Source organism: Pelodiscus sinensis, chromosome 2 (genome assembly GCF_052426305.1).
Source record: "Pelodiscus sinensis isolate ZL-2025 chromosome 2, ASM5242630v1, whole genome shotgun sequence".
Lineage (NCBI taxonomy): Eukaryota > Metazoa > Chordata > Testudines > Trionychidae > Pelodiscus > Pelodiscus sinensis.
Window position 1 is genome coordinate 200,546,216 of NC_143053.1, and position 121,896 is coordinate 200,668,111.

The following is a 121,896-nucleotide window of genomic DNA, read 5'->3' on the forward strand; positions in this document are numbered from 1 at the left end:
CAGAGCCTTTTCAAATATAATGCTTAGCCCACTAAACTATGCCCTCCAATGCCCAAGTTGTGTCATAAAATTATTCATTGTGTAACAATTAATTAGCGTAGTTATGAAGAAAGTCATGCAGTTCTTGTAGGCTAACATTTATTGCTCAATGTGGCCTTATTTGTTTATTTAGATTCCTTGGTGCCATTAACAGACCTTTATGTTAATCTTTGTAATGCTCCCAATCAGCATGTGCATAGTTACAACTCCATTAGGATCCTCTCAGATTATCCCAATATACAGTGTGAGTAAACAATAGATGCTGTTTTCCTGGGCCTGTAAGTCTCCATGGATCACCTAATGAGATTACATCTATGCCAATCTAACACCATTAGAGCTGAGTAAATGAAAGCCCTGTTAGCTGGGCCCATGAATTTTCTCACACCAGCAGCACTCCTAGGGTTAAAACTAAAAAGCTGCCTGTGTTTGTTGCTGAAATGGTGACTAATCTCGGAAGTGATTAAGTTCTTACAACCAGATTTCTCTTCTCTAGAGGTATTTCAGTGGGCATGTATGAGGAACTGGGGAAAATAGTTGCAATTCTCTGGAAAGGAAGCAAGCAAGAGGTAAATCTTGGAAATGCCAGACCTAAAGCACTGAACTGGAATTTATTCAAATGCCTTTCATGTCTAATGCATAAAGCCTGGTTATTCCATCAAAGTCACTGTGAATTGCCTCTCAGTGCTTAAACATGTGACATAGCCTGAGCTCATGTAGAACATTTTGAGCTAATGTATGTAACTTAACAACTGACCTCCCTTCCCCGTTCTTCTCAGATTCCTCTAATGATGTGGAAAACAGGATGACATTTGATTCTAGTATTTTCATTTGCCACATTTTTAAAAACCTCTTTTCCTAAAAAAAATTCATTGACTGTGGAGGGAGGAACATCATAACACCTAAACAAAAAGAAATCAGCATTTTATTCATATTAAAATAACCCACAAACACAGAGGCATGGGCACCAATAATAGCCACTAAATGGCTGCCTAACCTATTGAGCTATTGATGATTTATTTTTTCAAGAGCAGCGTTGGGCTTGATTCACTGCATAATTCAAAAGAGTCCCATAGGAACAAAACTGGAGTAACACAATCCCAGCGTCTATGGAACTGGGATACTGGAGACTGAGATGCTGACTTCAAGGAGAGCAGGACTGGGCCCTGAATAGCTGTTTATTCCTAGCCAAGTGGAGGGTTGGCATTTTCAAACATTTTCTTTTCAGTCCTGATCATAAAAACAATTGTCCTACAACTACGTGCTTTCTGGCTTACTTACTTATGCTACATTTTCTGCTTGTAAAATGGATTTTTCATCCTGAGTTCAGTTTGTTTCCCCTATTTATCACCAAAGTTTCATCCGTAATTTATCAAACCTTACACATCCCAACCATACACACAATGGTATGCCATTGCATGCTAATACACTTTTGGCATAAGTGCCCCAACTCAGGTGTAGAAAACTGACACAGAGAACCCGGTATGAAGTACTTCAGTGTATTCTGTGATCTTTGCTCTAATGTACAAAGATGGGCTGCACTTTTTGAGAAAGACTGACATGTAATTGGCAGTGATATATCAATTTCTAATGAATATTAAACCTCTAACCCTCAATCACAGTTGTAGAGTAATGTATAGTTGGACATACAAAGAGTACCAACCAACAACAGTTTTGTTGTACGGTCTTTAACTCTGTTGGACTGGGAATCTTTGCATCTGTGACCTTTTCAACCTTGCAGTTTAAATGTACACTCACAATCAGATATCAGGGCTATGAATAACTCTTTCCCCAGCTCAGCACACAATACATCTCACAGATCTTATATCTTTTCCATACGTTGTAATGCTGAGGCAATGTGTTATAGAGCTGGAAGTCCTCTTCCATGTCAGATTCCATCCAGTAGCATTTAGTATTGGGAACTGAATTGATAGTGGGATCACTTAGTCTTGCTTGAGATCTGAGATTTAAATGGGACCATCTCACTGGCTTGGGTACTGAATGCTAAAGGATTATCCAGTTGTTGTCTCCTAGAAACCCTCAGGAAAATGGCGCGGATCTCCTGACGGTATCTCAGTGAGAAAAAATAACAAGCTCCAGATGGTTCCCATATGGTCAGCATCCCACAGGAGACAGCCCCAAAACCACAAGCTGTGGATGCAATCACACACCTATGCATGAAGATGGTGGAATTTATCTACTGTGCAGGTGTTTGGGCTTAAGTATCTAAATTCTAGAAAAAGGGGGGACACTTGGGAAATTAGGCCCTGTATCTCTGGAAATGAAAGGCCATGAGCTGCACTGCTCATATTCAAGACAAACTGCAATCTAAAGCTTAGATGGTGACATGGTAGCCTGTCCCACAGGAAGAGTGGCATGTGACAGTCCTGCCTCAGCGTTCTGTTGCAACACACTTCCTGGTTCTTCCCCCTCCGTACCAGCCCAGGTCTACCAAGTGGGGCAGAACCACAGCTCCACTCTTTCCCTGTCCCTACCTAGCCTCTCCCATCATATCTGCCCAGAAAGGGGAATAGCTACCCTGTGAAAACTACTGTCCTTGTCAAGCTACTGCCCACAATGCAAACAGCCCATGCAGTTTTCTTTTCTCCTCATGTTGCTTTATAAGGACAGGTCATAATCCTGCCTTAAATTATCCAACCCTATTTTAATATAACACATCAAAGAGTGAATGATGCTTTTGAATGATTTGCACGATAACTCATATAGGGAATCATCCATGCATATTTCCGTACCAAAATCAATTTTGTTTGTTCTCCATCCATAAAGGTACAACATGTGCACCCACCAGAAAAATCTGAAAGAAATGGAAGCTTGGAATTCATCTCAACCTCCCCCTTCCTTATGCTATTTCTTCTTCTGCTGCATTAACTGGGAGAGTTTGTTAAAAGCATCGCTCATTATATGTGCCTCTAAATGCCTTGTGCTTGGCTGCAAAAGTATATTTAGTTCTTGACATTCAATGGTTTTACAAGAAAGAAACAATGAACGCAGGTAAAACCTGTAACCATCCCCAGAGGGGCAGAAGTCAAATGAGAGAATGCTGATGCCTTTGAGTTGACTGAGTCAAAACCGACAGGTCTTAATAGAGTAAGGCATTCCAGAGACTGGTGTCAGAGGCTGTCAAACCTACCTCACTAACACCAATTAACTGGGAGATAGGGGATCTCAGAGTTTGGATCAAAGCCTTTCTTGTCCAGATGAAAGATCACATCAGCTTTGAAAGAAAGCTCCAGATGTCTATAGGGAGAAAAAAAATCTTCCATTCAGCCTGTTTTTCAGTGAATTTTGAAACATTTCAGCAGGAGGAACAAAATAACATCTCTGCTGGAAAATGTGTCAGATGTTCATTTAAAAACAATATTAAACAAGGAAGGTTGTAGCCAGCTTGGAGGGACTGTCTGATCCTTTCCCAAATTTCCATTGCTTTTAAAGCAGGGAGATATTAAATCATTCTTACTAATCAGCTCTCCATTTAAGAACAAGCAACCTTTTAAAGAAAATTTTCCTTCATGCAAGGACTTCAGGGGATTGGCATGCAGCTCATGGTATAGCAAACCACATCCGGAAATAATAATCTCATTGTTGCTGCAGTGTATTACAAAGGCTACAGTGGTAATCAACCAAATTGGTTTAATAGTGTTCCATAAAAATTTATGTGGGTCCTAAATTCAAATATATTTGATACATTAATGGATAAGAAAAGCTTGCAAGCAAACAGTATCCTACACTGTATTCATAGCACCATCAATTTTACAGACAATGTAAATGAGATAGTAGCTTTTTGAATGGTACCTGCAAATGTTTCATTGCCAATGAGGGATAGACATGTTAGAGAACATGAAAGAGACGTGGCCAGATTTACCCACAATTATTAACTTAGACCCAGATTCTGCAATTCTGTTCTCAGTGGAAATTTTGTCTGAGCAAGCCAGCAGTGTTGGACCATTGCTTCCTCTCCCCCCTCCCCCCCCGCCAGAAGCCTTATATTTCATTTTAATTTTCAAACTTAGTTCAGTAAGGAATTTATTTGTGTTTCTTTGTCTTGAAGGTGGATTATCTAGTATTTAAGTATTTGATGTACAGGATATTTTTTGTTTTGATTTTTCAAAGATTATTCCTTCATTCAACCTTTCAATAGAATACTGCTTAGAGCAGTGATACTCAGACTGAAGCTCAAAAGCCACAAGTGGCTCAGAAATGTGTCTCCTGCAGCTCTGTGCAGCACATAATATTAAAACTCAGTGTGATTTAATTAACTCATCTACGTTATTAACCAATCAGGATGCTTTTACTATTTTATTAACCAATTGTGGTTGATAAAATAATAATACATGGTCAGTCACATTTCCATGGGAACCAGTGGGACCAACAGACACTACGGGCCATGGGACAAGGTATGGGGGGAGAGGCAGCAATGGGTGGGGCCTTGGACGGAAGTTCTTTGCACCACCAAGAGTGTGGCTCATCCCCTTTCAGTCCTTGGAGATATGCGGAGATGCAGAGAGAAGCTCCAGCAGAAAATCACAGGGGCCCGGGGCTCCAACCACTACCGCTACCATGGTAGTGGCAGTGGTAGCCAGGAGCTCCAGGTCCCTTTGACTCTCTGGGGGTGGGGCAATTTCCCCCTTTGCCTATCCCGCCCTTCCCCCCCACCCCCTATCCGTGGGCCTGATGAGAACAATATAAAGTGTGAACTCGCTGTTTCATTTTTCATTTACTATAAATATAGTCAATGAAATATTGAATTCACACTACTGTGGCTCTTTTGGACACTGTTGATTGCTAATTTGACTCCTGAACCACTGAGGTCTCAGTATCACAGGTTTAAAGTATAGTATGTCTAGAGCTAACCTGAGTTCACTATCTGAGCCATTTCAAAGATTTTGAATACTGAGTATTGAAATAAGAGGGTTTCAAAGTATCAAGAAAATATATAGCAGCTGCAATTTATTAGTCCAGTCATGCCTTTTATTGTACTTCATTGACTGCGCTATATTCAAAAACAATTTTGTTCAAGTGGCTGTCTCTTTCTATCACCCTGGCTACTCCAGGATATGTCTAGACTGCATCCCTCTGTCGACAGAGGGATGCTAATCAAGCACATCGAAATTGCTAATGAAGCAGGGATTTAAATGTCCCGCGCTTCATTAGCATAAACATGGCTGACGCTTTTTTTCCAGAACGGAGCTTTTTGGGGAAAAAAAGGCAGTCTCGATGTGGGTCTGTCAAAAATAAACCCTTTTTCGACAGATCCTGTATTCCTCAAAAAATGAGGTTTACAGGATCTGTTGAAAAAGGGTTTATTTTCGACAGATCTGTGTCTAGATTGCGGGGTTTTTTTTTCTTTCGAAAAAGTTGCATTTCGGAAAAAAATGGCGGTCATGTTTATGCTAATGAAGGGCAGGATATTTAAATCCCTGCTTCATTAGCAATTTCAATGTGCCTAATCTACATCTCTCTGTTGACAGAGAGGTATAGCCTAGACACAATGGTGACTTCCTGCAGTAGTAGATTTTCAGCAGATATCAGTCTGAACCAAACCCCTGGAACCACACAATTATGGAAACTGGTGAAGTTTGGTTTGAAATTCAGAACTGACCACAGCTGGCCCTTCTCACACAGAAACATAGGAATTGTCACATTGGGTCACACCTATGGTCCATATAATGCAGTTGCCTGACTCATAGGCTACGTCTACACTGGCCCCTTTTCCGGAAGGGGCATGTAAATTTCACCAGTCGTCGTAGGGAAATCCGCGGGGGATTTAAATATCCCCCGCGGCATTTAAATAAAAATGTCCGCCGCTTTTTTCCGGCTTTTAAAAAAGCCGGAAAAGAGCGTCTAGACTGGCCCCGATCCTCCGGAAAAAGTGCCCTACTTTGAAGTAGGAATAAGAGCCTCCGGAAAAGGGCACTTTTTCCGGAGGATCGGGGCCAGTCTAGACGCTCTTTTCCGGCTTTTTTAAAAGCCGGAAAAAAGCGGCGGACATTTTTATTTAAATGCCGCGGGGGATATTTAAATCCCCCGCGGATTTCCCTACGACGACTGGTGAAATTTACATGCCCCTTCCGGAAAAGGGGCCAGTGTAGACGTAGCCTGAGAGTGCCCATATCCTTTGAAGTAGGCTACAAGAAACTCTATACTGGACCATTAATAAGGATTGAAACCAACAATACTGGAATCAAACACCACTGCCTACGTCTAGACTGGCAAGATTTAGCGCAAATATTCTAAACGCAAGAGTTTTTATGTTAGAGTATTTGAGTAAGAGAGCGTCTATAGTGGCATGTGCCTTTGCGCAAAAGATTTGCTTTTGCGCAAAAGCATCCATGGCCAGTGTAGATGTTCCCTTGCGCAAGAAAGCTCCGATGGCCATTTTAGCCATCAGGCTTTCTTGCATAAGAAATCAATGTTACCTGTCTACACTGGCTTCCTGCACAAGAACACTTGCGCAATAGGACTTATCCTTGAATGGGAGCATCAGAGTATTTGCGCAAGAAGCACTGATTTTATACAGTAGAACGTCAGTGTTCTTGCACAAATACTCACGGCCAGTGTAGACAGGTGGCAAGATTTAGCGCAAAAGCAGATGCTTTTGCGCTAAATCTTGCCAATGTAGACACAGCCCACTGAGCTTTGTGGATATTTTGCTCTCAATCAGAATTTTGCAGTACAGACACAGCCCTGATTTTCAAATTATTTAAAAATTACACAAACGTCCACTTTTTGCTAAAACATCCACTTTTTGGTGGTGGGGTAAGAATTTGTTTTTATTGCAAATTGAATGAACCAGAAGTAAACAGACCTCCTCTTTACTGACACCAACATTTACTGATGTAAGTAAAAAAGTACATAGGCAATAAACAGATTTTGATAATGGTACAAACATTCTGCTTCAAACAAATCAATCACCTCAGCAAGTTAAATTCACAAATTTAGGAGAGCCAAACAAAAACCAATCAGTATTACTTCTACTCCTTTTGGAAACCAAAGTGGATAAATAGGGTTTAGTTACCTCTGTATCAAGAGAGACTTGCCTACATGCACTTCTTTCAATGGAAAGAATTGCACTGCATGTTCAATTTATTTGTAAACTAAGTCAGAGTTTCATGATCCTGCCATCTTTCTCCTTGTTGAGTAGATTATGCCCCAACCCATCTAAGGAAATACTTAGTTTTTAGCGCATGCTTAAATGACGACAATGAAATTACTCAAGTATTTAACATTGTTAAGCATGTGCTTATGTTCTTTGCAGGACTTGGGTCTAAATGCACATAGTATTGTGATTAAAGGAGATAAAACTAGTTTCTAAGCAACTAGTGAAAGAAAAACACTCCTTTAAAAAACCCTTCCACTGCAATTAAAATAATATAGACAACAACAAATAGGATACATATCATGTGGGGACAGAATTAGCTGTTATACCACAGTAAATCCTGAGCAACTCAATGATCTCACTGCAGGTTTAGCCTTTGAGCTTAAAAAAAAAAAAGTGCCATTGAATTTAAACATATGAAGAAGTACAGGTTATGTAAAAGTCAGATGTGCTGGTTTTTATATAGGATTTCAAATTTTATTTACAGAACCACTATATTTCAAAAGAATATAAGAAAATTACAGATCTGGGATTTAGGTTTATTAAACAGCCTTTTAAAAAATTGTTTTGATATTCTTCCCAATCCAACTATATTACCCCACAGTGCATTGTATTTTAGAATTATTTCAGACAAGTCTTATTTTTGAATACTTTGAGCCAAGTATTCTTGTTTGACATCAAGTGGCTAAAGAACAGGTGACTATTCAGATCCCTGTTGACTTACTGTCATTGTATAACTTCCAGACAAAAATTCTCTTAAATAAATATCTCATGCCCCCGTGTGGTTAAATTGAGAGGCTGCTGGACAAGCCCATAAGAGATGTTTTCCTATTCTTTCTATATGCAATGTTTGAAGTACCATACACCCATAAATGGAGCTTTATAACTGACTTAAATAGATAGTTTTAGAAATTTTACTTATAGAATGTGTGTATAAAATGACTAAGCATAGCACAGAAAAATGATTGATTGATTGATTGATAAGCATGCCCAGAATCTCTATAGCCCCGGTACCTTACTTTGAAATTTAATTTTTACAGATGTTTTATAAAAATAGCACATTATGATTTTCTTCCCATCAGTGACCTGATTTAATGGATTTAGACTCCCCCAAACCACTTGAGCAGTTGTCCCAGATGCAGCTGTCAAGTTTTTTGTAGTCCCTTGTCCTAGTGCACCACTTCATGGAGCAAGGAGTGTTGTTTCCCCCACTTCTCCCCACACCCTTAAATAATTTAGCTCAATTTCACCAGCCACAAACATGGCTTCCAAACACAAATTAGCAGTATGAGATCAGTATAAGATAGTTAGTTGCTATATAGGGCCAGGAGGAGATAACACAGCATTGTTAAATTAACATTCTGTGAGGTCCTTCTTATAGTCTTCTTCATTGTCCCCATCCTCTTCCTGCATCTCCTCCCGAGATGTCAAACTCTGTCTCATGATGTGGTTGAATTTGAGCAGAGCCTCCTCTATCCTGCATGCACTGTTCTTGTCTACACGCAAACTACCTAATGGAGGTTCTTTAGTTCTTGTTTTGTAACAAGAGGAGAAGGAGAAAACGCCTGACAGTTGTGTTCACTGGCAGTCACTGTGGTGCATTTGAAAACTGTATTGGAATCACTTTAAATTGTTAGGGATTTCCTGGTCCAGCTTGCAGGCTCAGGGTTTTTTTTTTGGGGAAAGCGTACAGTCAGAATCGGTCTGGAAAGAGGCACTGTCGTTTTGGTATAAGTAGCACCTGAAGTTATCAAAGCTGAAGGAAGTTAGAGGTTAATATTTTTCTCTACATTTTAGGTTTTGGTGTACATTTCACAGTACTTTATGTACAGTCTGTGTCACTTGCTTGTAGATGATCAATTGCACATCTCAGGTCAGGCTCTAGTATGATCGCAGTGCTCATGCATCCCACTAAAGGGAATTATGTGCACACTGTTCCTTAAGACATCTACAAATGTGTTTACTGGTGACAACAGCAAAAGTGTTGCTATGTCTGAGGTTGGTATTGGTAGGTACCGTTTCTTCCCCAGTCCCCAGAATAGAACTGAGCAGCAACAGGAGCTCCAGAGATGTCTAAGGAAACCCCCAGACACAGGATCAGCAGGAGACTGGTGGAAGGGACAAGGAAGGCTCCTGTTGGGGCAAAGAAAACTAAGAGTTTTGTGAACAGTGTTACCTGGGGTTTCTCAGAACCCAAGGCCTGTTTCTCTTCAGGCAGTGTCAGGAATAAATCAATGGGAACACAGCACTTCCATCTGATAAATGATTGATGCAAACAAACATGCTCTTAGCTAAAACTATTTATTAGATATTAAGTGTACACAAGCATAGCCAATAGAGTTAAGACATCCTGGGTACAGTTGCCCACACTCTGAGCTTGTCTGAGGGGGAGGGATAGCTCAGTGGTTTGCGCATTGGCCTACTAAACCCAGGTTGGTGAGTTCAATCTTTGAGGAGGCCATTTAGGGACCTAGCCTAAATCTGCCAAGGGATGGTACTTAGTCCAGCAGTGAGGAAAAGGGACTGGACTTGATGATCTCTCAAGGTATCTCCATATATTATATTATTTCCAGAGGCCCTAGTGCTGTCCAAGTGATGGGGAGTTTAGATGTCAGCTCCTTGTCTGAAGAAAGGTTCCCTTCAGATTGCACTGAGGTATCTTTTACCAAATCTTTTATGCTAACTCTAACAAAGCACATGACCTATGGTGGGTGCTAGTGGCTCAACATAACAACCTATACTTGGTCATCAATTCACTAATTCCAATAAACAACTCATTATCTCAAAACATTTCTAGTAGTTCTAGCCACAACAAAAATATGTCAAGGGGCATGCTTCTCCAGATGAGATGTTTTCAAATTTTTCAAACTAATGGTATCCATTTCAAATGCAGCTTGATGCTCTGAAACTTCCAGAATTTTAATTGAAGTTGAGTGGATTCTGCACATTAACCCACTGGAAATAGAAGAGTTTTATTTTGCTGATATACATGACCCATTCTGTTTGCTTTTTCTAAATACTTGTATAAGCAAATATTTGTTTACAAAAGTGAAAGAGAGAGTTGTGTGAATACGTATTCACTATATGTGTTTGTGACTTTGTTTTTAACTTATGTCTCACTACATCACTGTAAGTCTGAATACCTCATACACATATTAATGGATTTACCTTCATAGCACCACTGTAAAATAGGAAAGTGTTGCTGTACTATTTTACAGATGGGGAACTGAGTCCCAGAAAGAGACATTAAATAACTTGACCAAGACCACACCAGAAGTCTCGTGTAAGCAAGAAGTGAACCCAGCTGAGTTCCAATCAATAGAGCCCTGTATCCATGGATATTCAGGGACCATTTCTGCAGTTAAGCAATTGGATGCAGATACAAATTTCCTACCCACATAAGGCTCTACCAGTCAAGTTCTATAACCACATGACCTTAGTTTTAAAATGTTTCGGAGACATTCAGTCCAAGTGCAGAAACAACACCATGTAACTTGGTTGACCAATCACAGAACACAACTAGCAAATTATGAATGATGAATACTCAAAGTGTTGGTCAAGATGGATAGTTCATAAACAATCCATAAGCTCAAATATGTTCTCATAAACAAATTGTTCAATCATCTCAGATCACTAAATCTATTTAAAAAATCCTTCTGAAAATAATTTTAGAACATGAAAAAGAGACTAAAGGTGCTGAATGAATTATTCACTGCTAACAGTGGCCATGAATGTATCTTGATTCTTCCCTTTTGCTTTAGGAGACTGAACATTGTATTTGGATGATAGATTATATCAAGGAACTGGTCGAATAAGATTAAGATGAGAAACTAGCATATTTCACGGGGGGAAGAAATGTTGCAAAAACTTGGACTAGGAAGGTTGCTTGTCACTTAGTCATGTGAAATCAGCAATCAGGATGCAGTCCCATGTTTATGTACTAAATTAAGGAAGCAGTCCTAATGCCACAAAGATACATATGCAGAACACATATCTGCCCTGTGCATGCCAGTTCTTAAAGAATAACTTTGATTTCCCAAAGCCAAATACAACAGAATGGGGAACATGGTCCATATAATAGGATAGGTGACTGTTATCAGTATCTCTTGTGACATACTGTAGTCAGTATAAAAATAAGTAGTCTACTAGTGTCAATGTCAGGGCTATAAGTCCACCAGGGGGTTGTGGTGATACTATAATAAACTATCAAAACAAAGCTCAAGTGGCCTTATGGAGTTGCTACAATCCTGAGATGGAATTACAACCCCATAATTCGAAAGATATTTATTTCTTACATTTTACAGTGCATGGATCTAAACTTTGGATCAAAGCCCAGTACAGACTCCTAACTCCTGCTGTTGCTGCATCTCACCCTGCTGCTTCCACTTCTGCCTCTTTTTCCCTCTTTCTTCCCAGTTACCACACAGAGCTCTTGATGCTTTCCTCACGGAGTATGGTTTAAAGCATGGAAGTAATCCCACTGATTTCAATGCATAGCTAAAAGTGCCCCATTATTTCCTGTATAAATGTAATACAATGGGTTTCTTTTTCAGCATGTCTGCATGATCCATTTGATCCTTTCCCTGTGAAAGGATTCAGCTACCTTGATATAACACAGAGCAGCCTCAGAAAACTATTCATGTGTTCCTTTATGCACTTGCCTTTGTAGGACTCTGAGGGTCACATTTTCCATCAGAAATATACTGAATGTTGTGTTCCTATGCTATCTCACAAATATTTTATATATTCACAAAGAACAGTGCAGCAGATTACAGAGGAACACACAGACAACAATGAGACCACAAAGAACTATAGGGAAAGGAAAAGAAATAGATTCATTCTGATGGGAGCATATGTTTTGCCATGACCTCTTCCTCTTGCAGCCACTTGGGCTTTGAGAATAGCTGCTTTGCCTCGTCCAGCCCCAGAACCCTGACCCCGGAGGTGCGTCAGATCGGATGGTGCACAAAAGTCTCCATTAGACAACTATAGGTCTCTTCCAGCTTTCTTTTAGTTTGTCTGTAGCCATGGTTATCAGCATGTCCCAGTATCTTTCCCAGTGAAATTACTACAGTGAGTCTGTTTCATCCTGTCTTTGGAGTTACTGTGTTGTAGATAACCAGGCTAATATCATACCTCAAAAAGAATATTTGGACTTGGTGGGAAAAGACAGGCTACCTTTTTGTTGTTGCCTATCACGAGAAGAGAGGCAGTTAGAAGCAAAGCAATGATAAAAATTAGCAATGAGTAAACATTGTCCCAATTTTCCCAAGCTAGAACTTGAACATATTAGCTTTTATATTTTATAGTGAGAGAAAGTCCTATTTTTAACTATTCATTGAAAGAGCTGGTGTTTGCGGGGGGGGAGGGAGTATCTCGGTGAGATCCCAGTAACTCAGAAATGTGAGTCACATTTCCATTCAGAAATCTCCAAACTAAACATTCAATAAGACAGTGGACTAGAAATGAATCACCAAACAGATTCAAAGTATTTTTTTAAAATTATTTGTTGCAAGAAAACTTTCCTGAGCTGAATATCACTTGATAGGCTTTATGTTGTCATGCATTCTAAATCCTGTAAAAATGAACAAAATATTATCTGCAACATACATGAAATCTGCATTTCAATACTATTCTTTTTAATTCTGATAAAACACTCATGAGGGATATATATATATATGTATATATACACACCTCCGTGCACATATGAACACACGCTTACCTTCCTCCTTTCCAAGATGGTGGCTGTCACACTTCCACAGCATACTGATCTTGTGTGCCCCAAACCAAAGGACATCATTTGATTTTCCACTTCTGATTTCATACATGGTAAAGTTACATATTTATTTATGATCCAACTGAGGAACTTTAACAAAAATAGTCTAACAACTCTGAATTATAGATCCTTGAATTCTAGCAGACTGAAATACTGATATATAATATTACAAGTTAAAACAACTCTGTGTAAACTTTTAATGTGTTTAAGTTAACACATATATCGGCTTTAGTTTCTTAAGCAATAGAATAATATGTCCCTTATGCTCACATGACTAGACCCATGGAGGTAACATAAGCAGCGAATGGTTGTAGGATTATACCGACTGTAACATTAGAACATCAGTGTCTGTCATAGCACAGTATCTTAACAGCTTAAATAAATGTATTGTTAGCTTACTTTTAGGGTATATTTACTTTGCTGATATTATTTATTTGACAATACATCTGAACACTTATTTGTAAGCAAATTAAATTTAATAAGTCTATATAATGTGTTTTTATCTGACTTGTCTGTGAAAATCTAGCCTACAAAAATTCGCTGTTTAGAAACATGTGTTTTTTCAAATGTGAAGCATCCTCAAACTTTTCCAAAGCAACTATTTAGATAATTGTACTATGTAAACAGGAGATTAACTATTTTCAGTCCATGGTCACAGCACTGCCAAAACAGTGTTCACACAGGCATGTGGTCCCTCATCCAGATAGGCTGTACTATAGAGAAAAGGCTGTTAGGACAGTAAGTCCATCAATGAAATGTTATAAAGATTCCAAGAAGACCAAAATACATAACTTTCATCAGAGCAAGCCTCATGATACCGGCTTGCATCCATTCCATGCATGCCATTCCAAACCACCAGTTATTTATCTTGCTCTTTTCTGAACTTTTTCCAATGCCAAAATATCTTTTTTGACATGAGGCAACCATATCTGCATGAAGTACCAAGATGCACATACCATGGATTTATATAGAGGCAATAAGAATTCTTTTTATAAGAATTTATAATTTATATTTTTATGAGAATTCTATGTTCTTTATAAGAATAAGATAGTATTTAAAATGTCTTTGTTTTGGTTTCCATTATAATTTTTTTAGATTTTGCGGAAATTTTTCCCACTTTTCCCTCTTTTGTTACCCCCTCTTTTTTGTTTGTTTTGAAAGGTTTTCCAAATAATTTTGCATGCAAAACAGGTAAAACCTGGGTTTTCTGACAATCTACTGGCTGAGGATTCAGTGGCTCCTAAAACTAGCATTGGCTGAAATGCCTCTGACTACAGTTTAACTTCCCTAGTATACTATGAGACCTCATTCATTATCACGTGCTTCATTAAACTGGTAAACAGGACCTGAGTCAATGTCCCCACATCTCTCCACTGATAAAAACACTGTACATGGGTGTGGGAAGTAACAGGTGCTGCAGCACCCCAGGCTTTGGGCATCCTGACCTTGGTTCTCAATTGCTGGCCCTCGACTGCTGGTCCTGCGCCTCTGCCACCCGGGGTCCCAGCCGCTAGGCCTGCTGATGCCTGGGGGTTTCACTTCGGGCCCCAGCTCTCACTGGGCTGCCATCCCCATGCACAGATGTTCGGCCACCAGTCCTGGATCACGCTCACCTGCTGGCTCTGCCTATCGTGTCCCACTCAAACTCCTGGCCCAGAGTCCTGCCCACCAGCCTGTCATGTGGGATCCGAGCTGCCACTGTTCAGGGATCATGTGTGAGTAGAAAGAGAACACAAGGGCATCTGTGAATGCAAAGCACAGATGACTCTGAAGTGCAGGTTGTTTTGGTGACTGCCAATGTAATGGCTACCATGGGCAATGTTTCCTCTGTTTTCCATCCATGAGCAGAATAAATTTTATGTGCACCAAGGCATGTGTGAAAGTGCACCACCAGCAGAGATACATGCGTCCGACTGTGGGCGCTCTGCTAATCAGCTGAGTGGCATTTGAATTTCTCCTGGATGGCCACCAAGCGCTCAGCTTATAAAGAACACTGTCCATGGGGACTATGTGATGTATGAGGGGCCTTGAAGAGAGGAGCGACCCGTCAATGGCCTTAACAGACTTGGGGAAGTTCTTGAAGAGGATGGGAATTCAATGCCCATTAACAAAATTCTGGTCAGTAACATGGCTGAAGGTCCCTGAGACAACCAGTGTTTCTAAGTGGGGATGTGGCATAGCAGAATGTTGGAAGTGAAAAGAGAGAGGCAGTAGGAGGCGTGCTGGTTAAGCGTGACAATGTTATGGTGAATAGACAGTAGTATAATTCATTGCGGGGAAGAGTAGAGTACTGACCCAACCCTACGTCCCCTACTGTACCTTGGATCTGCCATTCTCCAACTTCAGAGTGAACCAGACCTTTGCAGGACAACCTGCTGCAATGTGCCTAAGCCTCCAATGCCTGATGTCAGTTATTTTCATCAGAGGAGAGATGAGGGCAGACTCAACCAACTTACATCATTTTGGGATCTGGTAGGACAACTGAGAGCATGGGAAATAAAAGAGCTACGTCTAGGCTGCCATGATTTTGCAGACATACTTTTAACGGAAAAGTTTTTCCGTTAAAAGTATTTCCACAAAAGAGCATCTAGATTGGCAAGGATGCTTTTGCGCAAAAGCATTTGCGCAAAAGCATCCATGCCAATCTAGACGCGCTTTTGCGCAACAAAGCTCCAATGGCCATTTTAGCCATCGGGCTTTCTTGTGCAAAAAATTAAGGTGCCTGTCTACACTGGCCCTCTTGCGCAAGTATTCTTGCGCAAGAGGGCTTATCCCTGAGCAGGAGCGTGAAAGTATTTGCGCAAGAAGCACTGAGTTTATACATTACAAAATCAGTGCTCTTGTGCAAATTCAAGCGGACAGTGTAGACAGCTGGCAAGTTTTTGCGCAAAAGCACCTGCTTTTGCGCAAAATCTTGCCAGTCTAGATGCACCCAAGATGTCTAGTCAGTGGGAATAAGGTAGCACACTGTTTTTTGGTGGGGGCTTTGCTGTGTGAGTCAATCCTCAGTCCAGATGCAAAGATCAATTAAAGTTCCCAAGCTAAGCATAGGTTCCAGATTTGCTAGTTCATCTTTGATAGTCAACTTGTGCCTCCCTAAAGTAGTGTCATTCTATGGTCTTATTCCAGTGGGTGTCTGTGAATGGATATAAGAATTCTACTGCATATGGCCCTGGAACACTGCTATAGGGCATGGAGAGCAGCTTTTGCTGTAGCTTCTTGATTAGGTTCATCAAAGATGCCCACCATTGCCTGTACAAAGTAGACTAGGTATTAATTGTACTTGGAACTGATCCATAATATGACTGTGCCCACAACATGATCTGGAGATGACATTGGTTAACAAACCGATCAAACTTGGCTCAGTCCCCATGGAATATATCACGGGGGTGCAGCTCACCAGCAGTGGATGTTGTGAGTCTTGGGGAGACAGAAGTCAATGCCTGGGCTTGTACTTTAATGAGAGCCCTGGGTTTGATATGATTCTCAGCCCACTTGTGTGTGGACTTAGCATAACACTCAGCCATCTTGTGTGTTCAGCCATTATAAATTGGAAACAAATCCATAGAGTCAGAAGAAGTTGGCCCCTGGATGAAGGCATATGGATAGAAAAGCATTAGCTGCAGCTGCAGCACTTCTTACAGGAGACAGATGGATAGTCACAAAGTCGTGAGAATGGGAGAGAGAAGACAAGCTAACCTGAGTTTCTGCATCTTCTTCTTGACACTAAAAAACATGAGGTTTTTGCTATTGCAAGTGTATTCCACTAATGAAGCATAAAGACAAGTAGTAAAAACGTCATATGGCCTAACTTTGAAAAGTACAAAAGCTAAAGAATAGACCATCTACAGAAGTTCACATGCCTAATAGTGAAAATAATTGGTTTGTGTTTTTGCATAGCTATGTTTTAAATAAAATTATTGGTTAAGGCAGAGTTAAAGTGAGGTTTTCTCTTATCTCTGTAATAAGGGACAGAAAACAAGCTTGTCACTTCTTAACTCCAGGATACATCTCAAGATCAAAGCTGCTACAACATTTTTAACCCCTGCATGACCAGACCATGTAGAAGTTGATGCCCCTGATGACGTGATCCTGGCTGACCATCGAGAGACACCTATTTGTTTTATTGGCAGTAGGATGCATAAGATGCTTTTGTTGATTTGTTGTTAATTGTTAATAAGTACTTGTGCATGTTTAAGGATAGTCACTGTGTGAGGGCTCTTTTGCTGGGAAAAGGCCTAGCAGACCAGTAAAGACCTGACTCCGGCAGGAATTCATATTTGCCTTGAGCTCATGGAAAGGAAAAGTTGGGTCCTTTATATGGACAGGTAGGGGGTGGGAGCCCTGCACCCTGAGTACTCATGAGGGAGAGTAAGGGAAGTACTGTACATTGTATGGATAATAGCACCAAAGCCTGGAGGCTGCATTTGCATTCTGGCCACATAGCATGGCTACCTGGGCCTGCATACTCCCATCAATCTCTGAAAAGATTGAGGCTGGGGCTCCTGATAGGGTCATTCCAGAGGTTAGCTCCATGCTGTGAAGTGAAATCCATGCTATCTTCCAGTGGCTGCTCAAACCGTCATGGACCTGGGTTAGGCAGTGCAACCAGTGGTTGGAGCACACTCAGAACAGAAGTGGAGGTTGGAATAAGGAGTTAAGAGTCAGACGTTTAGAGGCTGCTGGGGAGTAGGGCTGGAGCGGAGCAGGCCGGGATAGAGCAAGGGCTGGACAGGAAGCAATTCTAATGCAAATGTAGGCACAGAACGCATTGAGAAGACACGGTGCTACAGGGCTTGATTCTTCTGACTAATCAGAGAGCATAGTCACATCGTGAGGATTTATTGGGCCCAGCCAAGTTGCTAGGCAACTGAGCACAGAGACATCTGAGTTCTTGATGATACCCTTATAATGTCTTTTTATTATTTATTATTATTATGTATTTGATTGCAATGGTGGGTAGGACACCCAGTCATAGACCAGCACAGCACTCTACCATCTCTGTGCATTAGAGCAGAGAGCATACATATGCACCAGCAGCAGACACAATTTTCTACACTCTGGGTCCTACGGGCACCCCCACATAGTCTGGCACCTGAGGTGGCCGCCTCAGTTCACCTCATGGAAGAGCCGGCCCTGCCCCTCCCTGTGGTGGGAGTGGGGCCTCAGCATAGGGGGTAGGGCTATAGGTGGGGCTAAGGGCCTGCCTCCCCCAGCCCTAGATGCACTGACCGTCCATGGACATGCCCTGCCTATCTACAGCCATTCCAATTTATGAATGGGAGAGTCTCCTTTCCCTTCCACATATTCCCCCCCACTGGACATGTGTTGACAAAATATTAGTTAAACAAGAACAATGTTTCAAGTGTGAAATCATGTTTAAGGGGTTAAGATGGGTCCAGTAATGACCATTTCAATAAGGATTACACTGTAAAATGGAAATAAAATGTAGGTGGAAATATTAAAATAAAAAGTGTGCTAATAATAATCCCAGTTTGGAGTATAGAATTACATTCTAATAAATTGTGGGATAATGTGTATACTGAAAGCCCTTTGCCTAATAGTTAATTTTAACAAAAGCTACTAATGATTTTTCAAAGTCCTGAAAGAGTTTTTAAATGTAATATATTTTTTACACAGACACTTTTAATCATTGCCTGCCGATCCAGATTAATCAGATTTTTCTCTCAAGACTTTATGAAGTCATTGTTGATTTGCAGCCAGCGAAGGTACTTTTAATAATTTATGGTAAAAGGGTTTAATTTTTAATAGACATGAAGGTTTAGAGATACCAACAGACTGCTGTGTGTAGTTAAGTGCAGTACTACACTCTGCAGAGTAATTAGTTAAAAAGAACAATCTAGTCCAAATGTTATTGGAAGCACGTTTATTTTATTACTACAATGAATGTATAATTGAAGAGCCTGTCCAACCTGAAATTATTGTTCACAGCTTATTTACCAAGAACATAAAGTTCTTTTCAGCTTGCCACTATAATAATTCAAACCCACTCCCATCCCCATTGTTTGCTGTCTCCTCTGCTGTTGGATTGCCCCAGCATTAAGGAAAAAGCATATTAAAATGGGATGCTACACATTTATTTTCTGGATTTGGCTAATCAAGACAAAATCTTTTGCACTGGAGGCTGATTCATAAGATTACCTGAATAATGGAAATTCTCAGCTAGGTACAGCTGGGGGGATTATTTTAAAACAGAGGCTCTGGTTCAGGACAGCAGGAGTAAACTGCTTTCCCCACTGTGCTATGATCCACAATGCAGGTAGTCGGCATGTCTGAATAAGCTCCGTTCTTCTGCACAAGCGCATACAACAGGATAATGTTGCACTTCTTCAAGCTGGAAATTATTATTATAGCCATAATAATGCTGCCAGTTCTGATCTCACTTACATGGGTTTTTATACTACAGTATCTTCAGTAGAATCTCTCTTGATTTATATTGGTGTAAGAGGAAAACCAAGCTCATTGTATCAAACAGTACCAAATTTCTGATTTTAATGACAATACCCGACTGCCTTGTGTACAAAACTGTTGTACAGCATAGCATAACTGAACACAGTGTAACTAGACCTGTGTTTCGCATATCATGCAGAATGATTGAAAACTGAACAGATGGTTTTTCAATGGAAAAAATATACATTTTTAAATCTTGCTATTTCAAAATGAGCCATGAAATAGGTCATATAATACGCAATGGCAAAATGAATGTACTTATGAATGATTTATCATTATGGAAATGTTTGGATGCTTGTTGGTGACATGACTCATATAACACAATTTTCACACAATAAGTTGTTAATAATGGATAAGGATTTATCATTCTATTATACTAGCTCATTTACTTGATGATGTTCAGGTTCCTAAGGCGGGGTCAGGGCAGGGAGTTGGGTGGGTGGGGGCTGCGGAAGTCAAGGTTGGGAGTTGAGGAGGGGCTCTGGGCAGGGGATTGAGGGAGGGGAAGAGGAAGGCAGGGGATCTTAAGTCATTTCCTCTCCTCACCAAGTCGTTTCCTCTTTCTCCCTTCCCTTATTCCCGCCTCCCAAGATTCAAACTAGGGCTGCTTGCTCTTCCCCTTCAAAGGTTGGCTTTGAAAAATTTAGCTCTAAAGCATTGCAACATACCCAAACAACATGTCCTTCTGAAACTTTTAAAAAACATAACACATAGGCCAGGTAACTAATGGGATACTCCTTGTTTAGCTCTAACATAGATTTAATATGTGGGCCAGATGCTGAAAGAAATGCCCAAGAATTTCTATAGGATGCTAAGTGTCTCTCCGGACCTGCCCAATGCCTTTGAAGTTCATAGAAAGACAAGCCATTGATTTTAATGGGTGCTATGTTTATAATTTTGTTAGTCTCAAAACAAGCATCACAACCATCCTCCAAATATAATGTAATCAGAAAAATGCACAGATTGAAAGTCTTGTATCTATGGCCATAGCAGAAGGTTGACAAGAGAAACAGGAAGGAGAGGCTTTTGTTAAAATGTAGCAATGAAACATGGTTACTATGAGTGCTGATTGTTGTCGTGTTCAAAGTTAGCTAATTAAAATCTCTTTCATAGCCCAGAAAATATTTGTGAAGGCAATGTGTTTGCAGCAGGAAGCTGTGTTTATTAAGTATGTTCACAAAACACATTCCTAACATTTTTTCAAATATATATTTAAAACTGCATCTCTAATTAATATTAATAAATAAAGCGTTATGAGTTGATGTCACAAAGGAATTTTTTTGTTTTCTAATCATATAAAAAGATGAGCATTTCCTCCCCTGTAACAATTCAGAGCTCTCTATGTAAACTTAATTTAAGAGAAAATGAAAATCATCTCAGTCAGAAAGTTTATTTTATTTACTTTTGCCACTTTTGTCTTTTTAACATCAAATACGTTGTGCCTAGATGAATCAGCGGTGTCCAGTCTGCAGATCAGAGATTATGGTGATAAATATTCTGAGGTAAGATTTTCCTTGATATGACATTATTTTGAGAACAGGTCTGATCCTGTGCCTATCGAAGTCAGTAGCAAAATTCCCATTGATTTCAGTGGCACAGGATTAGGTCCTATAACATCGCTAGCCTAAAGAAGACAACTTTCATGACATCTATCCTCTGGTTCACATGTCATGTGTAAACCAGTTCATGGTTTGATTTTCTTGCAGTAAAACCCTATGATGTAGGATAATGTTTATTCTGAATGTATTTTTGCTCATGTATTAAGAAACTGCCGTGCTTTTTATTCTTATAATATAAAAGATGCATTACTAATCCAAAATTAATAATGGAATGGTTGTGATATTCAAATAATAACGAGAAACAGGAAATACTATAAATCTGATGTGGTAGACGAATTTAAAGTTCAACTCTGAAATGTGATTATAAAAATATCATTGTGGGGTTCATATTTATTGTTTCTCCATAGCTGTCAAATCAAATGTACCCAGTTTATATTTTACGGTTTATATAGAAAGTGGAATATGTTTGTCTGCCTGAGAAGCAGTCCCTGTAACCTGAGAATCTGCATGCTTTTTGCCTTCTGTGGACCATTGCCAGTTATAAACATTCTGCAAGCAAAAATATTATCTTAATTATACCTGTGCACAGGGGTCCTAAAACTAGGGATGCAGGAGGTGCAACAGCACCCCCTGCTCGAAGTAGTAGTACTAACCAAATACAGTATATGGTTTCCACTTCCAGCACTCCCAATTTCAAATTTGCTCCAGCACTTCTACCTGTGCAGCTCCATTTTCTTCAGATTACCCCGTTGTTTACACATTTCAGTGGGATTGCGCGGGTGTAACAGGAGACAAAATGTGATCCCACAATGAGAAGGGAACAATTCTGTTAATGATGCCTGAACTATGATGGACTACAGCTCCCTGTCAAAAGTCAGTGCTATCTCCTGCAGTACTGAGAGAAGGAAACATTCATAAAAATGCTTGGACTCGACAATGTTAATGTTTGTTTTCAGCTCAAATCTGATGCCTTATTTGTGCTGATCTGCTTTTAAGATTGAGAAACTCAGCAACAGTCGTCACAAAAATAAGAGAACTTCAATGGTGCACAGAGAACACTGTTGCGTACGAAAGGAATATTTATATAACCACTTTTCAGAGAACTGCATTTTAATTATTTCAAAAGATAATTACTATACTGGGCTCAATTCGCCACTGTGTCCAAGCACAGGGATTGGGTGTAGTAGAAGTGATTCTGTACTTGTCAGCTCAAGCATGAGAGGGAGCAACACAGGTGCTCAAGGTCCTAAATGCCCCTAAGCCAATGGAGGGTCAGTGTAGCAGTACAGAACATGATCCCAGCATACCTGATATGCCAGGAATGGAGGTGCGGTTCTGCTATCTTAACATTAATTTGAACTTCTGTTAGGCCAAGGAAATTCTCCAGTGGCTGGGCAGCATGGCCAGGGAACTGGGGAGATGGTAACCAAGGGGGAAAGAATTATGTAGGGGTAAAAGAAGACCAATAAGGAGGGGGAAAGCTGTACTGGAAGGGGAGGAGAAGAGGACAAGACAGCAGAAAAGCAAGGGCAAGGAGAAGGAGAAAGAAAAGATAGAAGGGGAAGGTAAAACAAGCAAAAGGAGACAGTGTGATTGACATTAAGGGCAAAATGGGTACCCCTAAAGCAGATAAAGATACAGAAATGCTTTCCTAATTTTTCTTCTCTATGTAAAACTGCTGAAGCTGCCACAGGAATGTTCTCTGGTAGCCAATGGGAGGAAGGCGTCTACCAGACAGTCTATAAAGAAAGAGTCCACATTGAAAATGTTTAGGGAATTTGCATTCAAAAGCATTAGGAAAGTAGATTCTTCTCCTCCATGACTCTCTACAGAAACCTAAAAAATAACATTGTATGTAATTTGTATGTAGACAGGTTCTCATCAGTGTGAAAAGATGATTTTAGCATTATTTCTATTTCTAGTCCAGTGAAGACTTCTTAGAAGAAAAGCAGAGAAGTCTCAATTTTGAAGAACCGAAAGACTGGGGATCAAAAAACATCATTAAAATGAGCACTCCCACAGTCAACAAGATGCCAAATTCAGTTGCTAACTTACCACTGAGGTTTGGAAGAAACGCTCAAGAAAAAAGAATTATTAAGCCAGTGGCTAATTTGCCTTTGAGATTTGGGAGAGCTTTTGAAGGCAGTATTTCTAAATGTGTCTCTAACTTATTACACAGGTTCAGTAGAACTCCCTTTGTTAAAACTTCCAGCCAGTTATTTCCCAACTTGCCACAAAGATTTGGCAAATCACTACCTGCCCACTTCTCACAAGACACTCAAGAATCTGAACAAGAAAATACCAGGTATGTATTTTTAAATATGACTGTTTATTAACTGTGGTTAATTCACACAATTCACTCAAATTAATCGTGGTTAAAAACATTAGTCGTTATTCATTATAATTTTAATTGCACTTTTAAACAATAGACTACCAACTGAAAATCATTAGACATCTTTGGATGTCATTCTACATTTTAAAATATTTCAATTGCAACATAGAATGCAAAGTGTACAGGGTTCACTTTATATGAATTTGATTACATATATTTGCACTGTAAAAATTATAAAAGAATATTTCAATTTGTATCATACAGATACTATACTGTAATCTCTTTCTCATGAAAGTGCAACTTACAAGTGTAGATTTTTTGTTTTGTTGCATAACTGCACTCAAAAAGAAAATAATATCAGACTTGAGCCTATAAAGCTACGCAGGCCTCTTTGTTCAGCTAATCATTTAAGAAAAACAAGTTTGCTTACATTTGCAGGAAATAATGCTGCTCTGCTTCTTTACAATGTGACTTGAAAGTGAGAACAGGCATTCACATGGCACTTTTGTAGCAGAGCATTATTTACATGCCAGGTGTGCTAAATGTTCATATGCCACTTCATGCTTCTGCCACCATTCCAGAGGACATGCTTCCATATTAATAACGCTCATTTAAAACAATAATGTGTTAAGTAAATTTGTGACTGAACTGCTTGGGGGAGAATACTATATCTATTGCTCTGTTTTTACCCACTTTGTGCCATATTTTTCATATCATAGCAATGATGTCCCAGCATATGTTCTTCATTTTAAGAACACTGAAGATTTGACAAAATGCTATATACCAATGTAGAATTTTTAAAGATAGCTACAACACTCATTCCAAAGTTTGAAGTGCCCTTCAAAAGCTGAGTAATTTGCTGCACAAGAAGTAGGACTGAGTGGACTTCTGGTCTCTAAAGTTTTACAGTGCTTTATTTTTAATGCAGTTTTTTTATATTCCCAGTTCTACATTTGTAAATTTGAATCTCACAATCAAGAGATTGCACTGAAGTACTTGAATAGCGAAATTGAAAATGCGTTTTTTGTTTTTTTACAATGACAATACTTGTAATAAAAAATAAAAGCAGCGCTGAACACTTTGTTTTCTGTGTTGCAATTGAAATCAATATATTTAAAAATGCAAAAACATCGACATTATTTAAATGGCATTTTATTGTTTGACAGTGTGATTAATCACGATTAATTATTTAAATTAATTGATTTTTATAATTGCTTGTCAGCCCTTGTTTAAAAGCATGCTGAATACACTTGGAATGGTAAATTAGTCAGGATTCAGTTCTTCAGGCTTTACTTAAGCAATCTCCCCTGGGTCTTTGAGAGTTTGATTTGCCTAAGTAAAGGTAGGAGAATCAAGCCCAAAGCTCATAAAATTAAAAAGCATTATCATTACAGTCAGGAATTTTTCAACAAAATTGTTTTTGTTGGAAAATGACAATTTATCAAAACAAAAACATAATTGCTGAAACTTTCCAAGTCAATATTTTCAAAATGAAAAGTCCCAAGATTTTGTTGTGATATTTTAGCTAATGATGAAATTCTTTTTAAAGGTGAAAACAAATTTTTTTAAATGTCAAAATGAAATATTTCAACTGATATGAGCCCAAAATTAAAAAAAAAAAAAGTCTGGTGATTTGTGAAAAAACAATTGAGATTTCAAATTTTCATCCAGATTTAAGACAGGAAATATTTTCAAAATTTCAATTTTTTTTCCTGTGGCAGGAAATTCATTTCCTGCCCAACTCATTTTACTACAGTATTTTGCAACAACTATTGTCTACTCTGAATTTTATTTTTACATACAATAATAATTTCTTAAAAGCATCTGTAATCCAAACTATTCCTTAATTTGGGGGCCTAGCTCTGAAACCACATTTTTGCCTGCATTAAACAAAAGAGAAGTCCATTTCAGAAGGGTCCACTCTTGAATGAGACAGTATCATTTGCATGTGCCATTTTTCATTCCTCTGTGATTGCCTGACCTGATTATATAACATATTTTGTTTTGTATTTTTGAACGTTTAGGAATCTGTATTCAAACAACTATATTAAAAAAGAATCAAATGATGAAGACTCAAACCAGAAGTGCTGGGATCTTTATTTAAACCAAAAGACGATATAGGGGAAATAGAGATGCAATCAGAAATCCAGGTTTACCTTCATAATAATATTAATACTATTGTACTGTGCTTGATGCTGTACAAACACTTGAGTTTATTGCAATGATAACAGTAGTGATTGTTGTACTAGTTCACTTCAATGGCAGGGTATCATAAATGTTAATGACTGCTGCATGTTGATGTCCTGTCTGTTGTAAATTTTTGAGGAATAATTGTATTGTATAGCTGGAAACATTTTAAGCAAATAAAAAGAAGCATATTGCAACTACAAAGGAGCTTACTCTGTGAATAATAAATAAAAACAAGAAGGAAAAAAGATACTACCATCTTTGTGTCTTAGGCAGCCTAAGATGTGAGTGAAAAAAGCATACATGGAACATTGTTGTTTGAGACATATTTGGATATAACTGTTAAGGTGACCACTGACATTTTTGCTATAAATTAAACACTAGTTTCTTAGATCCCTACAAAGGAATAGAATCTATTGTTGTCTCTTTATAATGTAATTACTATTTGGACAATATTTTTGACAATTATTCCCTCCCAAATATTCTGAGAATTTTGCCATTCCCTTGACTAGGGCTTTTCCATGGTCAGGAAAGCAGTGGACTATATTACTCACTTTTAAGTGAATCAGCATCAAAATTGAAATTCCTAATATTTTGATTTGTGGACTGATCCTTCAATGCTTCTCGCACCTCAGATGAACAAAGAGTAAGCACCACTTGCAAGAATCTGTAAGCAGCAATAGCAACCGTTTGCTTAAGGGATATACCACCTGGCAACAAAGTTAGGCCATATACAGATTATCATTAATGATGACTGCAATGGGAGAAACACAGCAGTCTGAAAGCTGCCCTTGCTACAAGTGCAAATAGGATGCATTCTCACTACAGGCTCTGCAGCACAGATCCAAGAGAGGAGGGATGTTGATTTATTTTCCCCTAGCATATAAAAACCTAGGAGCAAAGTACATAAAGGAGAAATTATATGATGCTATGCAAAATTTTGCTTTGGACTGAGCGCATGTGAGCGACGTAAACAATCACTGGCTAGTGTAAAGGGACAAGAAGGAGCTACATAGCTATAGCTATTACTCACCCGATTATTTATTAGTCATATACTGATATTATTCATGAATCGGGAAAAAGCAAGAAGGGGATTAAAGTAAATCAAGTAGCAGATCATCCAAACTCACTGGGATTAATTCTAGTAGGGTTCAGAAGCGCCTATCCTTTTCTGCTGTACAAACAATATTTATGCTTACCATTAAACTCACCAGGCAAAACCAACATGCTCACTTGAAAATCCTACCTGAGCTTATAAAGTGGGCAGAGGACAATTTACTGCCAAATTTAAAGGTCTGGGGCCTCAGCATGTGGTTGATTTCTATGGATTGTTTTGAAGAGATTTAGTAGAGTGTAAAGAGTAGGGTTGCCAAGTGTCTGGTTTGAACTGGACAGTCCAGTATTTGAGCTTTCAGTTCAGGAAACAAATGGAGAAAATATAATTGAGAAAATATAAATGGCCGGTATTTTCTAAATAAGATGTAATGTAGATTGTGATGTAATGTCAAGTGTGTCCGGTATTTTTGTTGAAACCATCTGGCAACCCTAGTAAAGAGACAACCGTTGTACCCAGAAGAAGCCATAGACTCTAAAGCCACTATTTTCAGGGCACAAAACCAGGCTCTCCCACTTCCCAAAATGCACCAGGCTAGACCTTTGTCTGGTCCATCGAGCCCCAGTGTTTTAAATCAGCTGAGAATCTGGCAGAGAACAGCCTAGATTGTTTTAAAGGATGGTTCAGCTTAACATTTAGGTTTCACAAAAATAAGCTTTCACAGAAATTTCACAGTATTTCAAAATAACCCCCTTTGGGTCCAATTAATAAGCAGAGTGTCCACATTACCAAGCCCATTATTTTGAAAGAACAGGCCGCTTATTTTGAAATCTGTGCTCCTGCTTTCCTTGAGAAATAACACTAATTTCAAAATAGTTATTTCAAAATAGTGGTGGTGTGGACGCTTTAGTGTCGCTATTTTGAAATAACTTCTCCCCAGAGTCATTCAAACTAATTACTCTCCGGTGCTTCCTGGGCTGCTAAATTGAGATAGCGTGTCCACATTAACAGAGCCTGCCTTGGATTCATTTCAAGGCTTCCCTTTTATGAGGACACACTATTTTTATTTTGAGATTTATTAAATCTATTTTCGTTATTTGAAATACTTTCCTAGTGTAGACATGCCCACAATGTGAAATCAAGGGGAATTTTTAAATTCCAGCCAAAACTATTTAATTAAATAAACATTCCCTTGCACTGTTGTTGTTGCAACCTTGATATGTTTAAATTGTGCTAGTGCATAAGAACCTTTATGTAAAATAGAATAGAGTAGGCAATGTAATTTTTGCTTATCCTCATTTTCTAGTGAGTTTGTCCAACCAGAGAAAAATGCCAAAGAAATAAGTAAACAAATAGTATAAAACAGTGATAAGCAAGTATTATTTTTAAAATTCTTTTGTTACAGATGGTTCTTTTACGCTGCGTTATTTTTATCTTGGCATTGACTTTTATAAGGGCTGTAGTGAAATATTTTACAATGCAGGAGCCCTGCGACAGTGATCTCAAATTGGTAATTCCATCACACATGCTTTTGCAATCCATTTTGTGAGTGATGTCATAAGATAAAGTACACATATTCAAAACCTAACTTACACTTTACCGGTAAATGTTATCTCATCAACAATCAACCAACGATGAGAATTCACACATTAATAATAAATGTACATATCAAGATTAAATAGATGTATCTCAGTTATTATGTCTAACTTTAAACTAAGCAGCAAGTCACAGCCAAAGTAGACATGTAATTAGTCAAAAAGCTCATTCACAGTGCATGTAAAATACTGTTTTTACAATATTAATATTCTGTGCAAACATCAAATAGGAACAAGATTCGCTTGCATGCTTCAGTTACATAATCCCAATTTAACTGAACAATCAAACCAGCTCTCCATTTATCCTGATGCCCCCCAAACCATCTCAGTAAACCTGACATATATCCCACTCAACACAGCTCTCAACATCGCAGCCCCACCAGCCACCACTCCCCACTCAACCTGTAGCCAACCAACAACTTGCCACCAACCACATGCTCATTACCCTCCCAACCTTCCTGGCAACTCAGCGTCTCAGCATCCCGGTTCTGTCCTGAGCTAGGGCTGCTCCTTCCAATCATGGCCATCCAGTGGTTCTACTTGTTCCCATCACCTGCCCTGCACTAAAGCAACATGGGCTAAATTTGAGAGATGAATGGCATTGCAACATGGCACACAGGATTGCAGTACTGCTCAGATTCATCCCCAGCAACAGTCCCTCTGTTACGAGTGGGTGGCTGAGCCAGCCCTGAGCAGCAGTGCAACTCAGTGCATGAGGCCATGATGCTATTACTCAAAATTGGCCCAACAACTCCACCCCCCATCGTGACAGAGAGGTAGGCCAAACCTGACTGACATTGTAGTGTCAGGTCTCAACACTGCTCACTCAAATTTAGCCTGGCAGCCCCTCTATCAGCTATCACAAATGAGTGGGAGAGGCATCCAAGCCAAATTTGAGTGGCATTGTAACTCCATGTGCCAGATGAAGAACTAGAGTGCTGCACCATCCTGGATTTCAGTTGCCAGAATGACACTCCAGACCATTCTGGCAGCTCTCCACCCCAGCTTTTAATCACATTTTGGAAAACATATGGGAGTGGTGCAACATTCTGTACCTTGGGGGAGCCCATGTAACCTTCATTATCTTCATGTAATATAACTGTGATCTTGCATAAAAAGCATGCCATGTAAAGTATCAAGGGAAAGGTTATGATCTGATTAAAAGCTTCAGAGGGGTGACCGAGTTAGTCTGTAACAGGAAAAACTTAAAAAACAACCAATAGGCTAGTAGCACCTTAAAGACTGACAAAACATGTAGATGCTATCATGAGCTTACATGGGTGCAACCCACTTCTTCAGATGACTGGAGTATTAGAAGTCCAGATCCAAGAATAAATAAGGGAAGCGGGGAAGAAAAGAAAGGAGAAAAAATTATATAAAAAGAGAGAGAGAGTAGATGGTTCAAATAGTTACAACAGGCTGATAAGAACAATTAGCACCTCCATTACAGTTATTTTTCTATCTAAATCTATATAACTTAAGTGCATATGAAGTTATGCAATAGTGTTGTATGGTTGTCACTAAGTATGCTTTAAGTTGGGGAATCAGACTCCATGCATCTACACAGCACTCTTAGCTTGAAATAAAATAACTCGCTGTTCTGAAATGCCCCTTAACCCTCATGGAATGAGCGTTACCAGGATGTTGGAATAAGCTGCCCTTTTTTCCAAAATCGATTTTGAAATAACGTGCTGCTTCAATGGACATGGAATAGCTATTTCGGGATATTTGTGGTATCCTGAAATATCTCCACAGTGTAGACTGATAGTAGCTTCCTAGAGACAATAGCAAGGAAAGTAACCAATAGCCAGATGGGGTATCAAACAACCATCAACATCCATTGTCCAGCAAGGCAGCTAAAATTCAATGACTCACCTGCATAAGGCCACACCAGAAGAACTGCTCAGTCTTTCCTGTGGACTCGCCAATGCTCCCAGATATTCCTGGACTTGTGTTCTCCAAGCACATGGAGAACAGGGTATAAAACCAAATCGAGCAAGTCCATGCTTTATCTGGCTCCTTTTTCCCTCCTCCCCCCTACCTGTTCTGCAAGCAACAAGGACACTGAGAAGAAGAATGGAATTTCCATCAGAGGAGACTGGCCCAGGTTTAGGAAGCAAACCTATATATTAAGGACTGCAATATCCAGTGGGGTGAGAAAAACTTCTTAATCTAGATGTTGCCCCATCTAATAGGGATTGAGAATCCAGACTGTGTGCTTATATTTTCTTTGCTTTTGGTAACTACTTTGACTTTTTGCCTGCTGCTTGTAGTCAATAAATGTGTTTTACTGTTCATCTGAGTTTTTCTCAAGTGTTTGGTATCTGCCCAGGTTTTACGAAGGCTGGTATATCTCCACTTTCCATTGATGAAGTGGTGAACTGATTAATAAACTAGATGGAGTATTCCTGAGATATAGTGCTGGGCGCTGGGGAAATCGGCTGGTTTCTTTCTCAGTGTGATTCATAAGTAGCTCTAGGATCATTCATGAAATGTGTAGTGTGTGGGGTTGTGCTAAGTGATCACAGCTCTTGGAGGGATTTGCTGCTTGTCACTAGCAAAGCATTGTGAAAGACAGCCTAAGCTAGTGAGTGGTCCCACAGTCCCAGGCTAAACTCCAGGGATCTCATCACAGTGGAATCTATTGGGATTTCTCTGCACCATACTAAAGGGTATTGGTGGTGACTCCACCCTCTGCTTAAGGAAAATCCGCTTAGGCCAAGCTACCAGTGGGTATGTCTACACTACAATGTTAGTTCGAACTAACGGACGTTAGTTCGAACTAACATTCATAGCCGCTACACTAGCGCTCCGCTAGTTCGAATTTGAATCGAACTAGCGGAGCGCTTAGTTCGAACTAGGAAAACCTCATTTTACGAGGATTAAGCCTAGTTCGAACTTACTAGTTCGAATTAAGGGGTGTGTAGCCCCTTAATTCGAACTAGTGGGAGGCTAGCCCTCCCCAGGTTTCCCTGGTGGCCAACACCAGGGAAACTCTATGCCCCCCTCCCGGCCCCGGACCCCTTAAAGGGGCACGGGCTGGCTACGGTGCCCGTGCCAGGTGCAAGCCTGCCAGCACCCAGCCAACAGACCCTGCACCTGGCACAGCACAGAGCCACCCACCCGATGTCCCCCAGCCCACCCCCTCTTCCCGGGACCAGGCTGGCGGCTCCCGGGAGCTTGCCCTGGACCACAAGAGGTGGGCACCTTCCTGGGCTAGTGCGGACATCCTGGACCTCGTCCACGATCTCCGCACTAGGCACAGGAAAGTGGCCATCTAGGGCAGGAGAGCTGCCAGCCTGGCCACCCAGGAGCAGGTGTGCATGAAAATCAAGGGGGTCCACTGAGACCCCCGACCCTGAGCTCCTGAGCTTACAATGGCCGTCCTGGGTCAGACCACAGGTCCATCTAGCCCAGTAGCCTGTCTGCCGACAGCGGCCAACCCTAGGGACCCTGGAGGGGATGGACCGAAGACAGTGACCAAGCCATTTGTCTCGTGCCATCCCTCTCCAGTCTTCCACAAACTTTGGGCAGGGACACCACTCCTACCCCCTGGCTAAGACTACTCCATGGACCCAACCTCCATGACTTGATCTCACTTCCCTTTAAAGTCTGTTCTAGTTCTAGCCTTCACAGCCTCCTGCAGCAAGGAGTTCCACAGGTTGACTCTTTGCTTTGTGAAGAACAACTTTCTGTTACTAGTTTGAAGCCTGCTACCCATTCCTTTCCTTTGGTGTCCACTAGTCCTTCTTTATGGGAACTCATGAAGAACTTTTCTGAATGCACCCTCTCCACCCAACCCCTGCTTTTAGAGACCTCTATCCTGTCCCCGCTCCATCTCCTCTTTTCTAAGCTGAACAGTCCCAGTCTCTGTAGCCTCTCTTCATCTGGGACCTGTTCCCAACCCCTGATCATGTTAGTTGCCCTCCCCTCTCCCAGCCTTTCTCTTCCCCTCTCCCACCTCCTTTTCCCAGTCTCCCCCAGTTTTGTTCAATAAACACAGAGTCAATGTTGGAAGAAACGTTATCTTTATTTTGTACATCAATAAGAAGGGGGGCTAGGGAAGGGTAAGTGGAAGGAGGTGAGGGAGGAATGGGGTACGAGCCCCCGATGGGGAGGACTGGGCTGGCTCTGCAGGCTTCTGGGGGTGTAAGGTCTCCTGCAGCCCCCCGATTGCCCCCTCTCCCCAGATGGCAGCCTGCGGCAAGTGCAGCCGGGATGATGGCCGAGTGGTGTGATGTGCCCAGTGTGGGTACTCCGGGCAATCCAAGCCAGGACTGCTTTGCAAGCGGGGCACCCCTGAGAACTGTCTGTCCGGGGTGGGAGTCGGGTCCCTTTAAGCACAGCCCTCGGCTAGCCTGAGACAGCAGCTCCACGCTCTAAGTCCTCCTCTGATGCCCTGCCGGCACTGCTTCCGGCTATCCTTAAGCCCTGTTCAGGGTCCATTCAATGTGGACTTGCTAGTTCGAATTAGCAAAACGCTAATTCGAACTAGTTTTTAGTTCTAGACGCGTTAGTTCGAATTAGCTTAGTTCGAATTAACTAATTCGAACTAAGTTCAAATTAGCACTGTAGTGTAGACGTACCCAGTGGCATTTAGTCTTCCAAGGGAATAGAAGGGCTAAGAAAAGATACTGACCAATAAGGACTCAGCACTAATCCTGAGAAGAATCTGGCAAGTTTCCTTAAATGGTGTACTAAGTGGGACTGAGGCAGAAAAGGTGCAGAGCATTTCAGTATTAGTGCAGTGCTTAAGCAAAGGGCCTGGCCTTGATGTTTTGGGATAAGTAGTTATCTTTTGTGTTTAGGGTTGCCAGTATTCCTAGTGGTTTCATCAAATGATATAATCTTTAATTGAAGATCCATCTTTAAGTCCTGGAGTCTCCAGGACAACACTGGAGCATTGGCAACCGTATTGGTGGAGAGGGGCAGACAGACAAATCTTCAGTTTGTTTGCTGTTAACACTTTAAGACTCAGAAAAGCACAGGGGCATAGCACAGGCTTTTCTGCTCCAGACCAGCAGTCACAACATCCCTCCTTCTATACTGTGGCCCACAGGTTGTCTGATGTATCCTTTATAGAGCTACAGATATAGGTTAAGTTGGTCCCATTCTCTGACATTCCCAAAGGCAACCAGAATGATTAGTACAGATATAAGTCAAGAGAAACATACATACTCATCTTCTTAGGCTTAAAAAATGTGAGAATGGTAAACGTCCCCCTTTGCCAATCTAGTATGGTGCAGTCTCTACAGCAGAAGACTGAGTAATAAAATGAAGAGAAGAACACTTTTGTCCAAAGGTAAAGTACTCTAATCAGTCTCTACTGCAGGAATTCACTGCTATCAAGGGGGTCAGCCACTGTTGCAACACTCAGAACAGCATGTATTCAACTTCTCTTTGAAGCTTCTGTACTCAGAGTATTTATCCTGCCTTTAAAGCTTCCATACTAGCAGTTGAAAGGGTCAGGCTGGAGGACTACAACTAAGGGGCTAGGTCTACACTGGTGCGATCTTGCGCCAGAAGTATGCAAATGAGGCTAAGCGTGGAATATTGCCGAGCCTCATATGCATATCTAATGAGCTGCCATTTTTACGGAAGAGGCTCTTGCGCCAAAAGGAGCTGTCTACACTGCCTCTTCTTGCGCAACAAAAACCCTCTTGCGCAATGTTGTTATTCCTGAAAATAATCAGCGTAACGGCATTGCACAAGAGAGTTTTTGCTGCACAAGAAGGGGCAGTGTAGACAGCTCCTTCTGGCGCAAGAGCCTCTTCTGCAAAAGTGGCGGCTCATTAGATATGCAAATGAGGCTCGGCGATATTCCACGCTTAGCCTCATTTGCATACTTCTGGTGCAAGATTGCGCCAGTGTAGACATAGCCAGGGAGAGTAAGGCAGCAAGAGCCCTGGTCAGTCAGGAGCAAAGGAGATAGGGCTACTGTTAATTAATCAGGGACAGCTGATATCACCTGAGGCTGCTGCTGAGCCTTTTAAAAGGAAGCCCTCCTTGCAAGAAGGAAGTGGAGTGAGAGAAGACCTGAGCAGACTAAGGCAGTTAACAGGAACATTGCCAGCAAGAGCAAACTGGGGTTGAGGAGCTCCAAAGGGGTTTTAGGCCCATCTTTTCCAGGCAGCCTGAGAGCCCAGCTGAGAGCTGGAAAGGACTTCTTTCAGCAGCCCTGGCTGACCCCGGAGCACTGGCCCCGATGCCTTTTTTGGCTGAGGGACCGGAGCTTAAACCCAGCCAAGGGCTAGTAATATAGTATGGAGACTGCCTGATGATGGACTGAGCAGGGTACTGGGACCCAGGAGAGAGGTTACCCTGCCACAGAGTGTAAAAAGTGAGGGGGCTTACTCAGTGAGTCAGTCTATTACTTATCAAGTGCCATCCACATCTTTTTCCAGAATGGCCTCCACCCACACTCCTTTCTGCAATAGATTGAAAAGGAGTAGTGTAATTCAGTGGCGTAAAAAGCCATTTTATGGACCACCTGTAACAAGGCTGAAAACAGTGGCCAGGAAAAACCTCCTTCTTGAGCTTCATCGCAGAGCTACCAAGTTTCAGCCAAAACTGGCAGGTGATCTTACACCCCTATAATGTTGTGGAGAGACAATGAAGAGTCCCAGGGTAATCTAACCCTCTCCACCACAATCTGCACATTCCATTTATTTAAAAATTCCTCCTCTTCCGCTCTCCATAAACCCATTCCCCCCAATTCATTATTACAAATGCTCAATACTAGAAACAGAAGCAAAATCTTGCCCTCTGTATATTGCATCCTCAAGTTTCATCCATCAAAGTGTGCCATGACCAATCATGTTTAACCCTCATGCTTTTATACTTCAATTGTGTCTACACTGGCGTGATCTCGTGCAAAAGCGGCTGCTCTTGTGCAAAAACTTGCTGCCTGTCTACACTGGCCGCGTGTTCTTGTGCAAGTAAACTGACGTTCTAATGTATAAAATCAGGGCTTCTTATGAGAATTCTTACACTCCCGCTCAGGAAGAAGCCCTTTTGCACAAGAGCTCTTCCAGAAGAGGCCAGTGAAGACAGGCGACATGAATTTCTTTCGCAAGAAAGCCCTATGGTTAAAATGGCCATCAGAGCTTTCTTGCACAAGAGAGTATCTACACCGGCATGGATGCTCTTGCACAAAAGCACATCTCTTGCGCAAAAGCACATGCCAGTGTAGACGCTCTCTTCTGGAAGAGTTTTTGCAGAAGAACTCTTCCACAAAAGAGTTTTTGCGTGAGAACGTGCCAGTGTAGACGTAGCCCAACATTTTATTCTTTTCCAAGTTCACAGAAAGGGAGAGGAAGAAGAAGAGGTTTGCTAAAATCACCTGTTACTGGAGAGGTGCCCAGAGCAGAGGCACAGCAACCCAGAAGAAACAATTGCTGAAGAGCACTAGTAGGAGCAGGAAAAATCATTACAATACAACAGCGATTCATTTGATCATAGAAATAAAGGAGTAAAATCAGTGGTCTCAATCCAGCATAGAATAGAAGTAACACAGTTCTGAATCAAATCCACAACATTCTGCAGTGGAAATGGGGGGTATCTCATCTGACATTTAACTAAATAAATTCCTTCCATCATAACCATCCTGATCTCACCTTAATGAGATAGAGATGTATGTGCATCATCTTTATCCCTGGTGTAGAATAGGTAATCTGGGTTTTAAAATCAGAAATTCTGCAGAACTCGACTAATATATTAACACTTCAAGCAGGAAGTGATTTAGAGACATAGGACCGTATGTATCCTGAGAATCAGGAGGGTTGAATTTGGGGGATGAGATTTATTTGCACGAGTTAATGAGCAAGTGCAGTGAGAGGTTTTTTTTAAACATCTCATAAGAAATGCATCTTCATTGGTTGCTAAAAATAAATGTGTCACCTTCATCTGATGATTAAAAATGTTCCTAAAAGTGCATAGATTACACTACAGTATATTATGATATGTAGATATTGATTTGAAAAGGGAAATGGGATTAGTTTCCCCTGAACCATGGTATAAAAAAAAAGACTCAAGAAATGAAAAATAAAAGTATGTGATTGGTGCTGACTTAAATTTTGGCTGTAGCTATGTTTTGAAATGACTGCAATGCATATTCGCTATTAGCGAGTAGTGGAATTTTGCTAGGAAATAAAAGGCCATCTGAAGTGCAAGAACGCCTGATATTTCTCCTCTTGGGCATTTCAGATCAACCTGGGCACTGGCTTACAATGTCAGTTATTTGATTTAGATGCATATGAAGAAGTGAGTTAAACCTAAATGGTGAAACATCCTGGCATGTCTACACTGGCATGATCTTGCGCAAGAACTCTTTTGTGGAAGAGTTCTTGTGCAAAAACTCTTCCAGAAGAGAGCATCTACACTGGCATGTGCGTTTGCACAAGAGATGTGCTTTTGCACAAGAGCATCCATGCCATTGTAGAGCTCTCTTGCGCAAGATGACCATTTTAACCATAGGGCTTTCTTGAGCAAGAAATTCATGTTACCTGTCTACACTGGACTCTTGCACAAGAACAGTTGCACAAGAGGGCTTATTCCTGAGTGGGAGCATCAGAGTTCTTGCGCAAGAAGCCCTGATTTTATACCTTAGAACACCAATGTAGACCCAGCCCGACGGTAAATTTTACTTCAGCATGGTGAAAACTGCAATAGTTGTCAACACGTACTTCCTGGATTCTCTCAGTTGACCACTGTCATCCACTGCTATAAATTTTTGCTTTCACCCTCTTTCCCCATGAATATATTTGATTGGCCTGATCTGCTGAAGTAATGGGCAGTTGCAGTCCCTGTTGACATTAGCTGAGGTTTCAGGTGTTCAGAACCTCTGAAACCCAACCCATGTGCTAATCTTATTTGGAAGGCTGATTCCTCTTATGTATAAGTATGTACATTTAAAACTGCCTATCAGGCTACAACCAATGATTTTTTTAATGTAAAATGACGTCAAGGGACTGATTCTACATATACACATAGGCAGAGCTAAAGTAACTCCACTGGAATCAATGAAGTGGCTTTGGGGTAAAAGTGAGACAGAAATCAGACCCTGGTATTCTAGACATTAATATCAGATATCTTTTCTAAGGGAAAAGGGACTTTGTGATTATAAAATCGAACTCAGATATTTGAAGGTATGATCCCAGAGCATCTGCAAAACTACTCTTCTGCCACAAGAGGGCAGAGGTAGCATTATTTTTAAACAGGAGAAATGCTTTTGAACCATCCAGGTGCTATTTAGGACCGAATGTAGTATTGTTTTAAAATATTTTCACCTTTCAGTGTAGAATAGGAGAGCAGACTTTTGAAACAGGCCTTTGGCTTAAGAAAATGCAAATGCATATAAAGTTATTTTTACACTGCCTATCTTAAGACTTTCACATAAATGAAAGCTAGTTATACTAATCTTTACAGTCTTGTACTTTAAAACCATTTCCCAAAACCTGAAACTGAAAAAATATAGGGTGTAAAACCACTGTGTTTGACTGCATCTCTGATGGATTTATTCAGCAATACTGTCTACCTTATATCTTATGTCACTGGCATAAGTATAATGTATATCACCTTTGGGTAATAATGTCACTTCTCTCTAAAAATCAGTCTGTTTCAGCCTCCTTTGGAACACTGAAGTGTGTATGGTCTTCTCCAACTCTCCACATTAAAAAAATCAGCACCATGGCAGGATAATGACACTTCAGTAGTTTCCATCTAAATCCTAGTATCCATTTCCTTTATCAGACATGGGCAGGGGCACCCGTTCAGATTTTGGGGGTAGGGAGCAACCTGTGCAGACTGAGATACTGCAGAGGAGGACACAATGAGGACATGGGAAGGGGGCAAAGTGAGTACAGCCGCTACAGCAGTGTTACTGAGCATGCTCAGCACAAGCCAAGCAGCAAATCAGGGAGTGGGATTCCTCCCCATCCACCCTCCCACGCATACACACACATCATCATCATCATCATCATCTCTTTCTAAGAGCTACTAAGGCACTTGAAAACTCTAGGTTTTTTGGCAGATAACTTATCAATTAGCTGATAGGAGCACTGCATCTAACTCCCATATAAAAAAGAAAATTAAATAAATATTGAGTATCAGAGGGGTAGCCATGTTAGTCTGAATCTGCGAAAGCAGCAAGGAGTCCTGTGGCACCTTCGTCAGATGCATCTGACGAAAGGGGTCTTTGCCCACAAAAGCTTATGCTCCAACACTTCGGTTAGTCTATAAGGCTGTGTCTAGACTACATGCCTCTGTCGTCAGAGGCATGTAGATTAGACACATAGGCAAAGGCAAATGAAGCCGCAATTTAAATGATCGCAGCTTCATTTAAATTTACATGGCTGCCGCGCTGAGCCGACAAACAGCTGATCAGCTGTTTGTCCGCTCAGCGCGCTAGTCTGGACGCTCCCCTGCCGACATCAAAGCCCTTTGTCGGCAGCCCCGTTATTCCTCGTGGGATGAGGTTTACCGGAGCTGCCGACAAAGGGCTTTGATGTCGGCAGGGGAGCGTCCAGACTAGCGCGCTGAGCGGACAAACAGCTGATCAGCTGTTTGTCGGCTCAGCGCGGCAGCCATGTACATTGAAATGAAGCCGCGATCATTTAAATCGTGGCTTCGTTTGCCTTTGCCAAAACAACAAATCTACATGGCTCCGTCGACGGAGCCATGTAGTTTAGACGTACCCTAAGGTGCCACAGGACTCCTCGCCACTTTTAAATAAATATTAAGACCCACTCAGCTCTAATACTAATATTTCTTAAAAAATAACGACTAGTCTAGTAGCACCTTAAAAACTAACAAAACATGTTGATGGTATCATGAGCTTTCGTGGGCAAAACCCACTTCTTCAGATGACCACAGATGTTAGTCTTTAAGGTGCTACTAGCAGCTCCCATCCAGAACACACCACACGATCCATCGTCTATAGCCAAGCCCTTCGATACAACCGCATCTGCTCTAACCCCACTGACAGAGACCAGAAGCTTCAGGATCTCTACCAAGCATTTATAAATCTCAACTACCCACCCAGAGAAACAAAAAAGCAAATTGAAAGAGCCAGACGAATACCTAGAAACCATCTACTTCAAGACAGACCCAAGAAAACCAACAATAGAACACCACTTGTCATCACCTACAACCCCCAACTTAAACCTGTCCAACACATTATCAATAAACTACAGCCTATATTGGAACAGGATACCATACTCAAAGAGGCTCTGGGAGACAGACCCATAGTCTCCTATAGACAACCACTAGACTATTCGTTATTTTTTAAAGTTTTTCCTGTTACGTACTAACTCGGCTACCCCTCTGAAATGAATATTTCTGACATCTTATGGTAAGTCACTTAAGGGACACTGATTAGACTTAAAATTTTAATGTATATTCTTATTATGTTACTAACTCTGTTGAGAGAGAGGGGGAGAGAGTGAAAGAGAGTCTGTTAGGGACTCCGGGATTCTATCTTAGCTCTGAGAGGGGAGTAGGGTCTAGAGGTTTACAACAGGGGGCAGATACATTTGGGCTCTATATAAGAACATCAGATCAGCCATACTGTGTCAGACCCAGTAGTCCATCTAAACCAGTATCCCATCTGCCAACAGTGGCCAATGCCAGGTACTTCAAAGTAGGAATAAGATCCTCCGGAAAAGGGCGCTTTTTCCGGAGGATCGGGGCCAGTGTAGACGCTCTTTTCCGGCTTTTCTAAAAGCCGGAAAAAAGTGGCGGACATTTTTACGACCTGTGAAATTAACATGCCCCTTTCGGAAAAGGGGCCAGTGTAGACGTAGCCCTTGTGTTATGTTAGAGGAGAAGTAAATAATATTTCCTTATTCAGTTTTTCCACACTATTTATGATTTCCCATACTTCTAACATATCCCTCCTACCACCACCTTTTAGTCATTTATCTTCCAAGCTGAAAAGTCCCAGTCTTTTTAATTTTTCCTAATATGGAAGCTTTTCCTTATCCCTAATCATTTTGGTTGCCCTTCTCTGTATCTTTTCCAAATCCAATATACCTTTTTTTAGATCTGTATGAAGTATTCAAGATGTGGCTGTACCATGACTTTATATAGAGGCAATTTGATATTTTCTCCTTGTTATATATTCCTTTCTTAATGTTTCCTAATATTCTCTTAGCTTTTTAGATTATCACTTCACAGTGAGCAGATGTTTATAGGGAACTATCCACAATGATTCCAAGATCTCTTTTTTGAGTTGTAACAGCTAATTCAGACCCCCATCATTTTATATGTATAGCTGGAATTATATTTATCCCAGAAGAGCAATGTGGTGTCCAAGGAATGTGTCCGCTTTTCTGAAAAGAATTTCGAAAAAGCAGACACGCTCTTTCACCATCCCTGTAAAACTCATTCTGCAAGGCATAAAAGATGTGTCGAAAGAGCAGTTTTTTCCTAAATTTGGCACCACGTAGATATGCCAAATTTCAGAAAAGCCTCTTTCTAAAGTAAATCAGAAATCTCTTTCCGATTTAACTCTACAATCTAGGGGTGCATCTAGACTGGCAAGATTTTGCGCAAAAGCGGCCACTTTTGCGCAAAAACTTGCCAGCTGTCTACACTGGCCACTTGAATTTGCGCAAGAGCACTGACTTTGTAATGTACAAAATCAGTGCTTCTTGCGCAAATACTTTGATGCTCCCGCTCAGGGATAAGCCCTATTGCGCAAGAATACTTGCGCAAGAGGGCCAGTGTAGACAGGCACCTTAATTTTTTGTGCAAGAAAGCCCGATGGCTAAAATAGCCATTGAAGCTTTCTTGCACAAAAGCGCATCTACACTGGGCATGGATGCTTTTCTGTTAAAAGTATTTCCGCAAAATCATGCCAGTCTAGACGCAGCCTAGATGTAGCTTATGTGCATTACTTTGCATTTATTAACACTGAATTCCAACTGCGTTTATGTTGACTAATCACCTAGAGTTGCGAGATCCCTTTGGAACTCTTTGCAATCCACTTTGGACTGATATTTTTTTATTAACTACAAATCTTGCTACCTCACTGTTTACCCTTTTTTTCAAGATAATTTATAAATAAGTTGAACAGCACTAGTTCACGTGATCATCTAATGATCATCTAATGATCCTTGAATGATAAGCCTTTTGTTACCTTAATCATCCTGTTGCCCTCTGTTCATAAACAAACTCCCTGCCCCAAAAGGCAAAGCTGGCAAAGTTAAGAACTCTATCTGGGGCTACAGCAGGTACTTTAAGCAGACTACAAGTATCAAATATAGGGATTCAAACTTCAGGGGCTGCAGCCCCCTAGGCACTCTAAATGGAACCCCTGCATGTATGTGGGGATACATTTGACTTTGTATAGTAAGTTTTCTCTTGATTGAATTTAAGATACTTTTCTTCCTTTAAATGATTTTCCTATAAGTATCAGAAAAATTCTTTTTTATGAGAAATGATCATTCCTTTTTCTGTTTCCATTTATTAAAATACATTATGGCACATTAAACTCATTCAGTTCTAAGCAGGATGGGTGACAATTTAAATTCTGCCAGCTTTCTTTGCTATCTTTGAACTTTCCACATTAGTTAATGGAGGGTTTGAAATGGCTGTGACCTAAGAAGATACATCTGCCAGGGTGCCTAATTTATTGCTACCCAGAGACAGATGATTTTCTACTTGCCATTCAGATCTGCTAAAATTCTTTTTTCCCATTGATTGATCCACTTCAGCCGTATAGGCTAGATGATGCTAATAGCTCAGAGCCCTTAGGAAGGGGAGATGTGCAGCTGTGTTAACCTGGAGCAGCACTAGGAGGCATTATGGCTCAGAGAGGCAGAATGCCTCCTTGTGCTGTGGGCAGAGCAATCACGAGAACCTCCTTATGGGGCTTTTTCTTCTCTGCTCTCCAGAGTTCTCCTTGGTTTTGGAGCCATGGTTCTGCTTTTTCTATGCTCTGACCTTTTCCCCTTTCCACTGAGTTGCACCTGATATGGGGAGAAATTTAGCAGTAGCTTTGGGTTATGGGAGGACAAAAGTTGCAAAGTCCTGAAATGAAGAATGAAAACATCCCCTTCAGCAAGCCACAAGAATGGAGCATTCCCAAACAAGCAAGGCAGAAAAGAAAAGAGCCAGAATGTACCTATGTGGAACAGAGAGCTGGAAAAGTTGCTGTGGAATCCCCCTGCAGCCATTCAGTGCTGAAGCCTGCAGTACGGCTGTCAGTTTGGTCAATGTTGTTTCAAAATCATGTGAAAGGCACAATTTCTTGAGTTCTCTTGAATAACCTGGAAGAAATCCTCCTCACATGTTCCTATTCTTTGCCACATCGCCACTTTTGCCATCAAAAATGTTGCCACGTCGCCACTTTTGCTTCTTACTTTCCCAGGGTTTAAAAATATTTAATCATATGCTTGTAAGTTCATGTTCTGTGCCCTTAAGGCATATCGACACTGCACGGAAACACAAGCCAGAGGACTTGGTGTTTCCAAACCTGTGCAGGCCCTAGCAAATAAACACTAAAATGTACTTCACCAGTCCAGATAGGTAAAAAGTAATACAAGTTGAACCTCTCTAGTCTGGTATCCTCGGGCCTTGAATTTGCCGAACCACGGGAGGTCAATATTGTCTAGCAGCATTACCAGCACTTCCACAGCTTACTGGGCTCTTAGAAGACATTTAGGGGTAAATTAGAGCTAAATAACAGCACAGAACACTGAGAGTCAAGACTGGTGGGTGTCATCTTATGTGACCACGGAAATCTTGGCCATACTTGTGATAAGTGAACATCTGTTGAACTAAAAGCTTGCCGGACCACGGAAGTTGCTGGACCAGAGAGGTTCAACTTGTACAATGTTCCAAAAAGTTCAGTAAACTGGCTACTGGGACTTCTGAATGATAAAATAAAGTATTTTCTATGACTTAAGAGGAGCTGCTTATACAATATTCTTTGCCAAAGGGTTGCTTTCCATTTTCTTCCATCTTCTTTAACCAAAAAAAGTAGATCCTTCTATTCCTACTCTGTTCGCTGCACACAAAAGTGAAAACCAGTTTTCTTCTTAAACTTACCAGATTATTTTAGCTCCAGCTCATCTCCAAGAAGACACACATTGAAGAAAGAAAGCAAAGCCAATCAAGAGACCAAAGGAGCTTTGTCAAGTATAGGAAATTGCCATACTGGATCAGACAAAGGGTCCATCTAGCCCAGTATCTTGTCTCAGGGGGTATGTCTACACTACCACCCTAGTTCGAACTAGGGTGGTAATGTAGGCAACCGGAGTTGCAAATGAAGCCCGGGATTTGAATTTTCTGGGCTTCATTTGCATAAAGCCGGGCGCCGCCATTTTTAAATGTCCGCTAGTGCGGACTCCGTGCCACGCGGCTACACGCGGCACAGACTAGGTAGTTCGGATTAGGTTTCCTAGTCTGAACTACCGTTACTCCTCGTTTCACGATAGTCCGAAGCCTAGTCCGAACTACCTAGTCCATGCCGCGTGTAGCCGCGCAGCACGGAGTCCGCACTAGCAGACATTTAAAAATGGTGGCGCTCAGCTTTATGCAAATGAATCCCGGGAAATTCAAATCCCGGGCTTCATTTGCAACTCCGGTTGCCTACATTACCACCCTAGTTCGAACTAGGGTGGTAGTGTAGACATACCCTGATAGAGGCAACCACACAATCCTGCAGAGAATGGTATAAGATTCCTGTCCTATGCAGATGGAAAGGACATTTCTGTTTCCGGGGCTGGGCTATAAGGAATGATGCTTGTCTGATATCATGCTGTCTTGGGGCTTGCCTACTTTACAAAGAGTTGTGTACATGATCCCATTTGTGAAGAATCTCCCTGCGTCAGCTACTTGATTCTTCAGTCATGTATAAACATGGTAGACATTTTTAACAACCATGGTGTTGTTTTGAGCTACATTGACTGCTAATCCCAGCACCACGTCTGCTAACTCGATGCTTCTAGGTTGTTCATACATAGTAACCTTTACTGTCTCAGAAGAAGTGGAGCAGGTCATCAGCTACCCCTTCCTTTACATCCTTCTCTCCAGATCCTGAGGATTCCACTGATTACTGCTGCAACACCTGCCATTTCAAACCACAGGGGCTAGTCCTGGGTGAGATGCTGCCTACATCACAAGCTGTACTATAGGATATACTCAAAAGCTACAGCCATCTGTCATTATGATGTCAGAGCCTACCCTGAGTGCAGGTCTGAATATGCCCACAGGATACACCCTGAGCCAGAAGGTAGGCTTGAGTTTATAGTTTTGCCCCTATTCGATTTCCCACTAGGTGTTCATTCTGCAGTCTGCCAGACATTGAGCTGGGGGATAAGGAGGATTGATCACTACAAACTGGCCCCCAGCACTGAGAGCTCCCTGGAGAATGGGTTAGCACAATGTTTGCAACACCTCCTATGCTTTAAATTTATACAGAACTTTATGTTTTTTCAAAGGAAGCAACAGTTTTAGCATTCTTCAGAATGGTCAGTATAATTTCTATCCCTCTAAGCTGTTTGTAACAATCCCTGAAGCCTGAAACCAACTGTATGTTTTAAAAATCCATTCTCTCACTATTCTGTCAGGGAACGCTCCTGGTTTACTATAGAAAGGTTGGTTAATAAATGCCAGATTGTTGATGTTGGGCTACTTTCTATTTTTTTCTATTTTTTTTTTAACATAGAGGTCCCAATATAGCTTAGCATGGCTCCCAGGAAGCGGTCACCAGGTCCCTCAGCCCCTAGCTGCATGAGTGGTCAGGGAAGTTCCACGTGCTGCCCTCATGCCTGCAGACACTGCCTCACAGTTCCCATTGGTCATGGTTCCCAGCCAATGGGAGCTGCAAGCCAGCACTCGGGGTAAGCGCAGTGCATGGAGCCTTCCTGTGCCTAAGGGCTGCAGGGACCTAGTGTCCACTTTTGAGAACCACCCGGAGCCACGGCAGGTAGGTAGAGAGCCTTAGTCCTGGGCCCCTGCTGTGTCATTTCCCAGACTAATGGCCTGATCAGCAGTGCAGACTGGAGTCTCCAGGGTCTTTTTTAGACTGGGAGTTGCTGTCAAAAACTGGATGCCTGGCACCTCTAATGGTGGCCTCCAGTCCCTGGGCAGCTCTCACTACAGCCCAGCACCAGCTTCTGGCTGGGTCAGGGGTAGGGTCTTGTGGGGAAGAAGAGGAGCAGGTTTGGGGCTTTCTGGTAAGCAGGAAGAGGCTGACTTCACCCCTGAGAGGATGGCATGTGCTGAGTTGCTCTGAAGGGAATCCAGGACAAATGATGCCCTAGGGAGTCATGCAGTCTAGGACCACAACTTGAAATGTACCTTTCAGCTCTGTCCTTTCCAGTTAGGGATGGGTGGTCACCTTAGTGTTCCCCAGGGACAACAGGTGAGTGTTGGGGGGATTTCCTAGAGGCAACAGGGCCTTGAGAAGGCCCTGTGAGTATTGGAGGTTCACCAGGGAACACACTGGGTGGTTCAGCTAGGATCCATTTCTAGTAAGCAGGGACCAGATTTCCTCCACCCACCAGTGTTAATCCAGACTCAAGAACATTTACATGATCAGTATAGACTTGCAGCAGTATCACTAGCAGAAAAATCTGACCACTGTTTCTTACCTGTTTGCAAATTTCAAACCAGACACTATGATCATTGGTTCCTTTGCAAGGTGATAGTGAGTGACTGAATCTCACGCTTCAGCATATGGTCACAGTAGTGGTCAAGTAGGCCCTTGTACATGAATGTCAAATACTCACAAAGTCCACATGCCAAATCAATGTGCCCACCAGGTACACCCACATATCTAAAGGAGATTTTTTTTTTGCACTTCTTTTCAGCTTACCATATCAGCTACTATCTGATAAAGGCAATCAAAATATAAATTTGATCTCACACTTCCTATCTATTTCCTAGTACATAAGACACTAAAATAATATATTGAACATAAGAATGGCCACACAAGGTTAGACGAAAAGTCCATCTTGCCCAGTATCCTGTCATGCTTATTTGACCCCCTCAAAGAATACTAGTAAATAGGTGCGGCATGATTTCCCTTTACAAAAACCATGTAGACTCTTCACCGACAAATTATGTTAATCTGTGTGTTTGACAACTCTGTTCTTTACTATAGTTTCAACCAGTTTGCCCAGTACTGAAGTTAGACTTACTGGCCACTGATTGTCAGGATCACCTCTGGAGCCCTTTTTAAAAATTGGTGTTGTGTTAGCTAACTTCTGGTCATTTGGGACAGAAACTGATTTAAAAGATAGGTTATAAACCACAGTAAGTAATTCTGCAATTTCACATTTGAGTTCCTTCAGAGTTCTTGGGTGAATGCCATCTGGTCCTGGTAACTTATTACTGTTTAATTTATCATTGTGTTCCAAAACCTTCCCTAATGACACCTCAATCCGGGACAGTTTTGTCACCTAAAAAGAATGGCTCAGATTTGGAATCTCCCTCACAGCGTTACCCGTGAAGACTGATGCAAAGAATTCATGTAGTTTCTCCACAATAGCCTAACCATCCTTGAATTCTCCTTTAGCATCTTGATCATCCAGTGGCCCTATTGGCTGTTCAACAGGTTTCCTGCTTCTGATGTATTTAAAAATATTTGCTACTATATTTTGAGGTTTTGGCTATCTGTTCTTCAAATCCTTTTTTGGCTTTCCCAATTATATTTTTACATTTCAGTTGCCAGAGTTTATGTTCCTTTTGATTTTCCTCACTAAGCTTTAACTTCACTTTTTAAACAAAGCCTTTTATTCTCCCTGCTTTTTTACTTTTGATTAACCACAGTGGCACTGTTTTGGTTCTGTTGCTATATATGGGTATGTCTACACTACCTTCCTAGTTCGAACTAGGAGGGTAATGTAGGCATACCGCACTTGCAAATGAAGCCAGGGATTTGAATTTCCCGGTCTTCATTTGCATAAGCGGGGTGCCGCCATTTTTAAAACCCTGCTCGTTCGAACCCTGTGCAGCGCGGCTACACGGGGCACGAACTAGGTAGTTCGAACTAGGCTTCCTAGTTCAAACTACCGTTACTCCTCATTCCACGAGAGTATCAAAAATGGAGTCATAGAACACAGGTTTAATAATTCATGTCACACACATCTCAGATAGTAAGCGTGATTTGAGCACTAAAAGCTCCTTTTTTCCTGTATGTTCTCTGATAGTATTGTCTGGTAAGAGACAATTAGCTCTGTGTCTAGTGACACTTAAGTAATTAGCTACCACATGAGGCAGAGGCTAATCCTGTCAGATACTCAGTGCTTTCAGCAGCTCAGAAGTACTGGCCCTTAATGAAGTGTGATGGATGGTTGCCTTTAGTATCCTGTTTGCCTGATCAGGAATTTGTTAAATTCTTGTATATGTACTGGGGAGTTGTAACAGCAGAGCGGGGAGCAAAGTTTAGGGGATCTCTTCCCTCCCCCCCCCCCTTCCTTGTGAATTCCTGCCATCTGAGTTGGGAAGCCCCACTAATGTACACTTGTCTTAGGCAAGCAACCTGTCTCCAGTGGAGCTTAGAAGGTGTACAGGAGTATGGCATTGCCAGTAAGTGTATCAACCCTCCACTGAGCCCTCTGACATCTCCAGGAACCATAAAGGGTGTCTCTGGGGTCTTATGCTTGCCCTATGAGCCCTAGGCATGTGGTAGGCCAAGAAGGGACAACATTGATGGAGGACAAATAACAGAATGGAAGAGCTGAGGAGCAGCACAGGCTGCTGGAGAAGGGGAAGGAGGAAGCAATATATACTTGGGTTACGTAACATGCAAAGCTCCAAATGGGAGATTTGTTGGGTAGAGAAGGTAAAGAAACTCTAGTGCTTCCCAACCCCCATGTTCTCTCCACTTGTGTCTTGAGCTGCTTCTCCTCTGCTTGGATCCCTCTGCTCCTCAGAGTTCCCCCATTACTTACAGCAAGAGATATCCACTTCCCCTCAGATCTCTCACTGCCCCATATCCCCTGATCCCCACCTACAGACATAGTCTCCCTCAGATTCTCATACACTTCACAGCTTATCCTTTCTCTTCCCAATGTCCTCTTTGAGAGGCAAGAGGGTTCTGCCAGAAGCAGTAGAGTCTAGGTAGGGAGAGGGCATTAATGTGGTTTATGATGCAGAAGGAAGTAGGGAAGGACTTGTGGCTTTTCAGAGAGGATTCTTGTGCTGTGAGCCAGAGGAGTTTCATTGTGTGGATAAGTGAAACACAGTGCTTACTCCTGTTCCTGCCATCTTCTCCTGCATGGTTAAGTTGTTCCTATGTAATCAGAATGGTTGCACTTTGCTCTCTGTAGATGACTGCACAAAGCTACAGGCAGTAGAGAATCCTGCATTAATTCTGTTGCATCACTTTTCATCCCAAAGTGTTTTCCATGCTCCATAGTTTATCTATACAATACGTACAGCATCACCGAAATGCAAACATTTCTGGCTTCAAGGGTACAAAACACCTTCCACTTTGCTCCCTTGCCAAGTTTTTCCTACTTTTATACAGTGTGCAAACTCCTTATGTTGTGAAATGAGACATGGGATCATTAATGTCCATAGAGCAAGCAAGACCTTGAATTTTAAGGATAAATCCAATAAATAACTATAAATTCCACTATTTGATCTGAGGAAGTGGGTCTGGCCCACGAAAGCTCATCATCTAATAAACCATCTTGTTAGTCTTTAAAGTGCTACATTGTCCTGCATTTTGCTCCAATAAATAACTACTGAATCTTTTCAGAGTCCATGTTCCAAGGGAAGATTTTACTTTCCCTGCAATTTATTTCCAGCTATTGTTTGTTAGATGAAAAAAGCCATACTTAGTGCTATATTTGTGTCTGTAAATGGCCTTTTTGTTTATTTTACATTGTAATCTGATACAAGAGATCATTTGCAATAGTGAAAGTGGTCACTGTTTCCACAGCTGAAAGGTATCAGGGTTCAGCAGAAGCTATCCGTGGTACTTGCTCAGATTGTATCCTGAGGCACTGGCTGGTTCTTTTGATGATTTAATCTTTTATCCAGGTAGCCTCCCTGCAAACCAGAAAGTGCAAATATGAAGCATGGAGCTTCTACATGGCCTGCCATACTACTATAGAGAAAGGGAGGGAACTGACATATTATCGAAAACCATAGAGTCTAATGATGCACTGACACCACTGCAAATTCCTTCACGCCCCACTGTGTCTCAGGAAAGGTAAGACATGCCTACTAAAAGAAAATGTGCTTTGCTGAAACTGTTCAAGTATTGGTACCAAACTCTGCTGCCATTTATACTAGTGCAGCACCATTGATTTCAATTGAGTTGCAAAATGTGGCCCTAAGTGTCTGTGTCTATAAAATAGATTGCAAAGGTTGAATTTTTGTGGTGTCCTAAAATCTGTAACTGAACTCTCTTACCTCAGTCAAGGACCTGAGAATTACCTAGTTGATTGTTGATTACAAATGGAAAGCCATCTGATGACATTTGGTAGGAGGATCCCAGAGATGTGCCCTTTGCTGTTCCCATGCAGGTGAGGGAAATCCAAATTTGGCCAAGTTACAAGCCTTTGAAAAGTCTCACTTTGCACGTACTCAGTAAAAACGTATTAGAGGATGGCAGCTGAATTCTACAAAGATTCTGTCTAAAGTGGGCATGCTACCCCCTGAAGCAGAACAGGAATTTCCTGACACTCACTCCCTTCAGCTGGATATTGGAACTAAGCGCATCTCCCCCTTCCTCCTGACACTAAGGTAGCCTGACTCAGGGTATGTCTACACTACAAAGTTAGTTCGAACTAACAGACGTTAGTTCGAACTAACTTTAATAGGTGCTACACTAGCGCTCCGCTAGTTCGAATTTGAATCGAACTAGCAGAGCGCTTAGTTCGAACTAGGTAAACCTCATTTTACGAGGACTAACGCCTAGTTCGAACTAGCTAGTTCGAACTAAGGGCTGTGTAGCCCTTTAGTTCGAACTAGTGGGAGGCTAGCCCTCCCCAGGTTTCCCTGGTGGCCACTCTGGCCAACACCAGGGAAACTCTATGCCCCCCTCCTGGCCCCGGACCCCTTAAAGGGGCACGGGCTGGCTACGGTGCCCGTGCCAGGTGCAAGCCTGCCAGCACCCAGCCAGCAGACCCTGCACCTGGTACAGATTGAGCCACCCACCCGATGCCCCCCAGCCCACCCCCTCTTGCCGGGACCAGGCTGGCGGCTCCCGGGAGCTTGCCCTGGACCGCAAGAGGCGGGCACCTTCCTGGGCTAGTGCGGACATCGTGGACCTCGTCCACGATCTCCGCACTAGGCACAGGAAAGTGGCCGTCTAGGGCAGGAGAGCTGCCAGCCTGGCCACCCAGGACCAGGTGTGCATGAAAATCAAGGGGGTCCACTGAGACCCCCGACACTGAGCCCTGAGCTTACAATGGCCGTACTGGGTCAGACCAAAGGTCCATCTAGCCCAGTAGCCTGTCTGCCGACAGCGGCCAACCCTAGGGACCCTGGAGGGGATGGACCGAAGACAATGACCAAGCCATTTGTCTCGTGCCATCCCTCTCCAGCCTTCCACAAACTTTGGGCAGGGACACCACTCCTACCCTCTGGCTAATAGGACTCCATGGACCCAACCTCCATGACTTGATCTCACTTCCCTTTAAACTCTGTTCTAGTTCTAGCCTTCACAGCCTCCTGCAGCAAGGAGTTCCACAGGTTAACTATTTGCTTTGTCAAGAACAACAACTTTCTCTTACTAGTTTCAAGCCTGCTACCCATTCCTTTCCTTTGGTGTCCTCTAGTCCTTCTTGATGGGAACTCAGGAAGAACTTTTATGAATGCACCCTCTCCACCCAACCCCTGCTTTTAGAGACCTCTATCCTGTTCCCCCTCCGTCTCCTCTTTTCTAAGCTGAACAGTCCCAGTCTCTGTAGCCTCTCTTCATCTGGGACCTGTTCCCAACCCCTGATCATGTTAGTTGCCCTCCCCTCTCCCAGCCTTTCTCTTCCCCTCTCCCACCTCCTTTTTCCAGTCTCCCCCAGTTTTTTTTCAATAAAGACAGAGTCAATGTTGGAAGAAACGTTATCTTTATTTTGTACATCAATAAGAAGGGGGGCTAAGGAAGGGTAAGTGGAAGGAGGTGAGGGAGGAATGGGGTACGAGCCCCCGATGGGGAGGACTGGGCTGGCTCTGCGGGCTTCTGGGGGTGGAAGCTCTCCTGCAGCCCCCCAATTACTCCCTCTCCCCAGATGGCAGCCTGCGGCAAGTGCAGCCGGGCTGATGGCCGAGTGGTGTGATGTGCCCAGTGTGGGCATTCAGGGCACTCCAAGCCAGGACTGGTTTTCAAGCGGGGCACCCCTTAGAACTGTGTGTCCGGGGTGGGGGTCGGGACCCTTTAAGCGCAGCCCTCGGCTAGCCTGAGACAGCATCTCCATGCTCTAAGTCCTCCTTTTATGCCCTGCCGGCACTGCTTCCGGCCATCCTTAAGCCCTGTTCAGAGTCCACTCAATGTGGACTTGCTAGTTCGAACTAGCAAAACGCTAGTTCGAACTAGTTTTTAGTTCTAGATGCGTTAGTTCGAACTAGCTTAGTTCGAATTAACTAATTCGAACTAGTTAGTTCGAACTAGCGCTGTAGTGTAGACGTACCCCCAGATGCAGAGGACACCAGGGGAGGGGCAGCCAGGCATAGGGAGAGGAATAGGCCTGGGAAGCTGACATGGGGGGACGAAGACATGAGGCTAAGATGTGGAACATGTTTGATAAGAGAAGTTCACTTATCCAAGATGTTTCACTTTGTTTTGTTTAACTAATATAAATTTCTATGCTGCTGTTTGTTTAATTAGATTCTAGTTACCACACAAGTACAGCTTGACACATGACATGAGCCAAAAGTTATTTTGTAAATAAGCAAAATATAATCACTATTTTCTAACATACTACAATATACAAGTACTGTAATGAGACTGAAAATATTAGGCTATATAATTGCTTAAATAAATGTATATAGTTCTTGTGTACCTTCCTCCGTAGCAAAAAGATGTATCAAATCTAATGGGAAGGCTCTATTTAGTTTTAAATCAGCAAGTGTTTTAATTATTATATTATATCAACCAATGAGCATTCACCACACTTTAGAAAGTAGCTGAAGTACAAATGGTAAAGTTGATTTAAATCCAGGCTTTCCATTTGGTGATTGAATCATGATTTTAATTGCTTTGATTTGAATCAATCCATCCCAATCACAAATAATACTCCTGATCAACATTCCAGAAGAAATCTATAGTGGAGACATAGATTCATGGCCATATAATGACAGGGTTGGAAATAGGGTCCAGGGGACTCGGATCTTAGTTCTTTGCCCTGCCAGCTGGACAGGCATATAAACTGGAAAGATGAAGATGCTTGTTCTTAGCACAGCATCATAATCAGTCTTTTTGGAAGGGATCACTGGACTCCTACTCCTGTCAGCCGACGGTCAGGGCAGTGAGTCCCTTATGACCGGCTGAAGTTCTTTTAAATTGTGCTTGGTTCTGTTACAGCAACTGAAGGAGTCAGGTTAAAGCTTAAACAGTTACTATTTTATTGTTACAGGGTAAACTTAGCTGTTAAATGCTACTGCTGTGTTACAGATAACACAGCCACTACAAAGGACAGGACAGAAATTATACTAATAAGCCACTTACAGGTACCATGAAACCCTTTTGGTTCTCTGAGCTCTTATTAAATGCATGCAAAATAGACACCTAGCAGGTATAATTCTCACCCCTGCGTTCCAGACTTGGCATGGCCAGCGTCTTTCTCTCAATCCCTCGGGAAGAAGTAGGGCAAGGTTGGGCGTCCCACGGACCTCGGGAGACAATCAATACCTGCCAGCAGGTATAGATGATTGGAGCTCAAATGGGGTGGGCTACTATACCCCTCTTATACCCCTTGGGTTATGTAGGCTTCTTCCTGGTCTCAAGTGGCCAATTAGGAAAAATGGCTTTGAATGCCAAGTTTCCCATGAAGGGTGCAAAGCATAATTCACACCTGGGAAAATGCAGACAATGGGCATGTGACAGCCTGTGTGGGTGCGAACACCCCCTCCCAGCGGGGGAAGGGGGTTCAGCGGACCCGCCGTCTAGAAGTTCGAGTGCGATCACCCGGCCGCGAGTCCGGGTCGGGGATCAGCGAACTCGTGGTTCCGTTTCCTCTGGGCAATCCCGGGTTACCAGTCTGCCCGGGTGCCTGGGTGAGGAGACGGGGTCGCCCCCGTTGGCTTGTCTGTAAGTCAGGTCCCCGTCGGGACAGCCGAAATGCAAGGGTCTTCGCCCCCTTGGTTAGCCACCCTCTACGGAGTTACGTGGGTTGGGGTTTCGAGCTAGGGAGGGGGACGTGGGGGACCTGGGCCTGCCCTCTCCACCGGGTCCCAGCCCGGGGCCCTAAGTGGGGGGGGAACAATGTAGGCGTTCCTCCCATGACAGGTGGGGTTTATCCCCGTAACGCACCTGTCCACGGGCGCCAGAAGGCCCCCGCCCCGGGCTGCTTCCACTCCCCACTACCCTCCGCCCTGTTGAAGGGGGTTCCGCAGTCCCTTACCCCGCCCGAGGCGTCGGTCTCGTCCAGCAGCCGTCGTGGAGGTTCGGGGTCGTTCCCTCCTCTCCTCCAAAGCGGGGGGGGGCTCCCCTTGGCAGCTGGGGCGGCGGCGGCAGCTCCTCTGAGTGCCGCCGCGCCTTACTCCACCGGGCCGCTTTTCAAACGGCCCGGGTGATGACGTCGGGGGGCGTCCGTTCCGTCCCCCGGGCGTCCTGGCGTCCTCTGACGTCACGGCGAGGGCGGGCCGGCCTGACGCTGGCTCCGCACTGCCCTGGCCAAGCGGCGTGCCGTTCAGGCTCCTCGCCCCTCGGTTGGGGCCGTTCCCGGCCCCTCCTTCCCTGTCGGGGAGTTAGCCGCCCCTCCCCCGGCGGGGCTTCCTCCCTGGCCCGCTCTCCCCTGCTCCCGGGGCTGCCTGCCGGCCCGTCCGGCGGCCTCCAGGGGGCGCCGCCGGCCCCGGTTCTAGTGCGGACCTGCGGCGGTCCGTCACAGGGCACCTCTGGTATGTGATGGGCGAAGATTCCTCTCCTGGGACAGTGCAGGCGTGTCAATTACTGGTACTAGCCATCAGGACGGCGGGAGGCCCCGGGTCGTCAGCTAGCCCATTTACTGTCTGGTTTCTGTTTATGGTAGAGTCAGGGACAAGCAGCACACCTGCGTTCCCAGGGCATCAAAGGCTGACTGCCTTTCTCTTGCTCTCTGGCGGGGGGAACAAGATGGGGTTCATGTCTGGCTACAACTCCCAGAGCCAGTACCCACATTTTTTCATTGTCTCAATTTCAAAAGTATTTTAACTGATCTGTTCAGTGGAGAGGTTTTAGAGAAAATCATCATCTCTAGGGGAAACAATCTTTTTTTTTTTTTTTTTTTTTTTCCTGGCCCTTTTCTCCATCCATAAGAATGACAGGGTGGATTTTGTACCTACATTATTATCTGGAAATTCCTGCCAGATGAAAACAAGCAGAGGAAAAGGAAGTGTGTAAAATATTCACTGGTGCTCATCTTCATAAAACAAGTGATGTAAACAACACACATAGTACTGTAGAACTGTTGGTCGTTTGGATACACTGAATTTTGCTGGAACTCTTCAACCATTCTCAGAAACTTGTCAGATAAACTGATAGAGCTTGTGTGCCCTGGTGAACTATAGGTACTGTAGATCAGGGGTGGGGAACTTAAGGCCTGGGGGCTGGATACAGCCTCCAGCTTGCCCCCGGGGCTCAGAGTTCCCCCACACCAGCATTGGCACACTAACCCCTCTGTAGTCAGTCCCCCTCTCCGCCCCCCCACAGGGCTGGAGCACACAAAATATACTAGTCAGGCTCCCTAGGCTCGAGTGTGCAAGGGGAATGTGGGGAGTGTCTTTTTCCTTTTCAGTCAATGACGACTTTTTTTCTTTTTTCACTTCTCATTTATGTGCAGCCCCTGACTGATTTTTCGGTGGATCAGTGGCCTCCAACCCAAAAATAGTTCCTCACTCCTGGTGTAGAGGATATCTCTCACCCACTCTCTAGAGAGAGGTCAATATAAGGGCCAACAGCCTTGCTGAGCCCCTGGGTAAGGCGGGGGGAGAGGGGGAGCCTGCTCCATGCCCCGGAAGAGGTAGGGACTCAGTCAGAAGGGGTGGGGTTGGGACTAGGCAGCCCATAGTGATGCCTGGAGAGCACCATGCTATGCCCTTCTCCACTCCGCCAGCCCTCAATGGTGCCCAGAGTACACTGCACATCACTCCTGCAGCAATTTAAAGGGCCCAAGCTCCAGTCACTGCCACTGCTGCTGCCGCAGTAGCAGCAACAATGGCTGGGAGCTCCAGATCATTTAGTATTGCCAGGCCTAGGGCAATTGCCCTCTTTGCCCCCCCTTTTGGGAAGATTTTCAAAAGCACAATTGTACTTAGGTGTCTAATTCATGCAGTCAATGAGGCTGTGTCTAGACTATGGGGTTTTGTTGACAAAAGTGGACTTTTGTCGACAAAACTATACCTGCGTCTACACTACCGCCGAGTTCTGCTGACATCATGTCAACAGAACTCGGCAGTTTTGTCGACGACGGTAAACCTCATTCTACGAGGACTAACGCCTTTTGTCGACGGAGTTCTGTCAACAGAAGGCGTTATTGCATCTACACTGTCCGTTGCGTCTACACTGTCATGTTGACAAAGCGGGTGCTTTGTCGACAGAACTGGCTGTAGTCTAGACACACTTTGTCGACAGAAGCTTTGTCAACAGTATCTGTCAACAAAGCCTCTGTCGACAAAAGCCTGTAGTCTAGACAGACCCTGAGAATTAGATGCCTCACTGACATTTGGTTCTGTGAAACTCCCTCAGCATATGAGCTTATGCAATGGTATTTAGCACCTAAAGGACAAAGTGCCTGCCCATGTTTCAGCAGCTCAGACACCCAATGTATGTTATAGGAGGTCGGACATACATTCACCTACCCTCTTCCTCCAGCCAATCAAAACATACTAGACTTGCTTCTACTTCCATTGACTTCAACTGGAGCAGGCACATTATGACAGCTGTGATCAAAAAGTTGAGTAGCTAATAGCCAAGGGAATAATAAATCCAGTGCCTTCGTGGTTAAAACATCCATGACGTTATTTGAGGCACCATCACTGCTGCTGTTTAAGAACTTTATTCTTTGTTTTAGATATGAGGAGTTAAGAGATTCACGTCAGTGGTGCAGGCTTCCCTGGGGAACTGAAAGAGAATATGGAGGAATTGCACCAGTTTCACTGCCAGAAGATCACAGACCAAAGAATGAGCCTCCTTGTTTGCTTGCTAAAGGACATCAACATTATGCTTATGGTGGAGATTCCTGGCCAAGGTCAGTTGGTTGCATGTTTCATACATTCCAATTTTTGGAAGTGTTGTAGTCTAGAAACAGCTAATGAAATGCAGTGTGATTGGACAGCAATGCAGATAGAGCTGTGTACATAATTTGTACTCTGGGGATAGACTTTGTTACCTCCATTTTGGACACTGCTCTATCCTGCAATGTTCTTCAGTCATAGTATGCAGGGTCACCCTCCATGTATTTACTAACACTCTTGGAGTTTTGGATCTCCACATTTAGTTTATATTTCCTATCATTTGGTAACTGTGTAGTATTTATTATCAATTGTCATAAACTTCCTCTCTGACCATAAGGAAAGTCTCACTAATTCAACATCCACAAATCTCCTGACTTCAGTGGGGAACTTTGGCTCTCAGCATTTTTTTTAAGACTGCTCTGACTTACAGCCAGCATCTTGCAATCCCAGGAACCATAGGCAGGTGATCAGTCATGCTCCCTTTCCATGGTCATGCATTCTGCACCCATGGCTGAGAGGAGATAATTCTACACGATTCCACAAGACCCATGAATTCCTCTTTGTTCAAAATTATACCCAGGTAGCTGGGGAGTTTGCTTTCTAGCTGCTTTGCACTGCCAGAATGTGGCCCATTATCTCCATTTGAAAATTGCCACTCAGCCCTGCCTGATCAAATTAAACAAGGCTCAGAATTCGCAGTTGTGCATTCCCTTGTCTCTGCAAGCCCCAGTCTATTCTTCCTACCATTCTAAAAGGTAATTTCCTACAGCTATGTGTGTGTGCAATGCAAAGGAGATACATAGATGACAGGTGTTTCCAAAGATTGCATAACCTTCAAGAAGTGTGTGGTGAAGTTCACTGAGCTTAGTGCTTCCAATATAAGTAGCATCAGGTTCACCCCACTTCCAAAACAAAAAAGAAAGAAAAATGTCTGAAAATCCTATTATACCAAGATACCCTACATTAGCTACCCTGAATATCTCTCTGACTTTCTGGGTCTGTAACACCAGTGGAGGAGCCTGGGCAATGGATATGACTTCAGATATCTCAACCCTTTTGCAAAGGAATTATGGAATAATGTTCAGTGGTGTTACTCTCTGCTAAATGAGAAGGGGAGGACAAAGAGGAGACAAGGGCATTGTCCTGCGCCCGCCCTCCCCCATCATGTAATCAATTTTCCTTATAGAAATTGACTTTATGGTGACAATTCCTTGGAAAGACTCCAAACAAGAATTTTTATTGCTCTTGGGGTTTTTTAAATATATAAATCCTAGACGTATTTAGTGTGTAGACATACTGGGCCAGATCCTGGCCCTTGTTTCATCCCCTTCTCTTCTACTCTGGTGGTGAAAGGGGTACAGAAGATTAGCTTTAATAGTACAATAGTCAGTCTAGCCATCTGCTTTTAGTCTCCAGCATAACAGGTGTTTCAGGAATGTACCAAGGTGTAAGATCTTGTGATCATAAGCCAGCTCAGTGGCCCCGTGGGGGCCAGAACTGCGGGTGCTTTTAGAGCAACCCTGAAGTCTGAATTACAGATAGAGTCCAAGTAACCCCTAACTGTCCAATAGAGTTACCACTCAGCTGAGTATTGGCCTGCACACTGGAATAGTTTCCGTAAACATTCATATTGCCATCCAAACAGAAAAGCAATGTTACTTCTACATTGCCTGGAAAGTTTTATTTAGGTCCTTTTATCTATCTCCTTCTCTACGTTGTAAGGGCTGTGAATACTGGTTTCTGGCAGTTGAAGCAGAATCCCTTTGCAGCTGCCTTAGCATGTTGTTTCCAATTAATTTTACCAAGAAGGCAGGTTAGAAGTGTATTAAGTGCTTCTTACGGTATAATTTAGTCTGGGTCGGAAAGCTGTAAAAATGCAAGGGAAGTACTGTATAAATCTGTGACTGTACTCATTGTGCTTTTTGGAGGTACAAAAAGCCTGAATTCATTTGCATAGATGCACACACAAAAATATGCAGCTTGTATTTAAAATACTAAGAAAACTTACTAGAATCTGAGGGTATGTCTACACTACCACCCTAGTTCGAACTAGGGTGGTTAATGTAGGCAATCGAAGTTGCAAATGAAGCCCGGGATTTGAATTTCCCGGGCTTCATTTGCATCTTGCTGGGAGCCGCCATTATGAAATGTCCGTTAGTTCGGACTCCGTGCCCGTGGCTACACGCGGCACGGACTAGGTAGTTCGGATTAGGCTTCCTATTCCGAACTACCGTTACTCCTCGTGGAACAAGGTGTACTGGTAGTTCAGAATAGAAAGCCTAATCCGAACTACCTAGTCCGTGCCGCGTGTAGCCGCGGGCACGGAGTCGGAACTAGCGGACATTTAAAAATGGCGGCACCCGGCAAGATGTAATTGAAGCCCGGGAAATTCAAATCCCGGGCTTCATTTGCAACTTCGGTTGCCTACATTAACCACTCGAGTTCGAACTAAGGTGGTAGTGTAGACATACCTAGAGATAGTTGATTCTGTTAGGAGGCTGTTGTCTGTTTGTGAGTCCCACACAAAAGTACTTGCATTTTTTTAAAATCCCACATTTAGGAATTGGTTTACTCGTTCATTTCTGTGAGTGAGTGTACTTCTACTTTGGTATCATCTGTACATTTGTTTGGCCTGCTGGTAAGGAAGTATAGCAAACAGTGTGGCTGCGTCTAGACTGGCATGATTTTCCGTTAAAAGCATTTGCGGAAAAGAGTGTCTAGATTGGCACGGACGCTTTTGCGCAAAAGCACTTTTTGCAGAAAAGTGTCCGTGCCAATCTAGATGTGGTTTTGCGCAAGAAAGCCCCGATCGCCATTTTCGCCATCAGGGCTTTTTTGCGCAAAACAGTTATTACCTGTCTACACTGGCTTTCTTGCGCAAATTATTTGCGCAAGAGGGCTTATCCCTGAGCGGGAGCATCATAGTATTTGCGCAAGAACAGTGACAATCTTACATTAGATCGTCAGTGTTCTTGCGCAAATTCAAGCGGCCAGTGTAGACAGCTGGCAAGTTTTTCCACAAAAGCTTCTGCTTTTGCGGAAAAACTTGCCAGTCTAGATGCAGCCTGTAAGTATTACAGTTCCAATATCTGTGATTATAACCAGTGCTTCATTGCTTCATTTTCGCAACCCAATTTTTACAAATTCAATAGAAAGTTTATGGAGGGTAAAAAGTGGGGAAAGTATTTTTCCAGCAAACTGCTGTCTGACAAATCTTTGGCTTTTAAATGTATTCTGGAGTGGTTCCTTAAGGTGAAGTTGTTATGTGAGCACACATTAAGGAAGATTTAAGTTTCTGACTACATGTTTCAGAGAGGTACCCGTGTTATTGGCAGAGCTGCTTTTACGTGGAAAAAGAATTGAAGTAATGTGCAGTTTTCCTCAGCAGATGTCAGTGTGCAGTAGCAAAACAGGAAAGACTATTTTGCTTGAGTTATTTAAAATTATTTATAATCCTGTCAGTGCTGGGGGATGCAGTGTCCAATGCAAAATGTTCAGTTGTCAACTGACACAAAATGCGTGGGAAGCCAAAGTGTCTCCTTTGACAGACAAAACTAATGACTCCCTGCAGATGCATTGAACCAGAGGTTATTCCAATCCCAGATGCTGTATCTCATTTACTACGTTATTCCACTCAGCTGGAAGAGATACAAAGGCTGTGTGTGCATCTGAAAACGCATCATTGCAGCATTATACTTTTGAAGTGTAAAACAGATAAAAATTGAAAAGTTCCAGATCATCGTTACATTTGTATTGTAAAGTTGAAAAGAGAATTTACAGTATGGAAATAGTTTATGTGAGGTGTTCCCATTGAGATCTGTGTTCAAGGCTAACATGTCCCAGAATACTGAGTGCAACTTGGCCAATTATCAGAGAAAGTTTGTTGGTAGGTAGGTAGGTAGGGTGGGATGACTAATGCAAGCTTCACTGATCCACTAGAGTCCCCTATGAGGGGTAGTCCACTGACTGCTATTGCAGGTATTGATAGAGGGGAGCATACATCCTCGCATCTCACACAGACATAAGGTGTTAGCAGTAGCTGTTAAATGAAATCCTGGGTATGTCCACACTGCAGAGTTTTTCCAGAAAAAGGACCAGTGTTTTTTCGAAAGAAGAGGCCTCCAGGAAAAAGCACAGGTGGCCACTCTGTCCATAGTAATCACAACTCAAATGCGAGATAGCGTCCAATCAATGTGGATGCTATCTTTCAAAAAAGCAGATCGCTTTTTCGATGCACTTTTGCTGTGTGGACACTCTTTTTCTGGAAAAGCTTCTTCTGAAAGAAGCCTGTAGTCTAGACATAGCTCCAGAGAGAGATTATTAGGTAGACAAGGTGAGTGAGAGAATATCTTTCACTGACCAACCACAGGTGACGTGTGGAGGTGCACTCCCCATACTTCCCCTCCCAAGGCAAAAAGGGCTGGCCAGCAGCTAGCAGGAGGGCTGGCATGGGCAGCTGGAATCTATATAGCGCAGTGTGGTGCAGCCCCCTCACCGTCCTTCCCTCCCTCCACTCATCGGCAGTGGCAGCAGGCAAGGCACATGCCGGGCAACTCCAGCCCTTGTGGCCGTGCTGCTCAGGGGAGGGGTGGAGTAAGGGTGGGGCAGGGTTGGAGCAAGGGGCACAGAAAGATGGGGCTGGTGCCCCTCCTCCTTCCTCTGCCATATGTAACCACTGAGACCAACTTCTAATACGAGCTATTACCTCACCCACCTTGTCCCTCTAATATCCTAGGATCAATATGTCAACAGCAACACTACATGGAGAGATGACTGTCAACTCTCCAACAATCCAAGCCACCATGTTAAGCCAAGCAGAATATATTAATACATGCCCTGCCATTCTCTACCAGCACTTTCCTCTCGCTACTTCCTGACCAGGCTTCCTTTTCCTCTATGCAAGCTTAGCCTTTGCAGGTGAGGGTCAGCAGCCCCCAGGCTGTTCTTATTCCAAGGATAACATTGCCAGTTATAACTAGTTTCTCTGGTGGTATGTTCTTCAGTTTGCTGTCCCTTTTGTTCTCCCTTTCTCTGTCCTGCCCTATGTTAGCTGCTGATAACCAGCATCCGTGCCATCAGAGGCAGCTAAGATGCTGTCGTCTCACTCAGAGGTCATGTGTCTCTTCAGCAGCAAGAAGGACCACTGAAAAAAATTGTGGATTTTGGCCCACTAAATGTCCAGTTCTGTCAGTCCGTTGAGGTCAATCGGGAATGCTGGAACAATTTGCATAGTGGGGGTGCTGAGAGCCATTGAACCAAATTTGTAATGCCTGTATCTAATGGAAACCACTTCAGGTCAGAAGGTTCTGCAGCACCCTCAGCATGCCTAGTTCTAGCACCTATGACATCAATGGTCGTAGAGGATCTTCGGCTTCTTCTAGAAAATGCTCAGCTCCTCGTAGGATCAGGCTCTTAGGATTTGATCCTGTGCCTATAGAAATCATTGATGAAGGTGATCAGTGTGAGCAGGAGCCTGCCTCTTAATGTAGTAAAATGAAGGCCTAAAACATAAGCCCATGTTGCAAAGGTCTGGCTAGAGGCCTGAGGCCTAGTTAACAATGGACAAAATGGACAAAAAACAATGGGAAGCGACTGTCTAGGAAGGAGCATGGCGGAAAGGGATCTAGGGGTCATAGTGGACCACAAGTTGAATATGAGTCAACAGTGTGATGCTGTTGCAAAAAAAGCAAATATGATTCTAGGTTGTATCAACAGGTGTGTTGTAAGCAAAACTCGTGAAGTCATTCTGCCGCTCTACTCTGCACTAGTTAGGCCTCAGCTGGAGTACTGTGTCCAGTTCTGGGCACCACATTTCAAGAAAGATGTGGAGAAATTGGAAAGGGTACAGAGAAGAGCGACAAGAATGATTAAAGGTTTAGAGAACATGACCTATGAAGCCAGGCTTCATGAACTGGGCTTGTTTAGTTTGGAAAAAAGAAGATTAAGGGGGGACATGATAGCGGTTTTCAAATATCTAAAAGGGTGTCACAAGGAGGAAGGCGAAAAGTTGTTCCTCTTGGTTTCTGAGGACAGGACAAGGAGTAATGGGCTTAAAGTGCAGCAGGGGAGGTTTAGATTGGACATTAGGAAAAAATTCCTAACTGTCAGGGTGGTCAAATATTGGAATAAATTGCCAAGGGAGGTGGTGGAATCTCCCTCTCTGGAGATATTTAAGAACAGGTTAGATAGACATCTGTCAGGGATGGTATAGACGGAGCTTGATCCTGCCTTGAGGGTGGGGGGCTGGACTCGATGACCTCTCGAGGTCCCTTCCAGTCCTATTATTCTATGATTCTATGATTCTATGAAAACATGGCTAACATAAAGCAAAGCTAAGCTGTGAGTAAGAGGCAGGCCCCTACTCACAGAACTCGGCAAGATCAGGGCTGAGAGGGTAGAACCTATTACCTGGGTAATAGGACCAGGTGTAGAACAGTAACTGGTACTGGTCATAAATTGAAAGCACATGGTACCACCAGCTCATTAAGAAAGACCTTAGTAACATTCCCCACAGATACAGACCCAGGTTCAGGAAAGAGACTAAAATGACAGCATGATGGATAGAAATGATCTAATCAAACTACGAGGTACAGGGTAATAGATAGTATCTAAGTAGCATCAGAGTTTGATAAGCTGACAACATCAGAGGGTGTCAACTTGACACATCAGGAGTGTCCATGTAACTTGTTTGTACTTGTATATAAAGTGGTGCCTTGGGGGAACAGTCTTTGAGTAACCTAGGGGGCAGTGCGATCACCCACAGATTGAGTGATTCCATTGTTACGGGGTACATATGCATAGTGGTTCGGTAAAGTCTACTGATAACTTTTACTGTACTTCACTTAATAATAAATCTGGCTAGGCACCTTCGATCCTTATCTGGTTTGTGGTCTTTGGGGGCTCATTTTGGTCTGCTGTGTCAACTAATTGTGCAAGTCGACACAGCACACATCACTGAGCACACACGCAAGCAGCCTTCCAGTTATCATCATTCCCGGAACAGGAACCCATCAGAATGACCCTGCCTGACTGACTACAGTCAGCACTTCTGAAAATCAGGTCCTGTGAAACTTCAGTGTTAAGGTCTGAATCTGATAGTAAGAATCCAAATTTCCAGTATCTCTGAATGGTAGTATGGACAGTGTGTGAACTGCAGACAAAAGCACATGCCATGTCTGCATTTTTTACAAGAAAAAAAAATCAAATGTGTTTCTTTGGAGTTTTATAACCAATAAGTAAAATGTTGTTTTGTGTTTTTCTCTCTCTTTATGCAGAGGTCTTCCCATTGAGCAGTACTACGATGTAACCCAAATGAAAAAAAGTGATGTTCGTATGAATGATGATCTGTAAGTTTCCATTACCATGTAGATTGGATCATTTATTTAGTGTGGTGAATGCAATGAGAAGTCATGAGGGTGGAATAGTCAGCATCATGGGTTCATGTTTATGATGAAATATGACCTGATGCTTTACTTTGTATAAAATGTGGTTGATCAGTGACTATAGAAAACACATAGGCTACATCTACACTGCCCTCTCTTGCGCAAAAATATGCAAATGAGGCGAATCATGGACTATCACCACGCCTCATTTGCATAATTAATGAGACTTCATTTTTGTGCAAGAGGTTTTTGAGCAAAAAGAAGCCGTCTACACAGCTCCTTTTTGTGCAAAAAACCCCTCTTGCACAAGAGCCGTTCTTCCTGAAAAAAGTGGAAGAACAGCTCATATCTGTTTTGTGGGCATTGATCCTTTGGCGAAATAAATTATATTTCTGGATGTGCAGGAATATGTGTTCTTGAGGTACCAACCCTGGTACCTTCCCTTGCAACAAACTCCGTTGCCAGCTTTGTCCACATATTCTCTCTGCTGATACCATTATTGGACCTAACCAAGGGTATGTCTACACTACCCCCCCTAGTTCGAACTAGGGGGGTAATGTATGCATACCGAACTTGCTAATGAAGCCCGGGATTTGAATTTCCTGGGCTTCATTAGCATAATGCCGGCGCCGCCATTTTTAAAAGCCGGCTAGTGCAAACCCCGTGCCGCGCGGCTACACGCGGCACGGACTAGATAGTTCGGATTAGGCTTCTAATCCGAACTATCTGTACGCCTCGTGGAAGCCTAATCCGAACTATCTAGTCCGTGCCGCGTGTAGCCGCGCGGCACGGGGTTCGCACTAGCCGGCTTTTAAAAATGGCGGCGCCGGCTTTATGCTAATGAAGCCCAGGAAATTCAAATCCCGGGCTTCATTAACAAGTTTGGTATGCATACATTACCCCCCTAGTTCGAACTAGGGGGGTAGTGTAGACATACCCCAAGTGAGTTATAAGATCAAGAACACATATTCCTGCACATCCAGAAACATAATTTATGCTATCATGTGCCGAAAGTGTCCATCTGCTATGTACATTGGACAAACGTCTCAGACAATTCACCAAAGGATCAATGCCCACAAAACAGATATTAGATAGGATCATAAAGAAAAAACAGCTTCTTGCCATTTCAACCAGAAAGGACATTGTCTCAACGACTTGATTACCTGCATCCTGCTTCAAAGGCCTTTTAAGAATACACTTGAAAGAGAATCCTCTGAACTGTCATTCATGCTCAAATTTGACACTTTACACTTAAGTTTGAATAAAGACTCTAATTACCTTACCCATTACAAAGATAGTTTCCCCAATTATCACCTCTAATATCATTAGCTCACAGACATTTACCTCCCCCCCCATCCGCCTTCTGTTCTGAAATTTGATTTGTCCTTTTCATGTGTGTTCATTTTTTTAAATTGTATCCTTTGGTATATATGGTTATGACAATTTTCTTCCACTATTTGATCTGAGGAAGTGGGTCTGGCCCACGAAAGTTCATCACCTAATAAACCATCTTGTTAGTCTTTAAAGTGCTACATAGTCCTGTTTTTTGTTTCAGCTACACCAGACTAACACGGCTACATTTCTATCACTATCTTGCCTGAAATTGAATGTGGCTGGTTCAACCTGTAGTACACCATTCTACCACTTGATGGAACCAGCAAAACACTGAAACATGCAGCTCATACCCCAGACCATTTAGATGAGACATCAGTCAGAATTAAAACACTTCACAGTCAGGAAATGAACATGTTAAGGTCCTTGTAGCAACATTATATATGCTTAGTTATGTATACCTTACAGTTAAGGCTGCATTAATTTCCCCCGATTGTCGGCCAGTGTGAACAACACTGTGTGATTCACCTTCACCCCTTCCTCCTGTCAATCTGAGTTGCCATCTCTGAGATTCAGAAAAACTAGCCCCTGGCCACCCCACCACCACCACCAATAGGAATCCTAGTGCTAACAGGAGCTAATTATTACTCAACACCTGTGGCCACAGCCCTCTTTGATTTTCTAGACACACAGGAACACGGGCCTCTCCCCTTGTGAGCTCACCAACTCACAGGAGCATGAGGGAGCCCTATGACAGTCCCTTCCTGGGATCCCCTGCCTCCTCTTCCCCATTCCTTCCCTTCCCTGCTGATGAGCCTCAGTCCTTCTTGCTTTCTGGTTCCCCAGGCTGAGAGGACCAGCTTCATCAGGGATATTAAGTGATTCTTTGTCAAGATACAAATTTCTTGATCAAGGTATAGCCGAGGTGCAGACTCCAGAGGAATATAAAAGTAACCCCAACAATAACAATAAGTAAATAAAAAGATTTTAGGGTCCATTCAAAAGCATCTGCTGGTCCAGATTTGACTTGTGGTCTGCTTATTGACTATCCCTGTGCTACTGTCTCAGAAGGGTGAGGGGCCAGCACACGGAGACAGTTGCCAGCTATGTTCCCAGACAAGTGACATGCGGTAGTTACAAAATCACCGCACATCCACAAATACCAGCAACTAACAGGGAGTGTTGGTCCCCAGGGGAAAGGCGAGCACACTAAATCTTTTCACCAGAAACTGGCAATGCAGTACAAAAACCATTCAAGCTGATTAAAAGCAGCCGGGGGGCAAGCAACCCTCCCTTCCCCTGTATAGTGTCTGCCAAATTCCATAGTGTGCCATGGCATTGCCACCCACTTGGGCATATTGTGTGAGCCCACAAGGGCTGGAAAGGTAGCAGATCTATCACAATTCTGCTGTGTTTGGGTGCAGACAGGCCACAAAGAAGCGGCACAGGGTAAATCTGCAGCCCTGTGCTCCAGCGTGTAGTGCTATTTGCTGGCTGCCTCCATGAGATTTGAAAGAAGATTTGAAAGAACAGAGATTTGAAAGACCAAGGGAAGGTGGGTTTGGTAAATTGAAAGAGTACATTGGCCAAAACCTACTTTCCCTGGGCCTTGACCAACAGTGCAGCCTACAGGCATTGGCTGTGCAGCTGTTGCAAACTGTGACTGCAGAGTGTGGGGAGAAATCCTTCCTTACAAGTCCTGCATCTATTCCCCTCTTCCCTACACACACAAAGCACATTTGCTTGAGCTTTGCACAAGTGATGAGGATTTATCCATAGTGTGGAGATTTGTAATTCCTGGAGCATTTGAAAACTGATGTAATAAAAGTTTCTAGGCACACTGAGCTCAGCCCTGCCAGCCTTTGCATGATACCCCAGCAGGTATACAAGAAATGCAGAATCAGGCCCAGTGGGTTAAAGATAATAAGATACTCAGCTTGGACTCAGTCTTTTTCTTTGGGTGGGTTTCAGATCACCTCTCATGTGTCTGGGATGTTCAGCCAGCTGACTGTTTTATCTTACCTTTCATGGGCCTAACCCGTTCCTGCAGTAACTCCATTGATTTCACTAGAATGACACCAGGCAAGGAAGTGGCCCCTTGTCATTTGATGGCTAGATGAATACCCTGTAAATTCTAATTCAAACTAGAGATAATTCACTCTGCCTGCATAAAAGCTGAAACAAAAGATGAAATACAGGAGGACTATGGAGTGAAATCCATCCCCAATCCAAGGCAGAGACTCAGGCAACAGGTTCTTCCATCTCTTCCACAGTAACCTCATAATCACACACTCAGTCTTGCCTACTCAGGCCCACCCCATGTGCTTCCATGTTTGATGCTGGTTCTGAAACCAACCATCTTCTATGCGAGGACAGGGGTGCTTAGATTACCAGCCCCATTATGTGCAGACTTACATAGGGGCCATGGCCCTATGGCCTCTTTCCAGTGATTGCTGTTCTGATCTGCCTTTGGGCAGGCTACATGATGAAGATCAAAATCTGTCCCAGTATATACTGAAGAGAGCCCAGCCGTGGCCTCCGAATATTTTACTTTAGAGTATATTCTTAATTATTCTAAATATGATCTTAACTATTTAAAAAATTAAAATGTAATCTAGAAGAGAAGGCTTCCTTCTACACTTTTTAATGTTCCAGTCTCTGTTCATTGTTTCCAAAAGACCAGATTTACTCATATTTTATCTCTGAAAGATATTTTTTATGTTAAGAGTAGATCTCTTTTAAAATGTAAAATGCATAGAAAATGTGCCACATTCGTACTCACAGGCCTTTCAGAGTGAAGACATTTATGCAGTATTACACTGTAAGATGGTTATAGCCTTGCAAAACGGTGTTGAAAACTACTGGCTGAGTGCTGCTCTGGAGACTTACTAAGGAGCTCTTTACACCCGGTGTATTGACATTATAGCTTGGGATGGCTCTTTTGGGCCATTATGGTCTATCATGGAAAGTGAGTGTGCATTTGCAATAACTAGATGTCATATCCTAGTATGGGATTACTGTGAATTTGTAATAACCACAAATCCTTACGTAGTTTTGCATGACAATGAATGGCTTTGCATATACAAGAATTGCATTTCAAAGTGAATGAACACTGGGCCATATCTTCCCTCCCAGTTAAAAATATGCAAAGGAGAACAAGGGTAATCAACCCCTCATAGGAACTTTGATGTACCATCAGACACTTCCATTCACCATCCTGATCCAAGAGGCCACCAGAGATGCTGGGCAAGGCCAACAGATTTTCGTTGGCCTTGCAGAAAATCCTTCTCTTCATGCCAGTGATCTGGGGCCCACCAAATGAAGATCTGTGCAACTGCATTCCTCTCTGGTCCTGCCCCACAGCAAGGTCAGCCTCACAAGCTTGCAGTTGTCGCACCATTGGCTGCCAGGCAATCCCTGTGATCCATCCTAAGGGCTCACTGAATGTGTAGGATGCGTAAATACCAGTTCTAATCTATTTAGATATTTTACACAGACTTTGTGTTCAGGAGTGGTCGAACGTACCATTTATAGCTGCCATTCCTCAAGTCCATTCTCGTCTGCCCTCCCCCCCCCCCTTTGCTACCACACTCAGCTGACTGCCTCCAGGTAGCCAAGTTTCTACATAGGTGCTCAAAATGCATAGGAGATTTGGGGGTGACATCCCATCAAGCTGCCTTTGAGCTGGGTCCCCTTGCAGTAGCTCGGAGCGAGCGGTTGAGCTGCTGCACCAGCTGCCAGTCAGCTGCCATGCTCCTGGTGGGAAGCGAAGAACCAGGACCCCAGGGGGCAGCAGAGCTAACACTGGGGAACCCGGGGGGCAGCTGAAGCCAGGAGCCTGGTAGCAGTCCAGCTTGGAGCAGAGATCCCACAGCCTTCCAGCTGGGGACTGGCTTTGAGGCTGATTTCATGGAGCTGTTAAATTGACAAGGAGCTGTTAAATTGACAAGAGTGACAGCCAACAGCCCTGTGCTTCTCGTGGAAGTGGAGTTATGATGTTGCTGTAGTAGGACACTTACATTGGCAGGAGAAAGACTGTAGTGTAGACACTGACATAGGTCAACAATAGTTGCCTTATGTTGACGTAACTCTGGAGTGTAGACCAAGCATAAGTATCAGTAGCTTTGCAATCACATGAGCATGGGCATGATCTCATTAGGGACGCTTTCTCCTGACATCAGTGGGCTTTGGATCATGTCCAAGAAGCAGAGGAGAAGCAGTGGGAGATGGAGATATAAGGGGAGAAATGATATGGTCAGGGAGAGTTATGGAAGTCAAAGGGCTTAGAAAATATAAAGCAAAGATAAAAACAAGGAAGAAGTACAAGAGTTAAGATATGAAATCTAAGGGTGTGTCTACACAGCAGAGCTTAACTCGAAATAAGCTACTCAAATTGAGCTACGTAAATTGTGTAGCTTATTTCAAAATAGCTTATTTCAAAACTACACAGCATTTACTTTGAAATAGAGCACTCTTCTTCTGACTTCCCTTACTCCTCAGACAAGGAGGGTTACAGGAGTCGGAGTAAGAAGTCCTCCAGCTTGACAGTATTTCAACATTATTTTGAAATAACTGCCTTCTGTGTAGAAATAGACTAAGTTATTTTGAAATAACACTAGTTATTTTGAAATAATGTTGCTGTGTAGACGTACCCTAATTATACTGTATTCATTGAGCTTCCTCTTTTATGGAAGAAATACAGGGTGGCTGTGTCTACACTGGCATGAATTTCCGGAAATGCTTAAAATGGAATACTATTCCGTTTTCAGTTTTTCCGGAAAAGGAGCGTCTACATTGGCAGGCTGCTTTTCCGGAAAAGCCCTTTTTCCGGAAAAGCATCTGTGGCCAATGTAGACGCGCTTTTCCGGAAAAGACTACTGTGCTGTCTACACTGGCCCTTTTCCGGAACAGTGTTCCGGAATAAGGACTTATGCCCGAGCGGGAGCAGAATAGTTTTTCCGGAATAGCGGCTGATTTTGTACAGTAGAGCATCGTTGCTTTTCCGGAAATTCAAGGGCCAGTGTAGACAGCTCGCAGCTTATTCCAGAAAAGCGACTGATTTTCCGGAATAAGTGACCCAGTGTAGACACAGCCGGTATGTCTACCCCGTGTCTTCTGAATGCGTCCGCTGTTTCAAAATATAGCAGACGTGCTATTTTGCCATCCCTGTAAACCTCATTCTACGAGGAATAGGGGATGGCTCAAAATAGCGCTTTATTTCAAAATTTGGCACTGACACACATATATCTATATGGCGTACTCCCATTTTGAAAGACTTTCTGGTTTTTGAAGAATAAGTCCTTCTGGCTTGATGGTAATGCCAAGAGACTCTGTGATTAAAGATTTGCTCTCCAAAATTAGTGCTATGCTCTATCTTACTACTTTAAACAAATAAGCTTCTACCATGAAGAATAACTAACTTATCATTGCAAAATTATTATAGAATTTCTCCATTAACATGGTAAACAGAGTGGATATATTTTCTGATTTTTCTGTTTGAATCCTAACTATCAGAAGTACAAGCTTTTTTTTAAAAAAGTATTGTATAATGATGTTTACTAAGGCAGGGCAAGCATAAGGAAGTGTTAGAGGTTGATGCTTTCCCATTTCTTCTGAAATTGCACATCTACACCTCCAAGGGAGCATTCATATTTTGGCACATAAATATATAAAGAACTTTCACATAGAGAAACTGATATCAGTGAGAGTATTATCTGTTTTTATTACATATTAATTTGTCACTAATGTTTGTTGATTGTATTGATTTAGATAAAAAAGGGGAGAGAGCATCACAATGAATATAGATCACTCCAAATTACTCACCTAATGTTTTCTTTTCTCTAATACAGGCTTCCTAAACCTCTAGATAATTCACTCAAGTAAGTGTATATCACTTTTCATTTTTCCTTATGCCACAAAAGAAAGGTTGTATCTATGCTGAAATAGTTGAAATTTACAGGTGTTGATCTTGCTGAGTGATGCCTAAGAGCTCAATGCAAAGTGTACATTGATCACTTTATATTATTTTTATTACAAATATTTGCACTCTAAAAAGGCAACAAAAGTAGTATTTTTCAGTTCACTTCATACAAATGTGATTCTTTCCCTGGATTACGAGTGATCTTGTTACTCCTCTGTTTTAGCAGACAGGATGCATTGGTGTTAAACTAAGCATATGTCTATAAGGGCAGATGTAAAGTGCAGGCAGTTACAGTGTTGCTCACAGAGTGGTACAGGGACACACATTTCAGAATTATATTAATGACCACTATGTCCCCAGCTTCCATTTAATCTCTTACATGACATTCTTTATCAATAAGTATCATGATAGCAATGTGTTAAGTGGAGTGATCTTGTCAGGGTTGATGGAAGTTGCTGCTACATGACATTGAATCCTTGGCCAGTGGACATTGAAGGGGGTTTACAGTCACACTTTATTACCCTGCCTACATATACGGGCAGGGGGGAGAGGAAGCTCCTGTTTAGTGAAGAAAATATAGGGTATGGACTTCAGAATGGGGCCCTATGTAAGCGGGGGAATGGTCCCGCTATTGTGGAGAGATTTCCTGGCTTCTATACTACCCTGGTGAAATGGGCCAGCGAAAGGATCTGAGTCCCCGCACCCACTTCCTTTACCCAAAAGCCTCCCTGACCCTGAGGTCTCCCCTTCCACTCTCCTGAGTAGCAGAGTCCTCGAAATCCCAACAAGGCTGGGCCCAGGTTTTCTGGGGCTTAATCCCTGACCTTGTAGTTACTTGGGGGCAGGGGCTAGGGTGTCCCCACTCTGGGGTGCTCTCTTCACACTGGATGCTTTCTTGACCCAGTGATTATTTCATACAGATCAAAGCAAATACAATTTATTAAACAGCAAGTGATTAAGAAGAAAAGAATAAGGAAAAATGAGAAAGGTTAAAAGAGAACACACAGCCCCGCTCTATAGCACGGGGACAGCACAAACAGCAGTTTGCAGAGTGTAAGAACAGTTCACAGTCTGTTCCTTATAGGTCCTAGGGATCTTTCTCAGGCCCTGGTTATGCTGCGGGGGAGAGGAGGGGGCGGGCTGGCTGCAGGTTGGACACGCTTGGTCTAGAAGTGACCGCATGACTTCAGGCTCTAGGTGGCAGGACCCCTCTCCCAGTTGGAGTTACGTTCCCTTTCTAAGGGTACATCTAGACTACATGCCTCTGTCGCCAGAGGCATGTAGATTAGGCTACCAGACATAGGAAAATGAAGCGGCAATTTAAATAATCGCTGCTTCATTTAAATGAAGCGGCGATTTAAATCCCAGGAGGCATACCTGGGTGGTCGACAAATGCCTTTGATGTCGACACCCACGCGTCCAGACTATCGCGCTGAGCCGACAAACAGCTGATCAGCTGTTTGTCGGCTCAGCGTGGCAGCCATGTAAAATTAAATGAAGCAGCGATTATTTAAATCGCCGCTTCATTTTCCTGTGTCTGGTAGCCTAATCTACATGCCTCTGGCGAGAGGCATGTAGTCTAGACGTACCCCAAGTCTGGCCTGCAGGGCCTCTTGGCTGGTGGTGTCTCCCTGTCCAGAGCCTCTCCCTTCACTTTGCTGGTCCCAGCTGCTCACCACATCCAGCTGCAGACTGTGCTGCTTTGCTAGCCTCCACCTCCTTGGGTTGCTTCTCTGACCCCTTTGCCTCTGGTCACTGCAGGTCTGCTCCTCACCACAGGGTCTGCTCCTTGGGCTGTGCGTGCCTGGCTCTGACACTGCAGATCTGCTTCTTAGCAAAGGATCTGCATTCTGTGGGCTGTATGGGCCTCTGGTTCCGACACTGCAGGTCTGTCTCTCCACACAGCTTGCTCCTCTTGCTGCTCTTAGCGCTCTCTCCTTTTCTCAGAGAGACCCAGAAAATCCCAGCTCACAAGGAGGACGGGCCTGGCCTCCTAATTTCCTCACTGGCCTGTCCAACCTGTCAATCAGGCTGAGCTGAGCTTTTTTATTGTCTCTGGGGTCTGTCAGTCTCAGGGCCCTGATTTCTCATGGACCCTTCCCCTTTTGATACTGGGGAGCTGACCAACCAAAAACTCCCACAGAGTTTTAGTAAGGGGCTAACAGTTCCCTTACACCTAGGTAAAGCCAAGCTTGGTCAGAAAGTCTAAGCCAGAATTTCTCAAATGCAACCCCTGTGGCTACATGCAGCCACCAGGGGCTTTTCTTGTGGCCACAGCATCCTTGGCACTGATTGGGTGCATGTGTGTGGGGGTGGGGGGAAGCCACAGCCCCTCCCCCTGACCCCTTACCAGGGTTGGTCCTTGCTCCTCTCTGGAGCTAGCAGCCAGTGGGTTCCTCACCTTCCTGGAGACATGAACATACAAGTATCACTTTTCACAGCAGCAGACTTACTAGCTAGCAAGTCTAAAAAATAGCGACCAAAACAGGAACAAAAAAAAAAGCAACAAAAAAGATAAGAACATGCAAAGCATCTTACTTGTGCTTTTATTCTGTTTAGGTCCACTCAAAAATAGAGACAACTGTACATAATTTTTATTATTGGGTCTATAAAAAATCCTGCATACATAAATTACAGTGATTTGTACAAGGACATGTGCATATTAACTGGGTTTTCCAAAAGTTAGTTAAGTATTCTAGGAAAATTTGTCAGAGTGGCCACCAGCAAGAGTTGGTAGCTATTTTCTGAAGTCACCAAAAATTTGTTGCGAGACTCCCTGGCTAAGCTATTCTTTGTTTGCTTATTGTTGATATTTTGGTAAGTGGAATCTAGACTCAGGAAAGGGGTGAATTTGGTTTTATATATAGTATATGGACTGTATTTTTTTTAAAAGCAGGTTGGAAAATATGTCTGTTCACAATAAGCAACTGTAAACTGTGATGTGAAGCCAGATCATGCTATTCCCTCGTATTGAAACAGAAACCTAGTGTTTGTTTCCCTTGAGAAAGACCCCTGGATCTCTGTTAATTCACTTGTCACAAGATTTTAGGACATTTTATGTAGTTCTTTGATTTCCTTACTATTCAAAAACTGAAAGATGAAAATAGTAGCCCCAGCAGTATGGGAAAGAAATTCCAGTTCTCAGTGTCCGGGGTGAGAATTTCTCTTAGCACCCCTCCCTACCCAGAAAAAATTATTTCAATAGGCACAATTTTAAGTTTAGATGCACAGACCTGATATATGTTAGCTTCAGTGGGATCTCTGCTAGGAGTTGAGGGTAGAATTTGTCTCCATTTGCTACCTAAAAGTAAACAGCAAATGTGACTCATTATGTACAAAGTCCATGCATTTATAAGATTTGATCTTTGGGTTTAGAAAGTCATATGTTTGTTTATTGCCAAAGAACAGTATAGCCTATAATGAAGCCACACTTCCTCATTCCTCCTGCCTTTTTAAAAAAATATAAATTGCTCCAAGTCTTCGGGACACACATTATTTTGTAGCTTTCTTCTGCTTATTAATGTGTTTGATCTTTTCTGCAGTGCTAAGCTAAAATTAATATTAGAAGACATTACGTTTTGTATTTGATTTTTTATTTTACACGAGTAAAGCAGTTGCCAGTTACCATCACTGAATTGTAGCATTAAGGTATGAAGCCAACAAAGCAGTTAAGCACCTTGGTATTTCCTCTATATTAATCAATGCCCTGATCCAGCAAAATTATTTCAGTGGGACTTCTCACACTTACCTTAAGTGTCCAGGTTAAGAACTTTGTTGGACTGGGGCATAAATGTGCCTAGAACAATGATACTGTAAAAGGGGAAAGTGGTAGCATTCTCCCAACAACAGGCAGGCAGCACAACTACACTCTCCTTTTTTCCCATGCATAGGCCTAAGTCTAGAAAAAGGTCAATCTCACACATGCCAGAGCAATGCATTACAACTGTACTGTGCCAATAAGCAGGTCTTGTCTTGCCTTCTAGTCTCCTCTTTTATATCCTTGTTTTGGCTGCCTGACAGTACCTCAGCTGATTTCAGCACTCCATATGTAAGATGGCATCTCACCTCCTGTGCCTTCACTCTTCTTACACACTTCTTCTCGCCTGTTTGCTTTTCTGAAGTTTGTACTTGTATGTGAGGCAGGTGGATGCTATTTGTATTGCGATTGGTTCTTTCCTTTGTTTTCATTCTCTTGCTAATTTTTTCTGTCACTGCTCCTTGTGTCTGTTTTTTGTCTTATCACTTTGTCCTCTGCTTCCTCCTACACCAGTTCTTGAGTCCATAGGAAAATACTGTCCAGGAAAGTTTCTCATGTGTGTGCTTCAGTCTTTTACTCACCCTATTGTGGGTTCAGGTTGGACCTCCCTGGTCCGGCAACCTCAGAACCTGATCGGTCTCAGGTAAGGGATTTTGCTGGACTAGAGGAGATCATTTCTCAGCCCCCCGCCCATCCCACTGGCCTCCCGGCTGGTTCCTCACCTACTCCTGGCCACACTGCCCTGCTGACCCCGCTGGGCAGCCATCACTGCCCTGGCTCTGGGACCTGCTGGGCAGCCACATGGATTGCGCTAGGGCTCTAGGACCCGCCAGGCAGCCGCATGTTGTAGATCCCTGCCCCACCAAGCTACCACAGCACCCAGCCATGTGCGTGTCTCCCAACACTGCTGGGCAGACCTGCTGCCATGTGCTGATGGTGGGTTCTCTATGGGCATCCCACTGCCCAGCCAGCTTTGTGGGATCCTTGCCACTGGCCCTCCACTGGAACTCTCTGGTCCTGCAACATTTGCGCCACACCATGGATGTTGCCGGACCAGAGAGTCCTGGCTAAGAGAGCTTCAAACTATACCTTTCTCTGCAGAGCTTCCTGTCATGTACCATTACAGAGACAGGAGCAAGTTTCCAAAAGAGAGGAGGGCTGTAATGTTTATGGACTAATGAGCCTGTAAGGATAGTGTTACTCTGCAGGCTGAAGCTGTGGATGACCTCTCCAAGGAAGGTAGTGTGGGCCCAGGTAGAATTATAGGTAGCATGAAAATTATTTTGGTAGGGACCTCTTATAAAATTCTGATCTGGGTCTGAACTCTGATTTCAAACACCCCCTCTCAAATCTAACAAATAGAAATCAGATATTTGTTTTGGTCTTCGTGTCTGCACAGCTGCAGAGTTGATCCTAGAGACATGATGACTGTACAGTTTTATTTGATGCCCCTTTGCCAGTAATGGCATTTCTGTGGCCCAAATGCTGGCCCCAAGGGTTGCAAAAACTACAAAGACAATTTATCTTTTTTGCATCAGAAGAAGGGAAGGGAATGCAGAAAAGTGCCTCAGTAGTCTGGAGGTGAGCAGGAAAATTCTTGGTGAGGTAAGGGAAAACAAGATTAAAGAAACTAAAAGACCCCCTTCTTTGTCTCTCAGGCCTCCTCTCAATTAAGCAATTATTGCATCTCCTTACAAGTGTCTGACACACAATGACTCACTATCTGTTTTAAACACAGCAGATTACATTCCTCCCACCTGTAACTTCAGTGACTTAAGTAGAACTATTCCAGGGTTGAATTTGGCCCTGTTGGATTTACAATGCCTTATTTAACTATTAAGACAAATCTATATTTATTTAATGTAAGGTAACCGTGTTTCTTTCTGCTCTTCTTTCCATCTAAAATCAATCCAAGACAATTATGCCTCCCATTTCCAGTCTCACACCCCTACCAGACACATATCTCCAGGTATGCCATGTTCCCAACCTTTAAATCACCAGAAGACCGAGACACTGGCATCCAAGCAAGCAGCCACCGGCCTTTTCATCCCAACGTCCCTACAAAGCCTTATGATGTGATTGTTTTGAGAAAGACCAAAGGTAAAGCAGCAGTGGGCAATTGTTTGGTGTTCTCAGAAGTTTGTGATGTTGTGGAAAGGAAGGCGGTGTGCAAAAATAGCAACGGAGCTAAGCAGACTGGCTTAAGCAGGAGTCTCAAGTGCTGGTATCAAGCATGCTGCTATCATGGCCCTCAAATTCCAGCAGAGGTGAAGCATATAATTTAGTGTACAATGCCCTCCAGGTATGGGAATAATTATTGCTAGTAACAGGGCTAGAAAAAGCCATGGCAAGAATCAAAAGTTTGTAAATCCTGGGCCCAATAAATTCATCCCAAAGTAGCTCCATTGACCATAAGAGTTACACCAGGGATGAAACCCAGGTGTTTACAAATGGCAGAATGTGCACTGTGAAGTCATGGGGTACAAAAACATGCAGCAAACATTTCCACACCCCTTGTGCTCTGAGAACTCATCTATACTTGCAGCGCTGTGCTACTATGGTGTTTAGTGAAGAGGCTGCCTACACCAAAGGCTACATCTACACTGGCCACAATTTCCGGAAAAGGGATGCAAATCAGGTAAGTCAGGATAGGGAAATCCGCGGGGGATTTAAATATCCCCCGTGGATTTAAATAAACATGTCCGCCGCTTTTTTCGAAGTAGGAATAAGAGATCCTCCGGAAAAGGGCTTTATTCCGGAGGATCGCGCCAGTCTAGACGCTTTTTTTCCGGCTTTTCCCCAAGCTGGAAAAAAAGCGGAGGACATGTTTATTTAAATCCACGGGGGATATTTAAATCCCCCGCGGATTTCCCTATCCTGACTTACCTGATTTGCATCCCTTTTCCGGAAATTGTGGCCAGTGTAGACGTAGCCCAACAGTGGAGCTTCTCCCATTGGCATAGATACTCCACTTCCCTGAGAGGCAGGAGCTGCTATGTCACACCCGTGAGTGATGTAATTATAGAGATATAATTTGTAGCTTAGACCAGGGCTCAATTGCCCCAGACTCGTGCTCAGCTACTTCACTGATCAGCAGCATTCAATTCCACCTTTGGAAGTGGTTTTATGGGCAGAGGACCAATCTTACAATTCATCAGATCTTACTTATCCTACAGTATTTTGTGGTGTTGTTTACTGCTTGTAAAACTACACAGAAAGAATGCAGAGTCTTGCAAAATTGGTGCTGATTTGCATTAAACGAGAGCCCTTGCAATAAAACCCACCCCAGAGAGGATGATTTGTGGTACAAACCTCTGCCCCCAGTGAACTTCTCTCTCTCTGGCTGTATCTGATGCATATTATTAATTATTATTATTGTTAGCCTATTCATTGTTGTTTTTTCTGATCCATTTAGGTAATCCATATAGACATGAAGTCATCAACATTCCATATGATTCCCAGAAGGAGGCCTTGCATTGGCCAGGACAACATACATACTTTCATGTAGGTAACTGTTGCTGTGATTAAGAAAATTCACATTTTTTATCACACATGTAGGAGGAGGAATTTCTTGTGCTAGATTAACAAAATGGCCAATGGCCAGTGAGACACTGCTTTGCAGCTCTCACCACCAGAGTGACCACCACCAGACAATCTGTATAGTTGCAGATACTCTCTGACTTTGCCCTTGTCCTATCCCCACTCTGCCTTACAGAGAGTCTCTCTCTTCTCCCTGCAGAACTGGTCTCCATGTTTTGCAATACGTGCACATCCTGTCCACAAATCTCTGAATCTAGCTCTGCTTTATCATCTGAAGCACACTGGTTCCATTGCCAGGGGTCCTGCATGAACACAGAACGAATGGATGGCTTTGACCCTAAACATATAGCTCTCCCCCCCCTTAAAAGCCAATTTTTGTCTTCGGATGAATAGAAAGAGGAGGTCTCTGCTCAGCCTAAATTAGATGAAAAACATACTTAGGAAAAGATGAAGAGTGTAGGGGAGGCCAGTGGTAAACAGAGGAAACAGATACAGTTTCAGGGGACGGATTTCCTATGGATATGGAGAGATACAAGCCCATTAACTAGACAATCCCAGTGAAGCGCCCTGTTAATATGAACGTGTATGAATGGTATATAGGCTCCAGCCTAGGTGTGCCCTTGAAAATATGAGAGCATGGAAGAGCCTCACATGAAGTGCTTTGTTACATCTGAATTATGCAGCTGTTAAATATTCTAATCAGATTGTAATACAGGGCTGAAAATCCAGTGACACAGGGTATACAAACTATCCCCGTGAGTAATTCCATCAAATAAACAAAATTGCTGGAAGAACAGTGTGGAAAATGGCTAATGCTGAGTTGAAACAGTAAGGATTACTCACAAGAGTAAGAGGTGCATAGGCCCTTCCTTCAGAAATACATGTATGGTCAGCTCACCCATGCTACCACTTAATGTTTCCCCAAAAGACCATATTTTCTGGATTCTTTTATATCAGAACTTTAAATTATCCACAGATATTCCATGTCTTACAGTCACCTCACAGAGATGCAGCAAGGTTTTTATACTTTCCCTATTTTATTTTTCCTCCAGTTTCCTAAATTTGTTGAGGGAAGCAGTCAGATATATTATCCAAAGCCACCAAAGATTGTGGCTCCTAACTCTACATGCAACTTACTAGAAAATAATCTCTCTTCAAGAACTGCCAATATGCTACGAAATGTAGAGAAGGCCCAGTGGATAACAACATATAACTATGATTTCACAGGTATGTATTATTTTGAATATGAACTAATAGAGATAAAGAACAAAAAATAACACAATATCAGTATTTATCCAGTGCATTTATTTTTCCATTTTTTAGTCCTATTTTAAGATTTGGGGTATTTTTAAAAAGCAGCTGTACAATAAATGTCACACAGGGTATCAGTTATTTGAGTTTTTCCATATATGTGACTAAGCATTTTTTAACCAAAGAAGAATAGAAACCAATTTTCTTTTCTTTTTAAGGTAGAGGTCCCATGAATCCCCTGGTACTGGATGATTCTGACATGAAGCTAATTGGCAGAGTGACTGGAGAATTAGAGGAAGATGTGGAACTTGTAAGTCCTGCAAACACTAAAAACCTCAGCCTGCAACCAGAATTAACACCCACTAATCGGAGTAGATCCAGATATGACTTGCAGTAGTAAACACTAGCCCCAGTAATATATTTACACAAGATCAGGTTCACTCTAAATAGGAGATAAATTATTCATAAGTTAAAATCTGTGATGGTTTATTTTGTTGACAGAAGGTATATAATGTATCAAAGACATGTTCAATTACTAATTTTCTTGATTGTGATTCTATACCCAAGTTGCATTTCCTCTGTCTTTCAAAGCTCTCACCAGCACACAACAGCACTTAACAATACCTTTTGCCTCTACAAACATTAGTAATGCTACCCTGAAAATCAGAAGGGAGGTCTCTTAAGAGTGGTGCACCAGAGCAGAGGCTGAAACACATTGGGTCAGATCCTCAACTAGTGTAAATCATAGAATCATAGAATCATAGAATAATAGGACTGGAAGGGACCTCAAGAGGTCATCGAGTCCAGCCCCCCGCCCTTAAGGCAGGACCAAGCTCCACCTACAGCATCCCTGACAGATGTCTATCTAACCTGTTCTTAAATATCTCCAGAGAGGGAGATTCCACCACCTCCCTTGGCAATTTATTCCAATATTTGACCACCCTGACAGTTAGGAATTTTTTCCTAATGTCCAATCTAAACCTCCCTTGCTGCACTTTAAGCCCATTACTCCTTGTCCTGTCCTCAGAAACCAAGAGGAACAAATTTTCTCCTTCCTCCTTGTGACACCCTTTTAGATATTTGAAAACCGCTATCATGTCCCCCCTTAATCTTCTTTTTTCCAAACTAAACAAGCCCAGTTCATGAAGCCTGGCTTCATAGGTCATGTTCTCTAGACCTTTAATCATTCTTGTCGCTCTTCTCTGTACCCTTTCCAATTTCTCCACATCTTTCTTGAAATGTGGCGCCCAGAACTGGACACAGTACTCCAGCTGAGGCCTAACTAGTGCAGAGTAGAGCGGCAGAATGACTTCACGAGTTTTGCTTACAACACACCTGTTGATACAACCTAGAATCATATTTGCTTTTTTGGCAACAGCATCACACTGTTGACTCATATTCAACTTGTGGTCCACTATGACCCCTAGATCCCTTTCTGCCATGCTCCTTCCTAGACAGTCGCTTCCCATCTTGTATGTATGGAACTGATTGTTCCTTCCTAAGTGGAGCACTTTGCATTTCTCTTTATTAAACCTCATCCTGTTTACCTCTGACCATTTCTCTAACTTGCTAAGGTCATTTTGAATTATGTCCCTATCCTCCAAAGAAGTCGCAACCCCACCCAGTTTGGTATCATCCGCAAACTTAATAAGCGTACTCTCTATCCCAATATCTACATCATTGATGAAGATATTGAACAGTACGGGTCCCAAAACAGACCCTTGCGGAACTCCACTTGTTATCCCTTTCCAGCAGGATTTAGAACCGTTAACAACAACTCTCTGACTACGGTTATCCAGCCAATTATGCACCCACCTTATCGTGGCCCTATCTAAGTTATATTTGCCTAGTTTATCAATAAGAATATCATGCGAGACCGTATCAAATGCCTTACTAAAGTCTAGGTATATGACATCCACCGCTTCTCCCTTATCCACAAGGCTCGTTATCTTATCAAAGAAAGCTATCAGATTAGTTTGGCATGACTTGTTCTTCACAAACCCATGCTGGCTATTCCCTATCACTTTATTACCTTCCAAGTGTTTGCATAGGATTTCCTTAATTACCTGCTCCATTATCTTCCCTGGGACAGACGTTAAACTGACCGGTCTGTAGTTTCCTGGGTTGTTCTTATTCCCCTTTTTATAGATGGGCACAATATTTGCCCTTTTCCAGTCTTCTGGAATCTCCCGTCTGCCATGATTTTTCAAAGATCATAGCTAAAGGCTCAGATACCTCCTCTATCAGCTCCTTGAGTATCCTGGGATGCATTTCATCAGGACCTGGTGACTTGCTGACATCTAACTTTCCTAAGTGACTTTTAACTTGTTCTTTGTGAATCCTATCTTCTAAACCTACCCTCTCTCTGCTTGTATTCACTACGTTAGGCACACCTCCAGACTTCTCGGTGAAGACCGAAACAAAGAAGTCATTGAGCATCTCCGCCATTTCCAAGTTTCCTGTTACTGCTTCTCCCTCCTCACTAAGCAGTGGGCCTACCCTGTCCTTGGTCTTCCTCTTGCTTTTAATGTATTTATAAAAAGTCTTCTTGTTTCCCTTTATGCCTGTAGCTAGTTTGATCTCATTTTGTGCCTTTGCCTTTCTAATCTTGAATTGCTCCATTGAAGCCATCAGCTGAGGATCTGGTCTATTGCTTTTATCAAACTCCATCTTTTTTGATAATGCATAGACATGTCTTCCATTTGGTAAAAGTCCATGTAGCATCACAGGTTAATGTCTGTCTACTAAGCAGCATTAGATGAGGTTTTTGAGAGAGCTTTCCATTACTCTTGCATGATCCATTCTGCTACATTCATGTGAGTAACTTTCCTTTTCCTTCAAAGTTCTTTGAATCTTTTTTAAAATGCAGTTCTACTCTGCAAAAGGGTAAAATGGCCTTGGGAGTTTATTGTCTCTTAATTTTAATATTAAATGTGCTCATGTTACAAGTGAAAATTTGTTTTCATAACTGCCAGCCATGCAAACTCAATATCAATCAAGCTAAATTGCTTTCTTCTCATGCATCATTATCTATAATGCATGTTCTGCAGGCCAGTTTCTGCCCTCTGTGACACCTATACAGTCCCATTGTCTTCAGTAGGTTTGCCCAGGCATAATTGATTGGAACTACGTAAATGGTTCTGTTGAAAATGCACAAGAAGGAATGGATTCCAATTCACTTCCCCACAGCTGGGCTGGTTTTGCAGTGCTAGCAAGAATAAAAAATTAATTCAAACATTATTTCTCACTAAAAGATCCAAGGTGATTTTGAATACACATAAGAGGCACCTCTGCTGAGTCAGAAGGTACAGATTTGTACAAAGTCAGATTTCAGAGTAGAAAGAAGTAATATTTTCAAAGGCACTTAAGTTACTAGAACTCCATCCCATTTTTAAAAGTGACATGGTCACTAAATGAAAGTAATTTAAATATGGGATTTAAATATCTAAGTGGCTATGCCACTTTTAAAAATAGGACTTATTAATTTAGTATATATCTACACAACAGCTGGATATATAATTTCCAGGTATAGTAGATGTCCATGCACTAGTTTTTATTGAACTAGCATACCAAGGTGCAGGATGCAGGATGGATTACTCACTTGCATGCATGCTTAGGGCTCAGATGGGAAAGTATTTAGGAAGTGAAGACATATCCGTAGATCAGGGGTAGGCGAAGATCTTAGTGACTGCCTGTACCTGTGGAGGTGCAGATAAATATAGTAGCAGCAGCTCACTAAAGGCTAACCCTGGTGAACCACCACTGTTTTATTGCCCACCTCTGCCTTAGATGCTTTTGAAAATGTTTACAGCTGTCCATTTCAATTAATGCAAGTGATTAACTCAAAATTAACTCAAATTTTAAAATTAATCACAATTGTTTTAATCACACTGTTAAATGATAATAGGACACCAGTTAAAATGTACTATAAATACTTAGTATGTTTTTCTACATTTTCAAATTTACTGATTTCAGTTATAACACAGAGTACAAAGTGCACAATCTCAGAAGTGTAGTCATGTTAGTCAAGCTCACCTAGAGAAGTGGGGTTTGCCCATGAAAGCTCATGATACTGTACATATGTTTTTAGTCTCTAAGGTGCCATAGAATTACTCTTTTTTTTTAAATTGCACAGTGATCATTTTACATTATTTTTACTACAGATTTTTACACTATAAAAAAAACCCCAAAAGAAATGGTATTTTTCAGTTCAACTCTTACAAATGCTCTAGTGCAATCTTTTTATCATGAAAGTGCAACTTATAAATGTAGAATAACTATTTTATATAACTACACAAAAACAAAACAATTTAAAACTACAGAGCCAGAGATCCACTCAGTCCTACTTCTTGTTCAGCCAATTGCTAAGACAAAAAAGTTTATTTACATTTACAGGAGATAATACTGTCTACTACTTATTTACACTATCACCTGACAGTGAAAGTAGATGCTCGCATGGCAGTCATGTAGCCAGCATTCTAAGATATTTTCTTGCCAGATATGCTAACATTGTTGTGACCCTTCCTACTTTATTTTGTAGATTATCTATTTTACAGTGCAAATCATTGTAATAAAAATAGTAATTTAAAGTGAGCACTTTACACTTTGTATTCTACATTGCAATTTAAATAAATATATTTAAAAATATATAAAAATATTTAATATATGAATAATAAATTTAAATTGGTATTCTGGTATTGTATAACAGTGAGATTAAAACTGCAATTAGTCACAATTAATTTTCTTACTCAGCTGACATCCCTAAAAAAATTTACCCATAATGTAAATAGAAAAGCTGCTGAGTCTTCTTTTAAAGACGACCTGGACAAAGTAGTTTGGGCCCTTTTTCTGCTCCTTTATCATGTATGAAAAAGGCTTAAAAATGTATTTTCAACAATTGCTTCAAGTTGAGAAAATCAAATGGCAGCTCTCATTAATTCAAACACAAGTCTGTTTATCTTTCCCTGTGGCCTCAGAACTTTTGTGTGGAAAAGGTCCATCCTGGACCAGACAGCTTTGTTCCAACATGTGACGATGCAGTTGGGATTCCCCCGACACTGCACCCTCATAGCAGCAACAACAGACTCCACCAGCCAGTAGAATAGTGGGTTTATTGCTTCTCCAAGATACAGCACAGCATAGACGTGCTATTGCTACAGGACTCTGGGCCAGGATGCCTCCGACCCCTTGAGATGGGGTCCCTGGGACCCTAGATTCCAGCCCCCTCCTTAGACTGGTTCCTTCATGATTCCAGCTCAAGACTGACCCTTCCCCCAAACACTCACTTCCCTAGTTCCCTCCTTGCCCCAACTTGTCTGACCTGTTGGGTCTTTGTCTACATGACTTAGGCAGCCCACCTGCTGGGCAGTGCTCACCGGCAGAGGCCAGTAGGGGTCATTCACAGCCCACAACCCAAGCACAGCAACCAGCAAGGTACTGACACTACATCACAACACGTGGGTGAGTCAGTGGGAATTACACCTCACCGTGCAGAGGGATCCAGAGCAGACAGCACCCCCACTACGCCACACAACAATATTATTCTATTAGCCCTTTACAATAAATAGCAGAAATAAAACATTTGAGTTATTTAAGTTTTAGACTGCAAGCTGTACCAGGTAGGGTTGCCAGGTGTCCAGTATTGACCCGGACAGTCCGGTATTTTCACCTCCTGTCTGGTAAAAAAATTCAGAAAATACCAGACACCTAAAATGTCCAGTATTTTCCAATTTTTTCCCGGCCAGGAGGCGAAAATCCTGGGTGCTTATCTGGTTCCGCAGGGGAGCTGTCTGGCCCAGAGCAAGGAGACAAGATGGTGGACGGCCGCTGGCAGCCTGTTAGGGCGAAAAAGCCTCAAAAGCATTTCTTAAAGGGGCCACACTGGTTTTGAAATTTTTTTTTGCTTAACTCACAGGGTCCTTTTTTTTTGCTCAACTATGGTCTCCTCCTTTTTTTTCTCAACAGAATTTTTTCCCTGGTGTGGTTTTTTTTTGTTTGTTTTTTTGAGAGGAAAATATGTGGATTCTAAAGTACTTGGATTCCATAAAGTATTTGGATTCCGTGCATGCCTCTTACTCCTGGAGTAAATCACAGAATGCGAGTACTTGCCCCTTGCTCCCTGATAGAGCAAGCCATGTCCTGGTATGCACAGCTGCTGCCCCCCTGCTCTCCTAAAATGTCGCCCTTGGAGATAAACTCAGCAATTAGGACCAGCAGCCACAACACTGTTCTTTCATGAAATGCCTAGGTTTAGATGCCACCCCTAATCCTATTTTTTCCTTCCACAGAAAGAATCGTTTCTGCCTAGTCTCTCACAAGTAAGGCCTTTAGAAGGGCGCATTGCACGTTTCCTTCAAGGTCGGCGACCCCATGAATCAATTTTACAAGAACAGGATTCCTCAGACATCACTGTGCCTCCAGTTTTGTACACAGTTCATGCTGTCATACCCAGTTACTCAGACATGATACTCAGCAATAGGAAAACAGCAACAAATCTGGATCGGCAATGTAAACATACAACAAATGAAGACAAGAAAAGAGAAGAGGACTCATTGCGGACTCTTCAATTGCCTGATGTATGTTACCAGAGAGGTGAGAGTCAGGAAAACAGACCTACAGTAAACAAATTTCAGAAAATCACAGATACATGGAAAACAGAAGCTTTGTATAGAAGGCAGCTTTCAGTCAGGCCTAAATCTGAACCTCCTCCTGCCCCATCATGGAATTCCCTCTACTATGAAGATTTGAAACCCAGCCATTTAGACCAATACATTGTGTGGCACAACCCTGTTAGTCTTAGTAAGCCAGGCTTACTAAAGGGTCAAATGGGGGGAGAAGGCAGCATTTTCCAAGCTGAAAACAGTGATCAAGAGGAAACCCAATATACTTTGAGTTTGGAGAGCAACCCACCCAACATAGCACTGCCTGAATGGATTCCTAATTCTGGGGTGCCTCGACCTCAGACATCATTACTTGAGCTTCAGAATTCCTTTTCTAAAACAGGAGCACACAAACGTTTTCATAATTCTATTAAAGGAGAAGTAAAAGACCTCCGGGATAATATTCATGAAGGGAGGAGGCACACATTCTATGGCTTCAATTCATTTTATTTCTATAACTGACATGTGCCTTTGTCCCTTTAAATTAAAAAAATCAGTCCCTCTCTTTGTATTTACAACATAATGCTTTCTGGCTTATATTTTGGACTCCTTTCTCTCAGTTTCACTGGTAAAGTAATGAAAAGAACATCCACAGTCTGAGACACAGGTCTGTTTAAAAATAAAGGTGATGGAATACAAAATTAAATTGTATTGAATCACCGGGGATGAACTGCTTTCACCCAATGGTTCTGAAGGAGCCCTAGAATTAATAGGGAAACCACTAAGCCAAACATGTAATTTGCCATTAAGGACAACCATCAAAGGACTGCAAGCCGCCACCATAGTAGCTGTTTTTAAAATAAGGCCTAAGGCTGATTAAGGGAATTAGCTCAGTGGTGGGAAAAACAGTTGGGAAAAGTATAAAGGACTTCAAGTTTGAGATAGAAACAGAGCAGCACTATTGTGGGAAGGCTGGCTTGTACTTCTCTACCTGTTGAGGAATCCTTAACAACATTGACAGAATAGAAGCTAATGGAAAACCACTATACAGAATGCATTTAAGCAAGCTGAATCATTTTGATAGAGCCTCTCTCCCCCTCCCAAAAAAATGAGACACTATTAAGGAAACTTAGTGTAAAGTCCTGTTGTGGGTTAAGAACTGGCCATGAAATAAGAACACAAAATGTAAGGCTAAACAGCTATTCTGACTGCCGAGAGAGGTTAATACAGGCAGTCCCCGGGTTACATGGATCCAACTTACATCGGATCCCTACTTACAAACAGGGTGAGGCAACCCCGCACTAGTTGCTTCCCCCCAGCAGACCAGGGAGATGCGAAGCTAGTGCCCCCCCACCCCCACCCCCCGAGCAGACCAGGAAGACGTGGAGCAGCTTTTCTCAGCAAACACCTCAGCTTGAGAATAAAGGACTGAGGGAAGTGAGGTGTGGGAGAATAAAACTGAGCTCTGGAGATATGTTTGGCTAGAGTTTCCCCTACAATATGTACCAGTTCCGACTTACATACAAATTCAACTTAAGAACAAACATACAGTCCCTATCTTGTACGTAACCTGGGGACTGCCTGTAGTGGGATTTTTCAGTGTTGATCCTTGGGTTAAGTATGGTCCAAGTGAATTTATTAAGGAGCTAGGAGGCAGATTGGGATTAGTACAGTGCCAACATTTGGTAATGACACAACCCTATATAGGTTTTTAATTAGTTATTTAAACCCAGGATTATTAAATTAGGCCCCCAAGTGGAGGGGGAAAATGCCACAATGCTTTTTTCACTTTAGGCTGCTGAACTGTTCCACCGAAGGAGCAGGAATTGCCTCTTCGCTCCCCATAAACATACTCCCCAGATTAGCAGGATGTCAGAATCAGTGTCCCTCATAGTCCCTTCCCAACTCCCTGACTCCCTGACCTCAGTCCACGGCTCTAAGCAGCTAGAAGCTGCCCCCAGGAGTCTCCTTAGGCACTAGCTGGGCACTGAAAGATAACATAGCCAGGGACAGGGCCAGCCCACAACATTTTGGCACCTGAGGCGGGGAGCTCAAATGACGCCCCCATGCCCCTTTGCTTGGGCCAAAACTTTGAAACGCCTCAATTCTGCCTTCTTCCCATTCTACTCCTCTCATGGTACTGCTCTGCTACCTACATATGCACCAGCAGCAGACACAATTTTCTACACTCTGGGTCCTAGTGGTGCCCCCCCCACAGTCTGGCACCTGAGGCGGCCGCCTCAGTTTGCCTCATGGTAGGGCCAGCTCTGGCCAGGGATTTATAATATCTATGTGTGGGAACTCCACAGGCTGACTGGAAAAGGAATTATGCTTCCCAGTATTGTCGTCTTCCCTGAACAGATATCGAGACCGGCAGAGAGCAATCTGCCTATCTAGGTTACAGAGGAAACGATGCAATGTATCTACCTGAGCCCCCTTTGTGTGGGAGAGGGAAAAACATGCAGTGCGTAGGGTTGCCAGATAGCTGAAACAAAAATACCAAACACCTCCCCCCCCCCCCCCCAAAAAAACCACCGGGAAAAAATTTCGTTGAAGGAAAAAAAAGGGGGGGGGTACCAAAGTTGTTGAGTACAATACCGGACACCTGGCAACCCTAGCAGTGCATCCTGTCTGCATGTGGACAAAATCAGGTCCTTGGTTATTAAGATGAGGGATGGTTAAATTAGGTGTTAACACTAAGGTTGAGTATGAGGACTCCTGAAGGATATAACACAGTATTAAGTGGACAACACAAAGGCATATTAAATTTAATTGAGGCACATCAAGCAGACTGCAAGGTACACCTGGACACTAATGGATTATAAATTAGTTGTAACCTCTCATTTCAAAATCAGTAACAACTTCTACTTAATGTGCAGCAACACTCAAAAGAGATGGTAAACCACAAAGAATACAGAATGAGGTGCTAGTGTAAAAATCTTCAGTCTGCTACATAAAATGTTATTCACCTCAGTTCATAAACAACATCTTAGAAATAAGAAAGGTCCAGAGAGAGGCAATAACTATAAGAAACTTGAGGGGGTTATTTACATACCGGGAAGATTGTAAAAGACTAAGACTATTTATTTGGAAATAGATGAACTAGTTTGGTAAGGGACATAACATGCATCATATAGAAAAGTTGTATAATGAGAAACATTACCACTCAGACATTCATATAATATAGTCTCAGTTGTATAATGAGAAACCACTGGACCTTTTGCTCAGTGAAATTAATCAGATCAAAAGAAGCACGTTATAAACGGTGTACTAATTTACTTGTTTAAAATGCTGCTCAGGATACTATTAAGAAAAAGAGCTTAGCACCATTCAAAAAAGGATTAGACACAAATTCTAGGAGCATAAGAAGAGCATCTGCAGTTCTAGTAGATTGAATAAACATTCTAAGTGATATCAACCCTTAGGCTTCAGGATATAAGCTGATCAAGGGCAGATTTAAGAGCCCATGAAAGCATTCAGCATTGATCAGACAGGACTGGACCACAGATATGTTCTGGTATAGCAGTTCCCACGTTACTAGAGTCACAAGACAAAATGAGCATTAATTTTGTGGCCTTGGTATTAAAACATCACTCAAACTATCTATCAGGTAGGTAGTCTGATCTCAAATGTCTCATTATGGACAAAGGTTTAAATCCACAGCTATTTTAGGTGCCTACTTCCAGCGTTTAGGTACCACTGAAATCCACCAACTTTCCCCTCTATCCACACACACTAACTAGATTTCTGCTGGTGGGCAAAAGCAAAGCTGCCGAAATCCTGACACTACCAAACTCCTTTCTGCTCAGTGCCCTGCCTCACACTTACACCCCAACAGGGTTCTCAGACTAGCTCACTTGCAGGGCCCCATCTGGTAGTCATGCTCAAACCACACATAACTTGGCCTAAAGTTAGTTGAGGGAGACCAGGTCAAGTAGTAAGAGAAAGCATGCGAGTATGCTTGCCTACAGTTAGGGTATTTACTTGGGATCTGGGAGATCCATGTTTGAATCCCCAATCTGGAGCAGGGAGCTGAAACCAACTCTCCCAATGACCCTTGTCATCTCTAGTCTGATTCTGGCCTGCATATTTATACCTGTCTCTGGAAATTTCCACTACATGCATCTGACGAAGTGGGTCTTTGCCCACGAAAGCTTATGCTCCAACACTTTGGTTAGTCTATAAGGTGCCACAGTACTCCTCGCAGCTTTTGCAGATTCAGACTAACACAGCTACCCCTCTGATACTTGATACCACAAAAAGTGACTGTGCTATATGGAGATCTGTGAAGTAAGGAATCACATCTCCCTGTGAGGCAATTCCACAGCTGTCACTGCAGCCCTGAAGTTGCTATAGCTTTTGTGCTTTTCTGCAAAGAATAATGACTTACTGATGTATTCTTATGCATCCACCATCTCACCCGGTCAGCCTGCAGCTCTAAACACCAGGGCTACATCTACACTGGCATGAATTTCCGAAAATGCATTTAACGGAAAAGTTTTCCGTTAAAAGCATTTTCGGAAAAGCGCATCTAGATTGGCAGGACGCTTTTCCGAAAAAGCACTTTTTGTGGAAAAGCGTCCGTGGCCAATCTAGACACGGTTTTCCGCAAAAATGCCCCGATCGCCATTTTCACGATCAGGGCTTTTTTGCGGAAAACAGTACTATGCTGTCTACACTGGCCCTTTTGCGCAAAAGTCTTTCGGAAAAAGACTTTTGCCCGAACGGGAGCAGCATAGTTTTTTCCGGAAAAGCACTGATGATTTTACACGAGATCGTCAGTGCTTTTCCAGAAATTCAAGTGGCCAGTGTAGATAGCTGGCAAGTTTTTCCGGAAAAGCAGATGATTTTCCAGAAAAACTTGCCAGTCTAGACACAGCCCAGGGCACCTGCTTTTGTGTAAAAACTTGCTAGCTGTCTACACTGGACACTTGATTTTGCGCAAAAGCAGACTTTCTACTGTCCGAAATCAATGCTTCTTGCACAAATGCTTTGACGTTTCCGTTCGGGCAAAAGCCCTTTTCCGGAAATGTTTTTGCGCAAGAGGGCCAGTATACACAGCTAAAAACTGTTTTGCACAAAAAAGCCCCGATGGTGAAAATGGCGATCGGGGCTTTCTTGCGCAAAACCACGTCTAGATTGGCACGGACGCTTTTCCGCAAAAAAGTGCTTTTGCGGAAAAGTGTCCATGCCAATCTAGACGTTCTTTTCCGCAAATGCTTTTAACGGAAAAACTTTTCAGTTAAAAGCATTTGTGGAAAATCATGCCAGTCTAGACGTAGCCAAGGAGCCCCTATGGAGTTCTACAGGGCACAGAGTGTATGGACATCAACACAAAACCTCCAAATTCTGCACCTCCCCTCCTTCTGCAGAAGAGCACTGCTGTTTGTGCTGGGTCCTGGCCCTCCATGATAGGAGACAGGATTTGGTCCTACACATGGCATCAGGGTTAGTTCACAGAAAATTCCAGGGTCATAGTCGGGCTTCTCTTCTTCTTAATGAATCTCACATGAGTTGTAGCACCATCCTGATGCTCTTATTTAAGAAACACCTTGATGTCTTGCCTGGTTTACTACAAGAACTGCAAAGGCTCTGTAGATTACATGAGATTAAGATATCATTACATAAGGACACTCAACCATACAAATCTCCTTACAAGGGAGATTTAATGTGAAGCTTTTCTCAGCCGTAGGCTGATGCCTTGGAGAATAATTTGACATATAACCTCTTCTGCTACAACTATTTACAATGCTATAACTTAGACTTACTTTAGATAATGCCACTAAATCAGAGATGGGGAACCTTTTTTGAGTTGGGGGCTGCTGACCCACAGAAAAGGCAGTTGGGGGCTGCACACAAATGAAAACCAAATGAAAACAAAATAAAACAAAATGAAAACCAAATGAAAACACAAATGAAAAACAAAATAAAACAAACCCTCACTGATGTGACCCACGACTGAGGAGAAAGGCACTCCCCACGTTCCCCTTACACACCAAAATCTAGGGGGGACCAGGCTAATAGATTTTGTGTGCTCCAGCCCCACAGAGGGAGCAGCAACTAGAGCACCAGCACGGGCTCCCCAATGTTAGCGGGGAGCTCTGAGACATGGGGGACTGTTCCAGGCAAGTCAGGGGCCGCATCCAGCTCCCAGGTCTTAGGTTCCCCATCTTAGCACTAAATGATAACACAATGACAGGATGATAATCTCTGGCCATAACAGAGCTGCAGAGGTACTTGTCACAGCAGGAAAGTGTCTGAACAGCCTAGTCCCAATTATTTTAGCCGTTAGCAAAAACGATTAAAAAGTAAACTGAGCTAGTGGCAGCTCTGACCAGCTATTCAGAAGCAAGGTAGGCCAACTGCAATTAGTGCAGTTGTATTGTGCCGTCTTACGGATGGAGTCAGACCTGCTTGAGCACTGGGGATTATTATTATTTACTACTTGCATTACTGTGGAGTGTAGGAGAAACACTCATGTACCAAGAACCTCTTGCACTAGGTTCTGTACAAACAGAACACGAGTCTAAGACAAACCCCAAGTTTTTAAAAATCTTGTGTCAGATCTAGGACTGGTAGGCATCTGGTTTTTGTCATCAGCACCACTGACCAGACTGTAAAAATATCCATTTGGTGGGGCAACAAGGTTAGGGCAGGCTCCCTGCCACTCTCAGAAGCGGCGGGCATATCCCTGCACCTCCTAGATGCAGGTACAATCACTCTCGCTCCCTCAGTGCCAGCTCTGCAGCTCCCACTGGCTGGGAATCCTTGCCAGTGGGAGTTGCAGGAGTGACACTTGCAGATGCAGGCAGTGCACATCACACAGAGCCCATTGGCCCCTCTGCTTAGGAGCCAGACATTCCCACCACTTCTGGAAGCAGTGCAGAACCAGGGCAGGGAGTGAGCCTGGTTTAGCCCTGCTGCACCACCAACCAGAACCTACATGAGGTAAGCACCACCCGACTTGAGCCTAAGCCCCCAATTCCTTGCTCCAGATTGGAACTCCCTTCCACATCCTGCACCCCAACCCCTGCTGCAGCCCTGAGCCCCCTTCTGCACTCCAAGTCTTTCATCCTCAGACTCATCCCAGAGCCCACACTCTCAAATGGATTCTTCTCCTCCTTCTGCAGCCCAACCCCCTGTCCAGTCCAGTAAAAGTTTGTGAGGGTAGGGGAGAATGAGTGACAGAAGGAGAGGGGAACAGAGTGACAGGGACAGGTCGTTGGGAAAAAGGCCAGAGCAAGGGTGTAAATCATGAAATTTTAAAATATTAATATGGATTCCTTTTTATTTGCCCTTTGCATTTTTGACTCTTAGGAGTTTGTTTCCAAACTTTGCTCCACAGCCTTTCTCCAAATCTGCACTCTGCAAAGCTCAGAGGATGAATGCCCTTTTCTGCATGTTATTTAATCAGAAGCCGGCCTCTTCCCAGAAGCAGGTTTTTTTTTAAGTAAAGTATCTATGATAGTCTTATGAGTTATTTTTAAGCAGAAGCAACACTTATCTATTTTCCCCATTGATCACATACTGAGCTAGAAACTACTCATTACCATACTGTGAGGAAGGAAGACATTTTTTTTAAATCACCATTAAGTTAGAAAAAATGCCTCAGCAAGGGAAAAAATTTGACTGTTCAACACACTGATAGTTAACACTTTCCAGTTTTTCTATTGCCAACTTTCAGATAGTTTTAGTCACATCCTCTTTCAAAAATTTTAGTCACATTCATCAGTAAATAAGTAGCAGCAGCAAAGTGACTTCAACCTCCACACATATTGTATTTCATGCATAGAACATTCTGTATCGGTTACCTACATAGGTACTTTAACGACACATCATCATTCTATCAGAGTATCTCACCAATGATAATGAATCTCTATGAGACAGAGAAGTATATTTATCTCCATTTTACATATCCATGGTTCAGGGATGAAGTGACTTGCCTAAGCTCCAGCACAAAGCCTGTAGCAGAACTGAGAACTAAATCCAGAGTACCTGAATCCCAGCCTAGTTCTACACCGATATCGTTCATCTCTTAGCTACATGGTTTCTGTTTAAAAGAACTTTGACAGTATTTTTCTCCATTTTTCACTTAGCAACTGGACCTAACCTCGGTACATATTTATTTGATTTTGCTATTTTTCTTCAAAAAATCAGTACAAATAATTTTGTTGGGAAAATGCATCATTTTTGCATAATTGTTAGAGATATTTAAAAAACAGTCCTTTTTTAGGAGTATTTCAGTTGTACCTATGTTTTATCCTTACCATTGAGTTTCTCTAAAGCACTTGGGGAATCTGCTCAGGTTACAAAAACTGGTGTGTATCCACTTTCCTTTGGCAACGTGACATACTAATGAATAAGCTTGCACTGTTGAAAAGAAGGTCTTGAGCAATGAAAGACGGCATATTTTTCAGATGCATGACTATGGGCTTGGGAAATTTGCTGATGTTTCCCTATGGATAAATTATGAGTAGCTTGGAGGGTATTTATGCAACTTAGCTGGATGTGCCTCTGCATGCTGGTGCCTGAATGGTGTCAGCACTTGGAAGGGTTTGCTGCTCATCACTGGCAAAGTATTGTGAAAGACAGACCAAGCTGAAGAGTTAAGGGAGCACAGCAGTTACCCCAGGGATCCTATCACAAAAATATAGCCTGCATGTAACATGCTCATGTTACTTTAATTATATCAATCTTAAGATTCTGCATTATCAATCATTACCAAACTCTACCATTAAAAAATCACAACTTAAGGTCCAATATGTTATTGGTTTGATTTTAAAACATGGTTTAAAAAATAGGTCAATTTTGTGTTCATTCAGGCAGGTTGTGAATGTTTAAGGTCCATATAGGTCATGTCTTCAAGATTTTTGACACAATTAGAACTACAAAACTTTTTTTATTGAGATTCTCATATAATCACAATTCTAGAGCTGCCCTCAAGAAATAAAAGGAATACCACGAAATTTGCAATAAAAATCCCTAGACATGGCAACCCTGATCTCTAGAGGTTTTAGTTTATTTTCCTTCATGTTAAACTGAAAATGATTTTGCTTTTAGTTTCCTGGTTTCCTATGTCCTTAAAAAAGGAAAGGGCTAAAAACACCCTCTAAGCTGCTTTAAGAATTTATAGTGGCATGAAGTCTTAAGCTGGTCTAAGTCTCTGAAGTGGACAGGTGCCCAGTGACATCCATTAAAAAGTGTCCTTTTCTTTGTCTATCTAGGATATAGTCCTCAAACATTCCTAACATATTCCCAATGTGTTTTGGCTTCCAAGCATAGGCATGATATGCTCTTTGGTGAACATTAAACACTGAGTTTCAAAGTTAAACTGTTTCTGAGTTGTGTCTGGAAAAAAAATTGTAAAAAGCTTTTCTTTAGAGCTGAAGCAAAAAACAGTTTTAAAAATTGCTCTCAGTGTACACAGCAATCTCAGACAGATGTACTGAAGTTCAGCACATGAAGATGAATGCCTTGAGTCTCATCTGTCTTGACCATTCAAACTGCTGTAGAGCAAATGAGAAAAGTTGCAGTTCTAAGTTAGGCTGTGTCTACACTTAAACCCTTAAACTGCAGGGCTACGTCTACACTGGCCCCTTTTCCGGAAGGGGCATGTAAATTTCATGAGTCGTAGTAGGGAAATGCGCGGGGGATTTAAATATCCCCCGCGGCATTTAAATAAAAATGTCCGCCGCTTTTTTCCGGCTTTTAAAAAAGCCGGAAAAGAGCGTCTACACTGGCCCCGATCCTCCGGAAAAAGCGCCCTTTTCCGGAGGCTCTTATTCCTACTTTGAAGTGGTTCTCAAAATGTGATTTGTGGATTACCAGAGCCTGGGCGCCGTGTGGGGAGGTGCTTTGTCAGGCCCCTGTCTTGCCCTAGGGTGCCAGGCAGCACTGCAGGCAGCCACTTTCTAACTTTGTAGCTGCTGAGGCCTGAAACCAAAGTGGTGCATGACCATCTTGTAGAAGAGCCATAGGCTTGGGGTTCAGCCTCCCCCCTGCCACCACAGTAGGGAACCCATGCTGGCACTTCAGCAGCACACACGCCCACGAGATTGGACTGCCAGTGCTGGCTTCCTGCTGCTGGGGCAGGGAAAGGGAGCTGCAGGCTGGACTGGACTCACAGGAGCAGAAAGTGGCTCTACACGCTGTTGCTCCCCCTCTTCCTGGCTGAGGAAACAGTGATGCAGGAAACTGCTAGCCTGGAGGCTTTTCCTGCTGCTCCCATTGGCAGGAATCCTGGCCAATGGGAGAAGCAGGGGGTAGTGCCAGAGAGCAGCAGGGGCCATGAAGTCAGGTAAGTGCTCCCCATCCTCCTCATGCCCAAACCCCTACACCTATCCCCCTCACTCACACCAAGACCCTCCACCCCCAGCCCGCTCATGCACCCTTCCTCCAGGCCAGACCCCACAGCCTCACCCCCTCCTGCATCTATTTTGTCATCAAGGGTGATTGGCTGGTGGGCTGCAGAAAGGTTTGTTTTGAGTGGGGTGGGCCGTGGTCCAAAAAGTTTAAGAACCACTGTACTAATAAATGTGTTGGTCTTCGAAGTGCCGCTGGACTCCTTGTCTTTTTTACAAGAAGAAGGATTCTCCAGTCACTGTAGTTAATTCACCTTCACTAGAGGTGGCAGCCAGGTCAACAGAAGGCCAATGGGAGAGTTAAGTCAGCTTATCTGTGACACAGAGGTGTGGCTGATGCTGATGTTGCTTTTCAGTGAGGACCAGCCCTTGGTAGCCTTTTGCACAGCTGGAAGAGACACCGGCCAGGACTAGACACCGGCCAGGACTACAGAGCCCAGCATGGAGAAACCAGGCAGCTTTGCGCAGGGAGCGAATCGCTTTTAGACCAAGGCGGGAGCCTTTCCACACACACGAGCGTGGGGGTGGGTTCGGCTCAGCCTGTTACCCGATGACGAGCCACGCAGCCAGCGGGAGTCAGGCCCGGCTTGGGCACCGCGGGCCCGCAGCGAGGGCCAGGCCGGGCCGGCGGGGGATGGATCGTGCTCCCCGGGGGAACCCGCACGTGGGGAGGGATTTCCCGGCCACGTCACTGCTTAGGCTCCTCCCCCGGAGCCTGTAGCAAGAGGCAGCGCGTGACTTCGCCGAGGTGCACGCTGCGGACTTAGCCTCCCCTTGCATCGTCGACCTTTGCGTCTCTCGGTCGTACGCATGCGCATTAATTGCACCACGTTCTCCTCCTCCCCCCCCCCGCATCGCCGCGCCCCCTTACGCAGCCCGACGCGTGCCATGCGCCATTTCGTAACCCGGATCAGGCGGTGACCGGGTTCCTTGGAAGCCGCCTACCCTGCTGCTTGCGCTCGTGTGACGTTTGAGCTGATGGGCATGTAGAGAGGCAAATCAACGCTTTCCAAGTCGGCACCTGGTTGGTCGGCGCTTCGAGAGGGCGGGCCGAGTGCCGATGCGGTTTGGTTGCGGTGGCACCGGCTACATAGGTTCGGGTACGGCGTGTCCTTGGGCTCAGACAGCGAGCGTGGGACAGCGGTAGCAGCGGTCGGAGGCGGGGCAGGTGGGTGCCGCGAGAAGGGGTTTCTCCGTGGGGGAGGGGCTTGCAGGGGCTCTTGTCTCCGCCGGGCCGGTGCGCGCTGAGCCTGGCGGGGGGGGGTCGTGTCCGCGCTGCGGGCCCGGGCGCCGCGTCTGGCTCCCGCCATCCCAAGGTCGCCGCGGGACCCAGGCCCGGCTGCTGCTTCGCGCCATCCCGGCCTCCCCCCGAGCGTGGCCCCGCCCGGGCCGCCTCCCGCATCGCGCCCGGCCTTGACGGGGCCCGCCCGTCGCCAAGGTCAGTCAGCGGCGGCCCAGGGCGCTTCCCTCCCGCGGGCGCCGTGTGGGGAGCTGCTGCCGCAGCCTCCTGTGTCGCCGCGGGGTGCCCGGCTGTCGCCGCTGCTGAGGCCTGAGCCCCCGGTCAGCGCTGTCCAGCCCCGCTAGCTCCCAGCGCCACGCGCCCGAGGGGCTGCAGCCAGCTGGGTGCTACTCGGAACGGCCTCCGCTCAGACTGTAACTCTGCTTTCCTGCCTCTCCTCTGAACGGAGCGCGCGAACAGCAGCCTGACCTTGGTATTCTTGCCTCTTCCTCCCAGCATCGGACATGGGCGACATTGAGAAGGGTAAGAAGATCTTCGTCCAGAAATGTGCTCAGTGCCACACGGTTGAAAAAGGAGGCAAGCACAAGACTGGCCCCAACCTGAATGGCCTCATTGGACGGAAGACTGGCCAAGCGGCTGGCTTCTCTTACACAGACGCAAACAAGAATAAAGGTAAAACTAAAGTATTACGCTTCCAAGTTACAAGGAAGATAGACAGCATCCTGCTGCTAATCACAGCAGTTCTATACTTTGGCTTAATTTAAAAAGTTTGCTGTTAAGTCATCTTTTCCTCTATCACTTAATTACTTCAGATGTGTAATTGAAGGCTTACCTTATAAATCCTATATTAACAACTGTAATTGTTTTTTAGGAATCACCTGGAACGAGGATACTTTGATGGAGTACTTGGAAAATCCTAAGAAGTACATCCCAGGAACAAAGATGATTTTTGTTGGCATTAAGAAGAAGGCTGAAAGGGCAGACTTGATAGCATATCTCAAAGATGCCACTTCTAAGTAATAGTTGTCTGCTGCCTTATTTATTTCACAACAGAAAAGGAAATGAAAGTGTCTCTGCGATGAGATTGGTTTTTAAATTTTCTATTTTTTACATGTATTATATCAAGCCTCTTAAAATCTGTCTCATCAGCCAGAGAATGTTGCTCATGGAAGATGGTTAAAGAATATATTTGTTTGGCATCCATAACTTATGGGAATACATGTAAATTGGATTGGGTTTGAATGAGTACAATCATGTTCTATGTTTTGTAGTCATTCCTGATCATGCAATTAAAAAAAAGGAAGAGTGTTTGTGCTTCTTCATTCTAAAGAATAAGTAAATATGTCAATAGTATGGTGGCTATGATATAACCCAGTCCTTCAGGAAAGAGAAGACTAGTTTCTTGCAATTTCCCATGTATCCTCTTTTCCATTATGTCTTTCCCCACAAAGACAATCAAAGAAGGGAATTAATTTACCACAGTTCTTACTATAATTGTATCAATGAGTACGAAGACATTGTTTTTGTTGGAACTAATATTGCAGCTATTTTTTATTTCATAGCCTGCTAGGCAAACTGGGCAAAGTACCAGCTTCTTTGATAGTGTCTGTTGGAAAGCCTTACCTGGCTTATGCAAATTACTGGTTTCATTGTGCATTATATCATGCACGCCCTGTGTTCAAAAAATGTTGTAGTCTTAAATCATTGAAATGCTATTTCATAGGAACTTTTTAAAGGGGCGGTTAATCAAAATTGTTCAGTCTCGTGACTGTTCTAGATATATCAGATGTATTATGACTCCTGAAAGAAACACCCAGTCTGTTGTGAAAAGAGAATTAATAAGTGCTCTGGGAGTTAACAAGGTACACTGTAAAAACTGCTTGAGTCTGTGAGCAAGGATTTATCTAGCTAATATTTCTCATTAATATTGCTCAATTGGTTACAGGAAACTTCTGATCAATGCAAGTGCAATTCTGCACCTAGTGTTGAAGAGAGAAATTAAGTCTTCCCCTCTGCCTTGCTTTTTTTGCAAATACTGTTACTTGCTCACTTCTGAAAACTTGATTTTACAGAATGTCAAATGAAATCTTTAAAAAGTTCAACTGTTTTCTCCACAGACATAACTGAATTGTTAGGATAAAGGTGTTTGTTTGTGTCTCTCCTCTCAGGCATACTTAAATTTAAGTGTGCTTGATACTATAAATTAAAAAACCTTCCCAGCAGAATACTTGCGGATTGTCTGTGAAATTATTAACTGAGAAGAGATGGGGGTTATAGGCACACAGTTTGAGGTGCACGGTGGTAGGCTTCCAGAAAGCAAGAATACTAGAGAGATCAGCCTAGGGAGGGTGGTAGAGGGGAGTGGACTACTGAGACTTTTGGTATGGAAAAAGGGCAATTTAAAGGGTGGGAGGGGAGGAGAGAAGTCTGTCAGCCTATCACCTAGGCAGGGAAACATTATAGAAACCTTTTTTTTCCCCTTAACCACAAAGTGATGGCTTTACATTAAAATCTATTGCATAATAGTCTTTTGATGCTTTAATGTCTCATTATACATATTCAAATTTTGCATTTTCCCTTTTAGCACCCCTTAAATTTTGAATACATCTTACCATGACCTACTCGTTAGCTCTCATAAAAAATAGTTGTCCATGAAAACCCAAGCCCCCCCCCCCCCAAAAAAAACCCCAAAACCCTGGCATCTTGTTTTCCTAATGCTAATAGGACTCAACAGCTGAGAAGCTACAGCTTTCCACTGCTGCTTTAAGGTAAGTGTGTGGTTACTTGTTAATGCTGGATTAACTGCTAAAGAATTAACACTTTCTAGGCTCACTATGCTTGCCAGCACCCCTCTCTGGGAGTAGGCTGTCTCATTTGCCAGGGCCCCCAAGGCCAGGCCAGCCCTAACTTTTCCTTCCCCTGCCCACCTCAGCTGCTGGAGGGCAATACAAGCCTCTCTGGGTCCTCGCAAGCCCTGCATTGTTGCCCTCCCTCCCCTTCCCCCCCGACCCCAGCTCCACCCAAAAGCTGGGGCCAGCTGGAGGGGATGAAGAGGGAGCTGTCCTGGCACTTCCCTCCCCCCAAGCTGAAGCAACCTCAGCCTCTTTGCCCCTCTCTCGTGCCCCCCCCCAGTCACCATAGAGGAAGGGGGGGCCAAGGCCTGGCTGCACCTGGCTCTCTCCTCTGACTCCCCCACCCCTCCCGCACCAGGGGGTTAGGCTGGCTGAGGCCATGGCAGGGGTGGCCTTGCAGCTCCTGGATGTTCCCCCACCACAAACAGGGATGGGATGTGGCTTCCGGACTGCCTCTGCTCTAGGAGCACTGGGAAGGGTGCCTGGCTCCCTCCCCTAGCCTGCTGAGTACCAGGGAGGCTGGGTCACTCTGTCCACCAGGAAAAACTTTCTATAGCCTTTTTATGTACCAGCTAGTACTACTTATAAGAACAGTCATACTGGGTCAGGACAAAGCTCCATCTAGCGGAGTATACAGTCTTCTGACTGTGGCCATTGCCAAGTGCCCCAGGGAACAAACAGAACAGGTGATCAAGTGATCCCTTTCCTGTCACCCATTTCCAGCCTCTGACAAACAGAGGGTAGGAGACACCATTCCTACCCATCCTGGCTAATGACTATTGATGGACCTATCCTTCATTAATTTAGCTAGTTATTCCTTGAACCTTGTTAAAGTCCTAGTCTTCACAACATCCTCTGGCAAGCAGTTCCACAGGTTGACTGTGCCTTACATGAAGTACTTCCTTTTGTTTGTTCTAAACCTGCTACCTATTTCATTTGGTGACCCCTAGTTCTTGTTACAGAAACAAGTAAATAACTTTTTCCTTACTCCTTCCATACCTGCCATGATTTTAGACTTCTATCATTATCATCCTCCCTGCACCACCCCCCTTGGTCTTGTAAGATGATGTCCCAATGTCTTTAATCTCTCTTCATATAGCACCCATTTCAAACCCCTAATTATTTTTGTTGCCCTTTTTTGAAGCTTGTTTCATGCCAATGTCACTTTTTTTTTTTTAAGATGAAGTGACTTCTATACACAGTATTCAAGAAGCAGGCGTACCATGAATTTATATAGGGGCAATAAAATATTCTGTCCTATTCTCTACTTTTTTTGGTAATGGTTTCTCACATTGTTTGCTTTTTGACTGCTGCTGCACATTGACTGGATGTTTTCAGAGAACTATCTACAGCACAGGTGGGCAAAAGGGCCTCCATGAGCCGGATTTGGTCCACCAACGGGGTTGATCCAGCCTGCTGAGGTCCTGCTGTTCCCCTGTCCCCAGGCCAATTAGGGCCTGGGGGCAGGGGAAGCGTGCACTAACTTTCCTCCACCCTGCCAGGAGCACATAGCACTTTGAAGGGCCACATGCTCCTGGCAGGGTGGGAGAAGACTACACATGGTTCCCTGCCCCCAAACCCTGATTGGCTTGGAGGTGGAGGAGGGGGTGAAGTATCCACCTGCCAGGATCTGGCCTGCGAGGGCTCTTTTGCCCTCCCCTGCTGAGCCTGAAGGTGGGGAAACTGCATGAAGCTTCCTCCACCCTGTGAGGAGTGCATGACACTTAGAAAAGTGCTGTATGCTCCTAGCAGGGAGGAGGAAACTTGGTGCGCTCCTCTGCCCCAAGCTCTGACTGGCCTGGGCGTAGGGGAGCATGCAAAGCCTCCTGTCCTGCATGGGTGCTTAATGGGAAGGGGGAGCAAAGGGGCTCCCCACCCCAGATCAGTTATGGTCTGTGAGTGGGCAAGCCAGGAACCATCCTAGCCCTGCCCCTTCTGGGGTGGCCTGGAGCCACTTGAAAATTTATTGCCCACCCCGATCTACAGTTACTCCAAGATCTTTCATGAGTGGTAATAGCTAAATTTTGTATGTATAGTTGGGATTTTTTTCCAATATGCATTACTGTGCATTTATCAACATTACAATTAATTTGCTGTTTTGTGAGACCCTTCATGAAGCTCTTCAGTCTGCTTTGTTCTTAACAATCTTGAGCAGTTTAGTATCATCTGCAAATTTTGCCACCTCATTTATTTACCCCTTTCCTCAATCATATTTATAAATATGTTGAATAGAATTGATCCCAGTATGGACCCTTGGGGGACACCACTAGTTAACTCTCTCTAGTCTGAAAACTGACCATTTATTCCTATTCCTACCCTTTGTTTCCTATCTCTTAACCAATTATCAGACTATATGAGAACCTTCTCTCTTATCCCTTGACAACTTAAGAGCCTTTGGTGAGGGACTTTGTAAAATTTGGCTTTCTGGAAATCTAAGTACACTTGGATACCCCCACCACTTCTTGTCCACATGCTTGTTGACCCCTTCAAAGAACTCTAGTACTTCTAATAAGGCATGATTTCCCTTTATTGAAACCAACACTTGTTCATCTATGGCTGTCTACATTGGCATGATTTTGCGCAAAAGCACCCGATTTTGCGCAAAAACATGTATGTCTATAATGGCGGAGAGTTCTTGTGCAAGAACACTGGCATTCTAATGTGTGAAATCAGTGCTTCTTGCGTAAGAACTATGATGCTCCTGCTCAGGAATAAGCCCTCTTGCGCAACTGTTCTTGTGCAAGAGGCCAGTGTAGACAGGCAACATGAATTTCTTGCGCAAGAAAGCCTAATGGCTAAAATGGCCATCGGCGCTTTCTTGCACAAAAGTGTCTACACTGGCACGGATGCTTTTGCGCAAAAGCACATGACAGTGTAGACGCTCTCTTGTGCAAATACTTTAACACAAAAACTCTTGCGTTAAAAGTATTTGCGCAAAATCTTGCCAATGTAGACGTAGCCTATGTGTCTGATTATTTTATATCCTAGTTTCAACTAATTTGCCTGGTACTGTTATTAGACTTATCAGTCTGTAATTGTCAAGATCACCTCTATAGCCCTTTTAGAATGTTGATTTCACATTAGCTATCTTCCAATAATCAGATACAGAAGCTGATTTAAAGGATAGGTTACAAACCACAGTTAGTTGCATTTGAGTTGTTTCAGAACTCTTGAGTGAATGCTATTTGGTCCCAGTTGGTTATTACTATTAAGTTTATCAACTTGTTCCAAAGCCACCTCTAATGATACTTGAATCATAAAGCATGCAAATAAGACTCTGTTCAGTAAAGTGGCAATGATTAGTGCAATAAAAAAGAACATTCTTTATAGCTACTGCAACACTAACACACAAATGTACATTAAACTTTTATTTAAAATACCTGCATTAGTAATTATTGAATGCTAAAAAGTAGTACTTAAAAATGGCGCACCCTTACTCTACTTCTGTGGTAGTATAATGCCTATCTTCCCCCTTAACATTCTTCAAAATGCTTGTGTTGGTTTTCATAATGCTGCTTAAAGCACATTTTATTTACACTAAGTACATTTAGCACTCCATGTGTAATATGAATGCCTCTTAACATCTATGAAGTTATTTTACACCACCTTTTTGAGGCAGGGAATGTCTCCTCTGGGACATCTGCTTAGCTAGGAATTTATTCCAGTCTGTTTTATCTGCACTGAAATACTGGACAAGTCCCAAACAGCACTTTGGTGGAGCTGTAGTTCTCACCTGTGCACACTATTATGCACACATTCCTGCACTAAGGCCCAGTATGCTACATAAGATGGAACTAAAATGGCAAATGGACGACGTGGCAAAGGGTCAGGTATATTCAGAACTAGCACTTAGTAAAATATGGAAACAATAGTAGAGTGGTTTTTTTTAACTGCTCCATTGAGCTGGAAGTGCTGATGCATTTTAAAATGTTGCAGGCTTTTGTACTGAAAATGAAACCTCACATGGTAAAAGTTGATGGGGAAAACATTGGCAGCTAGCTAGCTAGCAGATAGCTGAAGCTTTTCCTACAAAGGGAGGAATGCATCCCCTACCACTTTGAGGAAGATGGGGTTAGATGAATGGGCCTAACAAATCCTTCAATACAGTTCTAGAATGTTACCTACCATTTACTGTGACAGCCAAGGTTGAATAAACACACTTGCTTGATGTTTTTACCAGATCAGCAATGAAATAATTAGTAATGTTTATCAAGGTTACTAAATTGTAGTAAATACTCCACCCTGATTAATGTAAATCTAGTCTTAATTTGTTTGACTGGCTATGAACTCAAACAGAGTTTTGATTCACCTTTTAAAGGTTTTTCACAAGTGTGAGGGGAGGTTTGTTTTATTTTTTTAAAATGAAAGCTTAGGTTCTGGAACACAACAATTTCAGTATCTGTGCAGTTATATATGCAGAGTTGTACGCTTCTGCCAACTCTTATTATGTGGGTGAATATCTCCCATAATTATCTCTTTTTTTATATTAGGATCCCATAGTACTTCATTTGAGATGATATTTCTTTTTCCCCACTGAAATGCATGTAATTCTAGATAATTATCTGTAATGCAGTAGAACCAAGGGTTTTGAATAAGGAATCAAGACTTCAGTTGTGCTGGGCCCTTCACAATCTAAGAACAAAAAGATAGTTCTTGCCTAAACAGTTTACTGTCTTGAGAGATGTACCTTAAAACTGCCCTCAGGTTGTACAAGGGCATAGTCTATGTAATGATGCATTAATTCATGTGTTGAGTCACTGAATATGAATCTTTACAACACCCTTTTCAAAAGGCTTTTTTCACTGCAAGCAAATTATAGTGCAGAGGGATACAGTAGGACCACACAAACTATTAGCTTGCTATGAAACACTGTGCTATTTAAAAAAATCGTCTCTAGTTTACTATGTTTAATATTTAACAATGTTGGCAATTTTGCTGATATTTCCTGACTTAGAAGTAGCATGGTCAATCTGCAGGGATGAAGGGAGTTAATTAATCTGTTTGGTTAATTAAAGATGGATAAATTTCAATATTTCTTTTGCATTCAGGGTCTTGTGTAGTAGGTTGTACATTCTTTAGTACAAAATGCAGCACTAATGAGGCCTATCATGGTGATTCAGACTCACATACCTAAATCCATGAAGGTAAATGCCTAAATCCCAGTTTTAGGTTCCATTGTAGTCCACAAAGACAGCCTCCCCACCTTTTGTTATTCGCAGGAACTCCAGATTAGCCACTTAATTGACTCTTACAATAAGCAACTTCCTCCTTCCTTGAACCCTTCCCCCACCTTCTGTTCTATGTAGCTGATTCGTTAGTCTGTAATATGTTTACTTTTTTCATTGTATCCCTCTGTTATATAATGGTCATGCCAATTCACTTTCAGAATATGATCTGAAGAAGTGGATCTGCCCCGCAAAAGCTCATCACCTAATAAACTATCTTGTTAGTCTTTAAAGTGCTACATGACTGCTTTTTTTGGTTGTACACTAGTTGTTAGACTGATACAGTGCATTGCTCAAGGATGTGGATTTTTTCACATTCTTGAACAATGCAATTATGCTGATGTGGTGTAACACAGGCCTGGCCTTACACATCAAGCTCTGGGAGACAGCGAGGGTTTAGCACACATCACTCTGACTGGCATCTTCCATTAGCTGCTGTAGGGCATGTCTTCACTACAAGCTGATTCAATGGTCAGCAATTAATCCTGTGATCAATTCACCTGCTGAGCATACTCCGGTTGACTCTGGTACTCCACCAGAACAAGAAAGGTAGAATCAATAGGAGAGCATCAGCTGTTGACTAGTGTGGTAAGCAGACCTAAATATGTTGACTTCAGGCTAGGTTATTGGTCAGCTGATGTCGTGTAACTTAGGCTGATGGCCTGCAGTAGCGTATACAAAGCTTTGAGCAGTGTCCCACTTAGTATGTTGGGTTTTGTTGATCATATTCTTAAGTGCCTAATGCTCCCTCTGTGATGTATAGAGAGCCTAGACATCTAATTTGTCTTTGTGGATCACAGTGTTTTCCTGTGACAACCTATATACCTAAAAGTTAGGTGCTATGATGCTCAGCATTGCAAAACCTAAGTAACTTTGTGCGTCCAACCTGGGGTATTAGGAGAGAAGGATTTTCTTGTATGGATACGATGCAGGGTTGTCCCTGATGTGCTATGCTCATCAAGGTGTTTTTAATCATTTTATTTCAAATTATTTGTGTCAGTTACATCTAACTTCAGTTGTTGGTAATGTAATGGTTTATAGATCTAGGATTCTTTCTTGCAGAATTTTTTCAAGAAAGGTTACACTGTTTACTACATTTCAGTCCTCCAGTATAGTCACTGATTTTGTTGAGTACATATATTTATTGGTAGAAATGTAGCCGTGTTAGTCTGGTGCAGCTGAAACAAAAAACAGGAGAGTGTAGCACTTTAAAGACTAACAAGATGGTTTAATAGGTGATGAGCTTTCTTGAGCCAGACCCACTTCCACTATTTGATCTGAGGAAGTGGGACTGGCCCACGAAAGCTCATCACCTATTAAACCGTCTTGTTAGTCTTTAAAGTGCTACACTCTCCTGTTTTATATATTTATTAGCAGCTCATCCACTTCATTTTCTTCAGATCTCATGCATGTTATACCCTCTGGTCTTGGTTAATGGCTACTCTTTATCAGCTCGTTTCACAGAACTCTTCTTTTGACACTTCAGTCTCTAAGGGTACGTCTAGACTACAGGGTTCTGTCGACAGAAGTTTTGTCGACAGATACTGTCAACAAAGCTTCTGTCGACAAAGAGCGTCTAGACTACATTCAGTTCTGTCCACAAAGCAAGCTGCTTTGTTGACATGGTAGTGTAGACGCAAAGGACAGTTTACATGCAATAACACCTTCTGTCGACAGAACTCTGTCAACAGAAGGCGTTATGCCTCGTAAAATGAGGTTTACCAGCGTTGACAAAACTGCTGAGTTCTGTCGATGTTATGTCGACGGAACACGGTGGTGGTAGTGTAGACGCAGGTATAGTTTTGTCGACAAAAGTCCACTTTTGTCGACAAAACCCTGTAGTCTAGAAACACCCTAATAGTACTGCATCTTAATTACTCAGAGTAGGTCAGGGTAGAGAGAGCCCCCATTTTCTCTGATGAAAACATGCAAAGAAACCATTTCTTCTCTACAGTCGTGTTAGCCTCCTTAATTGATCCTTTTCCTCTCTGGTAGCTCAGGGGATCCTCTTTAGTTTCCATTTCCATTTTATTTGCTTAGTTTATGCTTCTTCCTGTTGGCTTAACTAGCGACTCTTAACTTTTGCTGTTTGGCTTGAATAACACCTTGCTGTTTAGACTTTTTTCTTTGCTTTTTTAAAAAAAATCTGTTCTGGTATGCTTTAAAAGCCTCCCTGTGGAGTTAAAAGATTTTAATTTGATTGCTTTTGGTCTTTTTGACTAGCTTTCTCATTTGTTTGAATTCTTCCTTTTTGAAGTTTAGCAGAAATTAGGAATGGGCAATGGAACAGATCACTTGATGATGATCTGTTTTGTTCATTCCCTCTGAAGCACCTGCCATTGCCATTGTTGGAAAACAGAATACTGGCCTGTATGAACCTTTGGTCTGACCCAGTATGGCCATTCTTATAGCCAGGGCTTGCTGAAGCGCGGCGAGCCCCGCTCACTAGCCACGCTGTCTGGCGACCTGCGCATGCGCAGATCACCCAAACCCGGCTCTTCCGGGTTGCAATCTACTTGCCACAGGCGAGTAGATTGCATTATTTGACGAGCCCTGCTTATAGCAGTCCAATGTTTGGTACTATCAACATTCCCTTGGCGGGAGTGTTGAATTTACTTACATTGGGGAGGGTCCCTACTATTTTGTTACTCTGTTATGAATATGTCTTGAACCAACTATTGTATGTTGCATAAGAACCTAGAGTAATAGCACTCTCACCTCATATGCTTTAGAACTAGCTGTTCTAAATTGCTTCACTAATTTGCCTAACAGTTAGTTGCATTTGATCAGTTCGTTTGCACATAGTGAGCACAAGGGGGAACCAAAGTACTGAAAAAAAATACATGTAAAAGTTGAAACTGTCTTTGGCCACCATTTTTAATCAAGCTTTGAATATAGACTATAGAGAATAGCAAAATTGACTTCACCAACTAACAATTTTTACAAAATGCACAAAGGAAAAAAAGCATTATATTATCAGTAGACTAATAGAACAGTTCATTCATATTAGGTGGATAGTATGGAATGTTCTGGATTCTGAAACTAATCAGTGTTTCATAGTTCATCATGTTAAAGCTGATTTGAAACAATCTTATATAAACCTAAAGGCATTTGTACATTAGGAGCGAATATAATTTAATCTATAAAGCAACTCTTACCTATGTGAGCTACACTGTGAGTCTCTTATCTAAACAGCACATCTCTAAGGAACACTCTGCTTTTGTTCCCCTTCTAGAACTAGTATTGACAGGGGCGGATATAAGGCAGGGCGAATGGGGCGGCCGCCCCGGGCCCCGCGCTTCAGAAAGCCCCGCGCATGCGCCGTGGCAAAGGGGGGCCCCGTGGAATTATGCTGCCCAGGGCCCCGCAAAACGGTCATCTGCCCCTGAGTATTGATGTCAGTTGATGTTTTGTGCCTGGAACAATGCAAAGATTATAATGTCATTGAGCCAAACTGCAGATTAGATAGAACACTTTTGCCTTGGGTAAAAAACAATGCACTTTGCAGAGGCCTCGGGCACCTCAGTTTCTCCCAGTCTCTTCTGGCATCTGGTCTCCTGTGGGCAGTAATACTTTGGTCTAGTTTCAGTTGCTGAGTTGAGTGTGTAGGTGCTGGGTGATGTTGGTGACCCGTGATACCAGATGTCAGACTAGAGCAGGAGTCAGCAACATACGGCATGCAAGCCGATTTTGAGTGGCACGCTAGTCCACAGCTCAGCCCCACTGCTCCATCGTCACGCAGCAGGGAGCCCATGTTGTCACTGGAGCCTCATGGCCAGTACGTAACCACGAGGCTGCAGCACCAGCTCTGAGGGGAAGGTGGGGAAGCTTCAGATTTAGGGTTGTGAGAGTGGCAGGCTCGAGGAGGCAGGGATGGGACCCCTAGGTCAAGGCGGCGGAGGGGCTGGAAAGAGGTTCTGCACCTCCTGCCCTCTTCTGACGTTGGAAAACAGCATGCTAGAGCGAGCCCTCCTCCTCTCCGTGGCTGCCACACCCTAGCCCAGCTCTAGCAGGCCACCTGGCAAGTGGCTCTGGGATGCCTCTGGGCACCCAGCCGCAGCGCGCAGCCTAACCCACCTGGGAGTCTCCAATCTCTGCACTGTCAACTTGGAGGAAGGGAAAAAAATACCCCCAATAGTTAAAAATAAATGGGAGCGGGGAGAAGAGGGAAGGGATCAAAACAAACCAGGGTCCCCCTTCTCTCCCAGGCTCCTTAGGAGAGCCAGGAAACTAAATACAACCATACATACACACTCACTCGCTCTGTCGTCTCTCTGTCTCAAACCATAGCCTGGCAGATGCTGATCCAGACAAACGTCAGCTGTTACCACCTCTACTCTGCCCCATCCTTTTGGTGGGGTGGAGGGGATTTTGTTTACAAAGAAAGGCCAAGTGCTTCCTGAGCTCCTGGGGTTCCCAAACTGGCTACTAATTAGGATCAACTAGAGTACTCTCCCAATAAGGAGGTGCTGGCTGTGGCCTCAGGCAGGAACCAGGAGAGGTGAGGGAGGGGGGGCTGAGATCCTGCTGGGTGGGATAGGGAAAATTGGTAGCTCTTCTCCAGTAGTTTTTGGAAGGGGTATCATAATTCATTCAGTCTACGAAGGGCTTTTTTAAACAGCAGCTCCTAATAGCTCCCCTAGCTGCTGAGATTGGGTCCCCAGGCTCAAGTTGCCAAGGTGCACCGAATCACCTCAGCCCCACTAGCAAAGTGGTGGGGTGGGGTGAGGTGACAAGTGAGGAATAGCTACAACACATGTACCCTGCTTAGTGATTTGCATTTCAACCTTGCTAGTCTCCCCTTCCCCTTTCTCTTCCTTCCCTCAGCCATCCTGGAAGATCTTTCTGCCTTCTGAAGTTTCCCTGAGCCTGTGGTGGCTGGGATGGGGTGGAGGCTGGTGCACCGATTGAAATCCAGTAATATAAATTTGATGGCTTAAGTGAAATGAGTCAAGTTGTGTCTGAGAGAATGCACAACACAACCCCTTTTTTGACAATCTCAGGAGAAAGGACAAAAATTAAGTGTCCCTGAAAACTGAAATAAGTTAAGACCTGCATCTTTATTAATGAAGCTGCTAAAATGTAAATAGGACTATTATTGACTTTAAAAAGTATTGGCAGTGCACAGATCCATACATAGAAGTGAATAAGTTAAATCTCAGCATGCCACTTCTGTAAGGTTCCCAGCTCCTGGACTAGAAGATCTCATGATCCTTCCTGGCCTTGAACGCTGACCCACGGTTGCAACTATTACATCTTCTATTTTAGGTATTTTCTAATTGCCTACTGCTATATTATCTCATTCTCTATATTGGATATTCTAGCATAAGGCAACGTGTAATATATTCTCCAGTATTTAGAAGACCAAAGCACCATTACTTCTATCAGTTCATATACACCTGAAACTAGAAATAAGGTTCTGAAAGTAAGTATGCCAAGTAGGAGGCATGTTCTCTAATTGTATTCTGGATACCTTTTTCCAATGTTTAACTTGAAAGACTCAAGCTGGCAAGATTCTGAGCACTCTTAGGTTATGTTTACACTACCAGGTTATTTCAAAATAAGCTTATTCCTCTTCACGAGCAGGAGTAGTTATTTCAAAATAAGCCCATTATTTCGAAATAACAGGCGTGGTAGCAGGTATGCTTGCCTGGTTATTTTGAAATTAGGGGAGTTATTTGGAAATAACTTCCCAGTGTAAACATGGCCTTAGGGTTTTGCTGAATCTGGGAAGCAGCACTCAGCACATTCAGGATGCCTCACTTGTTTAAAGTTAATCATGTGCTTCAGTGCCTTGCTAGATCAGAGCCACCGAGTGCTGCAGTTTGAAAGATCAACCCTAACATGTGCTCTTGTCAACCAGAGCCCTCATGCAAATGAGATGACATTTCAGTATGATATGAGACACACACCTGTGCTTTTGCGCAAGAGCATCCATGGCAGTGTGGACGCTCTCTTGCGCAAGAAAGCTCTGATGGCCATTTTAGCCATAGGGCTTTCTTGCTCAAGAAACCCCTGCCACGCATTCACACTGCCTTCTTGCGCAAGAGAGCTTACACTTGTTAGAAAAGAGCGTAACTTTTGCTCAAGAAGCCCTCTCTTACCATGCTTTACTGTAAATCTTCTTGCGCAAGAGCGGGTGGGCAGTGTGGACGCTCTGCGGAAGAACAACCGTTCTTGTGCAAGAACCCGCCAGTGTAGATGTAACCCATGTGTTAAATGGAGGTTCCATTAGGTTGAATTTTTTAATTCTGCTCCCCTCCTCCATTCTTCTGTTCCACAGGCCCCCAACCTTTCGGAGTCATGCCCTCCCTTAACCCTATCCTCACCCCTCTGTTTTCCAGAAACAGGGCTGGGAATGGGCTATGGCTGTGGAGTGGAGGGGAATAAGGGGGCCAAGGCTGGGGCTGCAGCTGGAGGTGGGTCTGGGGCCAGGAGTGGAGCCATGGCCAGAGAAAGAGGCTGAGAACAGAAGCAGAACCACAGCCAGGCCATGGTAGAGGCTGGCAGCCAGGCCAGCAGACAGGCGTGGCTCCATTCCCGGCCTCACCCCCAGCTTTGGCCCCAGGCCAGGAACAAAACAGAGGCTGGCATGAAGCTGGGAAGGGAGCTACACCAAGGCTGGGGATGGGGCCATGGGCAGGGGTAGGGGCAGGGCCAGAGCAGAACTGGGGAGGGACTGAGTGGCATTCCCTCCTTGACTCGCATGCTGTGCCTCCAGGATGTTCCTCTAGAGCAGGGGTCTCCAAACTACGGCCCGGGGGCCGGATGCGGCCCGCGAGGCCCTCTCATCCGGCCCGTGGAGACCTTTTTGGATTCAAAGGCAGAAGAAGTGAGATTGTTTCAAAACCCATTTGAAGCAGATGTGGCCAGTTGCCCAGATGAACTGCAGCTGGAAGTCATTGAGTTGCAAGCAAATGACCTCCTTAGGGACAAGTTCAAAATAGGACTGGTGGGTTTTTACCAGTTTTTGCCCAAGGAAGACTTTCCTAATGTCAAAACTTTTGCATCAAGGTACCTTTCAATCTTTGGAACAACATACCTGTGTGAACAAACATTTTCAAGAATGAAATACGTGAAGAACAATTTGAGAACAAACTTGTCCGATGATAATCTCAGGTCACTGTTGATGTTAGGGACAACAAATCTAAAGCCAGAAATGTCTGCTATTTTGGCATCCAGGAAACAATTTCACCATTCACACTAATACAGGTGTTCATGTGTAGTGTATGAATGTGTTATTAAATAATAACTGAATAAAATAATATTAAATACATAATTAAAAACAACATCCATGTTTTGATTGTTTTTTATTTGGACCTCAAGTGTGTAGTCGGCCCCCAAACTGCTGTTTGATAGTTAATGCGGCCCTCGGGCTGAAAAGTTTGGAGACCCCTGCTCTAGAGGGACACATCTCCCCACTCTGGGAACCTGTGTTCTGTTCCCACATCTTTCTTCTATCTGTTGCCTGGTTCAATTTATGTTCAGATTTCCCTCAGAAAACAGGCCTCCTACCTCGTGTTCTATATTTTACTCGTTTTTATTCCACATTTTGGTGATATGTATCCCTCATTAGTAAATCTACTCAGAGATAGTATAGCGATTACTTGCTACATTTGCCTTAGACTTTGATCCTTCCTCTATAAAGCTGGAGTCTAATGTCCTCATTTACACAACATGATTGAATTACATTACAGTTCATGAAACAATTTCAGATTTTTTTTCTGGATCAGACTTTTACCTGTGTGGTGCAGACAGTGATACACACTGGCTGTATTCATTGATAGGAAATAGATGACAGAAAAGGGACCAGAGCTCAGAGGAAAGGAGTCACATTAGCATCAATATGAAAAATAACCTCTGATTTTTACCAAAAATTATTTTTCACATTCTTGATAATAAAAGGGTATCCTTTATCAAATTCAATTTTTATAATGCCAATAGCCTTCTGTGACAATTCCAGGTGTTAGGTGTAAGTCTTCCTATCTATAGGTGAAGACAAAAAACACCAAAGCTCTTGTGAATTCACTCCCCCAAAACAGCAGATTTTGGCTCACTCAATGATTGACTTGGCTTAGGTGTTACTCCATTTCTAGCAAATGAAGGCAGCTGCTTTGGTTAATCAGATTAGATGTGGGAGGAGGAACCCTTCTCTCTCATACATGTTTCCCCCTAACTCTTTCCTTTATTTTTAGAGTAGGCTACTCTCATAGTGAAGAAGTTGTGGTTTTTTTTTCTTGTGCCCAGAGTACTCTAAGAACTATGTTTAAGGGGTTTTTTTACATTTGAACACTGTACATATAGGGCCATTTTGGTAAGGAGAGAAATAGGCACATGCCTCTTTACCTCCATCACAATCATTTGGATTACTGAGCATCTTGGAGGGAGGGGAACAGCAGGAAAATGATCAGTGTTTTGCAGGCAAACAGAAGCAATGTCATCTAAATGGAGACAGTTGGCATATATGCTCCACCTCTTCCAGGTGTTAGAGATCAACTGGTAAGCAGTCAGCCACCATTTGGGCCTCCATTTTCATGGCTACAATATCCTACACAAGTAGGTGGCAATGGCCACTGCCCTGGATGATTTCATGGGGTAGCTAAAATCAGAAAGGCGAGCCTGACAGCGAATGGGGTACCCCTTTTTCCTGGAATCTTAGAACAGGGTGATAAATCAAGCCAAGAAATCTCCCTGTCTCAGGTATTCAACTGTCTTTGAGCCAAGTCCAATTCTTAGGTCAGCAAGGTGTTCCTTCCAGAGCTTCTCATCATCAAAGTGAAGATAGAAGTTATCCCCTTGATTCAATGAGTCTGAGAACGTGGCTGTATCTTCAATTGCTGGGCTATACTATACAACAGGGCTACTCAGCTGTGGAAGCTTCGGGTGCCACGATGATACTCACAGCACATGCTGAGGGCCGCAAGTTAAGCGTGGTTGCAAATGTATATGCAAATGACTTTTCACACTGACGGGCATGAATACAAAGATTAAGGCAAGAGTACACAACACGCAGGCCCCATTTAAGTCAGTTCTGCTGATATTAATAAAATGCAATATTGACCTGATTTCCACCCACATGACAGCATTTTTAATGAGCAATGACAGTGCATGAATTTAACTACTAAAACACATATCAACAGAAGACCATTATATTGACTGACCATTAGGGAATGTGTTCCCAGTGGAAGCCATGTTCAAAGGATCCACCCATGAGTCGCGGGTTGAGCCCCTTGTAAACCCAAAACACACCATGTGCTGCAAACAAAGGGGTCACAGGCCACATGTGGCCCACGGGCCGCTTGTTGAGTAACCCTGCTATACAACACGGGGTTGTCTCTGGTGTGGCTACCCCAGGTACTTTTGAATATGCAACTCATCCTGCTTTAGCTTCTCAGCAATTGTTTCTCTTCAACCAAATGCCACTGGCTCACCTTTCCTTGCCACTAGAGATGAAGCTTGCTCTGATCTTTGGTTTACACAATGAGAATATTCACCAGGATTTCTCCTTGGATCTCTCTGCTCCACTGTGATTGAAGTAAACCTTTGGGGAATGGGAGTCAGACAAGATACAAGGGGGTGCCAAGCCATTGGTATCACCTTCAAAACAAACAGAATCAATCCTGTTTTCATTTCCTCTCCAAAGCCTCTTTCCTGATTCTGTCTCTCATCTTGAAATGAGAAAGTGCAAGAAGATGGACATCGTACCCAAAGGACTGAAAGTGAAAAACTATTCTCCATACACCCTTCACTTTCTTTCAAGACTGGCTTCCTGACAGTAGTCTCTGTCTCTTAAGACGAGAAAGCAGATGCATCCCACATAAAGCAGGAATGTTAATTGTTAAACAGTTAATAGGTGAGGTTTACAAGTTAAATAGAAGGGGCTAGAGCAACCTTCTTCCCCCCGGCCAGGCCAGATCAGCCCTTGTCCATGGCAAGGGGGCTGCTCCAACCCAGAGGGACTAGAGTGTTCCCTCTACCAATTTTCCCCTCCTCCCCACCAGTTTAATCAGTTAACCACTTAAACTTAATGTTTAACCAGTTAACCAATTAAATGGGAATTTGCAACTGTAATATAAAGCATAATACCATATTATTTTCATTATAGGTCTCTGCAGATGCTCCAATTGAAAGTCAGGTCCTATATGCTGTACTCACCAGCCTATGTCTGTTTTGGCATTTGGAGCTGCTGTTTTGGTTCCAGGGCTGGCCCACAACATTTTGGCACCTGAGGCAGGGAGCTCAAATGACACCCCCATGCCCCCTCGCTTGGGCCAAAACTTTGAAAGGTCTCAATTCTCTGGGTCCTAGTGGTGCCCGCAGTCTGGCACCTGAAGCAGCCGCCTCAGTCCACCTCATGGTAAGGCCGGCCCTGTTTGGTCCTCACTGTGGACTGGCACAGTAGGATGTTGGGGAATGCCAATTTTTATTGATTTAGTTTCTCTACATCCTTCTTGGCAAGCCCAATTATCCAATCTGCTTTTTGTTTTGGTGGGTGCTGGAATGTTTGCCTTATATAGATGCAGAAGAAATTAATCCTGTCTTAGCTCCAGATTGTAGATGAATCCTCCAAGCAACCTAGAGAGGCTGTGTGAGCCACAGACAATCAGGGCCCAGTGGACTTACATAAAAGTATCTGCAGGTCCAGAAATAGGTAGCTGCTTGGGAGAGCCCTGTGTTCTTATTAAACTGCAGGTAGGTAGTACCTGAGACAGAGTAGGAGGGTGCTTCTGGCTGGCTGCTGGGACTTGAGGGCTGGAAGCCCCGAGAAGGAGCAAAGAAGGTGTTGAGGCCAGCAAAGAAGTTAGGGAGATGCAGTAGGAGGCTACTATTCTACAGCATCTCTGGGCTGGGACCTGAAGTAGTAAGTGGGCTGTCTTCCCCCCCCATTCCCCATACACACTTGCCACGAGGGAAGTGGTTGGGCAATAGAACTGGGAGATTCACAACCATCCTCCCTCCAAAAGGAGGAAAACCTAGTCAGAGAGCTGAGTCATGCAAGGATGTTGCAGTTCCTGGGTTGAGACAGATCTGCAGGCAGAAAAGGCAGTGGAGAGGCCCCACCAAGAAAAGGGCATGCTGGCTCAGAGAGCCAATTTTCAAGACAATCAGCAGGAGGCTGCTGAGTAAACTCTTGTCAGGTGTTGGCAGTATTGGGCTCATGTTTTGCTGAAATGTTCTCTTACAACTAATGGAATTTGTTTTGCTTGCGAAATCTCTAACAATCTGCTTAGACAGCAAAAACTGTGGTGTTTTTTTTTTTTAAGCTTGCCCCAGTTAAAATAGCAGTGAAGGTATGGCAACTTAGTATACTTTTACTCTATTTCAATCCTAGATTACCCTGCAGACTTAATTTCGGGTGCTAACTGGAGTTAAATGCTGTGTTGCTGTATCTTCACTGCTATTCTTACTCAAGTTAGCTAATGTGGGTTAGCTGACCCAAGTTAAAACACTTTTTTTTTTCCTGTGTAGATGTACCCATCAACTGTTTCAGACAAACCTCCCTATTAAAAAGGACTGATGTTGCAAAAACTTTTTCCTTCATGCTGGTAGGAGAACTGTTGATGGAACTGGCAAAGAAGGACTTAAAGGCACCAAACTGTCAGGTAAAATATTCCTCAATTAGCAGGATTTTATTTTGTCAGTAAGCATCACATGCTAGCTTAATTTCTTTCAATTAATCTTCTATTACAACCCCTGAAGCTCTTAATTTCACTAAAGCTAATTATAAACCTCGCTCCACTGAGTACATGTCTCTCTATAGCATCCAAGATAAAGGGATTTCAATGAGAGAGGTCTCAAATTCTTTTCCTTTTATCTGTCATTCTGGCAACTTTTTTTTTTTTGTCTAGTACTTCAAAACCTAGACATATATAAATATGCTGAGATTTACATATCAGACAGAACAAAAAATACTGCTGAGTGAGTCATATGGCTTCTAATGATGTAAGCAAATGCTTGTTACTTGTTTTGTATTCAGTCCTTGTGTGGAAGAAGAGGATTCAGCCCTGCATTAGTTTCACCTCTGGTCCTAGCTAATGTCTGGAGGTGAACTGTCACAGGTGACCTAGCTCTTTCAAGGAGATCGGGGCTTAGCTTCACCAGTGGCAGACATAGCCCCCTTCAGCATGTAGAGGGAATAAATGCAAAGTGCCTGTGATTAGGAAGCATGTGACCAAAATCCAGCTCTCACATGACACACATCAGCCAGCTGCTAGGGCTAGGGTGTGTATCTCTGCATGGGTATCCACACTCTGTCCCCACCCCCAGCACCATCCTCACAGCCTCCTGTTGGCCAGAAACCAGCCAATGAGAGCTTTAAGGGCAATGTTTGAGAGTCTGTGCAGCACAAGGAGATCCATTGCTCCCCTCCCCCTTAAGGGGTGCATCATGCCCTTCAGAGAGACACACTGGCCACAGCAGCTGGCCTCTTTGAGTGGTGTGCAAGGCCACGGTAGCCAGGGAGTCTCCCCAAGGGTCCTGTTGAGTTGCTGGCCAGGAGCCACCTACAGTAAGTAGTCTGTACCTCTTCCCTGCCTTCCCCCCTGCTCGTCCTCCCCTACACCACAAACCCTTGCCTCAGGTCACAACCCCCTCCTGCATCCTAACTCCCTCCCAGAATCCACATCTGCACCCTAATCTCCTATCCTGAGTGCCTCCTACATCCAAACTGCACCCCCTCCATTAATATCATAGAGAAGTGTGAGCCCTGACCGCGTACCAAATTCTTGGAATGGCCTCCAATCAAAAATGATTGCCCCCCCCCTTGCCTTAGTCATTAGGCTTGGGTGTTTGTCTGATCTGTGTTTTTTCCTCTAACAACACTTTCCTGATGCTAAATCTAAAAAACTAAAATAAGTATTGGTGCCCAAAGGTTTGGCCAGGAGATGGCACTTTGAAAGCTCAAGTGTGGGTTATGTACTTCATATTCCCCACTGAACTCTGGAGAAGACACAATCATTGTGATTCATCACACTGGTGACTGTTTCATTATCCTCCTATGTACCCTCTAACTAGGAGGGTAATTTAAGCAGCAACTAAAAATTAGATTGAGTACCTGGAACCACATATTAACATGTTGCAGCTAGAAGGATCAACTCAGCCCTTCATCCTTCCTTCACAGAGTCCTATAAAGTTTATTCTGTTAGGTGGGATCATAGAAGCCAAATAAGATCCTGTTTGCTCTCAATGGATATTAAAATCTATGTCTCTCTTCTTGCAAGAAATACAACAAATAGTCTGGTAGCACTTTAAAGACTAACAAAACATGTAGATGGTGTACCCATGAAAGCTCATGGTTTTTTTTGTTTGGGTTGTTTTTTTTTTTTTTCGTCTTTAAAGTGCTACCAGACTATTAATCTGTACAGGATAAACTTAAAAACAACAAACTCAGCTACTCCCTGAAGCTTTTCTTGCAAGAAGTGGGGTTTGTTCTAATGTCTCTGGCTATAACTTTCCCTCCCTACTGCTGAGTTATCTGGGGTTGCAAATCACATACATGTCTATTTCATAAGTGCTTTGCAGTAGACTTATTCGTGATAGACTAAATGTCTCCAAAAATGTGGATACACACTGAAATCTTATTACACTTAAAAATTCTCTCCTATTACTATTTCTTTAATAAATGCTCTATCACATATAGGCATTCTGAACTAGCTGGAATATTTATTTAAAGTCAAAGATGCATACAATGGGATGGTTAATCAGCTACCTGGTTTGTGTCCATTCATAATTACTCATTTCCATTTTCTTGATCTGTCTCTGATTCTCAAGGGGAAAATAAACCTACTTTTCTGGGATTTAATCATTACACCTCACACCCTTTTCTAAGTATTTCAGTAATAAAGCTTTTGTTAACTCTATACAATGTGTAGTATTTGTATTCTTGCAGGGCAGTCACTGGTGTTCAAGTTTCATGGCTAATCTCAGACTCAGGCACAGCTGATGGAATAGAAAGCTATGGTATCAAACGTATAGACTGAAATACAAATGAGCAGTGGCGTCCGCTCTACGTATTGGATTGAAAGTGCATTTGACTTCCTCACAAACATTATGGGAGGGCGAGCATTAGACTGTTCAATGTGCATGTTCACTGACACAACTTCTATGTTTGCAGTGGTATAGCCATTTTGGTCCTAGAATATTGGAGGAACAAGGTGGGTAAGGTGATATCTTTTATTAGACTAGTTTTTGCTGGTGAGAGACACGAGCTTTTGTGCTTACACTGAGTTCTGGAAAATGTACTGAGAGCATCCCAGTTAAATGCAAGATCAGTCTGTTCCACCTTGCATTTAGCAGTGACATTCTGATATTACCTCACCCACCTTGTTTCTGTAATGAACACCTTTTAGTTATTCATGAAACTCAAATGAAACATTCTAGCAGAATCGAGCTCAATGCATCTGTCCTAAAAGCCCAAGTTGTAAAACTATAATGTTCTGTAAATGATATGAAGGGCCATTATCATATTCATTTTTTTACTTAAAGGAGGCAAATTGTAGAGTATTCAGTATTATTGTCTATATGCATGGTTGTCTGTTGTATCTGACAATGATGTCTCTGTGTCTAGTGAGTTCTCAACTAATGTTGATGTATAATTAAAACCACAGAAGGAGACTATGTACTTGCCTGTGGTTTTAATTATAGATCAACATTAGTGATATATAATTAAAACCACAGGCAAGAACATTAATCATATTGCCAAGTGTCATAGCTCTTTAAAAGACTATTTATTTAAAATTATGTTCTGAGAACAATATAAAAAGGATGTGTACATGCTTTGTTGCTCTCTAACTCTTTAGATTGACTGTGGGTTGATTCAAGTTTGTGCCCACAGTGTGCATATAGGTCATCTCTCAGGCTTGATTATTTTGTTTCTCCTCTGTCCCCCATCTCCATAAATATCAACTTACATAACCTTCCTATCTCCTTCCCCACAATGCTCTCTGACCTTGGTTATGAGCTCTCACTTCTAGCTAGCTAAGAACCTTTTCCCAGGCTGTTCTTACTGCTGCTTTGAAATTTAGTTGCTATGGCACTGTCTCCCTGTCTGAGGACAAACTGCTGGTACTCCTGCAACCTCCTCTGTCTTCACCAACTGGATATTTCACACAGCAACTTAGGGCTGGCCTGGATGGGTGGTGGGTTTGGGAGGCAATACCTTCACTGGGTTTAGTGCACAACCTCGCCTATCCCTGTTCTCCTCATTCCTGCAGGCTTGTACAGCAGGCTGTTGCAATCTGATGAGTTGTCCTCCAGAGTGGATTTAGTAACATGAAAGTGAAAAGCCTTCCAGCTTGCCAGGTCTATTAGCATTAGACTAAACGGTAAAAAGAGCCATTAAGTGGCAATGAAGCCATTTAACAGGCATGTGCCATGAGGTACATATTGTCAGTTTCTGAATTTACTGACAAAATTATGCATCACTGTAATAGGTCTACAGGACCCTAGTTTAAAATTTACTTTAAATATGTCATTTGTTGATGAAGACCATAAAATCACATCTGTAAAAAATCCTTGCATAGATTTTTAAATGAATAATCTATGTAGTTTTAGCCTTAAATGTTTGGATCTTCAGACATACAGTTTTTAAAATAAATTCTTCAAAAGAACACCCTTTTCTAAAAAATACACTGAAACACTCTAGTACAAAAACTTGCTTCCAAAATCTTCCGGTACTTTCTGTCCATCCCTGCTGTAATCTTTTGCCCTTCATCCCCTGTTGAAGAGACCCCTTAAAACAGGGTCAGGAACCTTTTTGGGGGCTACTGACTCACAGAAAAATCAGTCAGAGGCCACCCACAAAGTAGGGTGCATGAGTGGGTAGGGGTGAAGGTGCCGGGTCTAGGGTGAAGGAGTGGGCAGGGGGATCTGGGAGAGGGTACAAGAGTAGACTGGGTGAGGATGCAGGAGTGGGCAGGAAGGGTCTGGAGGGAAGGTGCAGGAGTGGGCTGGGGTGGAGGTGCAAGATCTGGGTGGGAG

The 121,896-nt window shown here is 43.1% G+C and overlaps 3 protein-coding genes across 4 annotated transcripts; all 3 read left to right on the forward strand.

Annotated features, from left to right (window-relative positions):
* The first annotated feature begins 20,754 nt into the window (after positions 1–20,754).
* On the forward strand, positions 20,755–25,659 carry NPVF (neuropeptide VF precursor). Its single transcript, XM_006138408.5, has 3 exons — positions 20,755–20,902; positions 22,882–23,264; positions 25,316–25,659. Exons 1-3 carry the CDS (start codon positions 20,765–20,767, stop codon positions 25,410–25,412), a joined length of 618 nt encoding a protein of 205 aa, XP_006138470.3. The 5' UTR covers positions 20,755–20,764; the 3' UTR covers positions 25,413–25,659.
* Positions 25,660–49,135: 23,476 nt separating this feature from the next.
* On the forward strand, positions 49,136–86,775 carry SPMIP4 (sperm microtubule inner protein 4). Its single transcript, XM_025179109.3, has 9 exons — positions 49,136–49,299; positions 56,297–56,473; positions 63,734–63,805; positions 71,023–71,052; positions 76,766–76,950; positions 78,266–78,354; positions 79,443–79,617; positions 79,860–79,951; positions 85,929–86,775. Exons 1-9 carry the CDS (start codon positions 49,166–49,168, stop codon positions 86,760–86,762), a joined length of 1,788 nt encoding a protein of 595 aa, XP_025034894.2. The 5' UTR covers positions 49,136–49,165; the 3' UTR covers positions 86,763–86,775.
* Positions 86,776–97,608: 10,833 nt separating this feature from the next.
* CYCS (cytochrome c, somatic) lies at positions 97,609–99,149 on the forward strand. Of its 2 annotated transcripts, none has more exons than XM_075922182.1 (3): positions 97,609–97,769; positions 98,337–98,513; positions 98,713–99,149. In XM_075922182.1, the coding sequence occupies exons 2-3, from the start codon at positions 98,345–98,347 to the stop codon at positions 98,859–98,861; spliced, it is 318 nt and encodes a 105-aa protein (XP_075778297.1). In that variant the 5' UTR covers positions 97,609–97,769; positions 98,337–98,344; the 3' UTR covers positions 98,862–99,149. The 2 variants fall into 2 exon arrangements, with proteins under 2 accessions (XP_075778297.1, XP_075778298.1); XM_075922183.2 differs by lacking the exon at positions 97,609–97,769 and adding an exon at positions 97,832–98,039.
* The last annotated feature ends 22,747 nt before the right edge of the window (positions 99,150–121,896 follow it).

Bases quoted from the DNA above. Each gene is read 5' to 3' on its own strand.
- CYCS (XM_075922182.1), top strand. From the start codon at position 98,345: ATGGGCGACATTGAGAAGGGTAAGAAGATCTTCGTCCAGAAATGTGCT. The intron at 98,514-98,712 runs GTAAAACTAAAG...ATTGTTTTTTAG, and splicing joins AGACGCAAACAAGAATAAAG to GAATCACCTGGAACGAGGAT.
- SPMIP4 (XM_025179109.3), top strand. From the start codon at position 49,166: ATGGAGCTTCTACATGGCCTGCCATACTACTATAGAGAAAGGGAGGGA. The intron at 56,474-63,733 runs GTCAGTTGGTTG...CTCTTTATGCAG, and splicing joins GGTGGAGATTCCTGGCCAAG to AGGTCTTCCCATTGAGCAGT. The intron at 79,952-85,928 runs GTAAGTCCTGCA...TTCCTTCCACAG, and splicing joins TAGAGGAAGATGTGGAACTT to AAAGAATCGTTTCTGCCTAG.
- NPVF (XM_006138408.5), top strand. From the start codon at position 20,765: ATGAAAATCATCTCAGTCAGAAAGTTTATTTTATTTACTTTTGCCACT. The intron at 20,903-22,881 runs GTAAGATTTTCC...TTCTATTTCTAG, and splicing joins ATGGTGATAAATATTCTGAG to TCCAGTGAAGACTTCTTAGA. The intron at 23,265-25,315 runs GTATGTATTTTT...TTGAACGTTTAG, and splicing joins TCTGAACAAGAAAATACCAG to GAATCTGTATTCAAACAACT.